At 39.7% G+C, this 129,023-nt stretch overlaps 2 protein-coding genes across 2 annotated transcripts; one reads left to right on the forward strand and one right to left on the reverse strand.

Annotated features, from left to right (window-relative positions):
* Positions 1-38,180: 38,180 nt before the first annotated feature.
* Positions 38,181-73,680, reverse strand: LOC139449890 (syntaxin-binding protein 4-like). The gene is made up of 18 exons (XM_071231478.1): positions 73,602-73,680; positions 67,205-67,272; positions 65,179-65,278; positions 63,156-63,296; positions 62,125-62,237; positions 60,848-60,900; positions 60,544-60,628; positions 59,087-59,271; positions 56,658-56,754; positions 54,886-55,007; positions 51,642-51,695; positions 50,779-50,844; positions 49,286-49,447; positions 44,635-44,766; positions 43,393-43,442; positions 42,341-42,459; positions 41,498-41,555; positions 38,181-39,562 (listed from the first exon to the last, which is right to left on the reverse strand). Exons 1-18 carry the CDS (start codon positions 73,670-73,672, stop codon positions 39,454-39,456), a joined length of 1,785 nt encoding a protein of 594 aa, XP_071087579.1. The 5' UTR covers positions 73,673-73,680; the 3' UTR covers positions 38,181-39,453.
* A 2,667-nt stretch (positions 73,681-76,347) lies between these two features.
* LOC139449614 (ubiquitin-like protein 3) lies at positions 76,348-116,021 on the forward strand. The gene is made up of 5 exons (XM_071231088.1): positions 76,348-76,692; positions 79,551-79,659; positions 83,334-83,420; positions 95,512-95,589; positions 115,551-116,021. The coding sequence occupies exons 1-5, from the start codon at positions 76,663-76,665 to the stop codon at positions 115,610-115,612; spliced, it is 366 nt and encodes a 121-aa protein (XP_071087189.1). The 5' UTR covers positions 76,348-76,662; the 3' UTR covers positions 115,613-116,021.
* Positions 116,022-129,023: the final 13,002 nt, after the last annotated feature.

Here is a 129,023-nt window from a genome sequence, read left to right on the forward strand (position 1 = left end):
TTTCTTACCGCACAGCAGTTATTTCCCTTGAGGCTGTATCACTTATGACAAGCCTGATTGTTGTGACATCATTTATTCTCTAACGTTGAGGTTTAATATTTATTGGAATGGTCGTCGAAGACCACGCGGGGAGTTTCATCATAATCTCAGAAGACTTTATCAATTATACTGAGTCAGCTAGAAAATAAATGTGTCGGTCGAGACATATTAAAACTGTACCCAAACCCACCCCTCCCGCCCCTACACTCCCCATACTCCCTACAGTATCGTAAATTGAATATATTTCTCTGCAACTTGTACGCAGCAAGTGAAATTAACATATCGAGTTTAGTTTTACCCAAATCTGTAAACGCGCTGTCGTGTCACTGGATTGCCTGGTTACCAACACAATAAGTGTCTAGTGTTCATTATTCAGTTGTTTTCAGGTCGTCGAGGGGCACGGGTGGCCCAGTCGTCTAAGGCGCCGCGATTCGCTGTGCAGAGTTGCGTCCCTTGGGCACGCCAGAAACCTATGATTGTGGGTTCGAATCCCGGTTCACCCCGATTATGTTTCTAGGTTTGTCGGCACCATAACCGTGCTCGTGGGTTTCACCGAAGTGGTAAACGTCTGAGACCTGCATCACTTCGGGCTTTCCTCCCACATTAAGCTGACACGTCGTGATATGACTGGAATACTGTTAAAAGCGGCGTTAAACCCAACTCACTCACTCACTCACTCAGGTCGTCGACGTTATGGCAGTACTGCTGTGCGGCGTGAGGCTACAAACAAACGCTTTCTTTTTTATGCAAATTAAGTGAGTGGCGGATGTTCCCTGCAGGGCAGGGCCTACACTTTTCGTGTACACGCCCTCACAGAGTCACCAACACGGCACCCACACCCACACCTCGGCCACATGCACATCCATTATAACAGGGATACGTCAAGGCGTTAGGGGAGACCGGGGACAAATGTAACACGGCAACTTATATTGCTACAAATCAATACCAGAAACACTCATGTCCAGTAAGTTTATGCTACTTGAAACATCATCATAGTGGCTTTAAAAATTCAGTATCATTTGATGCTCCTTATCACGCCTTTACATAATTATTTCGGAAGAAAGGATATGCTAGCAAGTGTTACAATCGCACCCAATGATGGTTCAATAGTAACGAGTGGGTGTATCAAATGTAACACAATGGTCAAATTAACAAACTGTTTAATATTGAAAATACACCAAAATGGAACTATGAAACTGATCAACTGTGTTTAGACATCCATAATGTTGTTCCTCATGTGTATCACTTGTAAATGCCTTTCAACGATTTTTTAAACAGGAACCTAATGTTCATTCGCCATTCATCGTCATCTGATTGACAGTGCTGACGAGTGAAGAATCCTTGTTTCGAAGAACACTCTTCATGAGCTCAATACTTGCATGAAGAACACTGTACCCACTCTTCAACTGGAAGACTATTTGAAAACTTGTCGCAACAAACCAACAAATGTTTATTTCAGAATCAGAATCACTGTCAGAATCGCACTTAACGGACTTCCTCTTTTGTTTAAACGCCAGACGTTTTGATTTTGGTTTTGGTTTGTTCATTTCTTTTGTTTTCGGAAATGGGTTAACAATTTCTGTCTAGAAAAGAATTGGACCTAAAGACCCAGGAACAGAATCCTTAGGGAAAATATATGCATAGACGTAAGCACTAAGTCCATATAAAGACTAACCATCTAGTAAAACTGTACGCGGCATGGTGTTACAATTGCCCCGAAGGAAGACGTCCATGTTTCATCCCGTGTCACAGATCTACCGCAAAAGGGCTGTTCCACAATTTCTACTTCAAAATATGGCACAATGTGAACAAGTTTCCATTTAAAAGGTTTAATCACACAGCAAGCGACATACGTCCAGTGGAAAAACATTATGGCATTGATTGAGCTTTTGAATTGCGTGCATAACATTTGAATTTTGTTTATTGCTTCTTTCCATGTGGGGGGCACGGGTGGCTCAGTCGTCTAAGGCGCCGCGATTCGCTGTGCAGAGTTGTGTCCCTTTGGCACGCCAGAAACCTATGATTGTGGGTTCGAATCCGGTTCGCCCCGATTATGTTTCCCGTACCCGTGCTCGTGGGTTTCACCGAAGTGGTAGACGTCTAAGACCTGCATCACTTCAGGCTTTCCTCCCACATTAAGCTGACACGCCGTGATATAACTGGAATACTGTTAAAAGCGGCGTTAAACCCAACTCACTCAATCTTTCCTAGTGGCGACTGCTCAGTCAAAGCTGGATGCCCTTGGCGGGAAGGCTAAGGGAAGTAACACTACGTGACCTAACACTCGCTTTAACTTTTCTTCTGAGAGTAATGACGTCGACCCTTCTTACAAATGCCTCGTGTGACATTTGTCCCCGGTCTCCCCTAGTATTTCAGCTGCATCTCCGTGTATAAATGCTGGCCAGCATGAAGACAAACAAACGATACATTACTCTACACATATACTCATCATTAAAACGCCATTTTCAGCTCAACATTGAAAACAACTAATGTAATGTACTCTTTTACCAAATCTATTAGCTATTAAGAAATCAATTGTAGTATAACCCAGTCTGATCTCACGACACCTTTAATATAGATGACATTAACTGGAGAGACTCTCATGAATGGATACCTAGGACTTGATCTATTGTCTGTCTACAGAACTATCATCATTAGTTTACCCTTAGCCCCCCATTGCTGGACTATTATGGTGCTAGGATATTACCTCCGTGAAAATAGCCTCCAAATAGATACAGTGAAACTAGTTTGTATACTGGACAGCAGAACTCATTAGATTACGTCTGAAATCTATATATGCACTTATCTGAAAGGTTGGTAGAGGATACGTATTCTGCTATATGGGATACGAGGAGATATTTACCTGCATTAGCAATACCACCGTAGATATCGCACTTATACTACTTGAGCGCGTCCAGATGCATCATCATTTAGAAAATACCCCATGTCTGTCTTGCCGGAATTTCTTCTTTGACAGCAGGACTATGTTTGATGGTGATTTTGAATTATCTCTGACTTCTCTTCCATATTTTTAAACACAGACACAAGATAAATATAACATTTTGCATGCATGTTAGAAACTTTATTACCCATGTACACACATACGTCATTAACGTAATCGTTGTAGCAACACATATAGCTTTCACATAATTATACCACTCAAATGAGGTTAAAGAACACCCGATTCTTTCATATAACCACAGTTAATCTGTTATGTCACTACTATAGAGTAGTATTTATGAAAATGAAAAAAAACCTCTGGCTTATAATTTCGAAAGTTACCTTCAACAGTTCCATTAAAGGGGCAGTGTTTGAATGAGGTGTAAGAGTCTGTAAGCATCTGATGGAGATCCTGGAATAGTGCCTGTATAACATTTAAATAGAATTATCAAGCCTTCAACAAGAAATGAAACGATTCATTTGAATAGTATGTACACTGTATCAAATATTACTTAAAAACAAATCAAAGCAACAACACTATTTCCATTACCACAGTAAACTGTGCTAAAAGTGAAGTCCGTCGGCATCCATCGATTCCGTGGAATGGTTTATCTTAAATGGAATGTGAGTGAAAAAGTTACATTGAAGATAAGCTTGAATTTTGCACTAAGGGATATCTTTATAGAGAGAGACAGAGATGGCAGAGTGTATGTAAGTGTATTAAAATATGTAAGACAAGTATGTAGACATACTGAATGTTGCCCAACATATATGACAAACTGTATCAGATGTAAGGTGTCTATCTCCTACACACAAAACAGTCTCTACTCCCCCCCACACAGCAGTCTCTACCTCCCACACACAACAGTCTCTACCTCCCACACACACAACAGTCTCTACCTCCCACACACACAACAGTCTCTACCTCCCCCACACAACAGTCTCTACCTCCCACACACACAACAGTCTCTACCTCCAACACACACACAACAGTCTCTACCTCCCCCACACAACAGTCTCTACCTCCCACACACACAACAGTCTCTACCTCCAACACACACACAACAGTCTCTACCTCCCCCACACAACAGTCTCTACCTCCCACACACACAACAGTCTCTACCTCCCACACACACAACAGTCTCTACCTCCCACACACAACAGTCTCTACCTCCCACACACACAACAGTCTCTACCTCCCACACACACAACAGTCTCTACCTCCCCCACACAACAGTCTCTACCTCCCACACACACAACAGTCTCTACCTCCCACACACACAACAGTCTCTACCTCCCACACACACAACAGTCTCTACCTCCCACACACAACAGTCTCTACCTCCCACACACACAACAGTCTCTACCTCCCACACACAACAGTCTCTACCTCCCACACACAACAGTCTCTACCTCCCACACACAACAGCCACTACCTCCCACACACACAACAGTCTCTACCTCCCACACACAACAGTCTCTACCTCCCACACATACAACAGTCTCTACCTCCCACACATACAACAGTCTCTACCTCCCCCACATACAACAGTCTCTACCTCCCACACATACAACAGTCTCTACCTCCCACACACAACAGTCTCTACCTCCCACATACACAACAGTCTCTACCTCCCACACACACAACAGTCTCTACCTCCCCCACACACAACAGTCTCTACCTCCCCCACACACAACAGTCTCTACCTCCCCCACACACAACAGTCTCTACCTCCCACACACACAACAGTCTCTACCTCCCCCACACAACAGTCTCTACCTCCCCCACACACAACAGTCTCTACCTCCCCCACACACAACAGTCTCTACCTCCCCCACACACAACAGTCTCTACCTCCCACACACACAACAGTCTCTACCTCCCCCACACACAACAGTCTCTACTTCCCCCACACACAACAGTCTCTACCTCCCACACACAACAGTCTCTACCTCCCCCACACAACAGTCTCTACCTCCCACACACACAACAGTCTCTACCTCCCCCACACAACAGTCTCTACCTCCCACACACAACAGCCACTACCTCCCACATACAACAGTCTCTACCTCCCCCACACAAGTGTCTCTACCTCCCACACACACAACAGTCTCTACCTACCACACACACAACAGTCTCAACCTCCCACACACAGCAGTCTCTACCTCCCACACATACAACAGTCTCTACCTCCCACACACACAACAGTCTCTACCTCCCACACACACAACAGTCTCTACCTCCCCCACACAACAGTCTCTACCTCCCACACACACAACAGTCTCTACCTCCAACACACACACAACAGTCTCTACCTCCCCCACACACAACAGTCTCTACCTCCCATACACAACAGTCTCTACCTCCCATACACACAACAGTCTCTACCTCCCCCACATACAACAGTCTCTACTTCCCCCACATACAACAGTCTCTACCTCCCCCACACAACAGTCTCTACCTCCCACACACACAACAGTCTCTACCTCCCACACACACAACAGTCTCTACCTCCCACACACAACAGTCTCTACCTCCCCCCCACACAACAGTCTCTACCTCCCCCACACAACAGTCTCTACCTCCCACACACAACAGTCTCTACCTCCCCCACACAACAGTCTCTACCTCCCCCACACACAACAGTCTCTACCTCCCCCACACACAACAGTCTCTACCTCCCCCACACAACAGTCTCTACCTCCCACACACACAACAGTCTCTACCTCCCACACACAACAGCCACTACCTCCCCCAAACACACAACAGTCTCTACCTCCCACACACACAACAGTCTCTACCTCCCACACACAACAGCCACTACCTCCCCCACACACAACAGTCTCTACCTCCCATACACAACAGTCTCTACCTCCCATACACACAACAGTCTCTACCTCCCCCACATACAACAGTCTCTACCTCCCCCACATACAACAGTCTCTACCTCCCCCACACAACAGTCTCTACCTCCCCCACACACAACAGTCTCTACCTCCCACACACAAAAGGTCTCTACCTCCCATACACACAACAGTCTCTACCTCCCCCACATACAACAGTCTCTACCTCCCACACACAAAAGTCTCTACCTCCCATACACACAACAGTCTCTACCTCCCCCACATACAACAGTCTCTACCTCCCACACACAAAAGTCTCTACCTCCCACACACACAACAGTCTCTACCTCCCACATACAACAGTCTCTACCTCCCACACACAACAGTCTCTACCTCCCACCCACACAACAGTCTCTACCTCCCACACACAACAGTCTCTACCTACCACATACAACAGTCTCTACCTCCCCCACATACAACAGTCTCTACCTCCCACACACAACAGTCTCTACCTACCACATACAACAGTCTCTACCTCCCCCATACAACAGTCTCTACCTCCCACATACAACAGTCTCTACCTCCCCCATACAACAGTCTCTACCTCCCACACACAACAGTCTCTACCTCCCACACACACAACAGTCTCTACCTCCCACACAACAGCCACTACCTCCCACACACAAGAGCCACTACCTCCCCCACACAACAGCCACTACCTCCCCCACACAACAGCCACTACCTCCCCCACACAACAGCCACTACCTCCCACACACAACAGTCTCTACCTCACACAGACAACAGCCACTACCTCCCCATCACAACAGTCTCTACCAGCCATGCACACAACAGTCGCTACCTCCGTCACACATAACAGTCTCTACATCCCATAACGGTCTCTACTCCCCCCCCCCCCCCCTCCTCCACACACACACACACACACACACACACGTACACAACAACTTCTACCTCCCCCTCCCTTGCCCGATCATTTAACAAAGGATGAGAGATCAACTTTAGCCCGGACTGATTGTTCCTTCCCCTGGGGTCTCATGAGCAGCAGGTCTTGTTAAAAACCTCTATATATGCATTGGAACACACCTAACCCAATAACCCACTTCTTTTACGGTACATTCCACTTCTCTTTAAATCGATCGACACACTTAACTTTAAGTAATGAAGGAAGGAACCTTACGATGTATACATGTACTTTACTCTCTCAGGGAAACGATCATTTCCCTCCGTTTTAAACTGCATTTGTGGTCGATATAGCGGTTGTAGATCTAGCCACCCGCCAAATAACAGCTATAGTAAAGCGAAGATCAGCAATATAACATCTGCAATACGGCGGTACACTTGTAGAGGTGTCACCAATATCACAGCTACAATATTGACGAACTGTGTAACGGAGGTAAGCAATATTACATCACCAATAAATCGGTACACTGTGTAACGGAGGTCGGAAATATCACATCACCATTACAGCGGTACACTGTGTAGCGGAGGTCAGCAAAATCACAGCTACAATATTGACGAACTGTGTAACGGAGGTCGGCAATATTACATCACCAATACAGCGGTACACTGTGTAGCGGAGCTCGGCAATATCACAGCTACAATACGGCGGTACACTGAATTGCGGGGGTCGGCAATATTACATCACCAATACAGCGGTACACTGTGTAGCGGAGGTCGGAAATATTACATCTCCAATACAGCGGTACACTGTGTAGCAGAGGTCGGCAATATTACATCACCAATACAGCGGTACACTGTGTAGCGGGGATCGGCAATATTACATCACCAATACAGCGGTACACTGTGTAGCGGAGCTCGGCAATATCACAGCTACAATACGGCGGTACACTGAATTGCGGGGGTCGGCAATATTACATCACCAATACAGCGGTACACTGTGTAGCGGAGGTCGGAAATATTACATCTCCAATACAGCGGTACACTGTGTAGCGGAGGTCGGCAATATTACATCACCAATACAGCGGTACACTGTGTAGCGGAGCTCGGCAATATCACAGCTACAATACGGCGGTACACTGAATTGCGGAGGTCGGCAATATTACATCACCAATACAGCGGTACACTGTGAAGCGGAGGTCGGCAATATTACATCACCAATACAGCGGTACACTGTGTAGCGGGGATCGGCAATATTACATCTCCAATACAGCGGTACACTGTGTAGAGGAGGTCAGCAATATTACATCACCAACACAGCGGTACACTGTTTAGCGGAGGTCGGCAATATTACATCACCACTACAGCGGTACACTGTGTAGCGGAGGTCAGCAATATTACATCACCACTACAGCGGTACACTATGTAGCGGAGGTCGGCAAAATTACATCACCAATACGGACGTACACTGTGTAGCGGAGGACGACTATATTACATCACCAATACAGCGGTACACTGTGTAGCGGAGGTCGGCAATATTACATCACCACTACAGCGGTACACTGTGTAGCGGAGGTCGGCAATATTACATCACCAATACAGCGGTACACTGTGTAGCGGAGGTCGGCAATATTACATCACCAATACAGCGGTACACTGTGTAGCGGAGGTCGGCAATATTACATCACCAATACAGCGGTACACTGTGTAGCGGAGGTCGGCAATATTACATCACCACTACAGCGGTACACTGTGTAGCGGAGGTCGGCAATATTACATCACCACTACAGCGGTACACTGTGTAGCGGAGGTCGGCAATATTACATCACCACTACAGCGGTACACTGTGTAGCGGGGGGCGGCAATATTACATCACCATTACAGCGGTACACTGTGTAGCGGAGGTCGGCAATATTACATCACCACTACAGCGGTACACTGTGTAGCGGAGGTCGGCAATATTACATCTCCAATACAGCGGTACACTGTGTAGCGGAGCTCGGCATTATCACAGCTACAATACAGCGGTACACTGTGTAGCGGAGGTCGGCAATATTGCATCTCCAATACAGCGGTACACTGTGTAGCGGAGGTCGGCAATATTACATCACCACTACAGCGGTACACTGTGTAGCGGAGGTCGGCAATATTACATCACCACTACAGCGGTACACAGTGTAACGGAGGTCGGCAATATCACATCACCACTACAGTGGTACTCTGTGTAGCGGAGGTCGGCAATATTATATCTCCACTACAGCGGTACACTGTCTAGCGGAGGTCGGCAATATTATATCTCCACTACAGCGGTACACTGTGTAGCGGAGGTCAGTGAGTGAGTTAGTGAGTATGTTTTTAAGCCGCTTTTAGCAATATTCCAGCAATATCACTGCGGGGGACACCAGAAATGGGCTTCACACATTGTGCCCATGTTGGGAATCAAACCCGGGTCTTTGGCGTGACGAACGAACGCTTTAACCACTAGGCTACCCGATCGCCCCTTTGCGGAGGTCAGCAATATCATGGCAGGCTATAGACAGTAATAGCACAGCACAACATGTTGGAACTAGTGATCATGAAAATATTAACTTTAAAATCCACTTTTCATCATTAGCGTTATTATGGTCATTAAAATAACATAAAATAATTGACCATTTCACCATACAGTGCATCAGTTTGTTAGTGATGAGAAAAGTCAGAACCGCGATATTGATGGGTGCTTCGCGAGGCTTCTCACAGGACAGTTGTGTCCCCGACACCGTGGGCGTTACACTCATCGCTCGTCCAGGAGGGCAAGGCAATAGCTCTCCGCTTTTTGTACATGGCGATACCCTGCGATCGCAGTCTTCAATATTTACAAAGACTGAGAACAATCAAGCCGGACATTTCAAATGTGAGGTGAGGTGAGGTGAGGTGAGGTGAGGTGAGGTGAGGTGAGGTGAGGTGAGACGAAATGGGGTTTAACGTCGCGTCCAAGATTATTGCACTTATATAGCGACGTGCATGCACGTGTGTGTGTGTGTGTGTGTGTGTGTTTGTGTGTGTGTGTGTGTGTGTGTGTGTGTGTGTGTGTGTGTGTGTGTGTGTGTGTGTGTGTGTGTGTGTGTGTGTCTGTGTGTGTGTGTGTCTGTGTCTGTGTGTCTGTGTGTGTCTGTGTCTGTGTCTTCGTGTGTCTGTGTCTGTGTGTGTGTTTGTGTGGCTGCTTGTACTAGTCCGGACTGATGCCGATTTATAGTGCTAGCACACAGAGATACAATGCCGCAGTTTAACATGAATACCCCACTCAGACACCGTATACTGACTCCGAGCCGACCAGTCCTTGTTTTAGCCCCTTAATGCCGAGCGCCTGACTGGGTAACAACGAGTACCATCTTTTAACGTCTTTTGGTATAACGCGGCCGGGGATCGAACCCCGGACCTTCCGACATTTCAAATGCACGTTGTAAGTGATGTTAACTGATTCAGCTGTTTAACTGATGATGAAAAGTCAGTGCAGGCGATGGACGGCTGCAGAAACGGACAGGCAGCCTCACTTGAGAGTCGGAGCTCCTAGCCATCTTAGTTTATTGGTTGAACTCGGTCGCATGTGGTGTCCCCTTATCGGACGCTGACATTAATCACAACATACACAGTCACAGATCGTACATCAGTCTCTCTAGACGTTTCTGATCTACGATAGTCGTGATGTAGTGTTATTAGGGCAATATGGTTAATAATGTAGCCCATCTAACACTCTATCTATGTTCTACGACAATCGTAATTCTCAGTTGATGTTAAGCTATTTGTCCAATAATGTTCACGAACCTTTGTAATAAATACATTACCGCATTGATACAGACTTGGGAAGCACATAGTAGTGTGAAGAAATATATTTTACAACTTATGGAGCACATTGTTTTGTTTTTTGTTTGTTTGTCTGTTGTTTAACAGTCACTCTACTCAACAATAGTCCAGCTATATGGCGGCGGTCTGTAAATAATCGAGTCTGGACCAGACAATCCAGTGATTGACATCATCCGCGATCCGCGCAATTGGGATTGATGACATGCATCAACCAAGTCTGCGAGTCTGCCCGCCCGATCTCGTTAGTCGCCTTTTACGACAAGCATAGTCACCTTTTACGGCAAGCATGGGCTGCTGAAGACCTATACTACCCCGGAATCTTCACGGGTCATGGAGCACATTGACTCTCATATATCTGGGTAACAACTTCTTAATAACACATACACGTTTCAGAGCTACTTCTTACCCCTTCATAAGGTGAATGATTATATATATATATATATACTAATTAAGCTTTTTTTTAATCTACTCATTCATTTCAATTAATCTATTATATAAACACATTGTCGTTTTCCCATTATCCTATACCAACTGTCATATCCATCAATTCCTTCTTTATTGTATAATGTCAATCTAGTCACAAATGAATTCACTTATATGTATCTAATTTAAACTGCCTCCATTTGTGTTTTTTTTTTTTTTTGTGTGTGTGTGTGTGTGTGTGTGCGTGCGTGCGTGCGTGTGCAGGGCAGAGCTATTAATAAATTAGTCGCCAAGACTGGATTGCACACTTCATCTAATTTGTTGAATGCTGATCTAGATGCGGTGAGGTGTGATCCGAGCCGAGTCATGTATACATTCGGATCCATACGCAGCCTCATATATCTATCTATACATATATGTGTGTGCGTGTGTGTGTGCGTGCGAGTGTGCGTTTGCGTGCATGTATGTGTATGCGCTTGCACGTGCGTGCGTGCGGGTGCGGGTGCGTGTATGTGTGTCTGTGCGTGTGTGTGCGTGCGTGCGTGTGATATTAACGTGACATTGTCATCAGAACATGAACAGTAAACCAATAAAACTTAAGCCTAAACTTAAAGGGACATTGTTGCGTTGTCACCCTAACAAGAAGAAACAAACCGTGTAAAAAATAACAAAGCGTGACATGCGACTATGCGACAATACGACAACGCGATATTTTGGCCATTACTCGCTTTGTCGCATTGTCGCGCTTTGAATAATCTTTGTTTATACCGAAGGGCGACGATGCGACAACGCGACATTTTTCGAGGTCAATATATGTTGAGTTTGCCTCATCACAAATTTGTGAAGAAGTCGTTAAAATGCGACAATGTGACAATACACAGACAATAACGATATTTGAACTAATTTCTAAAGCAACGATGAAATATTTGTTTTAGTTTTGAGAAGTGCAACATACATTGCTACTTTGGTTTTAGAACCTTTGGGGCTTACAATAGACCACTGGAGTTTGAAAAGGTATATAATCATTTCTGCGCATGCGTAGAGTATTTCACTTACAACACATGCGCACCATCAATCGAAAAGGGCGATCATTACGTCACGTTGTCGCCATGTCGCGCATTTTAACGCCTTTTTCACACATTTTTGAAGAAATGCCACTGCGATAACGCGACATATTGTGACCTTGTAAAAAGTCGCGTTGTCGCATTGTCGCCCTTTGGTAAAACAAATAAGATTATTCAAAGCGCGACAATACGAAAAGGGACAACTGGCCAAATGTCGCGTCGTCTCATTGTGTCGCTTTGGTTAATTTGACACTTTTTGCATGATTTTGTAAGGGCGACAGTGCGACATACAAACTGGAATCCTGTACGTAGTGTTTAGCAACATCAAAGGCACCTTCAAAGTAATGCACTTGTGAAAGTGCATGACTGTCTAACTTCCTGTTTACGTTCACGTTGTTTCGTAACCACGACAGGTGCGCTGGGGCTAAGGGGGCGTGTCAAGGGTCACCTAACGGTTTCATTCATAAAGTTTCACAACATTTTATGTCCTTAAAGTTCCCTATTTCAAAGCAGGTGCCGAGTATCCTGTTTTAAATAAGCAGGTGTTGGCATCCTGTATACACCTACATACATGAGGCTTTTCTTAATATGACACGTATGCACATAAGTACGTTTCCTGTATGACGTGTTTCTTTAATGGAAATTAGCCTGACATCCGACCCATACCGTTGCCTCCGACAAGCACATATTGCTGGAAACCAAGTCCAACGCGGAATCCCCACGGGAAGGAGTGAGTGAGTGAGTTGGGTTTAACGCCGCTTTTAACATTATTCAAGTTATATCATGGCGTGTCAGCTTTATGTGAGAGGAAAGCCCCAAGTGATGTAGGTCTTAGACGTTTACCACTTCAGTGAAACCCACGAGCACGTATATGGTGCTGACAAACCTAGAAACATAATCGGGCGAACCGGAATTCGAACCCACAATCATATGTTTCTGGCGTGCTTAAAGGACGCAACTCTGCACAGCGAATCGCGGGACCTTAGACAACTGGGACCCCCACCCCCACCCCCACGGGAAGGAGCGACGTTTAACATCATTTTAGGCAGTGCATCATGAGGTGGTCAGGTATCACTGATGTAAACAACTCTGGTCCCCAGTCCAACACGTGCATGTTACTTAATTATGGACATGACGTGCGAACCAGCGGATTGTGGTACCTAAGGGACAGAACTCTGCAGGTCGATTAACAGTGAGTGTCGAAGGCCACTTGGACTTCCAAGAGAATTTGAACATGTACATAAATTATCAAGCGTAATTGCAACACCAAAACACAAATATTTAAATCTTGTTATCTGGAGAACTATTCGATCCCTGAAGACTATTCATTTGCAATATGTGGTTGTGCATGGTGTTACGACAATGCATTGTTATCTACAGTGTACGGCTACAATGAAAAGGTGGATTTTACGCCGCTTCTAGCAATATTCCCGCCATGCCATGGAGCGGAACAGAACCTTTTTCTTTTGTTTGTTGTTTAACGCCGCACTCAGCAATATTCCAGGTATCTGTAAATAATCGAGTATGGACCAGGCAATCCAGTGACTGACATCATGAGCATCGATCCACGCAATTGGGATACGATAACATACATCAACCAAGTCAGCGAGTCTGACCACCCGATCCCGTTAGCCGTCTCTTACGACAAGCATAGTCGCCTTTTACGGCAAGCATAGTCGCCTTTTACGGCAAGTAGGGATTGCTGAAGACCTATTCTATCCCGAGTCTTCACCATAAGTTACTGGCACTTTTAGAAGTGATTCCATAAGAATACAATTGACTAAACAAGCAATAATGATTTGCGTCTACGTTTCCACAAATCGAATAAAAACCAGGCCAAGCCCATTCGTAGTATATATTTAATCAGCAACGCACCTCCATGATCCTAGTGTTATGCTTATAGAGACGCATGACGTCACAAAGAGGACGTAGCCATTGAAAAGGTAAATTATGCTTGAAAGTCAAGATTGGAAGCCTAGGAATTCTTGAGGAATGGGGGCGGTCGGGTAGCCTAGTGGTTAAAGCGTTCGCTCGTCACGCCGAAGACCCGGGTTCGATTCCTGACATGAGTACAATGTGTGAAGCCCATTTCTGGTGTCCCTAACCGTGATATTGCTGGAATATTGCTAAAAGCGGTATAAAACCATACTCACTCACTCTTGATGAATGCTATTGAAGCTTTTGGAACGTAGTCGGTCGGTGTAGATTCCCTAAGATTGATACGTGTCGATTCCCAAATTGAAACAATATGTAAACCCAGAAATATGCACGTAAAAGAACTTAATATGTAAAAGTGTGAAACAAACAAACAACCAACAAATGGTATACAATCAACAATTGTATTACGAAAAAATAACCAGATTTACAAATCAATACAAAATACTGCATATCAATTACAATGACAGTACACAATAGAATGGTAGTATTCATCAGCGTTGTGCAAACGGTGCTGGATAAGAGTAATCAGCTGGAAGGATTTTCTTTTGGAACTGCAGGACATTTCTAGAACTTCTGGCCTTCATTCACTGCACCAGCAAGTAGTGTCCCCACGATAGAAGTAGGACAAAGCATTACCAGCAAATAGAAAACACCGCATAGAGACGATAAATCATGGCCTTGTGCATTAAGGAACATGGGAATGGCAATTTAATGGCTCAAATGCAGGATCACCACGATTTATCACGATAAATCAAGACATTTTTCGCTAGGGAATGTGATGCAGTGACTACGTATTTCACACAATACCACAGTAATATATAGTAAATAATATATTTCACTAGGCATTTCAAATTATAATGATAATTAAAGCTTGCTATACCGAAAAAGAACACATGGCATCGACCTAGTGCGTCACAGGTCACAGGTCACAGGTCACATACATCACACACCTGTGAAGATCCAGACCCAGCAACCCATGCTTGCCGTAAGATTGGTTGGTTGGTTTGTTGTTTAACGCCGCACTCTGCAGTATTACATCTATATGACGACAGTTTGTAAATAATAGAGTCAGGAACAGACAATCCAGTGATTGATATCAAGAGCATCGATCCACACAATTGGGATCGATGGCATTCATCAACCAAGTCAGCGAGCTTGCCGTAAGAGGCGACTATACATGTAAGAGTGAGTGAGTATGGTTTTACGCCGCTTTTAGCAATATTCCAGCAATATCACGGCGGGGGACACCAGAAATGGGCTTCACACATTTTACCCATGTCGGGAATCGAACCCGGGTTTTCGGCGTGACGAGCGAACGCTTTAACCACTAGGCTACCCGACCGCCCCTATGCATGTAAGAGGCGACTATGCATGTAAGAGGCGACTATCGGGATCGAGTGGTCAGGGTCGCTGACTCGGTTGATGCATGTCATCGTATCCCAATTGTGAAGATCGATGCTCGTAATGCCAATTACTGCATTGTTTTATCCAGACTCGATTATATAGAGACCGCCTTCATATATACTTAACCGCAAAAGAAACGCAACTTCTATAAACATTTGTGATACAAATCATATGAGCTCGGATACATTCTGTTGGGGAACTGAGCGTCAGTAAACGTTTTCCTGCATCATGTCCTTGTCTGAAAATGCAGCTGGCATTTCAGGTCCGACTAAAAACATAAGCGCAAAAGTCTGGGAGCGTTTGCGAACATTTCACGTGCAAATCAAGATGCACGTGGAGAATGGGGTTCCTAAGGGTATGGCAGTCATTAGATCGGTACAATAGCGATGGCGAGATTTACCTCCAACGAGAGACAACAGGCTGTTGGAAGACTGAATGCTGGCCAGAGTGTGCAGGTTATCGCACAGCATTTTAATGTTCACGTAACAACAGTACATCGTTTGCAGCAACGCCTTAACACTACCAACAGCACCGACGACCGTCCACGTTGTGGTCGGCCCCGAGTCATCACGCCTCGACAAGATTGTAACGTGTGTCGCCATCACCTGCAGAACAGTTTCCTCTGCGCCACTGAAACAACTCGGCAGACAATAGGCACCCAACAGCGACCTATCAGTGCCGATACAGTGCGACGTCGCCTCGTCGTCAGCAACATTTTTTGTCGGCGACGTCCTCGAGTGTCCATCCTTACAGACCGACATCGTCAGGTACAACTCTGAAGGGCAACACAGCGTCAACGATGAAGTCATCAGCAATGGAGGGACGCCATCTTCTCTGATGAAAGTTGTTATTGTGTGTCGACTGCGGATGGTAAGGTCAGAATCTGGCGACGACGTGGTGAACGTTTTTCAGACGCTTGTGTGCTTGACAGAAACGCATGGGGTGGCCCAAGCATCATGGTGGAATTGCATTGAACCAAAGAACTGGACCCGTGGTGTTCCAAAATATCAATCTCATTAAAAAATCAGATCTTAGTTCTCGCTATCGCTAAACAAAGATCTGAGGACATCCCATTACGGGTCACGTCAGAACGACCTTTCATCCAACCAATCAGAGCGTCGCTTACCAGATCGTGAAAGTGACAGTCGGAATGTGTTTTCTCATCATGCAACCACGAAATATTTAACACAGGGTATTCTGAATGACAGTAACGGGTTTTATGATTATACCCATACAATCTAGGCCATCTATAAGCCATTCCAAAATGTTCTTCTTATCAGTTTTAACATTTTTAAGCGAGAATGCGTCAAAATGTTTCCAATGTCGTCGCCAGTTTGAAATCAGTGTCGTGAAGCTCGAGAAAGCTGCCTTCTGATTGGCTTATGTCGATTTCTTGTCAGTCATTTCATTTGTCGGTCAAAATTAACGAAAGGTCGTTCTGACGTGACCCTTAGTGGGATGTCCTCAGATCTTTGTTTAGCGATTGCCAAAATATTGGCCAAGGCAGGGATAATGGCGTCACAGCCAGTGCTACATTGACCAAGTCCTCAGGCCTTACGTCTTTCCCTTTTCCGCCCCTCGCCTTAGCAAGACAACGCTCGACCCCATACAGCTGGAGCCGCTAGAGACATCCTACAGCAGCATAACATCACCACCATGCCTTGGTCTGCCCTCAGTCCGGATTTGAATCCAATAGAACACTTATGGGACGAGATCCAAATGCGTCTCATGACCTCCAACCAAGGCCGACAACCGCAGCGGAGTTGAGTGCAGCTTTTCTACGCATATGGGCCCAGATAACCCATGGCCTTCATCAACCGCCTGGTGCACGCGATGCACAGAAGATGTGTCGACATCATTAACCTGTGTGTGTGTGGAGGGGGGGGGGGGGGGGGGATGTGATGCAGTGATGGTAAATCAAGTCATATTCTCATATTTTCATATTTTCAAGTTCATAGTGCCGAGTGCGGCGTTAAACAACAAACACTCTATCAACCACTGGTTTGGCTGCTTCTGGCCTATCTCGACATTTTGACTGAAAGCATTACGAGGACACGGTGTGTTTGTTTCTGGCTCGTCTGGGGAGATTTGCAGTGATATTTCGGTTTCTTTTATGTCCGCTTCTATCACTTCACGTAAAGAGGAGATTTTACGTCTAGTTAAAAAAAAGGTACTGTTAAACAATATTTTGAATTATATATTTCATTTAATTTACGTGATGAGAATCCTGTAAGTAGTGCCTTGAGGTACTCCTGAATTTAATTTAACCAAATTGAATCATGAATAATACTTCATATAAATATTAACCACCACCTCATGTACATAATCTATTGATAATGAGTGGGTACGGGTGGCCCAGTCGTCTAAGGCGCCGCGATTCGCCAGATTCGCCAGAAACCTAGGTTTGTCAGCACCTAGGTTTTCTAGGTTTGTCAGCACCATATACGTGCTCGTTGGTTTCACCGAAGTGGTAAACGTCTAAGACCTGCATCACTTCGGGCTTTCCTCCTACATAAAGCTGACATGCCGCCATATAACTGCAATACTGTGAAAAGCTGAGTTAAACCCAACTCACTCACTATTGATAATGAACATGACATGACTAACATGACTACACATATCAATAGATTGTGGTGTTAACTATTCGTCAGAAACGCTGCTGAAAAACCACTTCATTGTATTGCCACATTTTCAATTGGACCGAGGGGCCTTCAAGAAGAATTAACTTATACATGATGAGGTCACATGAACATTCATATTATATAAGAAAGAACACACTTGACCCCAAAAATACAAACCTTATGAAAACGTTAATAGGCTGAAAATAGCCAAGGAAACTTAAGGTCCTAAACACAAGAATGCAGATATGAAATACATCATCATCGAATAACCGTTTAGTACTGTGGTACTATGTGAAATATGTAGTAATGTAGCCCTGTCGTCAATAACTCAGCCACACAAGGGATTCCCAGAAATGGGCTTCACACATTGCACCCATGTCGGGAATCGAACCCGGGACTTCGGCGTGACGAGCGAACGCTTTACCCACTGGACTACCCGATCGCTCTTAAAATTTATCAGATATTCAATAGTAAACCGGTTGTGGCCAATACACCATCGTCGTACAATGACCTCATCATGTCTTGGCCCGCCTCCGTGGTCTAGTGGTAGAGCGTCCGCGCGCGCGCGCGCACGCACGCACGCACGCACGCACGCACGCACGCACGCACGCACGCACGCACGCACGCACGCACACACACACACACACACGTCGCTATACAGGTGCAATAATCATTGACGCGACGTTAAACCCCATTTCACCTTACCTCATCACGTCTTGACATACAACCCATGAGACCGACTGTTGGTGTGATTTCATTGTTTATTGATGCCCCCCTTTGTTGCATCCCGAATATAACCGAATTGTTGCTTTCAGATCCCTCTATTGAATAAGTAAGTGGGGTAAAGGCCTGTCAAGAGTAACGTCATACTGTGTGAACTACGTATTATCTCTATAGTATAGTGATACTGTGTGAAGCCGCTAGTGACGTCATACTGTGTGAAATAGGTAGTACCGTTATACTGTGTGAAATAGGTAGTACCGTTATACTGTGTGAAATAGGTAGTACCGTCATACTGTGTGAAATAGGTAGTACCGTCATACTGTGTGAAATAGCTAGTACCGTCATACTGTGTGAAATAGCTAGTACCGTCATACTGTGTGAAATAGGTAGTCTCGTCATACTGTGTGAAATAGATAGTACCGTTATACTGTGTGAAATAGGTAGTACCGTCATACTGTGTGAAATAGGTAGTACAGTCATGCTGTGTGAAATAGGTAGTGCCGTCATACTGTGTGAAATAGGTAGTCTCGTCATACTGTGTGAAATAGGTAGTACCGTTATACTGTGTGAAATAGGTAGTACCGTCATACTGTGTGAAATAGGTAGTACCGTCATACTGTGTGAAATAGCTAGTACCGTCATACTGTGTGAAATAGCTAATACCGTCATACTGTGTGAAATAGGTAGTTTCGTCATACTGTGTGAAATAGATAGTACCGTTATACTGTGTGAAATAGGTAGTACCGTCATACTGTGTGAAATAGGTAGTACAGTCATGCTGTGTGAAATAGGTAGTGCCGTCATACTGTGTGAAATAGGTAGTCTCGTCATACTGTGTGAAATAGATAGTACCGTTATACTGGGTGAAATAGGTAGTACCGTCATACTGTGTCAGATAAGTAGTACCGTCATACTGTGTGAAATAGGTAGTACTGCGATACCGGACACAATGTAAAATTATGTAGTATCGTGATTCTTTTTAAATACGTGTTGCCGGGACGTTTTAAATGATGTTTATATTTAGAAGATGGCGCAATTTGTCGAAAACAGCGACACGATCGAATTGCGTGTATGGACAGACGAAGGTGTTTAATTAGTATATATATTGATCAGACATGCTTCTGGAGAGATGGCCCATACTAAACCAAGGGTGTACTTCTGCCTGTGACGGGCAACGCTCTGCTAGTAACATACCGAATGTTTAAGTTATTGGTAAAACGGATAAAGTCGGAGGTTAAAAAATCAGGTAAGAGAAATTTACATCGTAATGTCGTTACTCCTGACCATACGTCCGGGAAGTCGTATTCATTGGCCGCTCACAATCTTCGAAGCGAGGCAAGAATTCATGTTGTTTACCTGTAATTATGTACTGAACTTTACCTACAACCGCGAATGCTATGTTTTGAAAATATCTGATGATCACCACCATAGCCTCCCCGTAAGCCTTAATTCAATCAAACTCAGATCAGATTACTTTGGTAGAATTATCAATAAATAATTCCAATAATGCCGACTGGCCTTGTGAAATACTTTGGATTACAGGATTATTGTAGAGTACGTGATAATCTGCAGTGGCTGTACCCCCCTCCTCTGTTTAACATATATCATTGTGTCAGTGTGTCCCCACTGATGACGACGGATCGCGCCGTTTGAAAAGTCTCCCCAACTCCTCATTTTGGCAACAAATTATAAAACATTTTTAAAATCTACACACCTTACTTCTTCCTTAGTCACTTACAACCAAATACATGACTATTTCATCGAAAGTTCATATTGAAAAGGGATTCCTGATCGAAAATATAAACCGGTACATTCCAGGTATATGACGGCGGTCTGTAAATAATCGAGTCTGGACCAGACATTTCAGGGAAAAAACACCAGATGGTGGTCTTTTCTAACGTTAAACATCCCAATTTTCAAGAAATTTTTCTTTTCAATAGAATTGGGTATTTTTAGCCAGTGCTTCAAAACATACATTGTTTTACTTAGAAAGCATGAGCACTTAAAAAGCCACAACACATTTTTGTTACACACCAAGCGTGTCCAGTGATCGGTTTATTTTGTATTTGATAAAAACGTGGATAAATATTTTTTAAGCATTTTCATCACTCCCATAAAAACGAACCCCGCTCTCAGCAATATTTCAGCTAAACGACAGAAGCCTTTAAATAATTCACTCTGAACCAGATAATCAAATGAATGATCATATCATAAGCAACGATCCAACCCGTCGGGGTACGTTGAAACGCCCAAAGCCAGTCATCGAGCTTGATCAACCGATCCGAATATGTCGCCTCTTATGACCAACACGACCCGTGAAGATACGAGTTAAAAATGTCTTCAGCAACCCATGCTTGCTGTAAGGGGCAACAATGCTTGTTTGAAGGCGACTAACGGGATCGGGTGGTCAGCCTCGCTGACTTGGTTGATGCATGTCATGGTATCCCAATTACATGGATCGATGCTCATGACGTCAATCACTGGATTGTCATGACCAGGTTCCATTATTTACAGTATATTTGAGCACGTTTAGGCAGCCATTTTACATGGCCCCGAGAACATATTTCAATTCCATTGTCATACGATGTAACAGGGGCGATGGGGTAGCCCAGTGGTTAAAGCAGTCGCACGTCACACCAGGAACCCGGGGTCGATTCCCCTCATGTGCGATGCCCAACGATAGTGTGCCCCGCCGTGATATTGCATAAATATTGCTAAAAGCGCCGTAAAACAAAACTCACTGACTCAATCACACTTACAATGTAAACTATGATGTGCTGACCAAACTAGCGAGAGTGTTTCATTCCAGGCGGTGTGATGGTTAGACGCGCGAAAACCATATCACTCTGGCTCGGAGCGGCTCTAGGTGTCATCTTCGTCCTCAATAGGATTCGTGTGTTTCCGGAACAGGAGTTCTTCAAGCCACGTGATCACAAAATAACGCCATTGGATTTTAAATTCCGGATATTACCGCAGTATTACTGCAGTGGAAGGGGAGATGTTGATCTTGTTGCCATGGTTTTCTCAGTGGTTGGAAACAGGGAGCATCGGGACGCTGTCAGACACACCTGGGGACAGGTGGCGAAAGGAGGATCTTGGCCTGGACTCTCAATGCGAGGCAGCGTCCGGCTTATCTTCTTGTTCGGTGAAACCAACGATCCAAAACAGGAAGCAAGGCTAAGGGAAGAAGCTAAAGAGCAGAATGATATCGTTCAAGCTGGATTTATCGAATCCTACCAAAATTTAACATATAAAACCTTAATGGGATTTAAATGGGTTCGAGAGTATTGCCCACAAACTGATTACGTCATGAAGGTTGACGATGACGTGTTTGTGCATCTTCCAAAAGTGTTTTCAAAACTAAATTATGGAAGCTGGAATACAGGTATAGCTGGATACGTGGTTAGATCAGCGAGAAAATTCTTTGGAAAATATTCTATTGTTAATTACCCATATCTTATGTTACCCGAATATACGTCGGGGCCACTTTATTGCATGCCCAAACGAATAGCTATTAATATTTTGAATATTTCTGAGTATATGGTGCTGACTAACATGGAAGATGTCCACGTGACAGGTATACTTGCCAAGGCCATCGGAGCGGGTCATGTTGCCTTCAGCAGGGAGGAGTATGACCCTGACTCCACACCTCAGCTCTGTGATTTTGTTCTCAGCAAGAAACTAGGCGGCCAAAAGGTAGATCCACCGCTCGCCCACAGAATCTGGAAAACTATTCAAAAGAGAACACCATGTACCTGAAGACCTGCCAGTGTCCCATGTTTGTGAGAGGCAACGTATTAGTTCAGTCAGTGCATGGTCAGTGCATGTAAAGTGGGTGGCCACTTCCTTGGAACTTTAGCTGTGGCCGGCATCACTGGGTTTGGGATGGTTTGTATGTTGTTTAACGCCGTATTCAGCTATAGTGTATAACGAGTCTGGGACTCCAGTGATTCACACCATGAGCATGGATCTTAACAAATCCTATCTTAATACACACACGCATGCACTCTCTCTCTCACTCTCTCTCTCTCTCTCTCTCTCTCTCTCTCTCTCTCTCTCTCTCTCTCTCTCTCTCTCTCTCTCTCTCACACACACACACACAAACACACATTTCTTGGAGTCAAAAAGGGCATTTTAGATTCATCACATGTACCAATCCCCAAGTTGAGATATATGGGAAGAGTGTGTGTGTGTGTGTGTGTGTGTGTGTGTGTGTGTGTGTGTGTGTGTGTTGGGGGGGGGGGGGGGGGGGGGGGGATCATATATCAACAAGAATGGGATACGATGACTTGCAATACACCAATTTACCAAGCCTGAAGATCCGGGAAGAGAATAGGTCTTCAACAACCCACTCTTGCCATAAAAAGTGACTAACGGGATCGTGTGGTCGGGCTGGATTACTTGGTCTATGCAAGTCATCGTATCCTATTTGCGTAGGGCGATGTTCATGATGTCAATCACTGGTCCAGACTCGATTATTTATCATGCACCTGGCGTATTGCTGAGTTCGGCGTTGAACAACAAACAAAGAAACCAAGCCTGAACTACCAATTCACTTAGTCTCCTCGTACGACAAACAGTTTGCTGAGGGCCTGCACATCCTTACTGTACATCCTTACTGTACATCCTTACTGAACATCCTTACTGTACATCCTTACTGCACATCCTTACTGTACATACTTACTTACTCATCTTCCCGAGGCAAGAGAGTTAACTGACCATAAAAGTCCAGTTTCCACCCTTGCCGAACTAGGGTGGTATTACTACATTTCGGCTGGACTAACGAGTCTATGCATATCCAATCAAAATCGCGCACCGAAATCGAAATCCAGTTCGTAAACGGTCGTGCAGCTTTCGGTCGATTGCAGGATTTGCAAAACATGCGCACCGCCAACTAGTTGTCAGCAGATTTTTTCCAAATCTTTTCATGTTTTTAATCAAGGTGCTCACGTGATTTGACGCATTTCGCGATGTAAGACCCGTTTTATCACAATATAGATCTTGATTATCGATCAGATCGTCCTGACTGGGCGCCACCATTTTGTGTGAAGCAAACGGAAGTGATACGAGAGGTGGAATCTGATTGGTCCATAGGAGAGGCTAAAAGGGACATAATTGGTAATAGCCACTGTGGCGCTTCGATCGAGCCCAGTAATTCTAGCCTAGTTCGGCAAGGGTGGAAACTGGACTTTTAAAGTCAGTTAACTCTCTTGCCTCGGGAAGATGTACTTACTGTACATCCTTACTTTACATCCTAACTTAATCCTTACTTACTTACTGTACATCATTACTGTACATCCTTACTGAACATCCTAACTTTCTGTACATCCTTACTGTACATCCTAACTTTCTGTACATCCTTACTGTACATCCTACTTACTGTACATCCTACTTACTGTACATCCTTACATCCTTACTTACCTACTTACTTACTGTACATCCTTACTGTAATCCTTAATTACTGTGCATCCTTACTGTACATCCTTACTTACCTACTTACTTACTGTACATCCTTACTGTAATCCTTACTTACCTACTTACTTACTGTACATCCTTACTGTACATCCTTACTTACCTACTTACTTACTGTACATCCTTACTTACTGTACATCCTTACTTACTGTACATCCTTACTGTACATCCTTACTTACCTACTTACTTACTGTACATCCTTACTGTAATCCTTACTTACCTACTTACTTACTGTACATCCTTACTTACTGTACATCCTTACTTACTGTACATCCTTACTGTACATCCTACTTACCTACTTACTTACTGTACATCCTACTTACTGTACATCCTTACTGTACATCCTACTTACTGTACATCCTTACTGTACATCCTTACTGTACATCCTTACTTACCTACTTACTGTACATCCTACTTACTGTACATCCTTACTTACCTACTTACTTACTGTACATCCTACTTACTGTACATCCTTACTGTACATCCTTACTGTACATCCTACTTACTGTACATCCGTACTGTACATCCTACTTACTGTACATCCTTACTTACTGTACATCCTACTTACTGTACATCCTTACTGTACATCCTTACTTACCTACTTACTTACTGTACATCCTTACTGTACATCCTACTTACTGTACATCCTTACTGTACATCCTTACTGTACATCCTTACTTACCTACTTACTTACTGTACATCCTTACTGTACATCCTACTTACTGTACATCCTTACTGTACATCCTACTTACTGTACATCCTTACTTACTGTACATCCTACTTACTGTACATCCTTACTTACCTACTTCCTTACTGTACATCCTTACTGTACATCCTACTTACTGTACATCCTTACTGTACATCCTACTTACTGTACATCCTTACTGTACATCCTACTTACTGTACATCCTTTCTGTACATCCTACTTACTGTACATCCTTACTGTACATCCTACTTACTGTACATCCTTACTGTACATCCTACTTACTGTACATCCTTACTGTACATCCTTACTTACTGTACATCCTTACTGTACATCCTACTTACTGTACATCCTTACTGTACATCCTACTTACTGTACATCCTTACTTACTGTACATCCTTACTTACCTACTTACTTACTGTACATCCTTACTGTACATCCTACTTACTGTACATCCTTACTTACTGTACATCCTTACTGTACATCCTTACTTACTGTACATCCTTACTGTACATCCTACTTACTGTACATCCTTACTGTACATCCTACTTACTGTAATCCTTACTGTACATCCTACTTACTGTACATCCTTACTGTACATCCTACTTACTGTACATCCTTACTGTACATCCTTACTTACTGTACATCCTTACTGTACATCCTTACTTACTGTACATCCTTACTGTACATCCTACTTACTGTACATCCTTACTGTACATCCTACTTACTGTACATCCTTACTGTACATCCTTACTTACTGTACATCCTTACTGTACATCCTTACTTACTGTACATCCTTACTGTACATCCTACTTACTGTACATCCTTACTGTACATCCTACTTACTGTACATCCTTACTGTACATCCTACTTACTGTACATCCTTACTGTACATCCTTACAATCCCCACGAGTATGTGTATGTTGGAATGATGTGGATTGGTGTTCACATTATCAACCAATGCCAGTCCTGACCACACATAAGGCTATTGTAATATACATGGAGCGACGGAGAGATTGGGTGATCATCTAAATACCAGATCAGTTGGAAAGAAGGAACCCTTCTTCTGACAATGAATACAAATTCTTATCATGCACGCACAACACAGTTATGACTCTTTACCGTCCATGCGCACAAAGCCAGTCTTTTCCTTGATGATATCCTTATCTGGTCGGTATATTCAAACGAACATATGCTTATCGTAACTCTGTTTGTTTTGGTTTAACGTTGATACAATCAGATTAATCACCACTGACTGCATCAAGTTCACTATTAAAATTATGACTTGATTGATCCACACTGCAACAAACTCCCTATTGAAAATATGACTTGATTGATCCATACTGCAACAATTGCCCTATTGAAAATATGACCTTATTCATCGCCATGCATCCAGTTCCCTATTGAACTCATGACTTTATTTATCATCACCGCATCACGTTTCCTTACTGGAAATATGACCTTATTTATCGCCATGCATCCAGTTCCCTATTGAAATCATGACTTTATTTTTCATCACCGCATCACGTTTCCTTACTGGAAATATGACCTCATTTATCGCCATGCATCCAGTTCCCTATTCAAAATATGACTTGGCTTATCCCCACAGCAACAAATTGCCTATTGAAAATATGACTTAATTTATCATCACCGCATCACGTTTCTTTACTGAAAATATGACCTTATTTATCGCCATGCATCCAGTTCCCTATTGAAAATATGACTTCATTTATCATCAACGCATCACGTTTCCTTGCTGAAAATATGACCTTATCTATCATTACCGCATCACGTTTCCCCACTGGAAATATGACCTTATTCATCGCCATGCATCCAATTCCCTATTGAAATCATGACTTTATTTATCATCACAGCATCACGTTTCCTTCTGTAAATATGACATAATTTATCGTCACTGCCTCCAGTTCCCTATTCAAAATATGACTTGACTTATCCACACTGCAACAAATTGTCTATTGAAAATATGAATAGGATTTATCATCACTGCAACAAGGTCCCTATTAACAATATGAGTTGATTTATCGTCACTTGATCCAGTTCCGTATTGAGAGTATGACTTGATGAATCGTCACTGCATCACGTTTACTTGTTGTAAATATGACTTGATTTATAATCACTGTATCCAGTTCCTTGTTGAAAATCTGACTTTATTTACATGACAGACACTGGATCAAGTTCCCGATTGCGATATATGACATGATTTATCGACACTGTTACATTTAATGCGTGTTTGGTCGACAACCATAAATATTCTTTTGCACAGATGCAATCTTTACTGTATCATTGTGGATATTTGACATGATATAGCGCCATTATACCCCGCCTAGTTGATGCTGCATTTGTGCCAATTGATTATCTTTACCATGTTCCCAATTGCATAAAATACACGATTTGTCGTCTGTATACGGTGTTTGCTATTTGCTATTGCATAAATGACTTAACATATCGTTGCTTTTTCATAAAATATTTGATTTGTTGTCGCTATACTTTTTCCCTAATACATAAAAGACAGGACTTGTTTCGATACAAAGTTTGTTATTGCTTAAATGGCATGATTTATCGTCGTTATACCATGTTTCCTATTGCATCAATGGCATAATTTATCTCTCTTTGCCACGTTCTTGAGTGCACATGGGGATTTATCGCCTCAAAAAACAAGTTTACTTATATCGTCCGATTGTCATTTTGTTGCTAAGTGTTACCAAAATACAGTTAAACATTTCCTTTCAAATGATAAAGATGTTTTATGAACAAAACGACAAAACCCTTTCCTTGAGCATATGAAATATCTGCTGACAGCAGAGTCCATTGTACGATTCCGACTATAACATAAGCATATGTTTATGAATCACTATCAAATAGTGATATCAGTTGATTGCGAAAAGGAGCATATCCTGACCCATTGGTGGTACCCACCCTGGACCAGTCAATCCAGTGATTGAGTGATGAAGAAGTAATATGTCAGCATTCAATCATAGTCGATCGTACAATAGAATTTGACGCCGCTGTTTGACGTATTACAGCAATATCGTGGGGATGGGGTGTTATTGTTTCGTCAGCTACAGTAGATACACTCTATACGGGAGGGGGTTGCCTCGTGGTTAAAGTGTTCGCTCACCGCGCCTAAGACCCGGGTTCGATGCCTACATGGGTGCAATGCGTGAAGCCCATTTCTTGTGCCCCACACCGCTCGTCGAACCCGGGTTCGATTCCCACATGGGTGCAATGCGTGGAGCCCATTTCTTGTGCCCCACACAGCTCGTCGAACCCGGGTTCGATTCCCACATGGGTGCAATGCGTGGAGCCCATTTCTTGTGCCCCACACCGTTCGTCGAACCCAGCTGCAGGTTCGACTTCAAACAAGGGTACCCAATATGAAGATCTATGTGTGTTGCCCCACGTCGTGATATTACTGCAATACAGCCACAGAGAGGACATCGACATCTATTCACTTACTGTTTTACTCCGACTGTGGGGACATAGACTAACATTTAGTCTATGAATTCTTATATTACACAATATCCTTCTTTACTTTAAAAATAAAAACAAATCCCTATGCTGATTAAAACATTTAGCCTATGAATTCTTATATCACACAATATCCTTCTTGACTCGAAAAATTTAAAAAATCCCTATTCTGATTTTAACATTTAGTCTATGAATCCTTAGATTACACAATATCCTTCTTGACTTTAAAAATAAAAATAAATCCCCATGCTGATTTTAACATTTAGTCTATGAATTCTTATCTTACACAATATCCTTCTTAACTCTACAGTTTTTCTTAAAAATCCCTATGCTGATTTGAACATTTAGCCTATGAGTTCTTAGATTACACAATATCCTTCTTGGCTCTAAAAATAAAAACAAATCCCTATGCTGCTTTTAACGTTTATTCTATGAATTCTTATATTGCACAATATTCTTCTTGACTCTGAAAAAAACCTTTCCCTGTTCTGATTTCCTAAAGTAAAATAGAGCTAGCTGGAGCTGGCTAGCCTTGCTTTTGTGTGCGTTTCTAGATTGTTTATTTTTTTCATAAAATAAATATATTCCACAGTCATGGTGCAGGACAAATGGGGACACTAATTACTAAAGTTAATGTAGCCTAGAATTCTAGGAATGACCTGCTGTTCCCAAAGGAAACACTTCCAGCTGATTTTTCTTATCAAACACCGTTTGCACAATGATGATGAATATTTCAGTTTAATTAGGCAGACCATACGTCAAGTGATCCTCCCCACGAAACATGCCTATGAATGATTGACTCCTTTGTGCGATTGGGACCTGGAGTACCTTCTGCATACTCCCCTATGGATAACGCAACTGTATCGATTTGCGCCTCTTTGCTTTGCGACCCAGTGAACATTCTGTAGCTCACCTTTCTAGTATCGCAACGAAAATACGTGTTCTCCACAAGTTGAGGTGAGGTGAAATGGGGTTTAACGTCCCGTCGCGTTGTTGGACTTGTATAGCGACGTGCATGCACGTGTGTGTGTGGCTGTTTGCACTTGTCCGGATTATGTCGGGGTTTGTTTTTGCTAGAACATTGAGATATGACACTGAGGCACAGTATACTGACTTGTTTACAGTGTAGTCCTTGTTTTATCCCATTCATGTCGAGCGCTATGCTGTTCTCCACAACTTTAGTTTAGTAGATCACCTTGCTAGTTTCGAAACAACGTAAAGTGTTCTCTATAATATAATATAATATAATATAATATAATATAATATAATATAATATAATATAATATAATATAATATAATATAATATAATATAATATAATATAATATTTCACTTGACACATGGAATATCCTATTTATTATATTCTGTTTCTGTAGTATTTTCTTTAAAATGTCAAACCTTGAAACGTAAATTCTCCCTACCTAATACACAGGGACGTTTCACCACTCCCTGCAATTACGACTTAAAATGGAGTTCTCTGATTGCAAAATCTTAAAATATATATAAACAAAGTACCAAAAAATATTCTTCATTGTATATTTTGATACGATTATAAACAAAATCAACTTCAACAAAAAATATTCTTCAAATCTACGAGACCGCTGTTGGAAGCGAAAGAATGCATGCTGTTCAAATAACCAAATTGGCGCTTTTCGAAACGAACAGTCTCGATTGACGATTTAAATGAGAAACATACACTTTATAAGGAAACATTTTCAAGAGAAGAACAAGTAGCGATATTAACTCTATAAATGGCCATCTGTCATTAACTTGCCATGTCAATTCGGAACTATATATAATTCATTAGAACTATTGAACATTTTCACTGCTTGGATTCAACCAATCTTCCAGTGCAGGGGGATAAGTTACAGAAAAAGTAAAAAACGGTGAACAAATTTATTTCCCAAATTACTTTGAGTATGTATTTATTTACCAGTTGGCTTGAAATAACTCCCCAGAAACCGTAATACATATTCAGAATGATTCGGAATCTCTCCCTCCCGAACTTCAACTTATTTCAGTTAGTGTTTATTTGTTGTTTAACGCCGCACTCAGCAATATTCCAGCCATATGACGGCTGCCTATTCATAATCGAGTCGGGACATGGCAATCCAGTGATTGACAACAACCAAGTCAGCGAGCCTGACCACCCGATCCCATTAGTCGCCTCTTACGACTAGGATAGTCGCCTTTTTTCCGCAAGCATGTGTTGCTGAAGACCTATTCCACCCTTGATCATCACGGGTCTTCAGTTACTGGGCTAATTACTGGGTTATGACAGCCATAACAGTTCACGTCGACGGTGTTGGTTGCAAATAGCATGAACTCAGAGGACAACCCCGATCTGCAATTTTGTTCACCATTATATTTAGCGAGATCACTTACTGGTGGAAATGAGAGTGCTGGCACATCATTGTCAACGTATCCACCCCGAAATATTGTTGAATAACGCACTTTTCAGCAGCAGACGAGTCAACATTTTACGACACGAGACCGATGGTGATGTCACCGACAGTGGTAAATGCGTGTTCTACTCAATAATTATTGTGTGTTCTGTAATAGACGGCATCTCTATTTTTAATAACGATAAGAACGATTTATGTGGTATTATATCTGCATCGCGTGTTTACAATATCGGCCCATGTACCACCGAACATTGTGATAGCAGCTGACTCAGCTAATTTCTCGATAACGGGCCACAGAAAGTCCGGTACCACATACACGATGGGTCCACTAGTCACAGTTGTCACATAATACAGCATGTTGATTTCTTCTGACATTCTTCTCGCATGCAACACGTGTGTTCATGTCGCTGTTGGCTGTCTTTTCATATTTTGTTCTGTATGTTCTGCACCAGGGGAGCCAGTTAAACTGTTCGGATATGGAGACTCGAGCTCATTGACTCAACCGATCCTCAGTTTAGTTATCCTTTCCAGGCCACTGACAACTACTTTTATGTAACAGTCAACAACAAAAGGTGCAATATTGCAAATACTGATTCTAGCTACACAATGTGTACTTCGGGTAAAATAACATCACACACTTAATGTAAATACGTCATTTTATTATGCATTCACTCATACGCACTATACATAGCTTGCACATTCAAATGATAACATGACATCGTGACTGATGGTCACTGGCCTGGCAATGAGTGAGATGTAAGCCTGCTGTAAACAGGTAAAAGTAGATTAAAGAATGCCAGTCCATGGGACTTTCTACCGAAATTCATGCTTTTTTCATGAAGCAAACCATCCTTCAAGACAGAAGGTCCATAAATGTGCACGAATAACCCTAAAACGTCCTGTGGTCAGTCATCTATCACAGAGTGTCAGTATTTAAGATAAAGCAAAAAGTGACGCAGTTCCTAGCTGCTAACCACTTCCTAGCTGCTAACCACTTCCAAGAAACCTGCCAGCTCAAGGTGCCTGATGGTCTACTCTTTCAGTAAGTTCTGGAAATAATAGTCTTTAAATTTCCACTTCATCTCCAGAGAATGATGCCAAATATGGGCAAGCAGACCACAATGTTTTTGGCACAGTGAATGGATACAATGCATCTCCATGTGGAGATGACAGTCCTCTCAGACAACAGATGTCCTACTCCATTCGCTCTCAGACATCAGAGGTCCTACTCATGGAGTGATACTGTGAGATGAAGGAACACCTTCGATATGATCTAAAAAGGACTCTTAATTTGCAGCTGTTTTTCAGTACTACATACAAAAACTGTTTCTAAGGTGTCCACTGGCCTGGCCTGTTTACCACATACTGCAGCTTTTGAACTTAGAACTCTTGCTGATTCTGGAGGCAATGTGTGGTAATGGCAGATCCAAGTCTCATACCACACAAGTTGCCTATAAAACAATGTCAACTACAAACTAACATTAACAAACAAAGTCAATACACATTGTTGAACATGCAGTAACAAAAGTAGAATTCCACTCTCATCTACCAAAACAATGGGACGGAGAAGCTGGAGAGATGCAGTGTTACGTGCTGGCCGAGAAGGTACTATTTCCCTACAGCAACAAAACAGTCACCAGCCACTGGCCTTCTGAAGGAAACTGGCAGATTTCCCCCTTAAAAATATTCCAGTCCTTGAAGGACAGAAGAAAATTCATTTTGCCCTATTTAATAAATAGTTTTGCAAACTGAAGTTTATTTCAAAAATTTAATTCTCAAGTGGGAGAGTGAAATGAATTTACACCGTGTTTTATACTGATGATTTACATAATCTCATTAATATCGATCATAGATCTTCGTTTAGCGGAAGCGAGAACTAAGACCTGATTTTAATGAGACTGCAATTTACTACTTTTACCAGCAGGTAACTACAGGCTAGAGGCTACTATCAGTAACACATTAAAATCAAATTGAGTTCCCTATCTAGCCTGGATGTAACACTGCATTTCCTATTATGCACTTAATGATGCACAGCCATAAACTGCATGCAATACTGAAAGAAATCACAGATGCGTATAAAGGTGAAATATTTGCATTTGTAAATTTGAGAAGTCATGAGTAGTAGATATACATATGATTATAAAAATACTTGAGTTTGTAAACCAACACACTGACTTATGAGTAACACATATAAACACATCACAATGACAACATAAGAGAGGTTAGTGTTTAAGTGAGAAACATGCCATGTCAAAAATCATTGGACAATCGGCAGGGGTATCCAAACAAAACTGATAGACAATGATCATTATTTTTGCAAGTTTCTCTGAATGTTTTACATTATTCATCAAAGTCTTTCAGTAACAGCTTAAAAAGAAAAGTCAAATGTTTACAATTTCTAATTGGCCTGAAATAAGTTTCCTCATGATACAAATTTGCCATGGAAAGTCAGAGAACTTTGTCCATTATCAGCTAGTATATAGCTTCAGTATAGAAGACGCTTGCAGCCTACATTCATACACAGCTTACAGAGGCGGTTTATGAGATCTGTTAAAGTTGAACATTGAGGTGAACACATGGCTCAACTGGTTCAACTGGGACTGGCTGGAACTTGCCACAGGGGCCTCATGGAATTTGGATCCACTCTGCTAACTCTTAAAGAGAGTTCATGTCCAAACATAGGGAAGTTCAAATTGTTAGTCGATGTGAGGGGCCTATACACAAAGACTGCTATTAGAGCTGTTCTTGCAGCTGCCTTAAACCTAGAGCAAGGTTACCTTACTTACCTCACAAATCTTAGGTAAGAAAGTAGCTCTTCGTAATGGAGGTAAAATAACCTGGGGCTTTCCCAGTGACATCATTCAGGGATTTCCTAGACTGACATTCATGTATGCATCAATATAATATATAAGTGCAGATACATGTTGATGTATGATTCATGCAGGTCCTACCCTGTTTACTTATTGCCATAAATTAAGATATCTTATCTCCGAGACAACATGAGGATTAGGCTTAGCTAAGATTTTTATTGCTACAACAACTTTATGACAATCTCAGCGTTAAGACAGCTTCATGAATAGGCCGCCTGATGAAATGAAGAGCAAAGGATCTGATGCTAGCTTCTTGATACGGTAAAGCATATAAATATTGGTTCATCAATGGTAATAACAAGAATGTTGTGGAGAGGTGACACGCCCACCTGAGTGAGGGGTAGGTCATGAGATTATAATACAGCTGTTTCAATATATACTTTGTGCAGTTTTTGTAAAACAGAAAACCCATCTGTTCAAACGTCAGTTTTCATAAATGAAAAGGACAAACATGATCAGTATTCTAATATCATGAATTGATTTGAGTTTCTTAACAATCAGACACTCTACTCAATGTATTAAATAATGACAATAAAAAGGCATTTTTGTGTCCTTGTAAGTAAAAATCTAAATAAATATAAGAAATGAATATCAGTAAAACATAAAAGAAGTCCCGTAATAAATAATAAAAATCATAATCTTAATAATTCATTAAATTGTGACAAATATTCCCTCAATAACAATATGATTACTCTTAAGAATACTACAGTAAAATTGTGTCACCACAAAACTTAACTACAACATGTTTTGACAATGCATGTGAAAATTTTACATTTTATTTTGGATTGCAAACAGAGTGAAACATCCTCCCACCTACATGAACATCATTTTCAACAGGTAGCTTCTGACTTCTCTTTGCTCTAACAATATTACACTCCTAGCAGTTTTTAAAAAAGCCATTCATAACAAACTTACTACTTACTCAAATTTTATGGTTTAATTCAGCCCAAGTAACATTAATCACGATTAGTGCTACTTCAAGATTAAACCAATATGATGACATCACCCTGTGGCTGTTGAGCCAGGAATTCACTGGCCATTCTGAACATGCATTCTAAAACAAGAAAAACTGACGCAACTATAGGTCATTTATATAGAAATTATATATAAACCCTGATTTCTCATGATATATCCATTAAGGAAAGTTCTGAGGACACACCCATGGTAGATTTCCAGGATTACTGGAGCACCATAACACTGGAAGCATCAATGATATATGGATACAGATATGATACAGGGTACATAGATGTATCAGAACAGGAATAGAAAACTGGTTTCACCGGAAGATGATCTCAAACAATTATTTTGTTCAGCAGACTGACGTTTTTACATGATGTACCACGTCCATGCATCATTTTATTTTAAGTGAAACAAAAATAAAATGATTTTATGCTCAGTGTTTGTGCTTATAGTGGTGCCTCCATAAGAAACCACTCTATTTCAGCCCTGGTGATGATACAGGGTCAGCGATAAAACTCATACCACCACACCACAGGCAAAATGAATCGCAATACACAATACATTTCCTGGGAACAATACTATTGATACCACCAGACCACAGGCAAAATGAATCGCAATACACAATACATTTCCTGGGAACAATACTATTGATACCACCAGACCACAGGCAAAATGAATCGCAATACACAATACATTTCCTGGGAACAATACTATTGATATCACCACACCACAGGCAAAATGAATCGCAATACACAATACATTTCCTGGGAGCAATACTATTGATACCACCACACCACAGGCAAAATGAATCACAATACATCTAAACTTATCCTTCAAGAATTACAAGATGTAATCTATAAGGTTATGAGCACCATGTTTTGACTAGACAACATGTAATCATTTAAGTTAAAGTTTACATCATACAATCCTTGCAAGTTAATGAATCCTAACAGCAAGAATCAGAGTGTTGAAAGAATTTGGGGAACTCATAACCCCTGATAAATACACATAATCTTGTGACTTAGATTCAGGCATAATCTCAAACTCAACTTGGAAGAACAGGTTTACGTCAACGACACATCGTGATTCATCGATGTATATCAATAAGTAGCAACCAAATTTAAGTTGTTATAGATTTTGATAAAATCAATATGAATGGAAAGAAATGGAAAATTTTATTAGCAGTGCTATACATACACTGATTCTATTCAGTAACACTTGATAAAGTGTTGAGATGAAACCCATTCACTGCATATAATCCTTGTGTTGGCACACATCCACATGCTGTACATACAGAGGACAACAACAAAGAAACATGCTGTATAGTAAGCCTCTAGCACAAGTCAACACAATCCCAAAGCAATATTTCATTTCATGACAAACGTATCACGTAAACTAAACCTTGATACTGGCCTTGACTACAAAACTACATGTACCACAGCTGATACTGAGAACATTCAGAAAGTAGCAAACATAATGGCACCAGTAGCTGGGCTAAGGTTCAGTCAAATATACAACTTGAACAAAACATTGATGTTCGGGTGTCCTGTCACACATTCCTTTCTTGTATCAAAATAAGACTGGCAGAAAAGGCATGTTGTTTTTTTCACAATTTCATGTCAAACTCTAAAACTGTTACAACAGCTATTTTCAATCTGGAGTCATATTATCAATTATGAAGTTTTTTATTCTCTATTAACACAGAGGTCCATTCATTGTAAACTAGAATTGTTAAGTGTATCTTGGAGATAAAGTATGATTTGCATTGTGAGTTGAGCATGATCAACAGACAGTTGCATCTTGAAACCCCTACATTAAACAAAAACTCAAACAAAATTCACAATAAATAACAATTACAAACATATCTTGACATACACCAGCTTCTATTTTGCGTAACTCTTGCATCAAGACATTTGAATAAGCACTTAATTAGCATATCAACACTTCAACACATTTTCAAAAATACAACATTTAAGGTATGTTATCCTTATAAGACACAAAATGAGCCACTGACAATGGTCTATGTGTTTGTTTATTTTATCAAACATTCTTCTATATTGATAAAGTGAGTGAGTACCGTATTTTCTTGAGTATAGTGCATACCCATGTATAATGCACACACCCCTCTAGCAGATTCAGTATTTTGGAGAAAAAAAATAATCGAATACCAAGCGCAGGAAAACAATTACACCGTACCCTTTTAGCGAAGTCCGGCAAACAAACAGGTGATGAGAAATTTGGTCAGTTCAAATTCGAAGAAAATACGGTATGGTTCAGCAATCTTCCAGCAAAATCAAAGCGGGGAGGGGGAAAGACACCAGAAATGTCTTCGATATTGAATAAGATCATGTTACACAAATACCTAAAATAGAAGTGACAAAAGTGTTAAATATCTATAATTTAAAAATATATCAAAACAAATATAAATCTTGTAATACTAATTAAAAATTTAAGAAAACAAGCCAAGCCCGAGATTTGACAATGGAAATCCACCAATAATCTCTCCTGTAAAACAAATTGAAGAAATATATTTGCTAAAGAATGGCTCCATCTTATGAATGATTGTATATGATGCAGAGCTCCAGATAAGCTGTGTATTTGCATAAAATCACCATCACCCAATTAATTTTGAATGGTTTGCGTACAAATAGGCATGAAAATTTTCACCCCCCGCCCTGACGTTTAACACTGTAATTACTCAATGAGGTATTTCAGCATGGTCACATGAATTTCTTTTCTGATCTGTTTCACTGACCGAATTCAGGCACCACACATACATGAACACATCTATAGGGAATAAACCACATGCTGTCAAGTAACAGCATGTTATACAGAATTATTTTGTAAAAGAGATTTCCTCAGTGGTGTAAAAATAACCAATAGACTGAACCCAAGGGAGTTATAAATATATTGAATACCCAAAGAAAACAATCACTTCCTGTGAATGATACCATGAGTGAATACTCAAAGGATTTAAAAATTATCTGGAGCCCTGTGCGATGTGACGTCATAAAAGTAATGGAAAACGTGTCAATGGCCAACATTTGAGGTGGCTACGTACACTGACTGAGATCTATTGCACTGAGTAATGGCGGGACTCACACAGCACATACACCCATTTAACAAAGGATCATGGTCTGACGAAACAGAACTTCAATAAAATCATTTCGCAAAGGCAATGGCTTAAAGCTAAACATTATGACTTAAAAAGATCAGACTTGTCTGTCAATATAAAATGACTGGCTTTCAATACAACGTAAATAATATAGAAGAATATCTTAGGGTTCCAAAAGGCCACACGTTTTTAATTTTATGTTTCATGGATTTATTCCAGATTTTCCTCACAAGGTCGGTCAAAATAAAAAAATAAATAAACAGCTATGTCATTAATTTATTTATACTACTCAAAAGAAGTTAAAGAACACCAAATTCTTTCATATTACAATAGTAAATCTCACATGCCAAGACAGATTAACTAAAGTAATATGAAAGAATCGGGTGTTCTTTAACTTCTTTTGAGTGGTATATTTATATGAAAGTCATTCTGCCAGGGGGATGAAACTGCAGCTAGATCTTGATTCACTGATAGTGGACATGGAATTTAGATATAACATTTTATAGTGTATGAGTGGGTCAATATTACTAGCAGGAGACATGTTTCACTTATTTCTTTTCCAGATGCTTTTCAGTAGGGGCATGGGCCCATGAAACGGAAAATAAAACAAGTGTGGCCTAATGAACACAACACCAGTTCTCATGTATATCTATCCATGCATGGAATAGTTATCACGTCACCATCAGAGGTGATGCCGCCCATAACCCACAAACCCTGTGAATCATAGTGGACTGAGCCGTCGCTATAGACGACATCATGGACCTCACCATGATCATCACCACAGAGCAAGTAGCTCACATGCTCTGATGAGTCTGATCAAAGACGAAACTAGTAAGCAACAATCCAAATGATATCCTACAAACTGGAGCATCTTATCCGTCTAACTTCAAGCCATCACATAAGACGTCATTTTATTAACAAGAATGGGAACATTGTTTGAATCTGTCTTTGGGAATTTGAAGCGACATTGGTTGCCTACAATATCATCTGAGCAGTTCAGATAAATCTGTTAATCATTTCAATGTTGGAAAATATATTTATAATTACGATAATATCCAAGTAAAGTGCACATCAATTCAACTGTAAAAATGTACTCTGAAGCTGCCTGTCTTGAATGCTGACTTTATTGTAGTCACAGGCTGAGGCATTTAAAGTACTCAGGGATGAGAATGGATATTTTATTTTCAGCTGAAACTTCTTTGCAAAGGAGCATGGTCCATAATTTGGGGTGTTTATGGGGCAAGCCATCAGATCTTAACAAATTTGTAGTCACTAAATTTCGTGGAAATACGCTGATGCACAGAAGATTCTCACCCCTGAGTACTGGAACAAAGAATTGAAATGTATGCGTTCCCTGTGTTTTATAATTATCAATACTGCTTAAAACAAAAATAAAAATATTTGTTGTACTTGACATGAGCAAAGTTCAACTGCTGTAGACACATCACTGCGACAATATGTCAGTTTAGCATTTCTACTTCGAGGAACAGCATAACTGACATCCAACCACACGGTGAAATAACAAACCTTGCTCAAATCTAACGTCAATGGACGGAAGATCAAGATCCATGGGTACAAATATAGCATGACGATATATATGTCAGTATGGGGTTGGTGGTTCACACAATCCACACATTGTGGAAGATTTGACAGAAGACAATTGATGGAAGAACTGAGTGACGGGTTCCTATCCCTTGTCTGTGTGTATTGCCGGTGGCCGGGGCTTGTGGAGGGAGTCGGTCTGATGCTGGACGCCGGAGACAGGATGTGTCCATGTTGTTGTCTGGTTAGTATGGCTACAACACAGCAAACATGTCAACCCTCTTTCATTTCAAGTGAGCAACCAAAAAAACTTCATGCCACAACTGTGTCAAGTGAACCTTCTTTAATTTTCAAAGTGTGAGTGAGTTGGGTTTAACGCCGCTTTTAACAGTATTCCAAATATATCACGGCGTGTCAGCTTGATGTGGGAGGAAAGCCCGAAGTGATGCAAGATTACCACTTCGGTGAAACCCACGAGCACGGGTATGGTGCTGACAAACCTAGAAACATAATTGGGGCGAACCAGGATTTTGAACCCACAATCATAGGTTTCTGGCATGCCCAAGGGACACAACTCTGCACAGCGAATCGCGGAGCCTTAGACAACTGGGCCACCCGTGCCCCCTTTCAAAGTGTGAGCAAACGAATGTTGTTTAATGCCACGGTCACCATTATACTGCTTCGTCATGTCATTTATTCTTTGTTTGTTGTTTAAAGCCACTCACAGCAATATTACAGCTACATGACAGCGGTCTTTAAAAAGACAATCCAGTGACTGACATCATGAGCATCGATCCACGCAATTGGGATATAATGACATGCAGTAACCAAGTCAGCAAGCCTGACCACCCGATCCCGTTAGTCACCTCTTACGACAAGCATAGTCGCCTTGTATGGCAAGCATGGGTTGCTGACAACCTATTCTACCCCGGATCTTCACAGGTCAAGTGAGTAACTGAATGTAGTTTAATGCCAGTCAGCATTATACAGATATGTCATGGTACCTATAAATAATCAGGACTAGATAAACCAGCAATTGATGACATGGGCTAACCCAAACTTCCACAGTACAATGACATCCAATTTATCGGGTCACAATGCAAGGGTGTGGAAATATCAAAATTGTGAACTTGTCCCTGGACCAGTAAATATTAAAAATTCACATGTCCAGATTATGGTGTTGGTATGTGACACAAAATGGTGTTGTCAACACAAAAGGGGTCTCTTACTGCCTGTGAGATTAGTTTTGACATTGATGAATCAGTTTTTGTATCTCCCATGGCTTTTTTTCGCCACAATAAAATGAACACCATATGTTCTGTGGATCCAGTACGAGTGTCCTGCACATCTCATAATATAGACCGGTGACACTCCGGGTTCGAAAAGGTCTTCAGCAACCCATTCTTTTCTTAAGAGGCGACTATGCTGGTCGTAAGAGGCAACTAACGGGATCCAGAGGTCAGGCTCACTGACTTGGTTGATGCGTAGATCAATGCTAATGATGCCAATCACTAGATTGTTCGATCCAGACTCCATTATTTACAGACCACAGTCATACAGAATATTGCTGATTGCATCATTAAACAACAAACAAACAAAACAATTTTTACAATACATCACGCAATTGGCTACATGGTACTGTGATCAACCAATCAGAGAGAGTGTCCAAACATGTAATCCGAACAGGGAAGTAAACATTGCCACTTACAAAGCTATAATTTATATTTGTTAGAAACATGTCATCGAACTTGACCAAATGTCTGCAAAATATTACTGAAGTTGTATTTTATGTTTGTCTGGCAATCTGAAATAATGAGTCCCGTATTTTGATGGATTTTCCACACCCCAGAATCACACTCCAAATCCAGTCAACTAAGGTATTCAAGTGTATTTAATATGGAAACGAAACTTAAAGATATACTGAACATTCTGATCTCAATAACGCCATCTCATTACATTTTATCACTCATCACTGTAAGCATTCAGTGCTATTGCAGTGAGTATGATTACATGTAAACCAGACCCACTGTTACAACACAACCAAATTTACTCTTACAGCCCCAGGGGTGATCCAGTGATGGAATTTTATTTAACACTGTTCAGCAATATTCCAGCCACATCACAGCAGCGGGTAAATGATCCGATACTGAACCAGACAAACCAGTGATTAAGAGGAACAATCAACTCACTTGATGTAGTACTTGGTTCCGTCCCCGGTGTAGGCCTCTTCCCATCCATACGGCAGAGCTAGAAAACAAAATTTAGGAAGTATTATTGCACATTCTTCTCATTCTGGGTCATATTCTAAGACGTGATCTTAATGCTATCATAGACTATCCTGACTCCCATACTTCAACACTGACCTACGACTGGCGTATTCACTATTCAGTGTTTCTAGCATTTTCTGTTTCCATTTGGAAAAAAGTTGTCTCCCCTATTCTTTTCGGACAGGGTAGTCATGTTTACAGTTGTTTTACCTGAAATTTATCAACTCATTTAACTTGAACATACTAAGCAGAGACTGCTGAGAAGAAATACATTGACACTGACAGGTGAGTTTGCGATTTGTATCCAGATAGACTTCCCAACAACTACAGTGGAAATACAGAATCTGATGTTACGTATGCATACTCAGTAAGGTACTCACGCACAATGTCTATACTTCTTACTCATACTCCGTAAGGTACTCACGCACATTGTCAATACTATTTACGCATACTCTGTAAGGTACTCACGCACACTGTCTATACTACTTACGCATACTCCGTAAGGTACTTATGCACAATGTCTATACTACTTACGCATACTCTGTAAGGTACTTACTCACAATGTCTATACTACTTACGCTTACTCTGGTACTTACGCTCAACAACTATGTACTTACGCATACTCTATAAGGTACTCACGCACAATGTCTATGGTACTTATGCATAATCTGTATGCTACTTACACATAGTATGTTCAGTACTTACAGTCTGTATGCTGCTGATAAGCAGAAACTATGCTACTTACGCAGTCTGTATGCTACTTACGCACAGTCTCAATGAGAGATTTGACCATCTTCACCACCTCCTGTCCCTCCTTAGCCAGACCCTTGAGATTTTGCTTCTTGTTCTTCTTCGTCTGGTTCATCTGGTTCTTCTCATTCTCGCTGTCATTCCAATACCAGAAAAAACACAATTATGGTTTCTGTTAATTTACAACAAAAAATTACACATGAAAATGTGAACTGACAATTTAGAAAATGATAATTCAAGCTTTGTATTGGATGTGGATGTTAGGAAGAACATATTCTGCTGTTCTCCATCTTACCAGACCCGTGAAGATTCCGGGGTAGAATAGGTCTTCAGCAACCCATGCTTGCCGTAAAAGGTGACTATGCTTGTCGTAAAAGGCGACTAACGGGATCGGGTGGTCAGGCTCGCTGACTTGGTTGATGCATGTCATCGATCCCAATTACCATCGATCGATGCTCATGATATCAATCACTGGATTGTCTGGTCCAGAATCGATTATTTACAGACCGCCGACATATAGCTGGAATATTGCTGAGTGCGGCGTTAAACAACAAACCAAACCAAAACCAAAAAATCCATCTTACCATACCACAGTGACATACATATTCTTTTGCAATCACTTACTTATTAGTTAAGAAGTTAAGAAGGGGTCTAAGGCTTTTTTCTCCTGTTCTATAATGTTGTATAGAATAGAATTTTGTATTTTGTTTAACATTGCACTCAGCAAAATTTCAGCAGTATGTGATTGAAATCACAAGCATTGACCTTAGTAGCCTCATGACAAACATGGGATGCTGAAGACCAGTTCTAACCAGGTTCTTCACGGAGGTTTTGGATACGAAAGGTAATCTGGGACTGGTAAGGCAGATGTCTCCTTCAACGTGGTCAACTCTGGGTTTTCAGTTTATTTGTTTGTTTATGTCATGAGTACATATTATGATTTCATGTACTATTGATAGGACATTCCTCTGTAACTTAAACAAATTTGAAACATATCTTTAGGACATTTTGGATGACAATCAGTCAGTGTCCAAGAACATGAACTAACTGACATCACTGAGTCTCACCTGGCTTGTATCCCGTCGGTAGCTGGCAGTGTTATTGTCTCCTGGACATGCTGAAACAACAACAGCAGCTGTAACACACTCTACAACAGCAGCTGTAACACACACTCTACAATAGCAGCTGTAACACACTCTACAACAGCAGCTTTAACACACTCTACAACAGCAGCTGTAACACACACTACACCAGAAGCTGTAACACACACACTACACACAACAGCAGCTGTAACACACACTCTACAACAGCAGCTGTAACACAAACTCTACAACAGCAGCTGTAACACACTCTACAACAGCAGCTGTAACACTCTACAACAGCAGCTGTAGCACACACCCTACAACAGCAGCGGTAATACACACACTACAACAACAGCTTTGTAACACCCATTCTACAACAGCAGCTTTGTAACACCCATTCTACAACAGCAGCTTTGTAACACCCATTCTACAACAGCAGCTGTAACACTCTACAACAGCAGCTGTAACACACTCTACAACAGCAGCTGTAATACACACTCTAAAACAGCAGCTTTGTAACACCCATTCTACTACAGTAGCTTTGTAACACCCATTCTACTACAGCAGCTTTGTAACACCCATTCTACAACAGCAGCTTTGTAACACACATTCTACAACAGCAGCTTTGTAACACCCATTCTACAACAGCAGCTTTGTAACACCCATTCTACAACAGCAGCTTTGTAACACCCATTCTACAACAGCAGCTTTGTAACACCCATTACCCTCTATCTCTGAGTGAGGATGTTCTGGTGTAACCTTCAGCAATATGCCAGTTATCACATAGAGATACACATCAAGAATATATTTCACCCAAGAATGGATTCAAACCTATGTTTTTAGTGTGACAAACTGATGCTTTATTGTGTGTGTGAGTTTGCTCGTTCACACCACACTCATCAATATTCCAGCTACATGATTGCAGTATCTTGAACCTGTACATAATGAGCATTGATCCACACAATTGGCATACGATGATATGCCATCAACCATGTCCTTGATCGATCAGTCAGAATCCGTCCACAACAAGCATAAGATCCTGGGACCTATATCCTTACGTGGAATCCCTACGAAGGTTCAACCCCTAGCCTACCCTACAACTCTCAATTTCTGATTATCCTACAGGTCCCGAGGCCTCCATGTTTCTCACACCTGGCCCATTATTTTCACAGTTATAGATGACATGACCGAAATGTAATAAAGAATATATCTCGATCTTGGGCACACCTCCACATATTCCAGGAGCTTCTCTGTGCTGACTTCATACGTCTTCCTGCCCGCCTCGGCTTTCTTCAGCTGACACACCAACACAGCAAGCTTCTTCTGGGCAGAGCTTGGGTTTGTTGCAGGCACGCCATCCTAGGGAATAACAGGTATCAGTGGACAGTGAGTGAGTGACTAGATGTAGCCATATTGTGAGCGGATAAAGTGATGCATTTGTTATTGAAAAGCCTGTCTGAGACAGTAAATTACTGGTAGTGTAGCATGGTTGCCATCATGGGGAATAACAGGTATCAGTGGACAGTGAGTGAGTGACTAGATGTAGCCATTTTGTGAGCGGATAAAGTAATGCATTTGTTATTGAAAAGCCTGTCAGAGACAGCAAATTACTGGTAGTGTAGCATGGTTGCCATCATGGGGAATAACAGGTACCAGTGGAGAGTCAGTGAGTGAGTGACTAGATGTAGCCTTATTGTGAGCGGATAAAGTAATGCATTTGTTATTGAAAAGCCTGTCAGAGACAGCAAATTACTGGTTGTGTAGCATGGTGGCCATCATGGGGAATAACAGGTACCAGTGGAGAGTCAGTGAGTGAGTTCAAATGTTTAGTCACATCAGCAGTATTTCAGCGATATTGTGACTAGACTTGGTAATGCATTCCTTTTCTAAAAGCCTGTCATCAAAGAGCAGTAAATTACTAGCAGCTTGTAACACTTCTAGTTTTTAAACAATACTAAGAGTGACATGTAGAGACAAGTTAGAGTGAGATTAAGATTACCCTTATCTTTGGGGACAGTAAGGTCGCAGTGACATATAGATTACCCCTATCTTTGGGGACAGCAAGGTGGGAGTGACATATAGATTACCCCTATCTTTGGGGACAGTAAGGTCAGAGTGACATATAGATTACCCCCATCTTTGGGGACAGTAAGGTGGGAGAGACACATAGATTACCCCTATGTTTGAGGACCGCAAGGTCGGACTGACATATAGATTACCCCTATCTTTGGGGACAGCATGGTGTTAAGACTATTTATCTGAACAATCTTGAACCAGTTATTTGTCGTAATGAAACCATTTTACTGAAAACCGATATCACAATTTATCATATAATGGGTAGGTTTCTCGGCAGGATAAAGCCAACGGATAAAAACGATATCCATTGGGGTCATATGTGGATAGAGATGCAAATATCAAAGGTCAAGTAGGGACTACTTTCAGTGTTTATAAACAAACATGGCATTGCACTTGTCATTCGACGATCGAGTCAGAATTAACCATCGTGAATCTGGATAAACTACAGGGGTAATTGATACAATTATTAAAAAAAACTGTCTTATATACTGAAAGTCAGTGTCGAACTGCGACGTGACTAAGACATTTTATAAGTTTGGGCAACTTTGGAGATATAAATTTCGAAACAATTTTGCAAGGGCACTAGGCCTAGCCAAGCGGGATCAGAAGCCATATCTGTGCTTGTAGACCTCTGCGGCTTGAAACCTTTTCCACAAATAAAAATAGTTGGGTTTAGGCAAAATACTTATGAATTGTTAACTTGTTTCGTTTTGGCGCTGTGTATACATCTGACTACACTTCTTAACGTTATGACAGAACAGGCCAACTGTGAACAATCACTGGCCGTGATGTCTCATAGACTAGGGTTAGAGTAGCTTCCCTTTGACAAAGGGCAGCTACTCTAGCGGACAGACCGATGGATTGTCGCGAAAGGCAAGTAAAAACAATTGTTGTTTTGTGTATATGTTGCTTCGCCACTGTATAAGAAACAGATTTCAGTTGGAACTATATTGGCTACTGTCACTGTCCAACTGACACATCACCTTCCCTGTGACGTAATAAATATTAATGTGCGCATTCCAGGAAAACTCGCAATGTTTAGGTAATGTTTGTGAGTGAAGGGAAGCGATTTTCAAGCACAGAATTGAAGAATGACATTATATGATAAAGAGGTTATCACGCTTGTGTGTTTAGGGATGGTAAATATCCTGTATTAGGAATAAACACTATGTATTTAGCTCGCCAAGGCTCGCTAAATACAATGTTTATTCCTAATGCAGGATATTTAACATCCCCAAACGCGCTCGCATGATAACCTCTATATATTCAAAATCTTTACAGTGCAAGGTACACCTGTCAAAACAGAATCATTCGTTCCTCAACAATACCTGTCTGACATTCATTACATTATTTGCTGTTTTGCAAGGACTAATCTTTTATTACGTCTTTGACAGACTGTGGTAGATAGCAAATTGATTCAGTGTCTATTTATAACTTTTTATAGTGAATACATCAGATTGTGACAATATTACAGATAGTTTCATAATTGTAACTGCAAAAGATTATTAATAATAATAATAAACGAGTACCGTATTTTCTTGAGTATAGTGCGCACCCATGTATAATGCGCACCCCCCTCTAGCGGGTTCAATATTTTGGAAAAAAAGAAATTTGAATATTATGCGCAGAAAAAATTTACACCGTACCCTTTCAGCGAAGTCCGGCAAACGAACGGGTGCTGAGAAACTTCGTCAGTACAAATTCGAAATTTGAGATAAAAAATCACCAGATATGTTTATTTACCGTTTAAATAGTATTGATTGTTCTGCTAGGCATTGTTTTATATCTAGGGATTAAGATTACCTTGTGTGTTTTCTCGTAAACTAAGCCGGAAACAGCAATCAGCTGTACACACGTTTTCTTGGAATCGACCGGTGATTCAGTCAAGACAAATACCGTTTTGCACATTTTTGAACTAGTTTGGAATTCTAATCACACGGTAAGCAGTTATGCAAGTAATCATGACAGGCCTACTTTATAGGGGTTTGCAGGACTTTCCACGAAGTTGTGTTTCTTCAGTAACATTGTATACTAAGGTAGGTTTATCAATCACTTTCTTTAAGAATCACCAACCAAACTTTCACAAATATAGTACAGTCGTGCCCCGCTTATACGGACTTCAGATATCCGGAAACCTCGGTTCCCGGACGATTTTCATTCAAAACGAAATAATTACTATATAAATTTACCCGTATATCCGGAAATTCAGTTTCCGGAACCGGACGGTCATTTTCATACACAAAACACTGAAATGCACTCAAAATTATCTCACTTATCCAGACAGTACACATCCGCTGGTGGTAATATCTTTGATTCGTGAGAAGTCAATTAACCAAGTGACACTGAGTTACGTTTGAGACGAGCTTGTTTATTGTACATGTAATCCCCTTCGATAAATATGGCGTCTGTGGAGGTCAGAGGTCAAAGTTGAACTTCATTACGTATTACGAGAACATTACGAGGCATTGTTTTATATCTAGGGATTAAGATTACCTTGTGTATTTTCTCGTAAACTAAGCCGGAAACAGCAATCAGCTGTACACACGTTTTCTTGGAATCGACCGGTGATTCGGTAAAGACACACCCAATGATATAACTTTATAGGATTTTTAATGCAAGGATCGACAACAATTGTATCTGAAACTATTTTTTTTTCAGGAATAATATATTCCATTATTTTCTTAATTATATGCAGCCTTTACTAAATATATTTAAAATAATAATAACCCTAAGCGAAGCAGCTGATCGCTATTCTCGGGTATTATTTTTTACATGGAACCAGTCTGACCAGTCACCGCCAAGGCTCACGCGCACGTGATCGCGTGATCGTGAGAATTTCATGTTGACATAGAATCGTCAAACAAAAACAAATAGAACTTTTAACGAGTCAAAGTATGTCATTTATGATATATGTATCCATTCTCTGTCAACTAAAGTCGTTTCAAGGCGTCAATAGCGGTATTCTGACCGTGGTTGCTGTTAATAACGGTGAGTTGTGCGATCTTCCGATCGCTTCACACACGATTTCGTTGAAATTAATAAAAACAATATGTAAAAGGAATTTTGTCATGAGTTGCATAATTGAAGGGAAGTAACTCTTCCAGTAAGAAGCTTGTTTCAGTTATACGGAAATTCGTTTATACGGACGAATTGTGAAATGACGCAAGTGTCCGTATAAACGAGGCACGACTGTATACAAATGAACCTTAAGCACCATCTTTTCCGTACTGCCGAGTTAATTAACATGAACATTTAAAGCAGGTCTACATAGGAAGGGAAGTTACCCTACATTAAATTGCCAAACCCATTTCATTTCTTTTGCATTTCATCCAACTGCCAGGTTGCATTCTGACACTGGCAGCATGGGCACCATAAATGGTGAACTGTCCTTTCACTAATTAAATAATGTTCCCTGCAATAATAATCTAACTGTTTGGGTTTCATCCTTTATGTATCATTCTTAAAGGTAATACTGGAATACAATCTTATTGAAACAGGGGGAGTTTATATCTATTAGAGAAATCAAAATCATAATGCAAGCATTACAAGAACAAACACTCCTACAACCACAGAATGCAGAACATGATTGGAAAAACTATACTACTCAAAAGAAGTTAAGGATCACCCGATTCTTTCACAGTGGTAAAGTTAATCTGTCATGGCATGAGAGATTAACTATAGTAATATGAAAGAATCAGGTGATCCTTAACTTCTTTTGAGTAGTATATTATAAACTGTTGATAAACTGTTGATGCCAGATGGTGTTTCTTCCAGTAACTTGAGAACATGGTAACTGACTGACCGTCTTGACAAGCTGCACCCGGAGCTGTGCGATCTCGTTCTCCAGGAGCGCCACCACCTCCTCGTAGTCCTCTTCCATAGTGCGTGCTGCCAGCTGGGCTTGTTCCGCCAGGTGGACCTTGCTACGGAGGGACCGGCACTCCTCGATGGCACTCTGGGCCTCCTGGTGGGGTACACACAACTACATACAGTAAGTCAGTGATTCTCAATTTATTGGAGCAATATCCCAGCAGGGGATACCAGAAATGGGCTTCACACAGTGTAAACATGATATAGGGTAACACACCCAGGCCTTCAGTGTGATGACTGCACCATCATGACTAGACACCTTATCAAGATCAGGATAGTTGTTTCACATAATGGTCATATATTTGTATCAATACTTTTTCCAAATACATATTAGCTATGAGATTTCCATCTATTTCATTCTTAAGTATAGATTATTTCAACTGACTCTGTAGCCACAAAAGTCGACTCAGGGTCCACTGCAGCCTTCTATGAAGTTGTCCTCAGATCTTAAGAAGAGTGGTATCATATCAGAAAAAAAGATCCGATTTAATGAGATTGGACGCATGTATAAACCTTCACTCCAATTTCACATCATATTATGATGTATTAAGAATATGCACTGACTGACTGATGAAATGAGTGACATACTTGGTGACATTTCATTTCATTGCTGATCAAAGTTATTGACTGAAGCACCAGGTTTAAGTGCAGGCTTTATGATCTTAATATTAATATCAGGGTTGTACCAGATGCAAAATATCGCATCCCCTAAAAATTGAGAAGGACGCAATAACATACAGGGACACAGGTGGCTCAGTCGTCTAAACCCAAATAACCCAAATAACTCACTCACTCACTCAACATCTTGTGGACACAAAAAAATATGGATGATGGAATGATTGATTACACTGAAGCATGTACGTAAGATTTTTCTTATATTTCCTTTCTGATAAGAAATACAGTATACTTCAATCACAAAGTTCTGATTCAAACAAGGAAACCCCATTTATAACGAGTTTAAGTCATCAAACATACCACTTCTATATTTGCTGTAGGCACAGTCGGCACCCTTGGACCATCATTTTAATGATTGGGACCCCAAAAATTTATAACCCCAGCACTTGTGAATATATAGGACAAGGTCAATCCCTGAGTAAAGTATGTGACATAAAGATCTCTTGCTTGTGCATGCTAACAAAGCAACGATTATGTTCAGCTTGGTTTAAAAGAACTACCGGTATGATCGTACCTGTTAGTGAGGCCTTGCTCTATTATTTGAAGGCATACATGCATATCCTACTTATAGGAAACATAAAAACATTATATCAATATATTGTCCCATATTTTACACATGTTGTACTGTTGGCCTCATGGCCATTTATACGGAATAAATGACTTGACTTGAAACATAAAAACCTTCAGCTAGAGAGTCTAACCTCTAGTGGATGATCAGCTACCAAGTGAACTATAAATCTCACATCATACCCGACGGATCTTGTGCAGTTCCTCTTCTCTTCTGAAACAGGTTCTGTCTTTTTCTCGAACTAATTCCTGGAAAATATCATACACTTGATTAAAACTGAATATCACAGCTGATTCCAGCAGATTGAGAATGATGATGCAAATCCTACATAGATATTAACTGGAATAAATCAAGTGACTGATGAACATATCAAGAGTTATTCCCCTTTTCAAACTCAATGACAAGGATAACGGCAGTACTTGAAACCTAATTTCCCAACAAGCTCACCTTTTTCACACAAGTAACAAAGTAACAAAGTAATCAAATTAACAAAGCAGGGAATAAGTCCGTACTATACTAACTTTTGATAGGGATAGTCAGGGAGGTTTCTATTTTTTAATATACATTGTACATACAGTATTATGTGAATCAGTGTTGTGTATCATGGAAATAGAAAAATATCCCCATCAAAAGTGGAGTGTGTAGTTCAGTACAGTTGACTGTTTACAATATCTGTCTAGTGAGTGAGTGAGTGAGTGAGTTTGGTTTAATGCGCTTATAACAGTATTGCAGTTATATCGTGGCATGTCAGCATAATGTGGGAGGAAATCAGTGAAACCCACGAGCACGGGTATGGTGCTGACAAACCTAGAAACATAATCGGGGTGAACCGGGATTCGAACCCTCAATCATAGGTTTCTGGCGTGCCTAAGGGACGTAACTCTGGACAGCGCCAATATCTGTCTAACCTTCCTACACAGGGAAAGTAGCTTGACTGCACAAGTTTTATTTACGGTGGTCAAAGGAAAAGCTAGAAGAGTAGAGCTTTGATTACATATTATCTTTAAAAATTCCTCTCAAAGATATTACAAAAACAAAGACTTACTCTCAGCTTTTGAACTTCAAGCCTCAACTGGTTCCTCTCATTCCACAAGCTTTCCTATAAACAGAAACAGGCATGATTAACAGGAAGTTAGCCATGGCAAGGTTAATACAGACACGGAACACTAAGACTCAAGGCATTCAACTGTCATTTTCAAGGCTTTTTAATTTGGTTAAAAGGCTTAGTTTGTCAATATTTTTTTTAATCCAGCAAACGATATCTTATTCGTAATACCTAAAATGCAGTATGCACATCACAAATTTTCCAACAAGTTATTTGAACTAAGAAATAAAATAAATTAAGTCTGTTATGAATTCTTCATGGCACACAAACAAACCACACTTAAAATTTTATCAACAAGTACATTTATACATCATACAAATTCAAGGCTTTTCAAGAGGAACCTTCAAGGCCTCTTGCAGCCTGTATAGGCTGTATGAACCTTGCATGATGTTTCACACTGTCTTGCTGTTATGCCAACAAGCAATATTTCTAAATGGTGTGTCAAAACCTGTGGTTACATCAGTCTACTAGACAGATACCGGTACACTCAAAGCAGGAAAGATTTCCATTCCTTGTCATTGGATAGGTCCAAATTTCTTACACAGGAACCCTGGTGCAACCTAAACTGTGATACCATTTAGTATGTTCTAGTTACAAAATGGGAATTTGTCAGATACAAGAACAACCTGTTCCTAACGATGTGACTTACTCGTCAACTTTTACTCAACAGTTGTTTGTTCAGCAAATAATTTGGAGTATAAACAAAACGCAAAGTACTGCCAAACATAATTGCCATCATGTATGTGACAAGTATTTGTCACAGAGTGACGAAATATCCCCCGCCTGTACACCATAGTACCAAATATGAAGACAATCCAGCGATTAGTTCTTGAGATATTGTGGCAACACCGTTTTCCAACTCCAAAAACAGATTTGCCTGCTGTGACCTTGAAAATGGGGTCAAGGTCACCAAATCTGACAGGTGTATGCGGTGTCTGTATATACACTATACTTCCAAATATGAAGACAATCCAGCGATTAGTTCTTGAGATATCGCGGCAACACCGTTTTCAAACTCCAAAAGCAGATATGCCTGCTGTGACCTTGAAAATGGGGTCAAGGTCACCAAAACCGACTGGTGTCTGCGGAGTCTGTATATACACCATAGTTCCAAATATGAAGACATTCCAGAGATTAGTTCTTGAGATATTGCGGCAACACCGTTTTCAAACTCCAAAAGCAGATATGCCTGCTGTGACCTTGAAAATGGGGTCAAGGTCACCAAAACCGACTGGTGTCTGCGGAGTCTGTATATACACTATACTTCCAAATATGAAGACAATCCAGAGATTAGTTCTTGAGATATTGCGGCAACACCGTTTTCCAACTCCAAAAGCAGATATGCCTGCTGTGACCTTGAAAATGGGGTCAAGGTCACCAAAACCGACTGGTGTCTGCGGAGTCTGTATATACACCATAGTTCCAAATATGAAGACATTCCAGAGATTAGTTCTTGAGATATTGCGGCAACACTGTTTTCCAACTCCAAAAGCAGATATGCCTGCTGTGACCTTGAAAATGGGGTCAAGGTCACCAAAACCGACTGGTGTCTGCGGAGTCTGTATATACACCATAGTTCCAAATATGAAGACATTCCAGAGATTAGTTCTTGAGATATTGCGGCAACACCGTTTTCCAACTCCAAAAGCAGATATGCCTGCTGTGACCTTGAAAATGGGGTCAAGGTCACTAAAACCAACTGGTGTCTGCGGAGTCTGTATATACACCATAGTTCCAAATATGAAGACATTCCAGAGATTAGTTCTTGAGATATTGCGGCAACACCGTTTTCCAACTCCAAAAACAGATTTGCCTGCTGTGACCTTGAAAATGGGGTCAAGGTCACCAAATCTGACAGGTGTATGCGGTGTCTGTATATACACTATACTTCCAAATATGAAGACAATCCAGCGATTAGTTCTTGAGATATCGCGGCAACACTGTTTTCCAACTCCAAAAGCAGATTTGCCTGCTGTGACCTTGAAAATGGGATCAAGGTGACCAAAACCGACTGGTGTCTGCGGAGTCTGTATATACACCATAGTTCCAAATATGAAGACAATCCAGTGTTTAGTTCTTGAGATATTGTGGCAACACCGTTTTCCAACTCCAAAAGCAGATATGCCTGCTGTGACCTTGAAAATGGGGTCAAGGTCACCAAAACCGACTGGTGTCTGCGGAGTCTGTATATACACCATAGTTCCAAATATGAAGACAATCCAGAGATTAGTTCTTGAGATATTGCGGCAACACCGTTTTCCAACTCCAAAAGCAGATATGCCTGCTGTGACCTTGAAAATGGGGTCAAGGTCACCAAAACCGACTGGTGTCTGGGGAGTCTGTATATACACCATAGTTCCAAATATGAAGACATTCCAGAGATTAGTTCTTGAGATATTGCGGCAACACCGTTTTCCAACTCCAAAAGCAGATATGCCTGCTGTGACCTTGAAAATGGGGTCAAGGTCACCAAAACCGACTGGTGTCTGCGGAGTCTGTATATACACCATAGTTCCAAATATGAAGACAATCCAGTGTTTAGTTCTTGAGATATCGCGGCAACAAACAGGTGGGACGTACGGACGGACGTACGGACGGTGGTGAATACTATATCCCCCGCTTCGCGCTTTCGCGCGGCGGGGGATAAAAATGTCAAATTGAGATTTGAATTGTCAAACTAATTCAGCCAGGTCAGAGTACTTTCAATACCCTGTGACCACTGTAGCCATCAAATCCCCAATTAGTTCCCAATCCCTCACAAAGAAAGAACAACAACATGTAGTTTTAATCCAAACAAAAGATAACTGGCTAGTTATTATGAATGAGAGAGAGAATGTTGTGTGAGGTGCTATTCTAATCATTGTAGACTGTATACAAGGTTTGTTTGTTGTTTTTTTTTTTTGTTTAACGCCGCACTCAGCAATATTCCAGCTATATGACGGCGGTCTGTAAATAATCGAGTCTGGACCAGACAATCCAGTGATTTACATCATGAACATCGATCCACGCAATCGGGATACGATGACATCCATCAACCAAGTCAGCGAGCCTGACCACCCAATCTCATTAGTCGCCTTTTACGACAAGTATAGTCACCTTTTACGGCAAGCATGGGTTGCTGAAGACCTATTCTACCCCGGATCTTCACGGGTCCTGTATACAAGGAGTTTCCTCGGTCTATCACCTGGTCCAACACTTCCTCCTCCTCATACTCCCAAGACTGATCCTGCGATGGTGTCGCTGGCCACGCAACTCGCCTCCCCTTCAAGTGGGCTTGAAACACCTGCTTCGCCGCCTTCACAAAAGCTGCAATGAAATATCACAACTTGAAAGTCTGTTGTGCTGATGATAGCAATGAACGAGGTTTAGTTTGTTTGTTGTTTAATGCCGCACTCAGCCATATTCCAGCTATATGAGAGCAGTCTGTAAATAATCTAGTATGGACCACACAATCCAGTGATTGACATCATGAGCAACTGGGATACAATTACGGTACATGATTCAACCAAGTCAGATAGCCTGACCACCTGATCTTGTTACTTGTTTGAGACAAGCATGGGTTGCTGAACCCGGATTTTAAGGGGGATAATGAATGAGTGAGTGAGTGTGGCTTTACGCCACTTTTAGCAATAGTCCAGCAATATCATGGTGGGGGACACCAGAAAATGGGCTTCACACATTGTACCCATGTGGGAAATAGAACCCGGGTCTTCGGCGTGATGACCGAACCCATGAACCACTAGGCAACTCCACCCTCTGGATAATGAATGAGGTGCTATAAATAGTTGTTATTAATTTGGGGGAACTCCATTGTGTCACATCAATATCATGTGTAATTTCAAGTCTGGAAGACTTTTTGTACCACTCGATGACAACCATTTAGTGATTCCTAGCCTGGAACATAGAGTGCTGCACATCTTCAATTATTCATAGATCTTGGGAGTCACCTACCTCCGTACTCCACCTGGCTGTCGTTGTCAATGTCTTGAGTCACCTACCTCCGTACTCCACCTGGCCATCGTTGTCAATGTCTTGAGTCACCTACCTCCGTACTCCACCTGGCTGTCGTTGTCAATGTCTTGAGTCACCTACCTCCGTACTCCACCTGGCCATCGTTGTCGATGTCTTGGAGTCACCTACCTCCTTACTCCACCTGGCCATCGTTGTCAATGTCTTGAGTCACCTACCTCCGTACTCCACCTGGCCATCGTTGTCGATGTCTTGGAGTCACCTACCTCCGTACTCCACCTGGCCATCGTTGTCAATGTCTTGGAGTCACCTACCTCCGTACTCCACCTGGCCATCATTGTCGATGTCTTGGAGTCACCTACCTCCGTACTCCACCTGGCCATCGTTGTCGATGTCTTGGAGTCACCTACCTCCATACTCCACCTGGTCATCGTTGTCGATGTCTTGGAGTCACCTACCTCTGTACTCCACCTGGCCATCGTTGTCGATGTCTTGGAGTCACCTACCTCCGTACTCCACCTGGCCATCGTTGTCGATGTCTTGGAGTCACCTACCTCCGTACTCCACCTGGCCACCTACCTCCGTACTCCACCTGGTCATCGTTGTCGATGTCTTGGAGTCACCTACCTCCGTACTCCACCTGGCCACCTACCTCTGTACTCCACCTGGTCATCGTTGTCGATGTCTTGGAGTCACCTACCTCCATACTCCACCTGGCCATCGTTGTCGATGTCTTGGAGTCACCTACCTCCGTACTCCATCTGGCCATCGTTGTCGATGTCTTGGAGTCACCTACCTCCGTACTCCACCTGGCCAACGTTGTCGATGTCTTGGAGTCACCTACCTCCGTACTCCACCTGGCCATCGTTGTCGATGTCTTGGAGTCACCTACCTCCATACTCCACCTGGCCATCGTTGTCAATGTCTTGAGTCACCTACCTCCGTACTCCACCTGGCCATCGTTGTCGATGTCTTGGAGTCACCTACCTCCGTACTCCACCTGGCCATCGTTGTCAATATCCAGCAGCTGGTGCAGCTCCTCTTGCTCCTCCGCACTCGGCTCCAGACCAAGGTACCTCAGCGTCTGTCATCAAACCTCACTTTATCAGTTTCAGAACAAGTGAGCAGAAATCTGTAGTCTGATAATCATCAAGCCTGGCCCCAGCAATCAGGTAGTCAGACTCACTGACCTTTTTATAAATGTTATATTTCCAAAAGCCTCGATCAATTCTTATGATGTCAATCAACAGACTCAATTATTTACAAACTGTCACCATACAGATTGAATATTGCTGAGTGCAGCGTTAAACAACAAAGTTGATGAATACAGTCCACCTCACCAAAGCCAAAAACTCCCAAGTGGTCACTGATATAGCATCATACTCAAAAGCCACTGGGTTTGTTGTTCTTTTAATGCCACACTCAGCAATGTTCCAAGTAGTGGTGTAACGATACATCGAACTATCGATTGATCGCGATTGCTTGTCTCTCGATAGTACACTATCGATTGCAACTTGAAACAATCGATACTATTGGCGATAGTTTGTCTAACTATCGATAGTTTCGACAGTTAATTTGTTTGGTACATTTACTTTCTTAAAAAACATAGAAACAACTATGATCATCTAACCTCTGTCATGCTTTCATTTGGATTGCACTACTTTGTCTGCTTGATTTAGAGTTACGTCCCTTAGCTACTCGTCGCTAGGCAACATTGACAAGTTGGCTGACGCCACGTCAGTTCGAAATTGTCGCCAATAAGGCAGGCAAATCTGGGTATTGGACCATTTTGGCTTTTTTTCAAAACGCAAAACGAGACAGACAAGCAAAAAGTAAGTTGTAGAATCTGTCGGATAATTCTAAAGTATTCAGGAAATACTACTAATCTGACCGACCACTTGACAAGACGGCACCCAGATATTCGTCCACGTGAAAAAGGGGGATCAAATACTAGTCATTCTATCACATTCATTCACATATGTGCTAAAACACTGCAGTAACCTAAGACTTTACCAGTTACATGAAGTGAAATTTTGTATTAAAATGTTTTTGAGAGGTCAATTTGAACTTGTTTTCTTTTCATTTCTTGTTTTCTTTACACATAGTATCAGAGAGTTATAATTATTTTGATGGTGTCAGTCAAAATGCTGAAATATATGCTGCTAAAGCCTGCTAAAATTGCAAGTGAAAACTATCGCAATAATGTCGCAAAAGTAGGGCGACTATCGCAATAGTATCGCAATAGTTGTTTTAACTATCGCAATAGTATCGCTAAAGTCAAAAATGCCTCAATAGTCACCCCTAGTTCCAAGTTATATGACTCCAAGTAACTTCACTTTACATCTGTAACAATACCACAGTTGGGCATTCATCCACTTTCTTCATTTCTCACATTTATCTAAGAACAGCAGACGCAAGAATTTAGAGTTATTCACCGTAGATCTATTTCATTCGGAAAATATTGTAAATATCTGGAGATACCATCTTACATCGTTAATTTGAAAAAATTGCGGTTGGTAAGTTGCAGATGTAATGCCAACAGTTCAGCAATTTGACCGAGAAAACATAAGAACTGTACTTAACATGTTAGCAGGGTACAATGAAAATGATAGAATGGGTCTCAGCCAATCAGAAGCTGGCATTTATAAGGTAAGATAAATTACCATCTCCTACTCAGTTGTCAAATGTCCTTAACAAAATGCCACATCAATAATTATAGTTAAAAATTAAAATATCAAAGTTCAAATGTATATGCCAACTCAGCCTTTACTGATACTATGGGAGTGACTGGGTGGCCCAGTTGTTCAAGGCACCGCAATTTGCGGTGAGAGTTGAGTTGAGTCAGAAACCTATGATCGTAGGTGCGAATCCTGGTTTGACCCGCTTACGTTTCTAGGTTTATCAGCACCACACCACAGCTCATGGTAAATGTCTGAGACAAAACGGCATTAAAATCCAACTTACTCACTCACTCATTGACACTACAGCTTCTTATATGCTACATAGGCTTAAGAAATGTTTTTGTTTCTCTGGGACTTGCTTTTGAATAAATATATAGTGTGTGCAGTCAGCATTTTTTTTTTTTTCTTCAAAGTATTATATAACCAAATAAACAGTCGTGTAGAGACAACCTGGGAAAGGGCCTCCCTACGTCAATGTATCACTTGATAAGTAAAATACTGGAATACAGTAATTGACTACTATTGGACTATCAGTGTGTGCAAAATACATGCATACAATGAGCTTTGATTTTATTTTTTTTTAAATGGAAATAAAAACAAAACGTACAGTGGACTTTATTGATGATGCGGGGGGGTGCCTGAGAACTAAGACAATTATTGTTTTTTGCTTTTAGATAACATATTGCCCAGAATTGTATGCTTGCAAAGAAGAACTTCCAACAATTGTTTGCCTACCACTTCCAGCTTCTCGACCTTGACCTTGGAGTGAGGATCGATGGAGATCTTCCTGGAGACTCTGCCCCCTCCTCCTCTGGGGGAGTTGCCGATGCTACGAGGAGAGGAGGAATCAAGTGGGGGCGTAGTGGCCGAGGAGATTCGGACCGGACTTGAGGAGAGGTCGCTGTCGTCCAGTCCATGATCTTGGCAAGAGAGAAGCTTTTGATGAAGAGATGTTCATACATGCATTGATCACCATTGTTCGAAATTAAGAACAAATATCAAGTGATCCTTGCCAGTCATAATGCTAGTATCCAAGTTTCATGGATTTTAGATTCAAATACCATATCAGAATACCTTTAAAATTCTAACACATCTCTCTTATTGTGGAATCTTTGGTGTTGTCATCTTATTTCTGCTGAAGTCTCAAATTCGAAAATATAACAATAAGAGGCCTGAAAACTATAACCTTCATACTGAAGTCCTTTTTTGATTTTTTTTAAGGATATTATTTTGAGATAAACTTCCCATAAAAATAAGCCTTTCCTTAATAAATTGGCAACCATTCCTCTGAAACATTTATATGACAGGATTGAGGATCTTGATTCCTGTTTCACCTGACCACCCATTCCATTGACCCACCTGGAACAACAAGTGCAAGTTTCTGGGGACCTATTCTAACCTGGAATCCACACAGGGAGACCAGTATAGGTTACTGGGGACCTAATCTAACCTGGAATCCACATGGAGAGACAAGCATAAGTTTCTGGGGACCTATTCTAACCTGGAATCCCCACTGGGAGAAAAGCATAGGTTGCTGGGGGCTATTCTAATCTGAAATCCCACTGAGAGAAAAGAATAGGTTGCTGGGGAGCTATTCTAACCCAGAATCCCCACTGGGAGAAAAGCATAGGTTGCTGGGGAGCTATTCTAACCCAGAATTCCCACTGGGAGAAAAGCAAGGTTGCTGGGGAGGATGTCGGGGCAGTACGTACCTGGAGACAAATAGGGGGTGGACGTGAGGATGTCGGGGCAATACATACCTGTAGACAGGTAGGGGGTGGACGTGAGGATGTCGGGGCAATACATACCTGTAGACAGGTAGGGGGTGGACGTGAGGATGTCGGGGCAATACATACCTGTAGACAGGTAGGGGGTGGACGTGAGGATGTCGGGGCAATACATACCTGTAGACAGGTAGGGGGTGGACGTGAGGATGTCGGGGCAATACATACCTGTAGACAGGTAGGGGGTGGACGTGAAGATGTCGGGGCAATACATACCTGTAGACAGGTAGGGGGTGGACGTGAGGGGGTCGGGGCAATACATACCTGTAGACAGGTAGGGAGTGGACGTGAGGATGTCGGGGCAATACGTACCTGTAGACAGGTAAGGGGTGGATGTGAGGGGGTCGGGGCAATACATACCTGTAGACAGGTAGGGAGTGGACGTGAGGATGTCGGGGCAATACGTACCTGTAGACAGGTAGGGGGTGGATGTGAGGATGTCGGGGCTGTTCCGGGCTGCTGCCTGCCCGAGACTTAGTCGGCTCATGGAGGCCTTCAATACAAGTCAAAAAATATCTCACGACCTGCCAGATATCATATTTGCAAAGCTTTACAAGGACATATAAATAATATCAACAAAAGCCATTCTATTTATTACAAATATTTACATATTAATTACATAAACAGAAATAATCAATCCCAATTGATTCAATTACTTCAGAAAAACTGCCACATGAGAAATACATAAGGACTCCTAGTATAGACTAGTTACCTCAAAGGAATCATTTGGCCGCTCTTTATGAAGTTCCCCGGGTGCAGGATAATCTGTAACAATGTACATGAGTGAGTGAGTGAGTGAGTGAGTGAGTGAGTGAGTGAGTGAGTGAGTGAGTGAGTGAGTGAGTGAGTGAGTGAGTGAGTGAGTGAGTGAGTGAGTGAGTGAGTGAGTGAGTGAGTGGAGTGAGTGAGTGAGTGAGTGAGTGTGGATTTATGCCACTTTTAAAAATATTCCAGCATTTATCAGGGCAGGGGACACGAGAAATGGGCTTTAAAAATTGTATCCGAGTGTGGAATCAATCCCAAGTCTTCACCGTGACAAGTGAACACATTAACCACTAGGCCACCCACCGCCCTTGTACATAAGTATTAATAGATATAACTCATCAAGCATTGTCAAAGCTGCATGTAAATAGAGTCAGGATCAGTTAAACAAGTGACTGAAATCATGAACACCTATCAACGCCATCAGCTATGATGACACCATATTAGCCAGCATGAGCACGGGGAACTGGGGACCAATTCTGACACCAAAATCACCATTGCCTGAACAAGGTCAAACACAAGGTTATTTCAATTGCACTTTCATAACTTGGACTTAAATGAGTGAACAGTATGGCTACAAATATTTCAAGGCAGCTGCATAGGAAGGCAACTTGCAATCTCATTAAAGTCTGAGGATGGGAGGATGTTTCCATGGGAGGTTGCGTCAGGCAAACCCTGAGCTAACGTTGACTGCCCAATCAAAATGCATGGATTCTTGATAAGATGTCAGCATTCAACAATATTTCGGTCCATTTCTTTACCCCTTTGATGTTGAAACGTCCATGTTAATGAAACAAAACCCACATTGAACAACAAATATTCCTTAGATGGTACTCCCTTTTGGGTGTAGATGCCATGGCACTCTGAAATGACAGGATATATAAATATCCTCGGATATAATTGTGATGCTGTATTTTTGGGCAGTCAGAAATCCCCACATAAATATCCAGTAAACTATGTTTATAACAAACACATTTATAACTAACTGGCGGATATAACAAACTATTTCTTTGTCCCGTCCATTTGCTGTATATATGTTGTACATATGCTTATAACAAACTAAGGTTATAACAAATTAAAATTAGCACAAAAGGTACCCATGTGGGATTTGAACCTGGTCCTTTAGCATGAGAAGCAAACATTTGAACCACAAGGCTACTCTACCGTGACAAGTTACAAGGGGCATATCCTGTCCCAGGATCCTGTAACTATGTACTGTTTCAGTACCTTTCTGACTTCCTGATAACTCCTCTGCCCCTGCAGCACCATTAGCAAAGGAAGCATCAGCGATCAGTGAACTGCGACCACTGTGCTTTTCCGAATACAGTGTGTATTCCTCTCTGCAAAAGATAATGTCAAAATGTTTCCGAAAGTCCACAGATTGGCTATACATGTGTTTTTAAACCTCAGTTTAATAAAAAAATTGGTTCATCATTATTTGACTCTAAAAGGGTTTCAACCTTCTTATCAAACTTACAAGGGTTTTTTTTACATGTTCAGTTTTAAAACTCTAAGTAGTGACCATTTTGGTGGCCAAATGCAACTTAGATCTAATAATGGGAACCTATTTATTGTTCATCCACTCTGCACTAGCATGTTTGTGTATTCATTTTAAATGTTTCCACTCATAATATGGCTAGGGAACACCTATGATTGGCTTTGCACAATAGACATCATCAAAGGTATTTTTTAAACAGGATATGACTTCTAAGGGTTCCCATTAGGCACCAGGAACTGTCCCTTTATGATTTTAACATTGGTAAACAATAAAGCCTGACAATATGAACCATTTCCTTGACAAAAGCTTCACACAACATCAACAAATAACGTTGATAGCAGTACGTACCAGGACAAGAGATATTATGGATAACACCTTATTTATTATACACACCATGGAGTACATACCGTTTTAGGGCTACTTCTTCAATTTTAAATGTTCGCACTCACTAATTTTGCTAAAGAACACTAGTCACAGGTTTCATACAACATACATCATCGCAGGGAGGTTTTAAACAGAATATGATTCCAAAGCATGCATTTCAAGTAGCCCTGGAAATGTGTGTATGCATAATACAGAAGTAGTTATCTATACCACTGCATGTCATGATAAATCCAACTTCTATATGCCTATAAAGACTCTCACTGAGTCTCAGTACGTACCACTATTTCTTCACATTGACCATGATTCAAATTCCAAAATTTCAATGGCAATAACAGCAGGTAAGAATAAGGAAGCCAAAAATAGAAGGCAACGTTACCTTGCTTGCTCATCCCGTGTAAATATCATTTCGACTCGGTTCGACGCGGCGGCGTGTCTCAGAACAGCTAGAGCAGTATCATTAGTGACACCCTCTAGACTTTCTCCATTCACTGTCAACAGCTGATCCCCTTCTTGTAAACTGCCTATGAACAGTCACAAAACTATATATACTTTCTTCTTTTGTGGTATTTCCAATTCTTTTCAAGGTTTATACAGATACAGATTATTGAGCACAAGACATCTGCATGCACACAGTTTACTAAACTACAAGACAAATATATTCCAAATTGATCGTTTGTTGTGTTTTTTCCAATATTAACAAGAGTGATCGGGAGATGACATATCCCACCCAGTCTTGTACAAGTCATCTTCTTGAGGCAAGGGAGTTCACTTATTTCTGGGCTCAATAGTAGCCCCAACATAGGTTATTACGAGTTATAGCCCTTCTATATCTCTCCTATTGACCTATCAGATTCCAACTCTCATATCACTTGCATTTGCTTCAAATAAAATGGCGGCACCCAATCAAGACGATCTAGCTGATCAATAATCCAGATCTGTATTGTAATAGAACGGGTCCTACCCCACGAAGTGCATCAAATTACTTGAGCACCGTCATTAAAAACATGAAAAGATTTGCAGTTGACAGTGCACATAATTCGCAAATCCTGCAGTCGACCGAAATCTGCACATTGAAATCCATGTTGTCTACGAACAGGATGTCTAGTTCGTTACAGGATTTTGATTGGACTATGCGATTTTGACTGGACTATGCATAGACTCGTTACTCCAACCCAAACTCCGGAATTCCAGGCAAGTTGGGCAAGGATGGAAACTGGACTTTTTTAATTCCTTAGGAAAGATGGGTGCAAGTTAGAAATGGAGTTTAACTACTTATACACCACTCTTGGTTCATTACCATTGGATACCTTCAGTTCTAGTGATGGGACGATACACCGATGCATCAGTGGATCATGATTTTTTACTTCTCCATAAAAGTATCGATCACAGTTCCACACTAGGTTAAAAAAATGATTTTGACCTTAAATATTTGCTTTAATAACTGTTCGACTAAACAATAATCAGTAGTGCAAGATAGAGAAAACATACATATTTTCATTTGATGTGCCATACTTCACACTGCCAACTGTAAATCATCAGTGTGCCAATATTTGGCCACCCTCTCTTGAAGAAGATGGCTTACGCACCACAGATAAGAGCACATGCAAGTATTGTAATACATATCGGATCATGAGTAAGGTATCATGATACGTAACGGATCGCAATGTTGGTGTATCGTCCCAACCCAATTCAGTTCAATGAAAAATAATGCTGTTCAGTATTTTTCAATATCCCAAATCATCAAAAGGCACCAGTTCACCACTAGACCGATACGTATAGCAAGTTTCATAAAAAAAATTCAACAGTTTGGGAGTTCTGCTCTTGAAATGAGCACTACCCTCATTTTTAGTCTAAGTCAAAATGAAATTGCTGTCATAAAAAAAATATATATTAAAAACAAAAATAAAAAATCATCAAAAGGCACCAGTTCACCACTAGATTGATCAAGTTTCATTCAGATATATTCAATGGATCTGGTGATCTGCTCTGGAAACGAGCACTGGTCTCATTTTCAGTTAAGTCCAACTTATCATGAAAACATAAAGAAATAAAAAAAAATTAAAATCCCAAATAATCAAAAGGCACCAGTTCACCACAAGAATAATCTGTATAGCAAGTTTCCGCAAGTAATATTAAATGGTTCTGAAGTTCTGCTCCGTAAATTATAACTAGACTTAACTCCAACTTGTGTCAGGAAACCATAAAAAATAAATATACCCCCCTGCATTATATGCCGGGGGTTTAAAAATCCATATTTCATAAACAGTCACCATGATAGAACATCTAAAATCGAACAATCTCAGCAGTTTTTATCTGAAGTTCATCAGTCATACACAGTAATATATTGTTAACATATGAAATACTATTGACTTAAATATGATATACAAGCACATGTAAACTTGCCATCAACCTCCGCCAGGCCTCCTGGTAAAATCCTCTTCACAAAGATGCCAAACAACTCCGTTCCATCAGGGCTGCACCCTCCACAGATCTTGAGACCTGGTAGCCATGGAACAATGACCACTTGAAACACTCAAGATAATGCTTGATCAATATGTAGTATTTGTCTTTTGAAAATTGAGAAAAATGCAACTTGCAGTGAAAGAGTTACCTCCCTTCCATTACGGAGCTAACATGGGTTGTTTGTTATTAGTTAATACAGAAACAAAAACAGTCACTTTTGTCCAAATTTGTGCAATTTGGGATCTGTGGATGTGTAACCCAGTGATCTGAAAACCCATTTGTTGAGTGTTTTATTTGCACAGTTGGGGAATTAAAGTTACATAAGCATGACCATGCTCGGCTGTTACGGGTAAGGGTTGGTGAACTGCTGAATATATTACTGATTATGTAATAAACTGACCAGCAGACCAGGTCAATAAGTCAACAAGCTTGCATCATTAACCTTGGTCTGTGAGTGTCCTGATCTGGTTGAGATATGGATCAACCATGCCGAGATGGATTGATGGCTAAGCGATAGCCAGTGTGTGATTGTGTGGAAGTCGGAAGTCAATGCTTACTGGTCAAAAAGTGATATGAATACTTTTTTTCATTATGTCTGAACATTTATTATGTCCAGCTTTATAAGAATAGACAAAAAAATGAAACTATGATGTCTTAATATAAATTTACACTGAAACAAGCATGAGCTTCTCATTCCCCCACCAATGGTTGTTATATAGAATGCAACACTCAAGTCATCTTTGCAAATTATGATCAAGAAATATGAAACTATCTTAGAGCTATCAGGGTTCAATTTAATTATATAATGAGTGAGTATGGTTTTACGCCACTCTTAGCAATATTCCAGCACTATCACAGCGGGGGACACCAGGGATGGGTTTCACACATTGTACCCATGTTGGGAAGCAAACACTTAAACCACTAGGCTACCCGACCTCCCCTTTAATGATATAAAATATGCACCAGTGCAATCTATTATTGAAATGTGACACCTAATATTTATGTCTACATGCACTAAGTGCATGTGAAATAAAATCAAATTGTGCCTGACAAAGCTTTATGTACTTGTCCAACCCCTCATTATTATTAAAGTTTATGTACATAAAGTGTTATGTGTAATTGGTCATGCTTTCCCGGGCTTGACATAATCAAACTGTGGGCAGAAATAAGCTGCAAATTTGCATAAAATACCCCCCAAACAATTCAAAACCCAATTACTTAAACTTAAATTCCGTACAGAAATGCATGCATTAAATTGAAAACTCAATTGTTTAAAAACTGCAAGCGTAAACACCCAATGAAGCTTTTTCAGCATGCGTACAACAGAGCTAATTTCCGAAACACAATTACAAGCTAATTTACTTTTCAAGTAGTTAGGCTCTATTTAGAACCATTATATTACATCTAAAATGTCAGCATCTTCCTGGTGCAAGTTACATCAAGTTCCTTAAATCGAGCCCTGATTATATTCTTGAAACAAAACCTACCCTCCTTTGAAGTCGAAATGGTTGTCATGGAAACCAGAAAAATAAAATTTACAAAACTTCAAAAATAGCAAAAGGCACCAGTTAATGTCTAGACTGAAATCTGTGCAAATTTCACATGGAAATCACTGTAGCTCCCAATATATCACAATCGCACTACAAGGTTATTTACATCACAATGCCCTATGTAAACGTGTTGATTACCATGATTAAAGTACATAAGGCTCTGAACCTCACCTTGAAATACATGTATGAGGAAATAATGGCAGCCATGCTTATAATCGAATCAAAATTTTGTGAACAATTTTTAGAGGGATATTAGCTGGGATTATTCATACAAATTTGTACCACAAATTTACCACAAATACACAGTGACATGGTCTCAGTTTCCCACAAGCACTAATCATGTCATCTAGGCCTGGAAAGGAATGGCCTCAAGGCCATGATCAAGTTTCTCTGTGACACCCATGCTACTTACCTAATCCATGAGAGCAGTCAGTAAATACAACTAGTTCTGCTTCCCGAATATCTTCATCTTCTTCAACTCTGTAACATAACATAAAAAATAGCTAAAGATTTACTATGCATCAATAGATGATTAAAAAAAATAGAGACATAAGGCTCTGAATCTCACCTGAAATATGAGGAAATAATGGCGGCTTTGCTTAAAATCGATCAGAATTTTGTGAACAACTTTCAAAGACACCATCACTGGGATCATTCATTCATACAAACTTGTATTTTCTGAGGAAATGGAAAAATGAAGAAACACCCTAAAGCCAGGAATACATGAAGGTAAAAGATTTAGCTTTATTTCTAATGCTAGATTTCTTTGGGAATTCAATATAATTTTACTCGGTTTGATCCAGTATTTGATATTGTCCATTAAACCACTGATGAGACCCTTTCTGTTTACAAAATAATTTGGATGTTTCAGGTGACAGCTAATTTGCATCTGTTCATATGTTGCGCCAAGCATAAGGAAGTTCACAACAGCTTGTCCAATTTACAGTTGATGAGGAGTGTTCCAGATTACTTCACATGAATAGCGATGTGCATGCCTGTGTATGGCTGCCTGTGCTAGTCTGAACATGCAGGTTTTATAGTGCTAGCGCACTGAGATACCACGTCGCAGTTAAGCATGAACAGTAGGGCTGTTATGATTCACTCGTGTATTCGGTGAATCAAACCGTATCCATTCATGAATTGAATTCGTTATTCGTGGCCACTAGAATCGAATATTTATGAATATGCAAGCATACGCATTTACATAAAAAATATACCCATAACAACATATTTTATGCATAGATTTCTTCATAAGACAACACTCTTATACTATTTAATTTGACAGTATTGTGGTCACTAGTCATTGTTGCATTTGAGCAGATACTTGTACCTGGATAAATGCAGTATATAAATGAATAATATATTTAATAATATATTAAAAATTAACAAACCATGTCAAATAATTTATGTTGTTGTTGCCTCACTGAACATGCTGAATATGACAAATGATACATCAACTGGTGACTTATTATTGTATTCGTGAATTATTATTTGTATTCGTTACTCTATATTCATGATACAAATCGTATTCGCCTCAAAGTGTATTCGTTGCAGCCCTAATGAACACCCCACTCAGACACATGATACTGTCTCCGGGCAAAGCAATTCTTGTTTTATATACCCCTTAATGCTGAAGGCCAGGCAGGGTAACAACAAGTACCACCAATTAATGTCTTCTGGCATGGCGCATCCTGAGGATCGAACCATCAACTGAATGTTCTATCCACTAAACCACAAAGGCTATCTAATCTACAAAAAAGGTGACATAATACTATTCACTGCTGTAGAGTTAATGTATAGGTGACGCCTGCATTCAATTAGAAAAATAATCTGAAATGAAATCAAGGTCTGCAAGCTGAAATGGCTACACTGGGTAATAATGTTCATATGTATTTGTAGTCACCCTCGATTAACCAGACTATGACATCTTCATGTTATTCTGTACCCTGTAACCCAGTGTCACCATAGCCTTGTTTCAGAAGTGATGTCACAACCTCCATCACTCTCTAACTTTCTATTGCTCAAGGGAGTAGTTTGATTGGACAGCTATTTTAGTAATGTGCAATACGAATCGGTTCACACGAAGCAATGGTGAGTCATAGGTCCAGAGTATATATCATAATAGAATTGAGTGAGTGAGTGAGTGAGTGAGTGAGTGAGTGAGTGAGTGAGTGAACGAGTGAGTGAGCGAGCGAGTGGGTGGACGAGTGAGTGAGTGAGTGAGTGGGCAAGTGAGCGAGTGAGTGAGTGGGTGAGTATGGTTTTATGCCGCTTTTAGCAATATTCCAGCAATATCACAGCGTGGGACAACAGAAATGAGCTTCACACATGGTACCCATGTCGGGAATCTAACCCGGGTCTTCAGTGACGAGCGAACGCCTTTAACCACTAGGCTACCCGACCGCCCCTAACAGAATGGAGATGCATGTACAACACATTGGGTCATCGAGGAGGAGTGGTACACAAGCAATTCAAAAGTAATTGGGTAATGGTGAGTTTTGTGCAAATATGCAGCTTATCGATGACTTGTTTGAAAAACACTGACACCTGAATGTATTGGAACCACTTAAAGCTTATTGCCTAAGCAGATTTTACTTTATAACATACATAATACATATAGTTGAAAATAAACATTTTTCTATACTGTCGGTAATAAAAACAGAATCCTGTTGAAGCATACTCTAAATGGTGTGTCCGTGTCCAACATAATAATTTGCAGCGCAATAACTCAATCATCGTGTGGTCATGCATATCTGATGAGGGCTGTTCATCATGTAGAAACGAGGAGAAACATGCTCTTTTTTTTTTAAATGAAAAAAGTAAAAAATAAAATATAAATTGCATTGCATTCCATCCTTAAATTATCCAGTGTATCATATCTCCATTCCATTATGATAAACATTTGCCACCACAGTTTCGCTTGGAGTTCAGTTCAAATGGAGAACATTAAATAATAGCCATCCAATCAAATTACATGATATAATTGTTACATGAACTTTAGATCTCTGTGGGGGAAGTAACGACTGATATCACAGGTCCACGAAGGCCTAAATTGTTCAGTTTCAGTATTTCTGTTAAGTTTTTAAATTGGAACATTTCAGTATTTACAGTTGGGGGCACAGGAGGCCAAGTCGTCCACAATATGCTTAAAGAGTTGCATCCCTTGAGCACGTCAGAAATCTATGATTAAGTGTATGATTACCAGTTCGCCCTGATAATGTTTCTAGGTTTGTCAGCACTAGGGCTGTTACAATTCACTCGCATATTCGGAGAATTGAACCGTATCCATTCATGAATTGAATTTGTTATTCATTGCCACTGAAATCGAATATTTATGAATATGCAGTCATGTGCATTTACACACCCTGACCCTTAAAATATCCATAAGAACATATTATATGCATAGATTTCTTCAAAGACAACACTCTTTTATATTTCATTTTACAGTATTGTAGTCACTGGTCATTTGATCCATTTGAGCAGATACTAGTACCTGGATAAGTGCAGTATATGAATGTATAATAAATCAATAATTAACAAACCATGTCAATTAACTATTTTTTTTATTGTTTCACTGAATATCATAAATAATACATCAACTACTGACTTGTTATTGTATTCGTATTCGTTACCCTATATTCAAGATACGATTCGTATTCGCCTCATAGTGTATTCGTTGCAGCCCTAGTCAGCTGCATACCCGTTTCACAACAAGTGTAACGTCTGGGACCTGCATTACTTCTGGCTTTCCTCCCACATTGAGCTGACACGCCATGATGTAACAAGAATACTGTTCAAATACTCACTCACTCAGTATTTACAGTAACAATATTTAGGTTTTAACACTTTATAAAACAAAGCAATGCTGGCATGTTCCTAAGCAATAGCATCTACAAGAATATGATCATCGTCACTTTGCCATTTTGGCACTTGTCTGATTCTTGCAGAATGTCTCCACACAGATTGTGGCAACTCGACACCACCACACTGTCATCATCAAGTGCTGGAACTAAAGTGTTATTACTGATCTCATGTTGGAGCCAGTATCAACTTTTAGTGACACAGTTCGAGAATTAACCTGCTCGAACCTGCATCAAGCTGTTTCCCCTCAGGCACTGTTACATCTTCATTGTCCACATGATGGGGGTCATGCAAAGTCTTTCTTCAGTCATCTGTTAATAATCACAAGAGATCTACCAGTCCTGACAAGGAAGAATCTTATATGTGGTTTTCCCTCAGTTTCAACGATGACAGGGCCTTCCTATCTCTGAGATGCAAGTTTGATTCTGGTCCAACTTACATGTTTAAGGTGGTGTACCCAAACCTTCTCCTCTTCTTGGAAACGAGTGAAGCTCATGTGTTCAAGTTGTGACTCATTTTGTTCACCAACTTCCTTCATAATCTTCTCTTTCAATCCATGCTGCAGATTCACTACCTGTTACGAACTGGATGCTTCTGGCATCATGCCTGACTGCAATGGCACATCCATTTTGTCACATGCACTGTGCCCAATCACCACTGTCTGTCAATTTATTTGGAGTTGTCCGAATAGCTTATAAAACTGCAGGTAATTTCAGATCCCAGTCTTTTGGACCCTGAGCTTCCATCAACATTGAAATTAAAAACTTCTGCATTAATACTCAGAAGTTGAACACATCTTCTTTATCTGGAAGTTTGTTTTGATTTGTAGTAACATCCTTTGTGAGAGGTGGCAGAAATTTCAATGCTTAATGGCAAAGGATGTACAGTACACCCTAAACAGTTTGCATGTATTAAGTGCAAGACTTTCCATGCTTACAGGATGCATTTGAACCAAATACACCAATGTCCAGAATATTTCTGCAGGCATGAAAATGACAAGGTATTCTCTGTTGATGAAAAGGGACAAATTTGGTTTCCGTGCTGTCATCAAGTATCACCAACTGAAAGCACTAACTCCAACAGCCATCCACCAGGACATGGTGTCAACATTGGGAGATGATGCTCCTTCCCTTGCCACTGTTAACATGTGGGCAGTGGAGTTCAAGAGGGGAAGAAGCTTCGAAGATGATCCAAGATCAGGAAGACCTTTAAACGCCACCAAGAAAAATGTTGACAAAATGAATATGATTACGGATGATCGACAACATACCACACATCCCATGGCCATCCCATCACAGTACTCTCTCATGAGAGAGGTGGGAACATTCTGAGTAAGTGAGTTGGGTTTAACGCCACTTTTAACATTATTCCAGTTATATCACGGCGTGCCAGCTTAATGTGGGAGGAAAGCCCAAAGTGATGCAGGTCTAAGACATTTACCACTTCGGTGAAACCCACGAGCACGGGTATGGTGCTGACAAACCTAGAAACATAATTGGGGCGAACCTGGATTCGAACCCACAATCATAGGTTATGTACATCCTACTCTACAAAAAATTATAACGATCATGTCAACAACTGATAAAGATACTCTAAAAAATCTATCAATGTTCATTTATCATGCTATGTTAATTAGAATATGATTTCTTAAACGGATCTGTAACCACTCCCAAAAACAGAATTGTACTATGGGCCTGAGGCCTTTCAGTAAGGAATAAAACTTATCCTAACACTGGGGTGCCAGAAACCTATGATCGGGGGCTCGAATACAGGTTCGACCTGAGATTGTTTCTAGGTTTGTCAGCACCATACCCGTGCTCGTGGGTTTCATTGAAGTGGTAAACGTCTGCATCACTTCGGACTTTCCTCCCACATTAAGCTGACACACCGCGATATAACTGGAATACTGTTAAAAGCTCACTCACTCCAAGGCTTCTGACTCCTGATCAGGTTCATCGTCTCGCGTGAGAATTTACGTCGTTTTGAAGCAGACACAACTGATTTTGTTGAGCAGTTTGTAACCATGGATGAGTCTTGGGTTCACAGTTGAAACATCTAACGTTTCCTTCTCCTACCCCAGTGGGATCAAGCTCTCCAGCATCGTTAATAAAAGTAGGTGGACTTCCGAGTGGATTATGTTGAAAAATACTTAGCAACCAGCTGTATCAACGCAGTCCATTATAGTCATTCTCAGAACTTTTCAGCCGTCCCTCGTATTTGAAATATATCCAGGACTTACTCCAACAAAGCAGCTATTGTGAATGTAGATCTATGACAAACTCTTGCATATAAGAGTAATCTTGACTGGTTGTTGATTTCAAACTATTCAGCAACAGAAATACTGTACTTAGACAGCAATATGGGAGATCATATCCCAGCTGCACAGGACCGCTTCCATGGTCTAGTGGTAGAGCGTCCGCCTGGAAAGCGGAAGGTTGGGGATTTGGTCTCCGGACGCATCATACCGAAAGACGTTAAAAGATGGTACTTGTTGTTGGCACTCGGCATTTAGAGGTTAAAACAAGGACTGGTTGCCTTGGAGTATACTATACAGTATACTGTGTCTGAGTGGTGTATTCATGTTAAGCTTGTCATGGTATCTCAGTGGGCTAGAACAATAAAATCGGAATCAGTCCAGATTAGTACAAGCAGCGACATACACACACTCGCATGTATGTTGCTATAGAAGTTCAAAAATCTTGGACAAGATGTTAAACGCCATTTCCTCTCACTCAGTTGCGTAGATCGATGCTCATATAGCTTGAATATTCCTGAGTGCAGGGTTAAACAGCGAACATACAAACATACAAACAAACAAACAAAAAATCGAACCTGGAAACCCAACATGTTGTGATTTTGTGACAGTAAGATAAGAAACATAACAAATAGAAAGGGCAAAAGTAGCCTCTACAGAAATGATATACAAATGTTTTGTCCACAGTACTCACTGATCAACTGGCAGGTCCAGCATCTTCTGTTCAGACATCCTTGATTCAGCAGCAGTCAGTGAATTAGACATGCTGGATATATCTGAAAAAAACAAATCAGATGTTGAAATATACACTGAAGTACCATTTTCTGAGTTAGTATAAACACTCAAACATTAAACATTGTATCCTGTTATCTATCATGATTTGTGCTTAATTTAGCTTTTGAGTGAGTGAGTGAGTGAGTGAGTGAGTGAGTGAGTGGGTTTTGATTGGTTGGGGGATTGGGTTTTCGGTTTAACGCCACAGTATTCCAGTTATATCACGGCATGTCAGCTTAATGTAGGAGGAAAGCCCTAAGTGATGCAGGTCTCAGATGTTTACCACTTTGGTGAAACCTACGAGCTCAGGTATGGTGCTGACAAAGATAGTATAATGAGGGTGAACTGGGATAAGAACCCACGGTCCTAGGTTTCTGGTGTACCCAAGGGACACAACTCTGCACAGCAATTTGTGGCACCTGAGACAACTTGGCCACCCGTGCCCCCACATAGTGTTGATCAGTATTTCAGTTATATCACAGAGTGACAGCTTCATGCGAGAAGAAAGGCCAAAGTGATGCAGGTCGTAGATATTTACAGCTTGGTGAGCCTGATTAGCACAGGTATGGTGCTGACAACCCAAGAATCATAATCAGGCCGAATCTGGAATATTATCTAACAGTACTGCGACTTTATCGCTAGTCCGAAGCAAGATATTAGTAAAATTCTGTTCAGCCGAGTAAACTAAGCTACAACTGAAAATGATGCTAAGATCCAAATTCAGGCTAGCAGTCGCAAAACGTTTGGGCACAGACTGATCATACTAGGCATAGGCTGAGTTTGATTTCAAAGACAAGAACTTGCAAGCATAAACAATGGGATTGCTACTGAAATATTAAATTGTAAGTACCACTAGAATCAGCATAACACAAAGTAGCCAAATGTAAACCATATTTTGATGTGACTGGTGACATAAAAGGTTGCCAAATAGAGATGTGTTTGATCAAACTAGACAAGCAGAGCCAGAGATCTCAGCAAATGGACAATCATTAACAAAGTTTCCTAGGCTGTTATACATTATACTACATTTTGGAATCAGCTGACCTGTAACTAAAGTTACAAATCCTCCCATTGTGCATCATCAATACTTCATGGCTTTGCATACACTACATTCCTAGATGCAATCTATTACCTATAAATCAAGCAAAGACCCTGTTCCAACAAGAGGGAAAACAGGACCACAAACTGCAGTATTTCTTGTGGAACATGTATCACAGTCTCTTGGCTATCTGCTCTACAAATCAGTGTTCGAAATTAACATCAGTTTACTAGACACACACTGGCTTCAATATCAGGTAGAGGTAGGGTTCCACAGTAGTGTAGACTCATGTCATATGATTGTATGTATTCACAGGTGATGGAGAAACAGTGTAATCTAAACCTGTGAAGGATTGACGATGCCTGTGGTGGGAAATTTAAAATTTGACGATTGATCGTTTGTGTGAACAAACAATAATCAACTGATGACAAAACATGACAAATGGAATATGTTTGATCAAAAGCATTCTTTCTCAGATGATCTTAACAAATAAAAGCAGATAATATGTTTTAGATTAATCAGTGGGCAATACACATTACAGTGAAAGATCTCCGAAAATGAGTAACAACAAAATAGGTCTTCCTACTTTGATATTATCAGACTTTTGAATATCTTCCAAAAACCGATTACAATAATTTTCCTTTGGATGATTTCTTCCAATGGTGTTTGAAGCACAGTGGTGAATATGCAAAACATAAAGCAAGCAGATCTTTTGTCTGCTATGCAATAACATTGTTTTCGATTAGATTTACAGTTCTGTTACAGATAAACTTTCAATCTTAACTTTCAAATTGCAAGAAATGATCATAAGCACAAATCAAAACAAATCAATTTGTCTTATGTTGTTAGATAAAACAGCAATGTATGATAACGGTCACGTTTGGATCTAGACATAATGTAGGCATATTAGGCTATTTTAACAGATGTCAATTCAAAAGAAATATTTTGTTCTATCAGAATTGAATTTTCTTATTCTCAACAAACGTAAGGTTGTAACTAAACATACTAATCTGAGAAAGAATGGAATGATTTCGTAGTTCCAAACTATTTCCTTATCACGGAAAGAAGCAGCATATTGGGAACTTATATTTTCAGTCGCTTCAATTCCAAGGTGTTTACGTTTTGACATGACAAAACAAAAGAACTCAAGACGGCAAGCAGCCGACGTAAGATTGAGGGTGGTTTAATTGCACTAATGGTGATGCATATTCATTGTCAATACCCACATAACTTCGGGAGCTAAATCAGCTACCGCTTTGTTAATTGCCACTTAATAATTAACTCCAGATTAGCGTTTGCATTGTTAATTGGTTGATTATCCAGCTTCTGAACTTCTGAAGTTTCCTTAGCCTGCAAACTACATACTACTTTCTATTAGACATATTAACAACAAATATCAAAAGGAGTGTTCTAACACTGTTTTGTCAGATATGAAAACTGAAAGTAACAATTAAATTAAATTAAATGAGTATATTATTCATTAGTTCTATTTGTTTTATCCAGAAAAGTTCTTGGTTGAACTGATATAAATGTGTCTATGTATTTATTAGCAGTTGTTTTCATCTGGTTGCTATCCAGAAGCCGGAAGTATTCTAGTGACGTATATATCTGAACCCACAATCCATTGCCCACCGCCATAACAGCGAACATCAGAAACCTTTTCGGGCAAAAAGACTAATTACATTTCCCCTCTACCCACTTGATCAAAAGATCAGGGTGCCTATTTTCATTGATAATTCGCTGGGTTAATGTTTCACAGACAGGATTAGCCAAGTGAAAATGGTCCGCTTCGGCCCAGATCTACGAGGAAGGAATTTTTCATGGGTGTAGTCGACTTGACACCTAGATGAAATTTCTTTAGTGTCATGTGTAAAAATTAATTTTTCTTTATCTTTCACATCACGTTCAGTGCTTTTTGTTTCTTGGACATTATTTGAAGACAATGGGCAGTCGACAAATACCCAACGACAAGGTATGTCGAAGAATTCATCGTATATTTTGCTTTGTTTGTTTTTGTCAACATCAAAATAAACCGTGACTTGATGGCTGTCAGGTGCCCGTGTCTCATGAATTCTGTTTTGTTGGTGATTTTTGATAACAGTATATGTACGATCATTCTTATTTTGTGATTTGGAAGGTGATATGTTGAACAAGGACCAATTGTTACGTTATTTGTCAGTGTATCTATAACTAATTAACATTAATTGATGTAAACATGTTTATTTGAAATACAATTTTATCCCATACCATTTCATGATTATGACACCTTGAAGAATTCTTACTCCAAAATACCCATTTCAACATATTTCCTTATATGATGTATATTGTTACAGTTGTTACCAGGTTATGGGCATTGGATGTGTTGTGAATTTTACACACATCATACACACACACAATGCTTATTCATATGTGAAATAGTTGTTTAAGATGCTATATATTATCTTTCTTTTCAACATATAGTATACTGCCTGATACAGCATATGCCATAAATGGCATGGCATTGTGTGTCCAGTTTGGGAGTTCAATACTCGAAACATATTTCAATTTGTATGCATGTAACAATCTTTATCAAGATAAATTAGATAATGATGAACATATTAACCATGTTAACATGTACTTTGATGGTACTTCTTTGCAAGTCATATGGGAATAAGGTATTGCTATTTGCTCTTATCAAGTGGATTAATCAATTAGTAACGTGTGAGCAGATCTAAGGATATTCACCTTTTCGCATACATTGCTCTAGAAAACAAAAGATACCTCTAAGGTTTTAAACTGTGTGGTATTCATGGTATATGCATGTCACCCAGTAATTGCTGATTTCAGAATGTGTTCAGGCCTGTGAAAATATTCTGCTCATGCTTTACCCAGGCTTAATGAAGTAGCTGGACAGTATCAAGCTTTAGTAACCATTATGAAATAAATAGGCCTAATGGCTAATGATCGACGCACTAGATATCTCCAGATAGTCCACAATTATTAGGTTTTCAATGTAATGTTACTACATTTTGGGAGAAAACGACTAGCCCTCTTGGCTTTTCACTAATTGTGCTGATTGTGCCTGTGTCCACATAAAACAGTGAAAAATGAATAAATTTATTGTCTTTTATTGTGTTCATCGGTGTACATTACTGTAACCATGGTAACTTAACTAAAAGTTTGTTAACAATATTTGAAGGTAAAATTTATAATCTGGTCATGTATGGTAGAAGACTGGGTTGAAGCAAAGGTGTAATTCTTTTTGGATTAATGAGGTTCCTAAATACTGAACATGCCACATAGGAGGTCAACTGTATGAGGTAGAGAGTATGGTTACATGATGTCAACTCATGAGTGAGTGAGTATGTTTTTACGCCATTTTTAAAATTGTCCAGCATTATCTCAGCAGGAGATGCCAGAAATGGGCTTCATGGATTGTACCTGTTCAGGGAATCAAAACCTGTCTTCAGTGTGACAAGATTTGTTTTAACACCAGAGTACTGTACACCATTTTTGAACTGTAAAGAATGATAGAGTTACAATAGTCTTACTCAGTGAAATGAAAATATTTTAAGGATAAGATGATTTGATTGTCCTTTGTACATATGTGATAGAAAGGTGACTATAGAAAATCCATTTTCTTGAAATCTGTATTTGTCTTTGAACTGTTATCATAGACTTGCATAGAGTTCTTAAGAGGTTTTTGTTTCAGTGTTACAAAAAACCAAATAAACATATAACTTGTGATAATTCCCTAGAGGGGAATCTGGGTTAGAATAGGTCCCCAGGAACCTATGCTGGTCTCTCCATGGAGGATTCTGGGTTAGAATAAGTCTCCAGCAACCTATGCCGGTCTCCCCATGGGGATTCCAGGTTAGAATAGGTCCCCAGCAACCTATGCTGGTCTTCCTATGGGGATTCCAGGTTAGAATATGTACCCAGCACCTATGCTGGTCTCCCCATGGAGGATTCTGGGTTAGAATATGGACCCAGCAACCTATGCTGGTCGCCCCATGGGGATTCCATGTTAGAATAGGTCCCCAGGAACCTATGCTGGTCTCCCCATGGGGATTCCAGGTTAGAATAGGTCCCCAGCAACCTATGCTGGTCTCCCCATGGGGATTCCATGTTAGAATAGGTCCCCAGCAACCTATGCTGGTCTCCCCATGGGGATTACAGGTTAGAATAGGTCCCCAGCAACCTATGCTGGTCTCCCCATGGGGATTCCATGTTAGAATAGGTCCCCAGCAACCTATGCTGGTCTCCCCATGGGGATTCCAGGTTAGAATAGGTCCCCAGCAACCTATGATGGTCTCCCCATGGGGACTCCAGGTTAGAATATGTCTGTGTCCCCGGCAACTTATGCTGGTCTCCCCATGGGGATTCCAGGTTAGAAAAGGTCCCCAGCAACCTATGCTGGTCTCCCCATGGGGATTCCAGGTTAGAATATGTCCCCAGCAACCTATGCTGGTCTCCCCATAGGGACTCCAGGTTAGAAATTGTCTCCAGCAACCTATGCTGGTCTCCCCATGGGGATTCTGGGTTAGAATAGGTCCCCAGCAACCTATCCTGGTCTTCCCATGGGGATTCTGGGTTAGATTAGGTCCCCATCAACATGCTGGTTATACAAAGCGACAAAATGGATCAGGTGGTCAGATTGGATCATATGACTGGAATATTGCCGAGTATGGCGTTAAACAACTGCAACAAAATAAAACTAATGATAGTCAGACAATGTTTGACAGGCTGTGACACGCTTTTAAGCTTACAAATCTTGAGGATGGATAAATTGTGATTTTTGTAAATTCTTGTGACTTGTGTATTAGTTGTTTCTCTTTCTTGATGTTTCAGATAAACTTGCGGTTGATTCTTGTGAGTGGAAAAACAGAGGAGTACTTGTTCTCTCCGAGTGATTCAGCAGCAGAAATCACAGAACGTGTTTACAGCAACTGGCCTCAAGGTACACTAAATACTGGCTCTTGTTGGATTATCATGATTATGATTTCTTCCATGTATTAATATGTGCATATCTTCTTATTTGAGGACTTAAAGAGACTCTGGGCTAAATGTTTCCCAGTACATGTATCTTCATCAGATGACTAGTAATAGGGAGCGCAAACTATTGGTTTGTTAAAAGGGATAGTGGATGGATTGGTGATCTAAATGGATGGACCAACTCAAGGCATGATTCTTTTTTCATCATATCTAAATTAATTTAAAAAGTCAAGAGGTCCTGGTCATTACTTGAAAAGTGATGATTTATTGTGACGCCTAGATTAAAACTGAAAACAACAACAAACTCTTCATTTTGAACATTGGTCATCATCGATTTGTCTTGTCTACGAGGGGTATCAAAAAGGTTTTAGCCAAGCATACGCAGAACTGAAATATTGCCTTGAGCTTTAATTATTTTTCAAAAGGTCCTTCTAATATCTACATTCTATTATGATAAACAACTTTGACCCTTCCCTTCCATGGTTTCATTTTGAGTCTGATTTGATTCACATTGTGCTGAAATAGGTGTCCAATCAAATGACACTGATGGGAAAGAAAAGAGCAAGGTTACTGATAAGAGTTGCCCTTGGCAGTGGTCGAAACTAAGAGGAATCGTGGGTCATTGAGAAATGTTGAGGTCTTCTATGTTATTGGAATTTAGTAATCCCCCCCAAAATTTAAACTTTCAACATCTAGTGGTAAAAACATTCGCTTGGCGCACGTAGGCCTGGTTCAATTCTAATTTTGCTGTGAAAAAACATGCTCACTCACTCACTCACTCACTCACTCACTCACTCACTCACTCACTCTGATAAGTACATTCCGTATTCGACCTAATAAGCAGGGTGGTCGGGTAGCCTAGTGGTTAAAGCGTTAGCTCGTCACGCCAAAGATCCAGGTTCGATTCCCGACATGGGTATAATGTGTGAAGCCCATTTCTGGTTTCCCCCGCTGGGATATTGCTGGAATATAACTAAAAGTGGCGTAAAACCATACTCACTCACTCACCCACGACCTAATAAGCGCCTAGGATGATCTCAAAACTAGAAATAGGGGGCGCTTATTAGAATATAACTTTGTAGGAAACTACCAAATTTGAAATATCGTAAATTTCATGGTTTGGCGAATGCAGAAAACGATCGCTCTCAGTATTTGTCCCCTTATATACATGTCTCTTACAAAGAATACTGACCCGTGAAGATCCAGGGTAGAATCAGTCTTCAGCAACACTTGCTTGCGTTAAAGGTGACTAACAGGATCGGGTGGTCAGGCTTGCAGACTTGATGTCATCGTAACCAAATATTGTTGATTGATGATTGGGATGTTAATCACTGGATTTTCTGGTCCAGACTGGATTGTTTACAGACCACTGTCATATTGCTGGAATATTTCTGATTATAGCGATAAACAACAAACAAATACAGATGATACTACATGCATGCTTGCACGTATTATCTTACATATCTACGTATTTGTGATAACGCAGCTTTACATTTACGATGAGTAAAAAAGATTGTCAATGCCAATGTTCAAAACACGTAGTGCAGGTATAGTTGAAAAATTAAATATGAACATGCACTTTGTGATTTTCAAATATTACCTTATATCACTTACCTGAAACACACTGGCGCTTTACATATTGTTTTTCATAATTATATAAATATGCTACTAAAACTGTGACTGTGAGGTGCGCGACAATATATATTTATGCATCAAAGTGACCGTGATCAAAGATACCTCTTCGCAGTGCTTCGATGACAGCATGTGATGTAAACAAAGGAAAACCATGTGAATTGAAATAGTTTTTCACGTTTTGAGATATTTTCTCATTGTGAGACAACCGTTACATATGTTTATCTTGATGTGTAGATTAGTCAAGAATGAAACAGAAGAAAATATTATCATTGTTGCATTGAATAAATGAGTTGGCGCTGTTGGGCCCTATTGATGGGTGTAAACAGAATAACATTTGTTATCATGACAGACATATATACAGACAGCCTGAAATGGTGTTAAAGAAAAGTCTGTGTGCGTATTTTGCACAAGAGGTATATTTTTCCAGGATTTAATTGCCTATAATTAAGGGTGCATATTGTTCTAGAATGCATATTATAGACAAATAAGTAAGTTTTGTGCACACTAGTCAATCAGAAGGGGCGCTTATTGGGATTGTTCACTGGCCAATATATTAGCAATATAGCCATGGGCGCTTATCAGAGCGCTTATTACATCAAATATGGTAACAGTGCCCTGTTCCACAATCAGTCTTAAAGCTAGGAATGTCATAAGTCATAAATGTTAAAGTACTGGAGTTATAATCATCTTAGCGCTAAGACCTCTTTGTGAAACTGAGCCGTGAGTACTAATTAGTATTAGTCACACATTGTGACCACCTGGGCCCTGTTATGGTTTCACAAGCTTGTCACAGAATCTCCCCGGGGGGTACCGTAAACCAATTCTGCCCATGTCATGTTGAAACATAGAACACTGGGAAAGATAGAAAGACTATACCATATCTGCAACACAGAGTTATTATTATTAGGTAACCAGTGTTCAAACATAACATGAGGTCCTAGTGTCCTTAAGGTTGGCTCCTTTTGTGTATGAATCTAGAAATCCCTTAAGTCTTTGACTTCTATCAATATGGGAATGACAAGGATCCCTTGACTTTCATTCTTGATTTTGAACACCTAGTAATGATGAATTGTTATCCTTTTCCATTACTAATACACTGAATTTTACAACCAGCATGGTAAAGCGGCATTAGAAATTGGCACTAGTCCTGTAGTCCTTGCCAAACTGCCCAATAGTTAAGTTATCATAAGGACTAGTAGAAATTTGCCCTTTTTAAGGGTTTTGCTACATGTTATCATTATAAGGACTAGTGGTTCATACCTGTTAGTTTCTACCGCTGGTTACATGATAAATTGATGGATCCAGGATGCAACCTCGTTTTGTCTGGTGCAACTAGCTTTTAATTCCTTAACTCAAGCCCTGGCTAATTTTAGTGAATTTGAAATGCTAATTACAAGACATTTTGCCATATTTGGTCATCAAAAAGGCTGGGGTGGGGGTAATTAAACGAGTAGAAAGTCATTTACTTTAGCAAGTGTATTGTAACACCTGAAAGCAATCCAACTAAATGAATGTAGAATACCTTATTATAGTTAAACACTATTAGGGGCGCTTGGGTAGCCTAGTTGTTAAAGCTCATGACTCAGAAGTCCCAGGTTCGATTCCCCACCTACAGTGTGTGAAGCCCATTTCTGGTGTTCCCCGCCGTGACATTGCTGGAATATTGCTAAAAGCGGCGTAAAATCATCCTCACACACTCACTTCAACACTATTAACCCCCAGAGGAGTTCTGAGTCAGGTACATGTCAAGTTTATCGTAAGGGCTGGCTAAAATGGCTATCAGGAGTTCTGGACCTGGTTCCATAATGCATTCGTAGAGCTACAGCTGATGTGCATGATGTGAGCTTTAAGAGTGGTCAGTGAGACCTGAATCAGTCCATGTTTAATCATGGATCGGTGGTACAGGTGTCGTGAACATTAATCCTAATGACTGCAATTCATGTAATATGAGTAATTTGTTTTATTGATCATTATGATACAGTATGATGTCCATCGATGTTTCAGATTGGTCAGAAGAGCAGCTACCCCCAACCAACATTCTGCGGCTCATTTACCAAGGACGATTTCTCCATGGTAACGTCACATTAGCTGGTAAGTACACGCATAATGACTGGTTATTTGCTGCAAGTGGTAGACTGCATAACAATTAAATAACATATTATGCATGCAGCAATTTCATGTTTTGCATAAGAAATTCATTCAATGGTTCCTTGTTAATGATATAGACCCCAGATCCTCTTATTTCTTGCATTGGTTTCTTGCTTCTTCTTTTTTTTTTTATTTATTTTATTTATTTTCATTCACCAAGTTTGTTATATGCTTTTTGTTTTCCCCTGAAGCAATGCAATGTTGTTGTGTTTTACTGCGCACAATACATGAAATAGCAATTTTTCTGAGTGCACACTATACATATGAAAATACAGCATCATCCAACCTATAATCCCAATTTCTGAATAACATGGATGTCTGACAATGAAAAAACCAGTGTGCAAACTGTATGAAGCCGCGTAGCGGATTCTTACGAAAGTTTGCACATTGGTTTTTCGATTCATACCTCAATGAAACGAAAAAAATACACAGTCAATGCTTATAATTAAATTCGACAGCATAAAACATGTTTTGTCTACAATAGTTTAACCAAAAACAATTGTATATATCAAAACAGACAAAAATGACGAGATTGATAAACATTCCAGGTGTAGGAATACATACTGTGGCGTGACATAAATCAGGTGATTGTTTAATTTATGCACATAAATTGACACGCCTACACTGTCAGTAGCCAATCAACGGAGAGCAGGATCAAAACAATGTTCATTGGACCTGTCAGTTAAGACAAGTTGCGAAAAGAACTGCAACAGTCAGACTGTAACAAACTGGAAGAAATATGTCCGGGAGAAGGCGGCTGTTTCAAATTACATGGTCAGTTACCGCCAGATTCAAACATTACTTCCCTGATTACGGTAAAACACAGTTGAAAAAATGCTAGTTAGAAAGGAAACCCGAAGACATGAAAGTTGAACCGAGGCGAGCAGAAAAAAACAGGCGATCGAGCCTGCACGTTTGCTGTTTCATACACATTCTCGGCCTTCGGTTTCAAAGGTTTGTTTGGGCAATGAATATGCATGAATGTCGCTAAATGTCCTGTGCATGATGATACACGTGAGCAGAAAGGGAATTCCCTCGGCTGTCATATTGGGATTCCCCGACATTCCGAAGTAATAAAAATAGTGTGCCTCGGTGGGCGTGGCTTAATTTTTCACATTCATTGGGAAAGGAATGCAATAACACGTGACCAATTCAGCTAATCAGAATACAGGAATTTCAATGAACACAACAAAAATTTAATTATTGTAATTGAACATAATGAATCACTGATTTAATGATTGACTCCTCAGCCGGAAACTGAACCCATTGATGAGTATGATAATGGTATGCTGAGGGCTTGTAGAATTTCAAACAGTGAGAGCTTTTGTTTATGTTACATTCTGGGATTGTATACTTTCGTGGTTAGTTTTTTTTAGTAATGGTTGACAGAATATTTCAGTCCCAGTCATCCAGGGTGTTCTGATTAGCTGTGAAGTCCCCTGGAGGTGCAAGAAACATGTGATCATGGGTGCAGATTCAGAGTCTGGTGACCAGGCTTTTGTTTCTAGGTTTGTCAGCACCATACCCGTACTCATGGGATTCAGCAAAGTGGTAAACGTTTGAGACCTGCATCATTATGATCTTTCCTGTCACATCAATCTTGCCAAAGCAAGAGTGTCTACTTGCCTATATATCAAACCCAGTTTCTACCCCAGCATCACCATGGTCATGCACCCAATCCCATGCATAGCAACCTTACATGACCTGATCACGTGTCTGTCTTTGCCACATTATTCTCTTTTACATTGCCACACGATTGAGGCGTGTTTGTCAGTGTAGAGAATACATTTTGATTTTTTGCCTGGGGTTTCACTACCCTCTTAGCATAGCTTCTTAAGGAGAATGGGCAAGAAAGATCTTCCTTACCTCGGACAATCAAGCTTCCCTGGCTTCCTCCTCAGAGAGTTTTTCGAACCCACCAGCCCAGCTTTGGACTTTCATTGGATCACCGAGCAACTACAGCTTAGTCGCAGCACTTCAAATGAGGATCGGTTATTGGGTTTGCGGTCCCTTCTGCAAGCTCTTCAAACATCACCCTTCCTTCTCGACCATTATGCTTGAATGTGCCATTCCATCATCTATGGAATCGTCTCCAGTCTTCCTGGTTTATTTTAGGTCTTCCTGATACAAGACAAGATTACATCAATCCTTGACCTTGTCTCTCATCATGCAGGTTCCGCACGTCCCTCCATCATATTAGAGTTCTCTTTAGCATTTATACCCGCTTACACCAGCTTCCCTGGTCCTCTTGGAGTCTTTTTGCAGACCTCATCCAGGAAGTGGTTCAGGATGTACAAAAGGACACTAGTCTAAAACGTCAACATTTGGAGGATTGGGAAAAGGATGTGCCAGTTCAACGGGATCTCCATGAGCTCCTAAGCTCCTGTTCCAGCCCTTTTTGTGGCTGTGACAATGACAAAGACTTCAAGTTGATCACTTTCTAGACTGTTTTTCTACAGGCCCTTGCGACTGCTGCATGTATAAGCGAGAACCATACTCTGGATTACTTCTTTGATAGGCATTTAGAAGTTGGAGTACTAAGTAAGGATAAGAATTTATGGATGAACAACTTCTTTATTACAATTAAGAGCGACGTTTCGGTGTAGGTTCTAACACTGTATCAAGCAAGTGATAACGAAATCTTGAACTTTTAGCACTCGTGTTTTTTGTTTTTTAATTGTTTGTATTTCCCAGGCTGAGAGTGCATTGGCTCAGCTGTAGAGACTTCGAACTTCCAAAATGAAGTCGTCACATGGCATGACTGTTGCACTTGTGTCCCGAACCTCTGCCTTGAGGATTTGTGTTGACAGGTACTGGTTTGAAGGTCCTCTGTGGATATTGTCACCGTTCCTCTTCTCCTCTGGGCATGCTTCAATCACTTGGGTGTGATTTATAGCCTTGACAAAGTGTTAAAAGGGATGCCGAGCAGTCGAATGCTATTGTCTTTGGGAGATAGTATTGTGTTCTACCTTTGGAAATCGATTGACTGGAGCCCCTTCTGGATCGATTATTGGTTGAACTCTGTATCACTTGTTTCTTTACAGCTACGCTGTTGTTCATGTTACATTGTCATACTTGAAAACACATTCCGCATGGTATTCCCGATCTCGTGCTGATCGTGTGACTAGCGCATTGGGATCATTTGTTGGTGTCTTTTCCCTCACTAGTTATTGTTGTTTACGACACTAGGCTATGGTATCTGCCCACCTTCCAACCATGGGATAAATGCATAGTTTAGATGAGATAAGTGTTAAAATTGCTACATGCCCACCCGACCGACCATTCCCGCATCTTAGCCCCTCCAGTCTGTGTGCTCTGACCAAAGAGAATGATGTGGCAGAAATAGACACATGATCAGGTCTTGCTATGCATGAACTAGTTGTTGGGTACATGACCATGGTTTTGCTGAAATGTGAATTGTTTTTAGAAGCTGGAAACTTTGTTCAAGCACTTTTCCACATAGGATCAAAGAAAAAAAGCATAGTGTGGGATAGGATAAGTATATAGATATACAAGTTATTTCCACTCAAATACAACTGGTGATGGCATGGCTATAGCAGAGACCACTTTTTCAGAAACTGGATGTTGATTTCAGTCAAATGCTATGTGCAATGGTCCTCGCTTACAAAAATTGGCTTGAAATGGCAAGTATGGAAATTAGGTTTTGATATAGGCTATTGGACACTCTTGTCTCTGGAGGGGGCACGGGTAGCCCAGTCGTCTAAGGCGCCACAGTTCACTGTGAAGAATTGCGTCCCTTGGGCACGCCAGAAACTTATGATTGTTGGTTCGACCCCAGTTCAACAGTATTATGTTTCAGGGTTTGTCAACGCCATACCCCATGCTTGTAGGTTTCACCAAAGTGGTAAATGTCTAAGACCTGCATCACTTCAAGCTTTCCTCCAAGATTAAGCTGACACACTGTGAATACTATTCAAACCGGCGTTAAACTAACTCACTCAAACACTTGCCGCGAGAAGATGGCCATATCAAAGTGACACGTCATATGACTTAAATAGTTTGAAAGCGTCAATAAACCAAACTCACTGTTCATGTATGTATTAAATAATGTTGTTATCAAGTTGACTTTCAATTAAATGTGACCCGTGAAGATCCGGTTAGAGAATAGGTCTTCAGGAACCCGTGCTTTCCGTAAAAGGTGACTATGCTTGTTGTAAGAGGCAGCTAATGTGACCGGGTGGTCAGGCTCACGGAGTTGGTTGATGCATGTCATCATATCCCAATTGAGTGGATCGATGCTCATGATCTCAATCACTGGATTGTCATGTCTGGACTCGATTATTTACAGACCGCCATCATATAACTGGAACATTGCTGAGTGTGGCAACAAACAAACAAACAAATAAGTTAAATGCAACTGTACATGTGAAATATGAAGCATAGCAAAGATGCACTACACACCATATGATATTGTCCCGCTATGTGCATGCATATTTGGATTGAATTCATTTGTGTAATGTTATGAGACACCTGTTGACAGGGCATTTGCGTTTCTGAACATTGCAATCGATATGCACTGTAATCATGATGGCACATCTGCTTGGGAGTTGCTATGCTCCACATCAATTACGTTGTGCATTCCATGATTTTGAACACTTGTTTGTTTGTTTATTATTATAATTGATGTAGATGCAGAGAGAAAGTGTCAGGTATTTTGAAAGGTCAAGGTTAAAGGTTGTGAGTCAAAACATCTGATAAATGCTTTTGGTTGGTAACAGGAAAATGAAATGATTGGATATATTTAAATGCATAGATTTTAATCATTTGAAAGTTTTAAGATAACAGCTTATTGACAGGACACTTTCGCTTTCCCTTATATATTTAGAAAGTTACAATAGTTCATGATTGTTATTTTGTAGTGGAAACTGATATGATCGTGAATGTATGTGTTTGCTCAGTATTTCTGAACTGTTCATTGCCTATTCATCAATTTATGATCACGGACAACACACTTCTAGGAACTAGTTGGAGCCTAGATAGCTTGGGGTTTATTTTGTGTCAATATGCTTCGAAAGATAACCTAGAGAGTGTTGAACAGTAATGTATTTTGTATTTTGTCGCCAATTGCACACATAAAACATTTTTGTAAAAGCCAATTCTGAGCAATTCATGATTGGCATTGGGTGGGTTACAAAAGATTTTCAGTGTAAGCCTTTATAGTTAACACGAAACCCATGGTAGTTTGACTTGGTCCCCAGCAACATGCCTATTGTACAAGGTGACTTGGTGGATCAGATGGTCCGGTTTGGTGGCCTTAACTGCTTATTGTCATGACTGAATCATTACACATCTACATTGCTCATACTATCAAGCACTGGTTTCTCTGGACCAGATTCAGGGGCACGGGTGGCCCAGTCGTCTAAGGCGCCGCGATTCGCTGTGCAGAGTTGCGTCCCTTGGACACGCCAGTAACCTATGATTGTGGGTTCGAATCCCGGTTCGCCCCAATTATGTTTCTAGGTTTGTCAGTACCATACCAGTGCTCGTGGGTTTCAGCGAAGTGGTAAACGTCTGAGACCTGCATCACTTCGGGCTTTCCTCCCACTTTAAGTTGACACGCAACAATATAACTGGAATAATGTTAAAAGCGGCGTTACACCCAACTCACTCACTCTGGACCAGATTCAATTATTTGCATGTCATGGTCAGTGGCCTGTCAAAAATTGCTGATAGCTTCGTTAGACAACAAGCAAACAATGTTAAAAATATGAATTGAAATGTTTCAATGATATATATGTTGTTTTCCTCGTTAATCGATTTGTTGACATGCTCATAAGAAGTATAAACAGTAGATGAATGAAACTTTGTTTTGCCATCCTCCAATTGGAGTCTTGTGGTTTGTTCTTTGTTTGTTTGTTGCCCACTCAATATTTCAGCTATAGTATATGACACTAGTCTGTCAATAATCAAGTCAAGTCAATAATATTGATCAGCTGGGTTGGCTGTTGATTGGTTCGATTGTATGTCATCTAATGCTGCTTTCAGCAATATTTCAGTTAAATCGTCGGTCTGTAAATGATTGAGTCTCGACCAGACAACCTAATGATTGATGTCATGAGCATTGATCCACGCAATTGGGATATGATGACATGCATCAACCACGTCAGCAAGCATGACCACTTAATCCTGTTAGTCGTCTCTTACGACAAGCATGGGTTGCTGAAGACATATTTGTACCCAGATCTTCATGGGTTGGGAGTCTGTGGAGCTGTGGTTATCAGTTCTAGGTCTTTGATTGTGGACATCATTCAGTCACTAAGCTTTTTTGGCAGATCTGTTGTATATATAGTGGTTATGTTTTGATAAATTAGGTGACAAATGATCCAAGTAATTACTAGGCACACTTTAAAATATCATTAAATAGGATAACCCCTTTTTTCCCCTGAGATCAAGGTCGGGATAATAGGTGATTTTGTTTCAAAAATATATTGTTTACATGATGACTTGTACCAACTTTACTTGGGTTGGGCTCCAGCTGGGACCTTTTGTCTGTCTACATCAGGTTTTGCAGTGGGTGAGGGAGCATCGTGACACCTAATTTGTAAAGATGGGGTTTGTTCGCATGTGACTTTAGTCAGATAAAAGGGCATGTTAATATTTTACATTTATAAAGTGAGTATAATAGTCAGAATCCACAGTAATTTGTCTATGATAGATTAAATGTTTTAGGCCAATTTTCCTGCTGGGTTTGCCCTGACACAGAAAAATGTGTATATTTGTACAATAGATATGCAACATTATTTTTCCATTGCCTCAATTGTGACACAGATCATTCATCAAAATCAATAACTTATTTGCTGTCGGAACGTTAAAATCTGAAATGGTCATATCCCTTGACAAAACAATATCAATAAACAGCTTTGTCTTATGCTGGAAAACCCATAAAATGACCCCCTTCAAAAGTCCTATATCTCCATGGCACAGCTGGGGCAGCATTATTACTTCCAGTTTTATGAGGCTAGGGCACAGCATGCCTTCCTGTAGATATATCTATAATGTTCACAAATGGCTCGAAAAACAAAGGCAAACACTTTTGTCGAAACAATTACGTTATGTACATGTGAAGGCATAATATTTAAATGGTCTAATTTGGTCTATTGTCAAGTGAGTAGATCAATCATGACTTAATTTACTATGAACCAAGAGCCCATGGGACACATTTTTGAACGTCGCAAATTAATATACATCTATGTAATATTTATGATTTAAAACTATTGCGTCATACAAATGTCATACTTTTGACCTCAATGGCTGCACCTTGGGATGGGTGTAATGCACATATGTCATCCTGTGTTCATGGGGTTGTAAATTCTCCATTATCTTCCATGTAGTTTTTTCTTACGTTACTTTCATGTGGTACATAATCACACGGCTTCATGGCGATGAAACAGCTTGTGTCTGACAAATACCACTTTCAGATTAATCCTGAAACATTAACTTTGTCCCTGTTGTATTAACGATAAACAATGCATCATGTATGTCCTCTTAAATGTATCTCTTCAGCATAGGGCAGGCTACTTTTTTAAGCAAATTGTGTGAATGGTAGTTGCTACCAATAGGGCAGGACATGCTTACCCTTTTTGTGAACACCTGGTGTCGTCACTTATTTCAGTAATCCATTCATAAAACTTTAAACCGCTATTTTGCCTTTTATGCCAAGTGGAATTTATTATATACATATGATTGAAATACTGGAATTTATCAGTGACGATAGATCAAGTTATCAGTCACTAGTGACTGATATAAAAAAGTTATATCAATCACTAGTGACTGATATAAACAAGGTGCCAGAACTACTTTCTCCTGAATCAAAACATTACATTTACGTCAGATGCCGACTGTCTCAACCGCAGGTGCATAGCTTCTCTTCAACTGACCACAGGAGCTTTTTGACGAGTCTGATGTCTGGAAATAACATCTATGGCAATGTTAATATCACTCTTGCGCCGGACATGCTTCGCTATACAATAGGCACAACTGGCGACAGCAAGACGTACCGCCGAGGCGAGAAGCGCCAGCTTGAATTTTTCGAGAATTGATCTTTCCTAATTTAATTCATGACAGCAAGCAACAATGTTTCAGTTAAAATGTTCGGGGTTCTATAAATGTATTTATGTCAACTTTCACACTTATCTGTGAGAAAATTTGATCAAATTTGGCGGATTTTGTAAGCCTGGAGAGCGCTCAGCTGATCGTTCGACATGGTCACAGTACTAACTGTTTATGTATTCCTACGCCAATAAAATAATCGCTGTTTGAAAATGATTTCTGTTTTCATTTTAACAGGAATGTTTAATTATGACAAACAAAAATGTCCTAGGAACTTAATACTTGATATGAAATAATATATTTCGCATAACATATATTAACAGGGCTAGTTTTATTCACGAACTATGTTCTTTTCGCAAACCCCCTTTATACGGCGGTGGTTAAGGGGCGACAGGGAGAACTTAGTAGTTTATCAGACACTGTTTTCAAAAAAATATATAAATTGCAAGTAATAAAAATAAAACATGTATATAATAAATAGAAAATTCAATGTGTTTTCTCAAATACCACTTTTATCTCATTGAGTGAAGTGGGGAGAGTTTAATATTTTCACTCGTGACTGCGTCACTCGTAAAATATTAGACTCTCCCCACTTCACTGAATGAGATAAAAGCGGTATTTGAGAAAACACATTAAATATCCTCTATCTTGCCAAAGGAAACACGAACAATAGAAACATACAGGGAAGTATGTACGATAAGGAGAGATGTTTCCAATGTGTATCACTTAGTGACAAAATTAACGATCAGTCAAGTATAACAACAGACTGTCTTTATTCTTATCACGATATACTGCATGTGATTTCGAAACTTAAGACGCTAATTCTGCTCAAAACAAAAGGTGCTTCTTGAGTCATGGATTTTATGACGTCACATGTGATGTGTTCATGAGCGTTGATTTACACAACATACCAGTATGTAAGTTTGTGCATCAAACCAATCTATTATCTCATAAATATGAGTTATTCTTCCTATATTACCCAACACGTATGGTATTCACGTTTCTTTTGTTGGTGAGTATGTTTTGATTCAAATCATTTTGCCCATGTCCAACTACCAAGGCTGTATTGAAGTAGCTTGTAGATAATTTGTTCATCCTCGTGTTTCATTCTTTGAAAATAATTTGCGAAGTATTGTTTTCTGATGGAGTTTACAAGGAGGCACACATGGCCCAATCATCTAAGGCACTGTACAAAACTGCATCCAGATTAGGGCTGGGATGGGTGACTCGGGTATTCAGGTGGGGTGGGTACTGAGAAGGACCCGGGTACCCTCAGGACTACCTGGACCTGTAGTTTGTCACCCAGTCCTTCTGCCCTCTATAGGTTGGAATAAAGATAAAACTTCCGTCAAATTCAGTGTATGCATGACCAGATTGTTTTATATGTGTATCTAAATACATTTTGTCAGGGCAATGGTCAAACTATTCCCAATCGGACATTTTGTACCCAATTAACTGAGATTTACACCGGGCACCCAGGTAGGGTCGGGTAATAGGTCGTTGGATACCTGCGTAGTAGATTTGGACTTGTCCCAGCCCTAATCCAGATACATATGATTGTTGGATTGAATCCCAGACTGGCCCTGATGATTATGTTTATCAGTACCATACCTGTTTCACTGTTAACAATACTAATATTTGGTAACACCTAAGACCTGTATCACGTCACGATCCAAGAAGATCCAGGGTAGAATAGGTCTTCAACAACCCATGCTTGCCGTAAAATGCTTGTCGTAAGAGGCGACTTACAGAATCAGGTGGTCAGGCACATTGGTTGATGCATGTCATCATATACCAATTGAATGGATCGATGCTCATGATGTCAACCACTGGATTGCCTGGTCCAGACTCGCTTATTTACAGATCGCCGTTCATATAGCTGGAATATTGCTGAATGTGGTGTTAAACAACAAATAAACAAGCATCACGTCAGGATTTCCTCTCACATTAAGCTGACATGCCATGATATTACTGAAATACTTTTCGATGTGGCAATAACCCAGCTCACTTCCTTACTGAATGAGTTCTGAAGCTTTTGTTCAGTTTATGGATTTTAAATTGACGATAAATGACTTTGTTCAGTCTCTCATCTCTCCCTTTGATGACAGAACATCCTCATTAAGTGTCCAGCTTTCATGCATCGTACCGTGATGTGTTGTAATGTGTTGCAACAAAGTTAGTTGTTACACCTCTACATGATGTATCTATATCAGTTGTCAATGCTATTGTTGTCATTAACAGGAATACCTTGGGAAATTTCAGCTGGGATTTGTTATATGACTTTTGTTGTCAGGCAAGATCGGATTCCAGAGTCGTTAATTGTTCTTGGTGAGGTATGAAATAGTGATCAAATTGATGAAACTGAAAACCGCTTTTTGTTGTCTACTTGTCTTGTTGAACCACTAAAGTTTCTCATCCAGGCTCAGTTACTTCAGGCCTCCTGTGGGGTTTATTACCATGGTGTTAAACAACCTCACGCGATCATTATGTAACCAAGTTTAGATTGTTTTCAAAAGACAAAGTAGGTTCAACATCTTCAGAGCTCCAGATAAGCTTTTGGTGTTGTGGGTATTTTACCCATGCATTTTAAAATCATTGGGTATCAGTAATTCTACCTGCGTATTCAAATTTCTGTTACCCACTAGTTTTTACACATGTGGGTATTTAAGTTAAATATTTAAAAACACTATTCATCTAGTCCCTGCAAACTGGTGTCGTGTGGGTTCGAGAGCTTTATAGGACTCAAAAATACCACGATACTTCCACAAGAAAGTGTGATGGCAAATGATCATGATGTAACTGTCATCGAGTTTGGCAAGGTTGACGGAATGCCCCTTTATAATTTCAAATTAAGTTGCTGATTTGCAAATCGAATACGCAGGGTTACTTCACAATATTTTGATGATACGCACAAGTTTTATTTTTGTAGCGTATCTGTAATGTTCGTTGCGTATTTGATACGCTTGGATTATATTTTACTGTGTATTTCTGCATTTCTGATGCGTATTTCACGCAGATACGCAGCTTATCTGGAGCTCTGATCTTACTGGGTACTGTATGTTTGTCCCATTTTGTGAGGTAGTAGGGATTCAGGGATATTTACAGGCCGCTGCCTTGCAGGTGGAATATTGTGGTCCAGCGGTAGAATATTTCCCACCCACCAATTCTGGTCGTAAGAGGCGACTTAATGGATCGGGATGTCAGGCACACTAAATTAATTGATTGTGTGTTGTATCCGATGGCATGGAATGTTGCTCATAATATCAACCACTTGATTGCCTGGTTCTGATTATATACGGGCTGCTGTCATATAGATGGAATTAAGCTGAATGTGGCATTTCAAATTTAAACGTCCATCCTGGGTGATATACAATTAGCATCCTGTTTGGCATATTGGTAGATAGATAAGGACAGGAAATGTTTTACTCTGGGTTGCTAGGGTCTCAAGGTAGCCATGTGGATAAGGTGATTGTGTTTATGCCTAGGACCAGGTTTTGATCCCCCTACCCCATAGCTCTAGATTATGGCTTATTGCAACTAAATAACATACTCATTATTCTTTTTGAAGTTTCCACAGTGTAGGACACAACTACTGATTTGTTGATCTGAGAATAAAAAGTAGTGTTGATCAAGTTAATCCCCAAACTCTCTTGTTATTTTGTGTAAATACTATTTCTAGCGACCCATGGGGTTTCCAGGTAAGAATAAACGTCCCCTGCAACTGATGCTTGTTGTAAGAGGCAACTAAATGGATTGGGTATCAGAGTCAGTGACTTGGTTGATTGCGTGGATCTATGCTTATGATGTCAATCACTGGATTATCTTGTCCAGACTCGATTATCAACAAATCACCCTCATATAACTGGAATATTGCTGAGAGCAATGTTGAACAACAAACAAAACAAACATACTAATGGCCTAATAATTTCTGATCGTGAACTTACGTTCTATTTATTTGTTGCAGCTCTGCAGTTACCCACCGGTAAGACAACTGTGATGCACCTAGTTGCAAGGGAAAACCTACCTGAGCCAAACAATCAAGGTAAGAACATCTCCGATATGGAGGAAGACTGACCAAATAATAGTTAGACACACTAAACTAAATGCAATGGTCTCAAGTGTCATTTAACTTATGATGCTTCAAGTGTCTCTTAACTTACGGCACTGTTCTGTAGTTGCAGTCTTTAACACTTTGTGTGTTCGAAATTGATGTTGAACGTCCAAGGGTCCTCGTTAAAATTCTGCCTCATCGTTGTAGTGGCCTCTGCACAGGGAGCAGTTGTTATCTGTTGTTCGATCCCCTGCCCGTGTCATGTCCAAAGATAAGAGATGGTACTTGTTGTTACCTTGCCCGGTACTCAGCATTGAGGGATATAGCAAGGACTGGTTGCCTTGGGAGTCAGTATACTGTATCCATGTGAGACTGCAGCATGGTATTTTAGTGGGCTGGCTCTATAAAACCTGCAGAAGTCAGGACTACTACAAGCATAGACACGCACACGCACGCATGCACACACACACGCACACACACACACGTTGCTATATGAGTAAAATTATCTTAGATGTGACATAATGCCCCATTTTACCCATCTCACCCTTTGTTAGAATCCTAATTTTCAACATGTTAAAAGATTTAGGCCTTAAACTACTTTGCCAAAAATATCAAGAAAACAGCTTCGGCTTTTCATTCTCATACCATGTGCGTTGCGACAGATGTAAAAATGACTGCTGGCACTATTCATAATGGGTTGTGATATGAATTGTAGCATCCTACAAGCATATGGATTAGTGACCAGTCCACTAGTCAAAACTTGTGCTTCCACATAATTTCCAATTGAATCTGTTCCCTAGATCTTGACTTTCACTTTGCAGCCTTCATTTTCAATCCTCTTCATTTTCTAAAGCATGAATTAATTATCAACAACAGGTAAGCCAACAAATGACGAATGACTGAACGTTGCTGGAGAGTTCTGTCAGTTTTGTATGCCAGTCAGAAGTCTGTAAAGTTAAATCTGTATACAACATGTATAAAATTGATTATCTTTGTGCATGACAAGCAGCAGCGTGTTATCAGCTGTGCCCACTCTACAGGTACACTATACGTGTTCGAGTTTCCTATCAATAACTGAACTATGCCGAGTTAGAAAGTCAAGGGATTAATGTGTGGGTCATAACAGTGTAAAGCTGTCAGTACATGGAAATGGTGGATGTAAATGTTGATTTTATTATCAGTGAATTCAATATTAGACAGGACAGGACTCAAATACAGGTTGTTCAAAAGAAATTGTCGAACATATTCTGTTTAGTTGAAAATATGCTTAAACTGAAAATATTCAAGTTTGTATTTTGTTAAAATTTCTATTTCTATTTTGTTTTGGAAATTATACTTACTTCAACCCTATCCAGATATATATGTTTGGGTTTTTTTTCCTTAGACCATAGGCTGTATCTAGGCATAGTGACCTAGTTGACCAAGAATATCAGTACAAATCAACAAAATAAGCAAATAATGTTTGATTCTGATTATCAAACTGTCACTTAACTTTCTGTTTTGGAGGCAACCGTCCACAAAATTTCATAAGAAATATAATATTTACTCAGATTTTAGATGGATTTTTCGTATCAAATTACATGTTCTACATGCATATATGTATGTTTGGTAACTGTGGCCCCACAGAATTAATACCAGTGAATACTGTAAAACCTTTATAGCAAGAAATGTTATATAGACATGGTAGACAAGTTTATATGTCAAAGGTGGCCTAGCTAGCCTAAAATGTTACGAGCAAGTTTCAAATTTAAGTTACCATCAAACTGCTCTGTCCATTAGGGAAGAAATTAGAACTAGAAGCATGATGGAAGGGGGTAAATTTCATCTTGCAATTTTGATTTGTTGCGGTTATTAAGTTGATTTTTGATTTTTGATGGCTGTATTGATCTACAGAAATGGGATAACTTTTTTTTTTTGATCTAAGAGGTGTGATATAATATCTCACCCTAAAAATGTTGGTAGCCAGTTGGCTTTCAAAATCTTTAGACCAGCTGAAATTTTGGACTAGCAGGCAGGAGGCTATTTCGGACACTGGTTCCAATACACTTTAAGAGTTTATGGGTAAACGCAGATTTGGATATGACATACGTTTGTTGAAAGATGCCGCAATACCAAACGGGGTGTTTCAGTACCTCAATCAGTGTATAATACTGGGCTGCCAACTATTGCGATTCTGGTGGAATCATTATCATATTTTGTACCAAATTCCACCGATAGAATTACGGTATTTATCATAATAAACTCCTTGGATGCAAATAGACAAAGGGAGGAGTTTATTAAAACCATAAGTTAAATTTATTATCAGAATGAGCGGAAGAGAACAGAATGTGTCCGTAAAATGTAACGTGACGTGTTTACTGTTACCATGCAATGGTTACGTAGCCTGTTGAAACGAGATATTGACCTCACCACAGTCATTGTCACAACTAATTGATAATCACTTTTTTTAACTTCTGATCGAAAGATGTACAGATTTGAATGAGTTTGGGAAATTAAGTATAATGCCAAAGATATTTTGTTTTCATCAAAACCATGTTGTCACACATGTAATATATGATTAGTATTTGTAGAATGACCCTTGTGGTATTTTCAATACAACTCCACAATCATGATACCAGTCACCACAATTTTATTAATTATTCGCAGTAAACATTGAAATATCCCTTGAAAAAGTTGTTGTACGCTGATAGTAAAGGTATCCTAGGGACTAGTAGAAATTGGCACTAGTCCTGTAGTCCTTACCAAACTGCCCAATAGTAAAGGTATCCTAGGGACTAGTAGAAATTGGCACTAGTCCTGTAGTCCTTACCAAACTGCCCAATAGTAAAGGTATCCTAGGGACTAGTAGAAATTGGCACAAGTCCTGTAGTCCTTAACATACTGCCCAATAGTAAAGGTATCCTAGGGACTAGTAGAAATTGGCACTAGTCCTGTAGTCCTTACCAAACTGCCCAATAGTAAAGGTATCCTAGGGACTAGTAGAAATTGGCACTAGTCCTGTAGTCCTTACCAAACTGCCCAATAGTAAAGGTATCCTAGGGACTAGTAGAAATTGGCACTAGTCCTGTAGTCCTTACCAAACTGCCCAATAGTAAAGGTATCCTAGGGACTAGTAGAAATTGGCACAAGTCCTGTAGTCCTTACCATACTGCCCAATAGTAAAGGTATCCTAGGGACTAGTAGAAATTGGCACTAGTCCTGTAGTCCTTACCAAACTGCCCAATAGTAAAGGTATCCTAGGGACTAGTAGAAATTGGCACTAGTCCTGTAGTCCTTACCAAACTGCCCAATAGTAAAGGTATCCTAGGGACTAGTAGAAATTGGCACTAGTCCTGTAGTCCTTACCAAACTGCCCAATAGTAAAGGTATCCTAGGGACTAGTAGAAATTGGCACAAGTCCTGTAGTCCTTACCATACTGCCCAATAGTAAAGGTATCCTAGGGACTAGTAGAAATTGGCACTAGTCCTGTAGTCCTTACCAAACTGCCCAATAGTAAAGGTATCCTAGGGACTAGTAGAAATTGGCACTAGTCCTGTAGTCCTTACCAAACTGCCCAATAGTAAAGGTATCTTAGGGACTACTAGAAATTGGCACTAGTCCTGTAGTCCTTACCAAACTGCCCAATAGTAAAGGTATCCTAGGGACTAGTAGAAATTGGCACTAGTCCTGTAGTCCTTACCAAACTGCCCAATAGTAAAGGTATCCTAGGGACTAGTAGAAATTGGCACTAGTCCTGTAGTCCTTACCAAACTGCCCAATAGTAAAGGTATCCTAGGGACTAGTAGAAAATGGCACTAGTCCTATAGTCCTTGCCAAACTGCCCAATAGTAAAGGTATCCTAGGGACTAGTAGAAATTGGTCCATTTTAAGGGTTTTGCTATATGTTATCATATTAAGGACTAGTGGACAAAAACTGTTAGTTTCTAACCCTGGGGTTCACTCCAGGAATTTTCTGACATGGGCCCTTTATCATGTTTATGTGAAACTTTCAAATTTTCCAGAGGATAGCTCATACAGCACAATGTTGAAATGCCCCATTGTATTTGAAAATGTGGGTCTTTTTTCAAATTTAGGGGCTAAAAGTTCAATGCCCCACCCAGAATTATCCCTGTAGGTATGTGACATATAGTCAGTCCTATTGATATTAGATAACAGTATTTGCCCAACAGTACCGTACCTCAATCTTGTTTTGAGGCAAAGCGTTCCATTGTTTTGTCAACATTCATTTTGTATTAACCATTTTTGACATATGTAAACCACCCTCTATCAGTTTAATAGTTTTACAACTTGACAGATGAAATAAATTAAGTGATGAAATTTACTGAGTTACAGTGCTATGCGTTAATGGTGCAACGTAGAGCATGCTCATTTTGTTTCTGCAGCTGTCAACAGCTGGTAAGATTATCAGTAATCATAACCCTGTTTATTAGATAAGTGATGAATAGTACTAATCTGAAGATGTCAAGGGGAAGACTGAACCAATTAGTCTAGTTGTGTCCACACCTTATTTCTCCATTACTCAAGGTGATGAAAGGGACTGATATTACTGATGACTTATTGAGTACATGTTTGGCTCATCAATGCATGGTCAGATGTGTACCCTTAGCTTGGATGAAAACATGTCAAACGAGTAAAGTAAAATAATATTATTTTTTCACGGCCTCACTAAACATGTTTTAACTAATCTACCAAAATTGGAGGACTGCCTGTTTAATGTAAGTTGCACTTACTAAGATGGTAGGTCGTCTGAGAAGAATTAATGGTGTACCAATTTCTTAAAAGTCACTTAAAGGAACATTTCAACAATTTTTGTGTTTATTGAGGTGTAAATGTAAAAGACCGTGTGCACATTTTGTAAATCCACAAATTGATGGACGTTGTTCGTAGCTGCACACCACAATATTCCGTTTATATATGAGGCAAGCCTGTTAGTAATCGAGCCTGGTCCTGACAATCCAGTGATTGATTTTAATCATCAGCAACGATTCTCAGTATTAGGGTACAATGCACGCAATCAACGAAGTCACCGCGCCTGACCACCTGATCCATTGAGTCGCCTCTTACGACCGGCATAGGTTGCTGGGGACCTATTGATTGACTGTACTCAACAGTACCAAAGCACTGAGGCTAAACACTGGGCCTGCCATATACTTAGTTTGCTGCACTTTAATGATGTTCAGGCAGATCAGGTGACTTGCTAATTGGACCTTTACAAGGCAGAATTAGCTTGGACCACACTGCCACACTTCCTCTTGAAAATGAATCTCATTGTTATGTACACACATATTTATTTATTTATTTATTGATTTATTTATTCATTCATTCATTCATTCATTCATTCATTCATTCATTCATTCATTCATTCATTCATTCATTCATTCATTCATTCATTTATTTATTTATTTCACTATGAATACACATGTACTTAAACATTTCTCTCTCCATAGTGTGATATTCATGCCATTATTTCGATGACATTGTGTTGATGGTTGTGATGTTCAATTAACATGTTCAAGAGGGACCATATTCCAGGATAAAGTGGCCATTTCCAGTTGTAGACATTGTACAGTAAACTACGGTTATAATGAACTGAAAGGGACCACTAATTTTAGTTTGTTGTAACCGCAGTTCGTTATAAACATATATACAGCATATATACAGTAATTGGCTGGGCAAAAAAAAAACAACAGTTTGTTAGATCCACCAGTTTGTTATAAGTGTGATCGTTATAAACGTAGTTTACTGTAATTAGTGCAATTTGTGGAACTGGGATCCTCCCAGTTGTCAGACACCCTGTTATCAGACACCCTGTTATCAGACACCCTGTTATCAGACACCCAGTAGTCAGACAGTGGAATATTTTTTAACTGCCACACACCCCTTAACACATAACAATTTTTACTGAAGTTTGTAATGTGCTTAGAATACAACCTGTGTCATCGAAGTGAAATTTATTCGCTTAAATGTCAACTGCGGCGTTTAGACATCATGGTTATACGAGTTCCTTTCTACGGATGCGAAGTATGGGGATTTGAAAACATCCTGACTCTAGGTGTCCATTTGCATTTTCTAAAATATCTTTCTAGGTAAAGAAAATGTACTCCAAATTGTGTGGTATATGGGGCACTTGGAAGGCTCCACCGATCAAACATTGCTAAATTGAGAATAATTAGTTTTGGAGGCAAAATTACTCTCCAGGAAATCATGTAAATTATCCTTCCTTGTATACAAGTTACTATTTAATGACGACATATTTGGAAAATGGATTACATATATCAAACAAACTTTGGACGAACTTGGACTTGGCTACATCTGGTTTTCACAAAGTTTCCAAATCCTACTTATCTAAAACATTTATTCCATTAAATATTAAATGACATTAACCTTCAGTGTTGGACAAGTGCAAGAGATAAGTCTTCAAAATGCACAATTCTTAGCATCATAAAAAATGATTGTCTAAATTTCGAATATTATTTAAACGTACTGCAAGAAAACTTTTGGCGACTCTTACTTAAGGTTAGAACTTGTAACCATAATCTACCTATTGAAACTGGGAGATTGAGAAAAATACCTTTAATGGAAAGGAATTGTCAATTTTGTAAACTATCTGACATAGGTGATGAATTCCATTATTTGTTAAGTTAGATGACTGACAATACATTGACATTGATGTGGAACCAAGTATCACTATGTTCATAATGATTGATGGTCATTATATATGATGTATATGTTAAGTATTATACTTCATGTACATAATATAAAACTCCTTTAACTGAGCAACATATTCCAAAGTATAAAGCATTAATAAATCAAGAATAAACACTGATTTGTATCAATTTTGTTTTCGACTGTACCAGTTGTCAGACAGTTGTTGACGACAGGACTAGTCTATTCAGATTTAAGGGAATATATCACACACCTGATGTGCCCTCAACCATAAAAGTTGTTGTTTTAAGGTGTCTAACAAATGGGGTGTCTGACAAGTGAAACTGAAAAATGTCTGTGTTCTAATGAGGGTAACATATGAAACTGTGGCAAACAGACAGAATGATGACAGAAATGGTGAATGTACAACTTGAAACTAACTTGCTGGGATGCCATATAACCCAAGCCAACCCACCTTTAAGGCCTCTGTGACGTGACGTCAGCATCAGTGGAGAAGGAATATGGACGTTAGTAAATATTGACCTGTTGGTAAATGTCAATACATATGAAAATACTTGTTTCTATGCATCCATACTATGACAATTAAGTTGCCACACTGCTAATCTGTATTCATTGCATTTCAGTGGGCAAAAGTAGTACTCACTTCATTGAAATCTCTTTGAGCTCCAACTTACTTAGTTTATTTGTTTGCAAACTGTAGTACTTTTACAACTAAAACTATATTAAAAAAACACCTGGACAACAAATGTGTCATGATGTGTCATGATTGAAAGAAATCAATATAATTATTAAGTTCAGACTGATCAACTGTTTTTTATTATAGGGCTGGGATCATACACCAACTGTGCGATCAGATACGTATGACGATACCTTGCTCACGATCCGATACGTATGACGATACCTTGCTCTCGATTCGATACGTATCACTATACTTGTATGTGCTCTTATCTGTAGGGGGGCACGGGTGGCCCAGTCGTCTAAGATGCAGCTATTCACTGTGTAGAGTTGCATCCCATGGGCATGCCAGAAACCTAATTGTGGGTTCAAATCCTGGTTCGCCCCGATTATGTCAGGACCATACCTGTGCTTGTGGGTTTCACCGAAGTGGTAAACGTTGGAGATGTGAATCACTTGGGGCTTTCCTCCCAGATTAAGCTGACACGCCATAATATGATAACTGGAATACTGTTAAAAGCGGCGTTAATTCAAACTTACCATACTCACTCCTATCTTTGGTGCATAAGCCAACTTTTTCATAGACAGGAAGGCCAAATACCTGGCACACTAATGATTTACAGTTGGCAGTATAAAGAATGGTGCAATGGATGAAAATATTTACGTGTTCACTAGCAATTTGTGTTTTGTTTAACATTTATTAAAGAATACTTTTAAAGAATCAATACTTTTTACTTAGTGTGTGATTGTTATCAATACTTGTATCATGAAGTAAAAAAATTGCAATCCACCAATGCATTGGTGTATCTTCCCATTACTATTTATTTTTTATTTTTTTATAAAATTTAAGCCTGAAGCATATTGTTAAGGTCATGCTTTGTGGAATCTGAAAGAATATTTTATTAAACGTTAGGTTTGGTCCCACGATATGTGTTGGTGATATCGTCTAGTATCAAACCCATTGACACCATTTTTAAAGCCTTAACCAAGCATTTGACTACACAGTATGTGTCTGGACGAGAATCTGTACTTTACCAAGAAAGTGTTATTCCAAATATAACATTATTACATTTGACCACTTTCTAAATGGCATTGTGTGTTCAAAGATTTCGGCCATGGGAGCCATGCCAATTCACACTTATCAGAGGGGTACACAAAGTACGTGATCTAGACTACTAGTTGTCGGACTTTCATTTTTGGTGGCCTCGGTGGCTGAGGGGGTTAGATTGCTGACTTTGTGTGCTGGCGATTAGGTGCCTCACTCTGGCAAGAGTGGGTTCGAATCCCCAAAAAGTACGAGATCGTACTTTACCAAGAAAGCGTTATCCCAGATATAACACTTGTTACCATTTTTAAAGCCTTAACCAAGTATCTTACTACACATTTTGTGTCTGTAACACATGAAAAAGATATGACATACTGAGATAAATGCTGAAATATTATCTCATCCAATGAAGATGACGGATACTAAAAACATTGTCTACTAGTCTTATTATTGAGCAAAATTTAAGAGATTTTGATGGGAAAATTACATAATAGCACTTGTGGACACACTTGGAACAATGCCATAAAAACAGCAGAATCATTGTTAAGCCAGTTTGTAGAATTCATTTTGACAGAATATTTATCAATCAAAGTTGATATTTAGAACTTGTTTGACAGTGTCGCATTATAGTAGAGTACGTAATTATCAATTTATTTTTCTGTTTTTGTTGAAAAACATTGATGATTGTGTAGACCTGATTTGGAATAGCCTTGTACCAGGTAAAGCATGTTTACTGTGATGTGTTGTATCCTCGAGTCTACATTCAGATGAGACTTAGTTAACTCTAGCCTATTAATCATGTGGCTGTGTCTCTACAAAGCAAGAAATGTATCATATTCGTAGAACTTCCTGGGTGATCGATCGAGTGCATCCTTAGCCCATGATGTAGGATTGTGAAGCATGGGCTTCCTTACAGAGAATGACACTGATTACAATGTTAGAGATGGGAGGGAGTTGTTTGTGGGGGAGGGGGTCGTCTTGGAAGACTTTTCCAGGCTGGGAAGAAAGCCAATGAATAATATCCTTGTCACTAATTATGTTGAACATGTTTTTTATGAACTGTTTCTAGAAGTAACAAAATGAATTTAAGCTTTCAATAGTTTTCTGGAAACATTTAGTTTTTGAAATTTGGTATTTTACCTTGTGAAAACAGTACTGATAATCTATCTCAAAAGGGCTTACTTATGGTAAATGTTTATGAATCATATTATCATGGCTGTATCTATGGTGAACATCACAAATAGTTTTTCTCAAACTATTTCTACGAGTTAAGAAATTAAGAAAATCCTTTCAAAGACATTGTTGAAAAAATACCAAATGTTGATTTTCACCAATCATAGCTTCTCCAGTATATAATAGAACTGAAAATAGCTTCTTCTTTTGTTATATTGTGATATTTTTACATAATGAGCTAATGTTATTGTCTATAAATTATGATTCTAATGCTGCTCATAAATATCCTAACATCACCAAAACATGTAATAACAGTTATGAGAAGAAAACAATCTTAAAAATAACAAGTTTTTACCCTTGTTTAAAACAGTGCAATTCATCTGTCATTTGTTGTGAGTTTCTCCAACTGCTCATGATCAAAGACAAAGAAATTTGATAGAACTGGCCAGTGATTGGCAGACATAGCCAAGGACCTCTTCTGACCTCAACAACATCTATTCCTTTATGCATAATGTTAGCATGGCTTTATGACCATACCAGCTGTCTCACAAGACAACCAGTGCTGTTTGTGACTCAATCCTTAAGATTAAAGACATTTGGTTAGCAAGGAGCATGACCCCATTTTCAATTGGCAAAGTGAATTCATTGTAAAATATGTGTTTTAGGCCTTAAATTATTTTTTGCTTAGTTTACGGATCTGTTGATCTTATAAATATAAATTTGAAAAAAATACATAATCAAAATGATCTGGTTTATATTATTCTGTCGCAAAGAAAAGTAAACGAAAAAGTCAATGAAATGCTCTGGTCAGATTTTAGATCCATGATATTCATAAGTACCCATACCCGCCTATTTTGTAAAGACCATCTCCAGGGTCTAGTGGTAGAGTGTCCCCCAGGAGAGCGGAAGTTCCGGGGTTGGAACTTTCACTACCAAAAAATCTGCTTCAGACAAGAGTCCACTTTACATTCATTTGCAAGGCTACACAGGCCTCAAAGTTTATATTTTTACCATGAAGCCATATGGCTACAGGCTTTTTTTTCCAGGTAGCCAGTGGTAAAATCAAGAAGTCAAGCCAATAGTTCAGGTAGCCAAAAGCATTTGAAATTATCTTTTATCAACTTATAATATGTACAAGTCATAGCATTAGTCTTGGAATTGTAAATTTGTGGAAACTGTACTTGATTTAATTGTGACTCAAAACAATGATGCAATTTATGTTACTAGATTATTTAAGTATATCCTTGTTTATCCAGTGAGCATTGTCAACTGAAATAAGATACTAATTACATTAATATTCATGTTTTTCTGTTCATTGTTGACTTTAGCAGGACTTGAACGCAAGTACAATTATTAGAAAACATATTTTCAATATTAAGCTGCTATTTATTTTTGTGTCTTCAAATATGAAGCGATAGAATTTAGTTGCCACAAGATATTTTCAAGGTAGTCAATTGGCTACCTCTGAAGTTTAGACAGTAGACAAATTGAAATTTAGGTCGAATTGGCCACCGTTATAGTCGCAACTTTGAGGCCTGCTACACTGATCATGTAAGACATGATAAATATTTTGGTTGGTTTACTGGGTCGACTGTCAAAAAGCCCACTTAAATTTGAAAGAAGAAAAATACTTTGTACAAAAAGAATTTTGGGCGGACCCAGTTTTACAATTAGGTGAAATGAAAAATATGTAAGATTTTGTCACTGCTGGTCATAAGAAATAGTGAATAATATGTATGAGAATCTTTATTCTTACAAATAGAAACCCAGTCAGTTATCTTCCGGTGTAGTTCTGTGATGGTGTGGCCTACATGTTTGTTTTTCATTCATTAGTAGCAGTCCCAATCTGGAAGGTTTTTTTATATATATTACGACCACCTGCATTGAATTTTCCAGTTTGTAAACCAACTAATACAAATATATAGCTTAAGGATATACATCCCTCTCTGCACTGAATTTGTAATGATATATGCCACTGTCTCTTTGTGTCAGGAAGTTATAGCAGAAAGGTTGCATGAACTGAGCTGACTAACTGATGATAGGTGAACAAAACCATTAACAATTTACTGAAGCATCACAGCATCGCAGTACAGGGCTTGAACTTCCTTGAACTGCAGTGCCAGTGGCCTGGTTCAAATCATAATGGCACAGTTTGATACGTTTCAGGTCCCTGAGGGACACAGGGATGAAATTAACCATGAACATCTACATGCCTGAATAGTGATAACATATAGCCAAAGCTCGCCCTTATGATGCCTTTAACATTAGTGAAACTGGACCATTTTCTCATTTTTTGTCTTAGGCTCATATGAGCCTATTTTACCAGACCAGAAGACTTTTATTAGCCTTCAGACTGGTGGCTAAGATCGTAAATTGATGAACCAATATTTTTCACAAATATTTCTAAGTCCCATTGTTGGATTGCCGTGATATAACTGGAATACTGTTAAAAGAGGCGTTAAACCCAGCACACCCATTGTTGGATAAAAGTGTCGTCATTTATCATGACCCTTCGTGAGATGGGGATCATGTATTAAAACTTACATCCCATCACTCACTCCACTGTGGGGATTTGTCCAAGGGAGGTAATTATTCCCGTTGGTGGCTTGCCTCCTCCAGTTTTTATGGTGAATGTCTGTGATCAATGAAGTAGCAAATTCCATCCTCACATCATGCTTGCTCTGTCACTGACTTACTTCTCCATCAAATTGATTCAATAGTCAAGCTCTAATTGTGTTGTCATGTTTTCCTGTACAGAGATCTGAGTAATGTGTTTTCAAAATTGACCTGACCTGTATATTTACACATTCAAAGTGTGTAATGAAAATGTGCTTATTTAAATCCTTTGTAAGTTGTTGGTTTCTTTGAAGATACTAAAAGTGATACAGTGTTAGATAAAACATGATAAGGGGGCACTGGCCCCCTGTGTTTTTCCGCTGTTGTGATTGGATCCAGGAACACCATGACTTTCATTCTAAATTTCATTCTATGTTTGCATCATCATTTGGAAATAGGAGGTGGGGTAGCCAAGAGTTTCGGTCTTGCAGAAAACATGGCATTTATTTCCTTGATTCTGACACAACAAGCTGCACATTCTCAGTGTCTCATGCTTTGATAGACCAGAATACTGATTACAACAGTGTAAAACCACAGTCACTCCCATCACACGGTACCCCCTCCATGGTCTTGTGCTAGAGCGTCCGCCCGGAGAGCAGAAGGTCCGGGGTTCGATCCCCAGCCATGTCATACCAAAAGACGTTAAAAGATGGTACTTGTTGTTAGCCTGTCTGGCACTCGGCATTAAGGGGCTAAAACAAGGACTTTTCGGCTCGGAGTCAGTATACTGTGTCTGAGTGGGGTATTCATGTTAAAATCGGCATCAGTCCGGACTAGTACAAGCAGCCACACACACACATACGTGCATCCAAGTCGCTATATAAGTGCAATAATCTTGGACGCAACGTTAAACCCAATTTCACCTCACCACCCATCACACGGTTAGAGGATTGACAATAGTCTTAGAAGATGCAATTTGCCGTGCAGAGTTGTGTCCCTTTTTGTGCCAGGATCCACTGATTATGGTATCAAATACCAGATTTGCCCTGTTTATGATTCTTGATTTGTGAGTGAACCAAAAATAATAAGGATAAGACCTATGTTTAGGCTATGTTCCCACATTAGGCTGACACGATGTGATATTTATGAAATATTGTTCAAAGCTTCTAAAACCGAACTCACAGTTACAACTCCTGATCCGTAATGAACAAGTTTTATAAACAAAATCCTGAATAAAAGTCATGAAGGTAAGGTAAAGATCATCCAAAATAGAACTGAGATCCGATCAGCAAACAGAAAGCAATGACCATCCATAAAATTCATATCAGTGAATCTGAAACGTGAAGCAACCTTCGGAAGCTACATGTGAGTCTCGCACCATAACACTGCATGGTCCCATAATGAACCACTGCCTCTTCACAAGGGACGATTGCCCTATATCTTTGAATGACAACAGATATATTTTTAACCCACATTTCCTCCCAAATATTCCCTGCTCCAGTCACAAGGAGTTGATGGAAAAATAGAGCCTGACTCTGAAACATTCTGCAGTTTATCAATTATTGATTGGTTTTAGTGAGATACGAGGAAGGTCTGAATGTAAATGCGGGTGATTAGTAAATTAGACTAGAGTTGAAATCTGGCCATGAGCTGTAAGGTTTGGACTCTCAATTGGATTTTATTCAAGCTTGACAGAACGCCTCTTTGAAAAGGATCCAAGATAAACAAGTTAAATGGCTTTGGGATAAAAAAAATAAATAAGTGCTGGAAATAGATTTGTTTACATATTGATTAGTGATGAGATTAGGTGAAAAGGATATAAAACTGTTTTGATTATTGGTCCTGGAAATTGAGTTTTAATGTCAAAATCTTTGATCATTAGCTTCTTTTTTTCATCCGTTTTGCACAATTTCTTGAAATAGATAATCTTGGAGAAAGCTAATATTTTCATTAATGAAATATGAGACATAAGTTCATATGGGTTCCTGTGTTAATGTGTTCATATTGACGTTAGGTTGTGTGCTGACAAACTCCACTGGAGTAGACATTTACAAGTCCTGTAGATTTATGAAATGCCCCTCCTATAAATAGTTCCTGGTTCCTTATTATGGCTTACCTAAACCACAGCCGATAGAAACTATGGAGTCTACATTATGAATATATGCAGGACTACTTTCAAATTCAACCATACAGTCCATTGATAGGACACATTTGTTAACTTCAAATGTAGTTCAATTTGCGTTTTTACTAGAGATGCGCAATATTACCGGTATACCAAAATTTACCGGTTTATCCAACAAAACGGTAGACAACCGATTCCTATGTCGCTGATGGATCTTTGCTTCATCTGACAATGGTGGGGTGCGCAACATTTTTAATACCTGATTGGTAAAGCGAGTATGTTTTTACAACGCAAACATTTTGGTAGCTCACGAAAATCTTATTCCATGATCTGCAACACCCAAGTTATTAAACATACTTTTTGTCACTTAAATCCTATCAGAAATCAAAGATTTACTTGTATGTACATCCGGGCAGAAATCAAGTGAAAAAATGTCAGTCATGGGTAAAGTTCCAAAACATAATCAAATTTCGATTTTGGAATGACAGCAAAGTGAAAACTAACTAGATATACCTACAACTCTTTCTCCATGATAATATACGATTTTCAGATCACAAATCAATTGAAATGATTGTATTTTTGATGATATCATGTATGTCTTCGGGTTGTTCATAAACATTTTTTGGCTGTTTCAGAAGGCAAGCACACAGCCTTCTATGGGAAATAAAATGACTTAATTGTTGCTAATTAAACAAAAGAGTGAACCTGGAGCAATATTCATTTGATGAATAAATGTCATTTCCAATTAATTGAAAATACCATAATATTTCCTTCGTTACGATACACACTTCATACGGAAATAGTAAAATTGACGAAAGCACTGTTTCATCACATTCTGGATTGTAAATAATATATTTTTGGCCTACAAGCTGTAAAACAAGTTACAAAATTCGCTATTTCATGACATCACTTTAAATATATTATCTAAACACACATTGTTGAAGACCTAGAAATTTGATAACTGCAGATTGTTGTCTCCTGCATGCCAACGAAATGAACAGCTGATAGTTGTAAAGAATCCTTAACGATCTATAATCATACTCGCTAATAATTACTCCAAGTGTAGATAATGAACAGAAATATTAATACTAATGTAATTTTTTTTTAATGCTAATGTTATAGTTTTAAATGTTCGCAGTAGAATAATTAATGTTTGAAAATAGGATATCCAAGGATGTATCTATATAATCTGGTAAAATTAATTGCAACATAATTTGAGTCACAAATACCGAAAATCAAATAGTTTCCACTCTGAGAAGACGAAATATCTCTGAAAATTAGCAAAATCTCATCACATACCAAAATCTCATTTCTTTTGGACCCTGGGAGATTTTCTCTCATAGGTAATTTTCCACACATGGGTATAATGTGTGAAACCTGATTCTGGTGTCATTTCTCATATTGCTGGAATATTACTAAAATGTGACATACAACAATACTCCTTCAGTCACCACAAGTCTAATTTGGGGGTTTACAAGCTGAAGGATAAACGGGGAACAGCTTGCCTGTCAGAATAAACACATCAATATTGATGGGACATATGTGTGTACCTAATTTTCCACACATGGGTATAATGTGTGAAACCTGATTCTGGTGTCATTTCTCATATTGCTGGAATATTACTAAAATGTGACATACAACAATACTCCTTCAGTCACCACCACAAGTCTAATTTGGGGGTTTACAAGCTGAAGGATAGACGGGGAACAGCTTGCCTGTCAGAATAAACACATCAATATTGATGGGACATATGTGTGTACCTAAATATCTGGTCTCAAGTAACAATAGTGCTGTCATCATCCTGACTCCTGATATTGTATAGACTATTTGCTTTACATAAGCCAACTGTCATTTTAAATATTTTGTATTTTAGTTCAAGAAGAAAGTCTTTGTAAGGGACTGGTCATTTATTATTTGGAGTGGTGGAGAGATTGGTCCCAGGACTAACATATTTAGCTGACACACCCATCATTTTGTGTATTATGACTAGTCCCTAAGTAATGTTAATATTTATAACTTTGTTATTGCCACAAAAGATCTGTCCTTTTTTTCATGCTGCCATGTAGTTTTTGGGGGTTTTTTTTCTCTCTCTCTCTCTCTCTCTCTCTCTCTCTCTCTCTCCTCTCCTCTCCTCTCCTCTCCTCGCCTCGCCTCGCCTCGCCTCGCCTCCCCTCCCCTCCCCTGAGCTTATGAGACCAAGCAGACCGAGCAGAACTTTCCTAGATTTGTGACTAGTGGCTACAGTTACAGATTGTCATATAATTGTTGAAATAACAGCAATTGATTTCCAACACAGAATCACTTGCAAATATTCCATCCCATTGTGTTCCAGAGTATGGTAATCAAATTCCATAAAACATACACTGCAAAACTGCCATCTTAATTCTTATTGCTTTCATTTGTCTAATCCGAGATAATGATAAGGGGAAATGAAGAGGAAAAATGTGCTTGTCGGCATGTGACGTTGAAGTGATATATTGTGTGGGATGTTAAAACCCAGTGATCTGGATTGATTTGATGTAACTGCTGAAGCTGAATTTAGATTATCTGACCTAGTTTACTGCCTTGCTGGCATGGACTGGTTGAATATCATCATCACTTGTCTTCATATGGAAAGCATCCCTCTCAATCAGTCAGCAACAGTCTCGGCCCCTATTGATGAAGTTATGTTAGGCCTATAAATAGTTGTTCACCGTAGGTGCACTGTGACTACTTGCCTACTGGGTTGAACATGTTGGCTGTTCTGGGAAGAATTATTGAACCATAAACAGTTTGAAATCGGTTTGTGAAAGCATTGTTATGCATTTGAAATCCATTCTTTTTATGGAGTAATAATTGTTTTCATGGTCAATTATATGTATGATCATTTCTGATTAATCTAATGTATTGTTGAACTGATTCCGATAGCATTAGGTGGAATGAGCTTTATGTAACATATGTCAAGGTCATTGTCTGTCATCCGTCCATCTTTTGCATTTTTTACATCTACAAAAATGACTTGTATTCTGATCTGATTTTATAATTATTGAAATATAATGGCCCAGTTACATATGTATCAATGTCATTTCGGTCGTGTGCACTACACTCTTTGCTTCTTTCATACTTCCATAGACCGCCCTTGTGGTCTAGTGGATCGAGCGTCTGCCTGGAACGCTGAAGGTCATGGGGTTCGATCCCTGGCTACGTCATGCCAAAAAACGTTAAGCGATAGTATGTGCCTGGCTCTCGGTATTAAGGAGCTAAAACACACACTCACACACATTTTGAATTCAATTCTGTCAATGTCAAATGTTACTTCTAGCTGCGTTTTTCTGAATCACAAATTGTCCAAAGAAAATAATATTTGAAACACACTGATCCCTACTTTCTTTAGGCTTCAAAAAACAATTTTAGGATCTTTATCATGTAAATGATGGGACACAAATGGAAAAAGTCAGACAATGTTTAGGTTCCTTGATATTCATACCATTTTCAGCCAAATTCATGAGACATTAATGGTCACTTTAGGATGATTGCGAGGAATACCTCAAGCAGTAACTGGACCCACAGAGGCTGGGTTCCGACACTACATCAGTGTATGGTACTGTATGGTTATTGGTAAAGGCGTTATTAACTCATGGAGCAAGGGACGATGGTGCTGTTTGCTGTGAGCAGCGAGGTTGAGAAATGTCATGCACTGTGACGCTAGCAGCTTTTGAAATGAGATTGCCTTCTTCATGTTCTTTGAATATTTTTCTCCAAAATCAATTTCTGCTCCAGAACAAATACATTTATGTTATCTGTTTTAGCTCTGAAGGATTTGGGATTTTGATCAGGCTGGATTTCCCTGATGTCCGTTTTGCTTCGATTTGGGGATAATCTACAGGAAATTTGAGAAATTCAATAACGTTAATTTGTCGTGTGCATGTGATTATTCGTATTGATTATTGCCGGTGATGGAGGAATTATGTCTTATTTCCGTATGTTGTTACATCAGACATGTACCATGGCAACACTGCTTGGGGCCTATCAGCAATAGCAGCTCCATCTGCAAGATAATCAGGGAAATCATCATTATAATAGATGGATGAAAACATTATTCAGAAGAAACTTGTTTCATTGTCACAGGTTGATGTTTATTGTTTGATAGATTTACATTCAATAAAGATAATGATGGATTTTTTTACGAAGCTTCTGAAATGAGGTTTGCCTAGGTGCACTTACACTAGAAAGATTTTTTGTGTTTTCTTGACATTTTTGCTTCAGCTGTTTTACAATGATTACCGTATTCGACATAATAAGCGCCCCGTTCTAATAAGCGCCCCCGGCAGTATTTGCTACTATTGGCTACTGAAAAATCCCAATTAGCACCCCTTCCGATTGATCAATGTTCACAAGACTTATTTATTCGCGTACAATATGCACCCGTGTGTTATATGCACCCTTAATTATGGGCAATTAAATTCTAGAAAAATATATCTGTCGTACATAAACATTTCAGGCTGTCAGCATAAACCACAAAATTAATGTTTCAACTCTGGGTTTTTTTCACCAAAATAATTTTCTAATAAGAACCCCCTATTTCTTATTTTGAGAGCGCCTTGGATTATCCCTGCCATTTGCATAAAAATATCTTGCTCTGAATAGCTGCAAGATGGTTGATGCAGCGTTAAACAATAATTACTCACTCTGCATAAAAATAACAAACAAATCTATTGTGTACTGACAACTTTATCGCAATAAAGAAGTTGTTCATCCATAAATTCTTATCCTTACTTAACTTTCGCGTTTTTGTTCCTCCTGACTGGTACAAGATATGTAATTTCACATTTCAAAAGTCTATTTCCCTGGACTTTGATTTTTGGGGGGTCATCATTTTCTGTAGATTTTAATATTCATATGTAGGCTGCTAACAAGCTTACTATACAGGAAGAGCAGGCTTTGAATAAGTGGTTAATATCATAATTTCATAGTTTGATAATATGATCACTTTTGTGACAACTATGGCTTGTTTCTTGAATGCAATATCTTATCCTTTCTACAATATATTTCCTTCGCTCTTACTTCATCAAGCAACCATCTGACCAACTTGAGCAACTATTTATAAACTTGCACATCAATTGTGATGGCTGATGCCATCATTAAGGGTGTTATGAATAGAGAGAATGACCATTGAATGCCCACTGGTCATTAATTTTCCCCAAGACCAGTGGAATGAATTGAATGGTGGACTAATGGTCTGGTGTTATTTCAGGGGAGCTGTTAATTATTTCTCTAATTTGAAACAGAAATATGTGAAAAAAAGGGTGAACATGCATTTCTTTTATATTCATTTATAATCATTGAAATTTCAGAAATAGAATTAAGGAATATCTATTGTTATTATTATTGTCATTATCATCCTCATCATCATCATTATATTTTTATTTTTATTTTTATTTTATTAACAACGCCTGGTCAGGATCACTAGAGGTAGAGTAAAACTGGTAGATTTTTCTGTCTGATCACTGTCAAATACTGAATGCCTTGGTTTTCAAGCATCTTTCAGTTTACACATAGGTACCATGTACAGATGGAATGTTGCTGACTTATGAAATAACACAAAAAAACACACACACACTAAGATTGGTAAATATTTTTGTATGGGTGCTTTTGACCCTGATATTGCGTATTTAATTATTAAATAACGTGTCAGCCTTTGGTTGTTTGGTAATAAGTGTGTTTGTTTATTTCAGGCCAGTTAAAGAAGGACAAGAGTGGGGAAAGTGGCTGCAGCAACTGTTGTGTTATACTTTAGCTATCGGCTGTCAGCTGGTGGCCGGCCGCCAGTACCCACAATACCTTTGGCATCCAGTTCCTGTCTCCACCACTGGCAGAGTTATCTCCCTTTCATCTGGCAAAAATGGACGCCAGACAACAAAACCATCAAAATTTGCATATCACAAGAAATCAAATATTGAATCAACCAAAATCGGCACTGTGGTTCCACTCTCTTGAGAAGAGAAAGAGACTAAAAATCAATAAAATACATTGACATGGTCAATGGTAGCTGGCTCATGACAAGTTTCATTCAGGCATTCATTTGATAAAATGACATAATTTGACTGACTTTAATATGACATTTACCTTGATTCAGATCTAATATATTGTGACACTTATTATCTAACTCTAATACATACTCAATGTACATGGGGAGAGTTTAATGTCGTACGAATGAAAAGGAAAAAAAATGTGTAATCAAATATCTGTGATGAAGGCTTAATTCCATGGGAATTAAATTGCAAATTTCTGATCGTATCTAGACGACAGCTGATTTAGAAACAATTTTCCCTAATGTCCCGAAAGTTCCCGTTTTAGAATGTGTTTTTCTGTACTCAACATTACACCAATATTCAAGAGGAGCGAACACTGCATTCATCTTTAATCTAAAGACAACCATATGCATCAACCTTTAACGATATTATTTGCTCACTGATTCTGTGTGGATGGATATGCCTATTTGTGCAAGGTGTCCTGGTCAGATGGAATCAGATGCCAATACAAGACAGGATGATCAAACTGTTTGGTTGTCGTTCATCGTAACTGTATTGTTATCATTCAAGTCATGACTGGAGTATAAATATGCAATTTTTTTCATTCGTGAAAAGGGTTGGAGTATGTCTGTGATGGTGAGCAGTGCTATGTTAAAAAGGGTCTCACTTGTGGGGCAGGGTGTGAGGGAAGGAGTACATACAGACTCTTTGTGTGTTCCCTTGGGATGCCAGAGGGTATATCTACAGGACTATGGAAGTGGACTTGGCCAAGTGGCCAAACTGGAGTCTTTCATATTGGGAACAGCTCATTATGAGATCTGATTGAACTTACAATAACCTAACACCCCTTGTTTGGGACAATGGACTCATCTCAGCTACGACTTTGTCCAGTCGGTAGACAAGAGGATGGTTAAACTGACACTCTCACACGTCTCGGAAAGTATTCACTTCCCGAGGCAAATTTAGGTAAATTGCATGATAGTCTTTTTACAATTTATTTTCCCTCAATTTGATTTGATGCAGAAAATGGACTTAGTGCAGCTGAGTTACTGAGGATTTCAGTGATTGTGTTCCCTTTTGTTATGCTACACAGCATCAAAGTGTACAGACAAATTGTGTTTAACAAGAGAATCGCGTAACTAATTGTTATGTTGTCACAATGGAGCATACTGATAACGGACCCTGGTGGTCATATCATGAACTAAATGTATTCGCAACTGTGTTATGCTCTGAAGTATGTTGGAATTAGTAATGCACATTACTTCTTAAGCATTTTTCATTGTTAATTATTTCTTGTGGAGAATTCTCATCCGATTTACACTCGGTCGTATGTATGTAAGATATGTATATGAATTGTCTAAGTGCACATACATACACTATCATGCTTCTTTCTTTTGGTAACTTCTTCATATTGTGAATAGATGTCGTGACTGTAGATATAAGTATATAAATATATATATGAAGTATGTGTGTAGGTCTTGCTGAAAAGCCTCTGTTACATATTCATTCAAACTTTTACGATGTCTGTATAAACTTTTTTTGATCAGCACCCTAGACATTTTTCAAACTTGTTTATCTGTTAAAGGTGACAACTGCGTGGGCAGTTTTGTGATGATTTAGCACTTCTACTCGAATGATAAAAATTAACACAAGTCCCTGGTCTTTCTTTTCATTTTCTGTCAACATGGCCATAACCATGGTAACAGGGAATTCCATTCTAGTGGAATATCAGAATTTTGAAGAAATTTGTTCATGTATAGCAACAGATTAAAGATATTAAGACCATCCTTGTGTGTGGATTATTTCAGTTGTTTAGGAATCAAGGACACTCCTTTTTTTTTTAACATTTCTCGGACACACACAAAACAATATTATACATGTGTAGTGTGATGGTAATAAGGACATGCTATTACAAAGTGTATGAGGTGCAACACAATTTGGTTTTCTTAACATAATTCTTATCATGTGACTTTAGATTTGGACAAAGCCATGTTCACATGGTGGCTGTGTCATGTAGTCACTAGTGTTCAACAGTGTCTGTGACACAGCATGGCGCCAACAATTCTTGACATGTCACTTAGCCATGCGTCTTTGCAGTCTCTTCCTCAATAGACTACCACACAGAGCAGGATAGAATATCTTCACTTCCTGCTGTTTCACATGCTCTGAGGTTCATTCACATTGTCTCTACCACCACTGTGATAACATTACACTTAAAGGACTATCCTGCCAGTCGTCTTTTAAAATATGTGCTATGTGAAATTGCATACATTGGAGACCTAATGTATGTTTTTTTTAATGTGGGCCAAACACTCATGAAGTTGCATCCAAGTTTTATCACTCAAATTAACAATGATTTAATGAGACCAGTATGAAATGAAAACAGCATTTACAAAGTTTGAAGCTTCTCAATCAAAGCAAAGTTTTTTCACCTGTTAACCTAGATTTTATGGATGGTTTTAATATTTAAAAAATGTATTATAATGTTATCTTAGTTTGCAGTTACGATATTTTTCAGGCATGATGTTTCTTTGAAAGGCGTCACTGCTCGGGCAAAGTGGCAGTCCTTGCAAGTTAATTTCAAGCTATTCAAAGGTCCATTTGGTTGGGACTACTCAAAAGCAGTTAAGGACCACCTGGGTTTTTTCATAGAATTATAGTTAACCTGTCATGGCATGACAAATTAACTGTAGTAATATGTAAGAATTGGGTATCCTTAATTTGTTTTGGGTAGTATGTGATGTGTAGCACTTAATGGATATGCCTAATTACACAGCAACAGTGTCTCAGCTTACACAAGTTCAAGACCTAGACTACAGTCCCCTTAAAGATAAATGGAACTTATATGTAAACAATAATTAGTAGATAAGAATCTGTTCCTGCAAGTGGAAGAAGCTGCTTAAGGACTATCAGTGAAGCAGTTTCTGTCGAAATGTATACTACTCAACTTTTGATAGGGGTAATCGGACATGTCAGATGTATTAAAATGTAAACGTGACATGAGAATCATTTTTGCGTATCATCGAAAGATAGATGTCCATATCAAAAGAGGAGTTGTATAGTTCAGACGAAGAAAAATATTCCTTTGTAAAAGGTATCACTTGAAACAACCATTGAACATTTGCCATAGGATTAAGAGTTTGTGATGAACCATTAAATTTAATTCTGGCCAATTCTGAAAGTATCTAGAGGGAGAAGCATGAAGGTTCCCTGAATCCTACTGTAGAATGAGTGTTGGACATTTACAGCCACAAAATCACCATAGTAATGTATTATCCATCAGTGTTATCATCAAATCTTTGTGTTCCTCTTTATGTTTTTCACCTAAGAAGCTACCAGTTGGACTTTTTAGATATGTACCACATTTCCTGTTAATACATCTAAATATATTGATGTGTGAGTTCTTGTAATTGTTTATCTTTATTTTATAACACCTATTACCAAGACATGATCCAGAATGTATTTTAGCAACTTATTAGCAGTTCTGATGTCACCTAAATGCATAGTGTATATATTTCACCATATTGAAGTGCATATTTGTACAAATTAGCTGTAAACTTTGTTCCATGTAAAAATCCACCGAATCCAACAGAAGTTGACCTAAGGAAATAAATACAGATACATGTGAAAGTGTGTTGTTATGTGGCATTGTATTGACCTGTTCATGCAAGTAACTTACAGAATTAAGTATTTCTGAAAAATGTATGACTAAATGTATGAAAGGAAACAACACTCATCCTCTGTCATGGACTACATATCTACCACATTTAAAGGGAAATTGTGAGTGAGTTAATACTTAAGGTCACATAATGGAAATTAAAGTGACTGGTGTGTTCTGTAAACCTTGTAATTTCATAGTGAAGATCAAAATATAGACTAGCACTTAGTCTCTGAAAATCTATAAACAAACAACTTCATTTCAATTGAAAACGAGGCCAAGTTAAATGAGAGGTACAGAACTTTTACCTGTTGAAAATCTAGACTTGCTTCATTTGGCGCTATAGCATTACAGTAAGGGATGGACGGAAGGGAAACTAGTAGTTCATGGACTGTGGGGACAAACTAATCACTATAAGGGGGGTGTTGGGTAGCCTAGTGATGATGGTGTTCATTTGTCACTCAGAAGACAGGTTCGATTTCCACATGGAACAATGTCTGGATCCCTTCTCATTTGGGTAAAGAGGGGTACAATGTTTCATTGACAAATTTCAGTACACACTGAGACGGAGTTATTCCTTGTGTTTCAGTCCTAAAATACAAGATACAAGCATGTCATTGTGAATTAACAAGACCTGGGATCACTTTCACAAAGCGACCTCATTGCTACGATGATCGCAACTCCCATGACTTATGATACTCGTTGCACTAAGATCGCATCTTACAAGTGGGCCTTGATCCAGTTAACATATCATGTCTGTATTTACACGACCAACTCTGTTCCGATGACGACCATAATCTGTAACTACACATGGCAAGATCAGTACTGATATCGATCATAGCATTATCTAAACTTGTAAGGCCAACTCGGTACTTAGGATGATCTTACTAGAACCTACATACACCTGGCCAAGTCAACACTGGGATGAATCATAAAATTATCTAAATACAGAAGGCCAACTCCGTACAAAGAGACCCGTGAAGATGCGGAGTAGAATGGTCTTCAGCAACCCATGCTTGCCGTAAATGGCGACTATGGTTGTCGTTAGAGGCGACTAACGGGATCGGGTGGTCAGACTCACTGACATGGTTGATGTATGTCATCGATCCCAATTGTGTGGATCGATGCTGATGATATGAACCACTGGATTGTCTGGTCCAGACTCGATTATTTACAGACCGCCGTAATATAGCTGGACTATTGCTGAGTGAGGCGTTAAACAACAAACCGTACAAAGAACTACAATAGTACCGTCAAAACACACAATGCCGTCTCGGTACAAATCATGATTATAACAAATTAAATACACAGGGCCAACTCAGTACTGAGAACAACAATAGCAAAATCTGAACACAAGGCCAACGATGTACTAATCATGTTTATTACACAAATTTTATTAAGCACACAGAGCCAACACGGTACAAAGAAAATTCATTACAAAATATATATATGTGCACAGGCCAACTCCGTATTCAGATCGATCATATCAAAGCCTAAACATATGAGATCAATTTAGTGCCAATGTCGATTATAGCAAACACTAAACACAAGGCAAACTAATTCAAGAAAGATCATAGCATATATAAATACATAAGCGGGAGACGTTCTAATACTCAAAGTTCAATTGATTTCCACATGTAAGTATTCATGACACGGCATTACGATACAAGTACAGTGGATTCGCCTGTCATATTGATCGAGAGCCCGAAGCGAGTCGCACAGGAACCTGCCATGTGTGGTGATAAAGGCCTATACGAGCATGGGTAACGTAAGTCCCAATACTGAACTCATGCATTCTTTAAAAGAGAAATCAACCAAGCTGTGATTAAAGACCGAATATCTGCCCATGTAATGGAACGTACATACATGAATAGGCATGGCACAATATAGGACGGAATGGTGAACCCATCACTATGTGTCGTGACCTGGAGCATTTTGCCAACGCAAGAGGCAGAATATAACTGCATAGTATCATCGGTTGGAAATGGTAGCCTGGCTGGAACTGACTCTCCTTCCTCACTGATTCTATACATTGATGTTTCATCTTTTCTCTTTAGATTTCAAAATGAAATTATTATCGTTATTCATTTTCCAATAAAAACGATTCAGGGATCGCTTATCACGACATATTACATTCTTTTGTAAATGCAGTAAGCTACGGTTATAACGAACTCAAAGCGACCACTTTTAGTTCGTCATAACTGTAGTTCGTTGTAAGTAGTTCGACTTTTAGACATCTTGAATCAAGTCACGTGATCACTTCTTGATGCTCCATATCCATACATAACGCAAGGGTGCACTGAATATGTACCATATTTACTCATTTCATTAATGACATATAAATACCCAACATGAGTAAATACATATTATAAATATATTATTGATACATTTTCATTGAAATACAGACAAAATGGTCACTTGCCGTCAGTCAGAAAATCTCTAATTTTGCTTGAGTGTTGTCATTCTAGTCGTCAAGTGTTATAGACAGAATATATCCATTTCAAAGGCTTGACTTCAATCGTATAAATATCTGAATATTGTCATGTAGGTTCCATACATTTTTGGATTACAAAACTACACACACATATACCGTTCAATAAAAACTACACACACATTCACACACACAGCACACTCACACAACACACACACCCTTCAATAAACACTACATGAAAACACACACCCTTCAATAAACACTACACACGCCCTTCAATAAAACTACACATACAACCTTCAATAAAACTACACACGCCTTCAATAAAACTACACACACACCCTTCAATAAAACTACACACAACCTTCAATAAAACTACACATACCCTTCAATAAAACTACACACAACCTGCAATAAAACTACACACACCCTTCAATAAAACTACACAAACTTCAATAAAACTACACACACCCTTCAATAAAAACTAAACACACCCTTCAATAGAAACTACACACACCCTTCAATAAACACTTAATAAAAACACACATCCTTCAATAAACACTACACACACCCTTCAATAAAACTACACACACCCTTCAATAAAACTACACACAACCTTCAATAAAGCTACACACAACCTTCAATAAAACTACACACACCCTTCAATAAAAACTACACACAAACTTCAATAAAACTACACATAACCTTTAATAAAGCTACACACACCCTTCAATACAAAGATGAGATATTTCTCTAGATTAGCCTGCAAGTGTACTGCTGAGCATTCAGGTTATTGTTAAATATCACTACACTCAGACGTTTTACTGCAATACCATACCTCTCTGCGTTAACATCTAACCACACCTTCATAAAGCGGTTGTGTAGCCTACTGGTTAAAGCGTTCGCTCGTCACGCCGAAGACCCGGGTTCGATTCCCGACATGGGTACAATGTGTGAAGCCCATTTCTGGTGTCCCCCGCCGTGATATTGCTGGAATATTTCTAAAAGCGGCATAAAACCATACTCACTCACTCACTCCATAAAGCCCGCGTTAGGGGTGTCCTCCCATTAATCAGATGTCCTGGTCTTTCTCACAGTCACTGAAGCATACTATTTTCCCTTTCGCCCAGCCTTTGCTGTATTGCTATAGCCCTAAATAAAGCAAGTCTAGATTTTCCTATCTGAATCTCACATCTCACTTGGGCTACTTTTGACTTTAAATGGAGTTATTTGATTCCGTGAAATAATATATTTTCAGAGACTAAGCGTTAGTTCATATTTCGATCTTCGCAACGAAATTACTAGGTTTGCATAACACAACTGTCAATTTACTTTGGTAGATATGCAGTCCAAATGTCCCATCAGTCCGACGACTTAACTTGGTGTAAGAAATGGCTGGCGTGGGGATCGAGTCTGGTGGTGAGGTGAGGTGAGGTGAAATGGGGTTTAACGTCGCGTCCAAGTTTATTGCACTTATATAGAGACGTGCATGTACGTATGTGTGCCTGTGTGGCTGGTTGTACTAGTCCGAACTGATGCCGATTTATAGTGCTAGCACACTGAGATACCATGCCGCAGTTTAACATGAATACCCCACTCAGACACAGTATACTGTCTCCGAGCCGACCAGTCCTTGTTTTAGCCCTTTAATGCCGAGCGCCAGACAAGGTAACAACAAGTACCGATAATGAATGCTTTCAACTCCCCAAGCCGTGTCAGCTCAGGTGGGTGGGAAATTACGTACTTCCGATACAAGGTTTCGGTGGCGAATGGGTCCAGGGTATTTATCTTAATAGTATGGATATATACTACCCTGCATAATCGAGGTTGACTACACGTCTGCTAAGGTACTGATTAATATCAAGCTAGTATCAGCAGAGACCATATAATAGATCTCTGGTAGCAGTAACTGCTGGTGATCCTGTTTAAATATAAACATGGTGTCAATTTTCATAATGCCAACAAAATTGTTCGAGTTAATGGAAATCGTATCTTTTTCTATACACGTAACGTGTGTTGTACGTACATTAATTTATTTCCAGCTGTTATCGTCACGAAGTCAAGGTCTGAATGCTGAAGATCTCGCACAGCACGACTAGATTACTGGCATTTGGCGCGCCTAACAACCAAAACATTCCAATGACACTTGACGACAGATTTTCCGATGACAGGCGATGGTTGCTGACGACCTGACCCCACGCTGCTTGTATCGAAGCGAAAACTAACGGGTATTGCATTATCACTTGTAGATAGCCACGATATTGTCTCTTCCTGGTGTAACCGGTGAGTTATGGCTTCACTGGATATAGTACTTTTACGACCCATTGTGCCCACTTTCACCCAGGGGACACACCGGTTTCAACTTCACTGTCACTGTGTTGTTGCTGTTATCAGTGACAACGGGCAAACTTGGTTACGTGGCCTTCGGGGTGGATTAGTTATCTCGATGGACACATTGGGAGGAATAGTATATTCAGTTGGCAAATGGGGTGGATTACTAAACCCAGTTGGCAATCGGGGTGGATTAGTAAACTCAGTGGGCAATCGGGGTAGATCAGTAAACTCAGTGGGCAGATGGGGTAGATTAGTAAACTCAGTGGGCAAATGGGGTACATTAATAAACTCAGTTGGCAATCGGGGTGGATTAGTAAACTCGGTGGGCAAATGGGGTAGATTAGTAAACTCGGTGGGCAAATGAGATGGATTAGTAAACTCAGTGGGCAAATGGGGAAGATCAGTGAACTCGGTGGGCAAATGGGGTAGATTAGTAAACTCAGTGGGCAAATGGGGTAGATCAGTGAACTCGGTGGGCAAATGGGGTAGATTAGTAAACTCAGTGGGCAAATGGGGTAGATCAGTGAACTCGGTGGGCAAATGGGGAGGATTAGTAAACTCAGTGGATTAGAAAATTCAATTGGGGTATATATAATTACATACATTTATGAATGGGGTATTGTGGTAAAGTAAGTTGTTGAATGGGGTATTGTGGTAAAGTAAGTTGTTGAATGGGGTATTGTGGTAAAATAAGTTGTTGAATGGGGTATTGTGGTAAAGTAAGTTGTTGAATGGGGTAATGTGGTAAAATAAGTTGTTGAATGGGGTATTGTGGTAAAGTAAGTTGTTGAATGGGGTATCATGGTAAAGTAAGTTGTTGAATGGGGTATCATGGTAAAGTCAATTGTTGTATGGGTTATTGTGGTAAAGTAAGTTGTTGTATGGGGTATTGTGGTAAAGTAAGTTGTTGAATGGGGTATTGTGGTAAAGTAAGTTTTTGAATGGGGTATTGTGGTAAAGTAAGTTGTTGAATGGGGTATTGTGGTAAAGTAAGTTGTTGAATGGGGTATTGTGGTAAAGTAAGTTGTTGAATGGGATATTGTGGTAAAATAAGTTGTTGTTTTGGGTATTGTGGTAAAGTAAGTTGTTGAATGGGGTATTGTGGTAAAGTCAATTGTTGAATGGGGTATTGTGGTAAAGTAAGTTGTTGAATGGAGTATTGTGGTAAAATAAGTTGTTGAATGGGGTATTGATTTAAAGTAAGTTGTTTGAATGGGGTATTGTGGTAAAGTAAGTTGTTGAATGGGGTATTGTGGTAAAGTAAGTTGTTGAATGGGGTATTGTGGTAAAATAAGTTGTTGTTTTGGGTATTGTGGTAAAGTAAGTTGTTGAATAGGGTATTGTGGTAAAATAAGTTGTTGTTTTGGGTATTGTGGTAAAGTAAGTTGTTGAATGGGGTATTGTGGTAAAGTAAGTTGTTGAATGGGGTATTGTGGTGAAGTAAATTGTTGAATGGGGTATTGTGGTAAAGTAAGTTGTTGAATGGGGTATTGTGGTAAAGTCAATTGTTGAATGGGGTATTGATTTAAAGTAAGTTGTTTGAATGGGGTATTGTGGTAAAGTCAGTTGTTGAATGGGGTATTGTGGTAAAGTAAGTTGTTGAATGGGGTATTGTGGTAAAGTAAGTTGTTTGAATGGGGTATTGTGGTAAAGTAAGTTGTTGAATGGGGTATTGTGGTAAAGTCAATTGTTGAATGGGGTATTGATTTAAAGTAAGTTATTTGAATGGGGTATTGTGGTAAAGTAAGTTGTTGAATGGGGTATTGTGGTAAAGTAAGTTGTTGAATGGGGTATTGTGGTAAAGTCAATTGATGAATGGGGTATTGATTTAAAGTAAGTTGTTTGAATGGGGTATTGTGGTAAAGTAAGTTGTTGAATGGGGTATTGTGGTAAAGTAAGTTGTTGAATGGGGTATTGTGGTAAAGTAAGTTGTTGAATGGGGTATTGTGGTAAAGTCAGTTGTTGAATGGGGTATTGTGGTAAAGTAAGTTGTTGAATGGGGTATTGTGGTAAAGTAAGTTGTTGAATGGGGTATTGTGGTAAAGTAAGTTGTTGAATGGGGTATTGTGGTAAAGTAAGTTGTTGAATGGGGTATTGTGGTAAAGTAAGTTGTTGAATGGGGTATTGTGGTAAAGTCAGTTGTTGAATGGGGTATTGTGGTAAAGTAAGTTGTTGAATGGGGTATTGTGGTAAAGTAAGTTGCTGAATGGGGTATTGTGGTAAAGTAAGTTGTTGAATGGGGTATTGTGGTAAAGTCAATTGTTGAATGGGGTATTGTGGTAAAGTCAGTTGTTGAATGGGGTATTGTGGTAAAGTCAGTTGTTGAATGGGGTACTGTGGTAAAGTAAGTTGTTGAATGGGGTATTGTGGTAAAGTCAGTTGTTGAATGGGGTATTGTGGTAAAGTAAGTTGTTGAATGGGGTATTGTGGTAAAGTCAGTTGTTGAATGGGGTATTGTGGTAAAGTCAGTTGTTGAATGGGGTATTGTGGTAAAGTAAGTTGTTGAATGGGGTATTGTGGTAAAGTCAGTTGTTGAATGGGGTATTGTGGTAAAGTAAGTTGTTGAATGGGGTATTGTGGTAAAGTCAGTTGTTGAATGGGGTATTGTGGTAAAGTCAGTTGTTGAATGGGGTATTGTGGTAAAGTAAGTTGTTGAATGGGGTATTGTGGTAAAGTCAGTTGTTGAATGGGGTATTGTGGTAAAGTCAGTTGTTGAATGGGGTATTGTGGTAAAGTCAGTTGTTGAATGGGGTATTGTGGTAAAGTCAGTTGTTGAATGGGGTATTGTGGTAAAGTCAGTTGTTGAATGGGGTATTGTGGTAAAGTAAGTTGTTGAATGGGGTATTGTGTTAAAGTAAGTTGTTGAATGGGGTATTGTTTTAAAGTAAGTTGTTGAATGGGGTATTGTGGTAAAGTAAGCATTTTTAATGCGGGATAGCAGTACAGCCAGCTGCTCATGGTTTGGCTTAGTAAAATGGAATTAAGATTAATCCGGGAGGTTGGCATATGCCACCCTTGAGTCAATAACATAAACACCGATCCCCGCCGATTATTATTTAAGAAACACATAAAGATCCACCTTGTGTATATCCACCCGAGTCTTACATCACTGTAGCCAGTCAGGGTGGCAACCAGGTCCCCATGTAAGTCGGTGGTACGGGTGGCCCAGTCGTTTAAGGCGCCGCGATTCGCGCCAGAAACCTATGATTGTGGGTTCGAATCCCGGTTCGCCCCGATTATGTTTCTAGGTTTCTCAGCACCACTTGCATCACACATTAAGCTGACACACCACGATATAACTGGAATACTGTTAAAAGCGGCGTTAAACCCAACTCACTCACTCACTCACTCACTCACTCACCCACCCATGTAGGACACGTGGTACAGCAAGCACGGCTTATCTGGCCACATATTGTCCAGGGAAACATGCCGAGACTTTCATCAAATGTTGAGATGAATTTCAATGACAACAGTGACATAATCCTAATATACATGCAAACATTTTTGGTCTCTCGGATGGATTTTGGTTCCACTGTATCAACTAACTGAATAATTAACACATCTCTGGCGATAACAGCCCCATTACATGCATGTTGAGATACGACTGTGTGTCATTGTCTTTATGGTGTCTGGCACAAAATATGTATACGAGCTACTCAAAGGAAGGTAAGAACACCCGTTTTTTTATTTGACTGTATAGTTGTCTGTCTTGTATCGACAGATCAACTATAGTCATATAAAACAATCGGGTGTTCTTTAACTTCTTTTTAGTAGTAAACATAAGGCCACGGCAAATCGATTTATTGTTCTTTGGATTTTTACTTCCGAATGTGCATTTGTTTGTACTTGACAACCTGTTTTGCTAAAAAGGCTGGAGTTGGATATTTTATCATGGAACATATTAATCTACCGTTATACTGATTCTATATTTCTTTTCTTCCCTTTGATCTAAAGCATAAGTGGCCCGAGGTCCTATAATCTTTGATAGAGCTGCAATCCTCATCCAATACATAAATACTGTTATCGTGGGTTCAAAGCCATCTCGCCTGAATAATAATCCCTGGTTTGTCAGAACCAGACTGGTACCCGTGGGTGTCACCAAAGTGCCCCCACACCCCACACCACCCCACCCCAACCCCCCTACACATTGTGTCCTATTTCGCTTTCAGCCCACGTTGAGTTGACACGCCGTCACGCCATTACTGAACTACTGCACAACGTGGCGTTGAACCCAAGTCAGAAAATAATTATCAGCCTATCAGTACAATTAAAAACAATATCCTGTCGTTAACCTATCTAGTGAAATATTCATGACAGGTAATATGTTCCGGGGGATGAGTCCGGCTTCAGTGGCGACTGTATTCAACACAGTCCTTGTGGCCAGTACAATGCATCTTCATTACTGTAAACTATCAATGACGCCAGAGCTATGTTCTGAAGCCGGTCGGATAAAGGGTTAAGCATTAACTATTAATAACAGATTGATCTGAGCCGTGAGGCAAGGCCATGATGTCCACAGATGTGATACCTATCGAATAGCCAGGTAAAATCGCCGTTGATAAGCCAGATGTTCGCTAGATAATTATCTAACGATTCCTTTATTGACCAAATACATTCCAGCCTTGCTCGACTTTTACCTTCTGATCTAGAACAGTGTGTATCGAAGACAATTAACTTGAAATACATCTGTTTTTGTTGATTTTGTCCTTCACGGTACGCAAGCCATCCTCGATAAACCAGGGTATTATATCTC

Source organism: Haliotis cracherodii, unplaced genomic scaffold, assembly GCF_022045235.1.
Source record: "Haliotis cracherodii isolate W230 unplaced genomic scaffold, xgHalCrac1.p SCAF_8, whole genome shotgun sequence".
Taxonomy (NCBI): Eukaryota; Metazoa; Mollusca; class Gastropoda; order Lepetellida; family Haliotidae; genus Haliotis; species Haliotis cracherodii.

What these genes read in the sequence shown, in the direction of transcription:
- LOC139449890 (XM_071231478.1), bottom strand. Translation starts at nt 73,672, where the DNA reads ATGTCTAATTCACTGACTGCTGCTGAATCAAGGATGTCTGAACAGAAG. An exon ending in ACACGGGATGAGCAAGCAAG is followed by an intron (nt 62,238 to 63,155) that starts GTAACGTTGCCT and finishes TATCTTTTGCAG; the next exon opens with AGAGGAATACACACTGTATT. An exon ending in GGAACCAAGTACTACATCAA is followed by an intron (nt 39,563 to 41,497) that starts GTGAGTTGATTG and finishes GCTGTGTTGTAG; the next exon opens with CCATACTAACCAGACAACAA.
- LOC139449614 (XM_071231088.1), top strand. Translation starts at nt 76,663, where the DNA reads ATGGGCAGTCGACAAATACCCAACGACAAG. An exon ending in TGGTAACGTCACATTAGCTG is followed by an intron (nt 83,421 to 95,511) that starts GTAAGTACACGC and finishes TATTTGTTGCAG; the next exon opens with CTCTGCAGTTACCCACCGGT. An exon ending in ACCTGAGCCAAACAATCAAG is followed by an intron (nt 95,590 to 115,550) that starts GTAAGAACATCT and finishes TGTTTATTTCAG; the next exon opens with GCCAGTTAAAGAAGGACAAG.